At 39.0% G+C, this 140,978-nt stretch overlaps 9 protein-coding genes and 1 long non-coding RNA gene across 23 annotated transcripts in view; 6 read left to right on the top strand and 4 right to left on the bottom strand.

The window, feature by feature from the left end:
- Positions 1–5,529, bottom strand: part of LOC110016859 — a 21,020-nt gene extending 15,491 nt beyond the window's left edge. The window contains exons 1-2 of the long non-coding RNA XR_002292172.1: positions 4,789–5,529; positions 3,646–3,891 (exon numbers count right to left, since the gene is read on the bottom strand). This is a non-coding gene — a long non-coding RNA (uncharacterized LOC110016859). The remainder of the gene's footprint in view (positions 1–3,645; positions 3,892–4,788) is intronic.
- A 16,170-nt stretch (positions 5,530–21,699) lies between these two features.
- LOC101157159 (regulator of G-protein signaling 5) lies at positions 21,700–23,206 on the top strand. The gene is made up of 5 exons (XM_004079001.4): positions 21,700–21,846; positions 21,974–22,063; positions 22,154–22,218; positions 22,299–22,462; positions 22,562–23,206. Exons 1-5 carry the CDS (start codon positions 21,803–21,805, stop codon positions 22,730–22,732), a joined length of 534 nt encoding a protein of 177 aa, XP_004079049.1. The 5' UTR covers positions 21,700–21,802; the 3' UTR covers positions 22,733–23,206.
- A 15,860-nt stretch (positions 23,207–39,066) lies between these two features.
- Positions 39,067–53,152, top strand: LOC101156607 (carboxyl-terminal PDZ ligand of neuronal nitric oxide synthase protein). Its single transcript, XM_004079085.3, has 10 exons — positions 39,067–39,586; positions 39,953–40,024; positions 41,913–42,002; positions 42,097–42,155; positions 42,256–42,364; positions 47,746–47,869; positions 48,228–48,355; positions 51,334–51,486; positions 51,681–51,849; positions 52,173–53,152. The coding sequence occupies exons 1-10, from the start codon at positions 39,482–39,484 to the stop codon at positions 52,664–52,666; spliced, it is 1,503 nt and encodes a 500-aa protein (XP_004079133.1). The 5' UTR covers positions 39,067–39,481; the 3' UTR covers positions 52,667–53,152.
- A 5,463-nt stretch (positions 53,153–58,615) lies between these two features.
- Positions 58,616–68,046, top strand: LOC101156357 (discoidin domain-containing receptor 2). Of its 2 annotated transcripts, none has more exons than XM_023965477.1 (16): positions 58,616–58,759; positions 59,187–59,267; positions 60,111–60,540; positions 62,261–62,408; positions 62,560–62,662; positions 62,759–62,942; positions 63,771–64,011; positions 64,206–64,265; positions 64,584–64,720; positions 65,026–65,236; positions 65,318–65,532; positions 65,820–65,947; positions 66,038–66,250; positions 66,331–66,565; positions 67,062–67,211; positions 67,312–68,046. In XM_023965477.1, exons 3-16 carry the CDS (start codon positions 60,352–60,354, stop codon positions 67,447–67,449), a joined length of 2,352 nt encoding a protein of 783 aa, XP_023821245.1. In that variant the 5' UTR covers positions 58,616–58,759; positions 59,187–59,267; positions 60,111–60,351; the 3' UTR covers positions 67,450–68,046. The 2 variants fall into 2 exon arrangements, with proteins under 2 accessions (XP_023821245.1, XP_023821246.1); XM_023965478.1 differs by lacking the exon at positions 58,616–58,759 and having other exon boundaries at positions 58,828–59,267; positions 60,111–60,213; positions 60,309–60,540.
- Positions 68,047–70,029: 1,983 nt separating this feature from the next.
- On the top strand, positions 70,030–75,504 carry LOC101156119 (3-keto-steroid reductase-like). Its single transcript, XM_004079083.4, has 9 exons — positions 70,030–70,159; positions 70,971–71,174; positions 71,293–71,385; positions 71,487–71,601; positions 72,194–72,388; positions 72,498–72,602; positions 72,685–72,741; positions 72,846–72,944; positions 73,204–75,504. The coding sequence occupies exons 1-9, from the start codon at positions 70,044–70,046 to the stop codon at positions 73,336–73,338; spliced, it is 1,119 nt and encodes a 372-aa protein (XP_004079131.2). The 5' UTR covers positions 70,030–70,043; the 3' UTR covers positions 73,339–75,504.
- An 844-nt stretch (positions 75,505–76,348) lies between these two features.
- Positions 76,349–78,186, bottom strand: LOC101155882 (zinc finger MYM-type protein 1). Its single transcript, XM_011486503.3, has 2 exons — positions 77,103–78,186; positions 76,349–76,849 (listed from the first exon to the last, which is right to left on the bottom strand). Exons 1-2 carry the CDS (start codon positions 77,977–77,979, stop codon positions 76,791–76,793), a joined length of 936 nt encoding a protein of 311 aa, XP_011484805.1. The 5' UTR covers positions 77,980–78,186; the 3' UTR covers positions 76,349–76,790.
- Positions 78,187–80,116: 1,930 nt separating this feature from the next.
- LOC101155636 (plasminogen activator inhibitor 1 RNA-binding protein) lies at positions 80,117–87,495 on the top strand. 4 transcript variants are annotated; one of them, XM_023965743.1, is made up of 9 exons: positions 80,117–80,499; positions 81,134–81,314; positions 81,994–82,131; positions 83,291–83,368; positions 83,485–83,559; positions 83,697–83,874; positions 84,637–84,702; positions 84,803–84,988; positions 85,952–87,495. In XM_023965743.1, the coding sequence occupies exons 1-9, from the start codon at positions 80,244–80,246 to the stop codon at positions 86,012–86,014; spliced, it is 1,221 nt and encodes a 406-aa protein (XP_023821511.1). In that variant the 5' UTR covers positions 80,117–80,243; the 3' UTR covers positions 86,015–87,495. The 4 variants fall into 4 exon arrangements, with proteins under 4 accessions (XP_023821511.1, XP_023821508.1, XP_023821510.1 ...); XM_023965740.1 differs by having other exon boundaries at positions 84,776–84,988; XM_023965742.1 differs by having other exon boundaries at positions 80,120–80,499; positions 83,297–83,368; positions 84,776–84,988.
- Positions 87,496–91,222: 3,727 nt separating this feature from the next.
- On the top strand, positions 91,223–95,287 carry LOC101156919 (UDP-N-acetylglucosamine/UDP-glucose/GDP-mannose transporter). The gene is made up of 13 exons (XM_004079000.4): positions 91,223–91,420; positions 93,070–93,103; positions 93,193–93,279; positions 93,364–93,431; positions 93,511–93,582; positions 94,164–94,232; positions 94,310–94,412; positions 94,485–94,577; positions 94,648–94,715; positions 94,790–94,868; positions 94,940–95,022; positions 95,102–95,154; positions 95,231–95,287. Exons 1-13 carry the CDS (start codon positions 91,239–91,241, stop codon positions 95,239–95,241), a joined length of 1,002 nt encoding a protein of 333 aa, XP_004079048.1. The 5' UTR covers positions 91,223–91,238; the 3' UTR covers positions 95,242–95,287.
- A 612-nt stretch (positions 95,288–95,899) lies between these two features.
- On the bottom strand, positions 95,900–104,580 carry mier1 (MIER1 transcriptional regulator). Of its 4 annotated transcripts, none has more exons than XM_011486499.3 (13): positions 104,519–104,580; positions 103,395–103,419; positions 102,985–103,133; positions 102,003–102,197; positions 100,814–100,946; positions 100,663–100,727; positions 100,471–100,543; positions 100,216–100,367; positions 100,048–100,129; positions 99,196–99,290; positions 98,931–99,058; positions 98,656–98,783; positions 95,900–97,153 (listed from the first exon to the last, which is right to left on the bottom strand). In XM_011486499.3, the coding sequence occupies exons 1-13, from the start codon at positions 104,525–104,527 to the stop codon at positions 96,852–96,854; spliced, it is 1,536 nt and encodes a 511-aa protein (XP_011484801.1). In that variant the 5' UTR covers positions 104,528–104,580; the 3' UTR covers positions 95,900–96,851. The 4 variants fall into 4 exon arrangements, with proteins under 4 accessions (XP_011484801.1, XP_011484800.1, XP_011484802.1 ...); XM_011486498.3 differs by having other exon boundaries at positions 103,386–103,419; positions 104,519–104,557; XM_011486500.3 differs by having other exon boundaries at positions 98,931–98,977; positions 103,386–103,419; positions 104,519–104,556.
- A 3,598-nt stretch (positions 104,581–108,178) lies between these two features.
- Positions 108,179–130,076, bottom strand: LOC105356194 (SH3-containing GRB2-like protein 3-interacting protein 1). Of its 7 annotated transcripts, none has more exons than XM_023965181.1 (25): positions 129,920–130,076; positions 129,651–129,854; positions 124,441–124,501; positions 124,032–124,071; positions 123,715–123,771; positions 123,446–123,503; positions 123,034–123,209; positions 122,922–122,933; positions 122,503–122,514; positions 122,196–122,220; positions 122,023–122,086; positions 121,860–121,936; positions 120,845–120,919; positions 120,695–120,763; positions 119,856–120,620; positions 117,884–118,005; positions 117,581–117,731; positions 117,386–117,442; positions 117,035–117,146; positions 114,935–115,090; positions 114,658–114,790; positions 114,379–114,581; positions 113,180–113,244; positions 112,274–112,438; positions 108,179–112,165 (listed from the first exon to the last, which is right to left on the bottom strand). In XM_023965181.1, the coding sequence occupies exons 2-25, from the start codon at positions 129,658–129,660 to the stop codon at positions 112,143–112,145; spliced, it is 2,688 nt and encodes an 895-aa protein (XP_023820949.1). In that variant the 5' UTR covers positions 129,661–129,854; positions 129,920–130,076; the 3' UTR covers positions 108,179–112,142. The 7 variants fall into 7 exon arrangements, with proteins under 7 accessions (XP_023820949.1, XP_023820950.1, XP_023820948.1 ...); XM_023965182.1 differs by having other exon boundaries at positions 129,651–129,824; XM_023965180.1 differs by having other exon boundaries at positions 129,651–130,076.
- Between the last annotated feature and the right edge of the window lie 10,902 nt (positions 130,077–140,978).

Below are 140,978 nucleotides of genomic sequence, written 5' to 3'. Positions count from 1 at the left end.
CAAAATCACAAACTTTGTTTAAAAAAAAAATAATGCTAGAATATGGCCACTGACAAGTAGGGGTGTAACAATTAATCGACTTCAAGAATTGATTTATATTCCGACAATCCGGCAAGGTGCCATCACAGCGGACATCACACACGTGATGCCATCAACAACAAAAAACGATCAAGCCATCATTCCAGTTCAATGTGTGGAAATTCACTTTGAATTTAGCAAAGACGTGAGGTCAATTTAATGTGCACTTAATAATCTTGCAATTAACAAAATGGATCCTGGAAAACTTCGCCTGCACTGTGTTTTGGCTAACGTCCTGGTTCCATTTTTAGGTCAGTACATCAGATTGTTCAAAATAAACCAATACCGACTATGAATCGGATCATCAACTACAAATTATATTTTATTTTAACTTTTTGCCCATGTTTGAAAAGATTTGATGAAGGTGGCACATCTAAGAAGCCTATTTAATGGCTCCAAATGAACCTAATGAAACCAGTTTGCCATGTGAACAGTTTGTTTACTTCTTCTGGATATTAGTACCGATAAGCAAATAATGTTTTAGAGTTTGATAGAAATGCTAAACCATATTATGTAGGAGTATTAGCATTCTACAGAATCACAGAGAGAATGAAGCAGAATGACTGGGCTGTAGCATTTAGCTCAAAGCTCCATTGTGCCAAAAAATACTCCCCAACAAAGCTGCTCTCTGCTGCTTCTACTCTTGATCCTCAATCCAAAGTGTTTACATCAATACTGGATTGAGTGCTGAACAAGGGTGATAAAGGACTCACAAAAACATATCTGCTTGGTTGGAAAACTTAAAGGGAATCTTGCTGTTCCTTTGAAACTAAAGCTTGGTTTCTCCGGGTGCAGAATCCCAGATAATGGGGTTGCAAAAAATAATGTGATTCCAGACGATTTATAACAATCAAAGCAAGAATCCACCAAGAAAGATGGAGCTATTTCACAGACCAAGAGCTAGACATCACCAGCGCTTTAAGTGTGGCTCTTATTTCCACTTTTCATTGCAAGAAAGAATAGTGATTTAAAGCTTCATCTCCAGACAGGTGCTCTCATAGCCATCATCCATTCCCATTAGGCTTTAGTCACACCCACTGATCCAAGTGAAAAATAAAAAGAAAAGGTCCTAAATGTTTGAAAGCATAAAAATCCCTCTTTATGTAGAAATATCAAACTTATTTATTTTGTTCTTGAACATATAACAAGGAGAAAGTTTAAATTAACGTCTTTCTTTAAAGCTAAACACTGGCATACATGATGAAATATGCCTGCACATCTGTTCCCTCTGGATTACACATGAAAGCTTTATAAATATTTCTCTGTTGTCTGCAATGGAAATATGATAATGTGGCCCTTTGGGGCTGAGATGCATGAAGACAATAGAAAGAATCCACGAATTCTTCCGGGTAGAAAAATTGATGTGGAAAACAAAAAAATCCACACACAATTGCATCTTTCCACTGCAGTCTTCACTTCTGGTATCTGCAGAGACTAAAGCTGCTTTTAGTTTCATGCGCAACCCCTTTTAAAACGGTTTTAGACACATTCAGTGTCCTTTACGCATCTTACAGCATCTTCACAGAAGACAAAAAAGCTAGTTTAGACTTTCAGTTTTCTCACTTTTATTTATTCTCGTATTTGTGGTTCAAATATAGTATTTTTTTTTCTACTTCACGACAATTTGAATAAAGAAATACTATTTTAAGCGTCTTTTTTTTCCATCATCATGAAAAAATTCTACAAGAACATGTTAAAAACACCCAAAAATACAATTTTCAACAAAGTATTGTTGAATATTGTTTGAACCCCGTCTGATGCTTCCCACATTCACATGTATAAAACAGAGGGCAAGGAAAAGGAAGGGATGAGACAAACTGCAGAAATTTGCCTCCATCTGCTGGAGGAACTGTGGCATTACATTTATCGGCCTGGTGAACAGGAGATCAGTTTACTTTCTGGTCTATTGATCATTTAAAACTGCAGAAATAATTTCTTAAACAAACTTTTTAAACAGGGAAACTCATTACTTATGAAAATATAGACTGCTATAAAAATTGACATCTGGATTCCAGCCAAAGGTCACAACTGTTGTGAAGAAAGAAAAAAGTATGATTTTGTGTTTTCATTAACAAAATTTCAGTTACATTTACCTCACAGCTGCTTAATACGACTTGAATTCGTTAAAGAAAAAAATGAAAACAGACTTCCAATTAAATGATCCTCAGTCAAAGCAAAGCAAGCAAAGTCTCAGTTAAAGCAAAATAAGCAAACATGGCCTTAAGTAAACATTAGGTACTTTATTGGACCTTCGGCTATTGTGAGATTTTAAAGATTGTGCGTTCAGAAGGAATAAGGATGCTTTGGGTTTTTTTCATGATCTTTCTTTTTTTCAGCATCACTCATCAACTTGTACAGAAATGTCAATTGTGCTTCCAGAAACCACTGTGAGTGAACACAAACCACAGTGTTGGAAGATACTGTTTCAAAGTACAGAGGGGTTCTGTGGTCACATGTCCAAATCTGACATAAAATGTGTGTGTTTTTTAGGGTCTGTCATGATCAACATGTGGTCTTATGACGTTGGCTGTTCACAATGACGTAGGATTGACACTGACCCCTTCATTAATCAAGTTTTTATTCAAAATTGAACGTGAAGGTTTCAAAAACGCTTTTAGCTTTGACATTTTTGGTTTGAAACAAACATAATCACACTTTCTTTTTTTTAAATTGAGTTAAGTTGCTGATATTCCAATAAGTTATTTATTCCATGTTTGTCTTTTAGTTCCTGGGGAGTTATGAATCTTCTATCAATAATTAGGGGCTCTAGTTGTTTTACGCCCCCTGCTTGCCAAGCTGGGAAGTGTATCATTTTTTTGTTTATAAGGGTGTCTGGGTTGTTCCATAATCAGACTTAACGCACGTAATTGTGAAAGCCATTGGAATAATTCTTTGGAAAATTAATTTAGTGGAGCTTCGTCTGACTTTTTTTAGACGTTTTTTCACATAATCTTCACTTTTTTGTTGCTTTGGATAGATTTATACATTGTTTTTCCCACGCATGTTTGATCTTCTTTCAAAAAACATAAAAAATGTCTGATCTCAATTATTGTGAATTTTGCAATTTTAAAAAGGACAAAAGTGTGGAGCTATTGTGTAATATATGCATGTGTGTGTGCGTGTGCGTGTGTGTGTGTGAGATTGGACTAAAATTAATCACTCAACAACTTAATTGAAACTTGACTTAAAAATGCTTCCTTTATCTGGTAAGTCATGTCTTTAACTTTTCAATTTTTACCTTTTGTAGTTTACCAAATGTGTTTTCAATGAAGAATCTACAGGTAATTTCTTTTTTGTGTTTGTGAGTTTTCTGTTAGATGATCACAATAAGCTTGAAACATCCTGCTCCCATTTATTGTGCAGCACCTTTGACAATCTGACTGCTGTTGAATTGCTCGGTGTGATTGTTTCTGGTGATTAAAGTACGTTCCTCCATTCGTTTCTTGTATTTTTTATTCATTGAGCATGTTTTGGTCGAGTCTTTCATGTTGGTCATTGTAATAAACAAATGTTTCCTCCATGTTTTTATCATATTGTGACATGAATCAAGCTTTAAATCTTACTTACTTTGAATCCAATAACACTGTGTGTTCTGCATCCTCAGGGGGAAAGCCAGGTCAGAGGTCAATGCTAATGGACGTCGCCCGGGTGGGATTTCCACTATGCTTCAACTTCAGATGATAAAAAAATAGTCCTGCATGTGATCCATTTTGTGTCATGGAGTGAGGCATGCCTCCCCTGTCATAGGGAGGACCAAATTCCCACGCTGACGCCAAGGCCTTACAGTCTGAGACCAAGGCAAAACAAGGAAGCCTGGAAAGAGGGAATATGGGAAATATGTAGATTAAGCCTATCACAAAGAATAATTCAAAGAAAAAGACCACTCTAATTCAATGAAACTCAATGGAGCCATCATTTAAAGAACACAGAAGATTTTCACAATCAATTTAATATTTTTAATATTAAATGTCCAATAAAAAAAAAACTTAAATTTGTGTTTTTATTTATAGGAAATGACACACTTTTTACAGAAAAATCTGTTTAAATAATGGTAAATTTATGAGCTGAACAGTTATGGGTTATTTTAATCTGTTTGTTTTTCAATTCCACAACTTTTGGTGCATTTTTAGCCCTTAACTCCAGCGAGGCAAGCAGAATGAAGAACTGTCTGTTGTATCAGGGTATTTCTCAGTGATTCAGCAGCACTGAGACTCATTGAGCATCAGTTGCTGTGTGGGTGATTCTCAGTGGCCTCGAGAGGGTCTCAAAGTATCTGTGTGAATTCTGTGTCATGACATCCTGCACTACCACTGTGATTTTAAAGTAGTCTTTTCTGCCATAAGTTTAGCCACAGTGGGGCTGCCGACTGGTCATACAACGAAAAAAAAAAGTCAATTGTATGTCATTTTAACCAGTTTAATAATGCCATTTGCTTTCAATACTAAATTTCTGATCACACAGCTATTACAGAATATCCTCTTTTGTTTAACATAATGATATAACATACCCATTAAATCTTTATTTAAATGGAGTTCCCTGTGAACAAACTCATGTACCTTATGTAACTTATATACCTTACATTTTGTTATTGGGACTCACACGGTCTAAAAATCAAGATACGATTAGATCAAAAACTAAACAAAGATTTCTTATGAGAACATTTTCATCAAAATTAGAACTTTTGCTGTCGGAATTTTGTCCCCTTCTTACCTCAATCTGGTTTATCAGCAGCTTGGACATTTTTTTTTTGTTTTTTGTTTTTTCTTTTTTAATATGAACGATCTGGACTGCACCCAGAAACTTCCAAACCTGGACTCAAGAACAAAAGGCCTGCTTTTGTCAGATGCTTGCGGTTTTGTGCATTTTGCAATCTTTTCACCCACTCTTTCACAGCAAACAAAGCCGTTGGCCATCTTTTGAGTAACTCTTCCTTTTAAAAACTTTAATCCTGTTACAGATCTGACATCAATTAACTTAATTAGTTGTGAGCCGTTCTCCCAATTGAATCTTTTTTGTTTTGTTTTTTTCAGCCGGTTGTTAACCCTGTGACAATTTTGAGCCCTTGAGGGGACATAATCATAATTAGTGTTCTGTTTGGGAAAGATATGAATTCCAGGGATTTATAATACTTCTTGTTTTCATTTTATTTAAATGTGAAGAAAAAAAAACATCTCAACCTTTCCAGAACGTGGTTGTGACGCAGGTTTATTTATTTTTTGCTTTTGATTGAGAAGCTCCACAAACTAACATAATCACACACCTTCCATAATAAGAATTGTTCTCTGTGCGACACAATCATCTCAATAGATTTAGCCAAAAGCCTCATTAAACCACCACAGTCAACACACAAGTAAAAAAAAAAATCATGTTTTACTTTTTCAAATGAGGTTGCCATTTGTTAGTGGTCAGAAGAATACTGCTTCCCTATTGTGGACACAAATATCAGGGTTCTTTTTGTGATGCATTAAATTAGACAGATAGGGGTGTCAGGATCCAGGCTTCAAGGGCCGGTCGGTGTCATGTTTTCCAACCAACCTGCCATGGAATCTCCTTATTGGCCAAACACACCTGATCCAGGTAATTAGCAGCAGATAAGGCAGGATTTCTGGAAAGCCAGCAGGAGACCAGTCCCCCACGCCTGGAATTTGACACCCCTGATTAGTAGAAGGTACCGGTCACATTTTTTTGGGATCATCAGAGAGTCTGGACTTTTTAACATTTAAACTGTATTTGTGGATTCAAGGCATCTCTTATTCGAACATAAATTAACCTCACATACTACCGAGATTTCCTCTGTGGTGTCTAAAGTTTTGTTTTGACGTGCCAGTCCACCTTTTCTCAATACTTTGTAGGTGAATACTAATTTTGGGATGTTTGTATTTTTTATTAAATTTTCTATATGTTGATCATGAAACTGAAGAATAAATGTAGACAATACAGCAGTGGGGGTTGTTTGAGGCGGTCCCAGCTTTCATAAAACAGAACTAGACTGCATTTCCATCACAAAGCCATAAACAGAGACAGCAGCCACACACTGACTCCCAAGAGGAAACGAGAGTCACCAAATTAACAATAAAGCACGTGTTTGGATTGGAGGAGGAAGTTGGAGAGCACAGAGAAAACTCAAACATAAACAAGGACTTCCTTTAAAAAAAATGCCTTCCAAGGGGGTATTCCAGAAAGCATGTTTAAACTACCCTGACTTTAACCCTGAACTCTGGCTGAAGTCTGGCTGAACTTGCTTACTCTGGGTATGTCGGTTCCATAAGACAGGTTATGAGTTGGCGTAATTACGCTCGACTTAGTAACCCTGGGTTAATGTGTGTGCACGGCAAGTACATAAAGGCATTCTGAATGGATCGCCGATATCCAGAGTCACCATGGAAACGCGTAGAGAAAAGAGAGCGCTATACTTCAGTGAGACAGAGTCAGAGATCAGCAACAACAAAAAAAAAAAAAGAGTTTCTGCTTGGAGAAAAATAACGGACAAAGTAAATGCACGAATTTCAGATCTTTTTACCAATTACACATACATATATATATATATATATATATTCAATTCATTTAAGTTGGATAAGTTGTGTATATATATATATATATATACACAACTTATCCAACTTAAATGAATTGATTCAATTGGGAACAAGTAATTGAGTTAAAAATTTTGAACCTACTTTCTTATGTCTATTCAACTCAATAGTTATTTATACAACTCAAATTTACAAATTTATCTAACTAAACGTCATATTATTCCAATTCAATTGAATGTTTTTCCATGTTAATTTGTTGTATTTCTTGAACTCTCATATGTCTAAGTTTGAAGCTGCAGATTTTCTCATTTTTATAAAATTAACGCAAGTGATACACTGTGGGTTTGCAGTATCCAATGCATGTACTTACATTATTTTACAGACTTTGGCCATGACTTCACTTCACTCATCCTACTTATACACTAGGGCTGCTAAATAAACTTATCATCCCCTACCTCCCTCTCACTCATGGTGCAGAAAGAATTAAACATAACAGGACAAATAACTCGGCAAAACACAGTAAACCAGCTAAACAACTAAACACATTTGGTCAAAAACCCACACTTTAACCCAAATCCGTCCAGACAGGCAAAGGTAATAGTATCCCACAATCCCTTGCTGTGCCGATCTAACAGCAGCACTAAACTTAATTGAATTAATTTGAATGAAAGTAAAATAACTGTCTTATAACTATGTTATTTTTAAGTTGACTGAACTCAAAAAAATGATTTATCTTAACTGAAGTAAATAATTAAGTTAGATCAATGTAAAAAAGTTTATCTTTCCAACATCCAACGTGGTCTTATCACCCTCTCACGGTGGAAAAAGTATTATCTGAGCTTCTTCATCCACTTAATCATGTTCAAATGGACACACCATGCTGCTTCACCTCTCTGAAAACAAACTAACCTTCAACTAAAGGAGATTAGACTCTGACATGAACTTATTTGGATGTTATAAAGATGAATAGAAAAAATCTGAAATGACGGCTGCATGGTCTTTTTAAAAACCCGGGATTTATAAACAAGTGATGTAAAGACATCAAGGAAAGACAATAGTTAATCAATCATTAGGTGGGTATTGTATTTGAGATGTGGACATATTAAGCTCAAATTATGTCTGAATTCAAATAAAGTCTCAAAGAGCTCCAGAACTGGACCCAGTCTTGTATATTTCTAAAAAAAAAAGCTATTCTTCTCTCAAAATATGCTTATTCATTTTAACAGCTTGGCTTTTATTGTATTAAAGTGCTGAAAAACGGTTTTGCTCATTCCTAATTGGAAAGTGGGGAAAAAAATAGTTACCTGTAGTTTTGTCAGTTTTTAATGCACTGTTTTTAACTTTAAATCTCAAAGTTTTTTTTTTTATATTGTCACTGAGTTGCATGAAAGTTAACATTTTGTTTCAGATTGTGGTTGTTATGTCTAGGGAAGAAGAGCATACTGACAAACTTGTGAGTCTCTCAGATTGTGTGATAAATATGGAAAAGACCCCAGTGGCTCATCACTGTAATGTGACATTGCTGTCCTGATTCCTGGTACCTCATTAACCTCATGTTCCTACTCAGCCTAATCTTGCACAAGAGGTTCATACGGCAGAATAGGAGAAGACCCATTACTGTTTAGTATTTCCATCATTTCTCATGAAAAAATATTTATGCTGCCTGCTGTGGATTTCTGGCAGTGTACCTAATTTACTGTCACCTGCATCCTGCTGGTGCATTGTTATTCCGGCGTGGTTGTTTTTGGTGTCAGCGAGTGCAAAGTCATTAGCCTCCTGCCGAGAATTCTTCAAAAAACTCCAACTTTTTTTTTTTAATCTGCTCTATGATTTTTCCCAGAATCCAGAGAGGCAGCGCATGTAGTACCAGACCCGTTCGCAGTGTGACACAACAGTCCTGCGTGCAGCCATGGAAGATGCTGCTGTTACGAGATAATTGAGCTAATCTAGTAAATCTGAGTCAGCCAACATTTTCTGCAAACATACTCGTACACATTGACTAAATCCATGTGAAATACAGTGCGTGCACGTACTAATAGTTGGTTAAACTAAAAACACGTAGTGCTTTCTTTGATTTTTCTGTGCACGCTCTGAGGAGGTGGATGAATCCGTGGATCTTCCTTTTGACTAAAGCCACCGACACTCCAATTAACCTGAAACTGGTTAAAATTGATTTGTCTCCCTTTTTCGCTGTATCTTAGGATGCTTGATGCATGGCAAGAGGACGTTTGATAATTCATTAAAAGGATCACGAGTGCGGGCAGTGGCCAGTGGTCATCCTAATTAAGATGCATTAGGTACGCTACCAGCTGCTCTGGTAAATAGTTTCTTGTGTGCAAAGCGTGGTTTCCCTGTCCACCGGCAGATGGTTCCTCTTGAACCGCGTGTCCAATCCACTCTGATGAAAATCATACTTTTTTGTTTTTAACATGTTCTTGTGGCATTTTTCTGCTGAATGAAGGCAAATATAAAGAAAATTAAGAGTAAAACTGCAAGATTTTCTTATTTAAATCGTGAATCAGGAGCAGATGAAAAAATGCAGATTGAAAATGAGCGTATTTGAAACATAGAAAAATACGCCCAAAGCTCCCTGCCCTGCTCCATTCTGATACATCCACTTGTAGACGACTAGACCCATGTACGTCTTTGTTTTCCTCACCTGAGTTGGAACCTGGCTCCAAACTGTACAGCTGGATAGCTCCAATATTGCTTGCCACCTTTTATTGCTCTGGTAATGTTATCTTGTGTTATGTGAGGGTCTTTAAGCTAGGGGAGACCATGTTAACAGAGAGCTCTCAGCAAGTGAAGGGAAAGGCGGGGTGGGGTTGCTTCATGCCAACAGTTCCACCCACAACTCAGAAGCAAACTAGTGCCACTCTGCAGAAACTATGTCCTAGAAAACAAAACATTTTTTTTTTTTATTTTGGCTAAAAACAGCATAATCCTAATTAAAAGACCACTGAGAACTCAAAGTGGGTCTGAGTGGGTCTTTAAGCAGAAAAAAAACGACAAAAAAAGAAGCTTAGTTATTTGTCTAATAAATATCTAAGTTTTTGCTGAACACCAGACGATGACTTTCCAGAAGCCTAAACCATGGAGTCTAAACAGTAATCCAAGTGCAGCAGCCAGACCAAACGAAGAAGCCTTGAAAGTCTTCCAGATAAAGGCAGGGGTCACTTCATCAGGGAAATGGAGCAGCGATCTGGGAATTTCTTGTTGCTGTCTGCTTCCCGCATTAGAATGACCCTTCCAGGAACCCGGCAGTGAGTGTGGATAAGTCAACACTGTCACAGTGGGACAGGAAACCTTGTTCTGTTTGTCAAGTTCATCAGAAAAGACGGTGGTAACATTGGAATTACCAAAAGTTTAACTCTCTGAGACAGCACTTGTAAGTGTTTATATCGCAGTCTTTAAATTCTACAATCTTATTTAGCTTTTGCATCTGTGCTGAAATGTAGCATCAATTTGAATGTATTTATTGTTTGACTGTTGGAAGACCATTTCAGGTGACGTCCTCTTGAAGATCATCAGGAGAATGCCAAGAGTGTGCAAAGCAGTAATCAAAGCAAAAGGTGGCTACTTTGAAGAACCTACAACATGACATATTTTCAGTTGTTTCACACTTTTTTGTTATGTATATAATTCTACGTGTGTTAATTCACAGTTTTGATGCCTTCAGTGTGAATCTACAATTTTCATAGTCATGAAAAAAAAGAAAACTCTTTGAATGAGAAGGTGTGTTCAAACTTTTGGTCTGTACTGTATATATACAGTATATGGTTTGTTGCAACTTAGCGACACACAACACAACAGGGTAAAAGTTATTAAAAATGCAGTTTTGGGCTAAATTTAATGTTTTTTATTACAAAGCACAAATATATAATAATAATAAAATAATAATGATAACACTCAACTCTACATCGCTGTGTCTCCTGATGACGAAGAGTCGGTCAACACACTCTTAAAATGCATTTTAGACATTAAGTCTTGGATGGCAGAGAACTTCCTACAGTTAAACCAGGACAAAACAGAGGTTTTAGTGATCGGTTCTGAATACAAGAGAGAGATTGTTTTATCTAAACGAAAGAATTACAAAACTTCTCAGTGTGTAAGATACCTGGGTGTTATTTTTGACTCCGAGATGAATTTTATACCGCAAATTAAAAATATCACGAAAACAGGATTTTATCATCTAAAAAATATTGCCAGAGTCCGCCCATTTCTTTCTCTTGCCAGCACAGAGGTGCTAATGCATGCTTTTATTTCCAGCAGATTAGATTATTGTAATGCCCTGCTCTCTGGCCAGAACAAGGATATCAAACCTTCAACTGCTGCAAAATTCAGCAGCAAGCGTATTGACGAGGACCAGGGGGCGGGAACACATTCCACCGATTATAAAATCGCTGCATTGGCTTCCTGTGCGCTTTAGGATTGATTTTAAAGTTCTTTTATTGGTTTATAAATGTTTTTATGGTCTCGGGCCTTCATATTTATCTGATATTTTTGATTTGAAACGGTTTATTTCAAGCAATCAAATAGGAATAATACACAAAAACAATACAATCATCAGTTATACATTCATACAATAACTAATCAAACTTAGTATAATTAGACATATTAATAAATATTGCTTGAGAGGGAGTGGAAGGAAGCTAACTTATTTACCGTAATCCCACCCCTGTTCTACTGTAACCATTTTATTACACTTTAAAGTGACTTTAAAGTATGAGCCCTCGCGGACCCTGAGGTCCTCTGACACAGGCCTTTTATCCCAAAGGTTAGGACTAAAACGTACGGCGAGGCCTCATTCAGTTATTATGGACCTCGCCTGTGGAACAGGAGGATTTTGTGCGGTCCAGAGAGCCTCAGGGCCGCAGAGACTGTTCATGTTTTTAAAGGAAGGCTCTAGACCTACCTTTTTAATTTGGCTTTTAGTTGAATGTTAGGAATTTATTTGATATTTTAATTATTTATGCTCTTTTTACTAGTTTTATATGTGTACGTATACACATGTATTTATTTATTTAATTATTTGTGTTTATTTATTTTTATTTTTTTTGTCACACTTACCATTTTATGTGTCTATCAAGGTTTATGTAATTATTTGTTTCTTGTTCATGTTTTAAAGGTATTCTAATTTTAATTTTATTCCTTTTACATTTTATTTGTAACTCCAGTGTTTTGCTCAGAGGGATCCTCCACATCGGACTGACCCTTCTCAGTGAACGGGGTCCCTGCAATGGGATCTCCCACGTCTGACTCTTTTGATTGAATCTGGGGGGGTCCTGTGGTTGTGTACTCCGTGAACTTGAGTGGGGGGTCACTGATGTGGACATGTTGCCAAAATATCGTTTCCCCACTTCAGGACAAGGCCAGATCTGTACATTCCATCATTTTATCACTCTTTTTATCATGTTGTGTGTGTGTGTGGGGGGGGGGGGGGGGGGGGGGGTTGTCGGCAGTGTTTGTCTTGTCATTTTCTTTTAAAATTTGATTATATTCTATGCGAAGCACTTTGAGTTACATGTGTTGGAGAAGTGCTATATAAATAAAGGTTGATTTGATTTGATTCAATACCTTTACAGCAGTGCTTTTTGTGAAAACAAATAAATTAAAAGTGGAATGCATCTGTTGTGCTCCCTTGCTATATCACGATTCACCTTTCGTAGTCTCGCACGTTATTTTCAGCCCAACCTTGCATCCTTTTTAAACAGCGCACTGTGTTCTGATCTTGTTAATCAACCTCTTCTGTGCGTGTCTCTTGTACAGAGATGTGGCTGCTGCAGCTTGCCAGAGTTATATACCGGTAAATCTTCATTGCGATCAGATCTTTGTTTTCATTCTATAGGACTGGATCCATATTGCTACGAAGATTTGAATTCTAAGAGTTAAAGAAGACAGGAAAGTGTGAAAATGTTCATGTATGTCTGTGAAAGGTGTGTAAAGTGTGTATTGAGGAGTTTTACTGCCTTAAAACATGTACACTCCTACTTTTCGGATGTCACCTATTGCGGGTTATGGAACTTATCCCCCACGATAAACAAGGAAATGCTATACTTGTCTATTGGTTTTCTACATTGATTAAGACCCAACATGCTTAACAGTCTCAAGTCCCATTCATCCATTCCCACACAACTCTACTGCCATCTAACGTGCCAACCTGTCACAGATTCAATGTGGGTTCAGTGTCTTTCCCAACGACACTTGACGTATGGGCAAACAAGGTGGAAACTGAACCTAATTCAGCACTTCGACTGTTGATGGGTTAAAAACAGTATTTCCAAAAGAAACTCAAAGTAGGACATGAGTTAAGCTGAAAGAAAAAAAAACAGGGAGTCCCACAAAAAGGACCTACACATCCTTTTACAGTGCTTTGCCGTAAGACATTTATACATTTTATCAAAATTGAAAATGTGAATGCGCCCTTGGCTTCACTGCTCATGCTTTTATTTCATTCTGCCCACAGCACTTCTCTGCCCATAGTGCAGGAGAGTGGTTGCCAGGTATTATTTCCCCGTTCCTGTGTCAGAACAGCACCTGTTCCATATGATGATGTATCATCTGCTACTTTTGTCTTTGTTGAGTTAGAACACAATTATGGTGAGCTTGGTTCAGGTTTGAAACATGAGCATCCGGTCATTCTCTTGATACTCACTCATTTCTTTATTAGAGTAGTTCTCTGAAAAAGCTTGATGGTAACTCTTTAGAGCTCATTTTACTTTGTGAGGATCTTTTTTAGTTTGTGACAAAATTCTCTATAACAAATTTTGATTTTTGACAGTCAAACTCTTCATCGGCGTAACAAATATCTTAAAGCCTGTCAGTTTTTTTCAATTTGTTTTTTTAATCAGTGGAAACATTTTGGAAAATATTTAAAATCGTTACGTCCAAGAAAGAAAGGATATAATTATTTAGTGTTGTACAGCCCATTTTAAAGTAATTAAACACAACTTTCAATTAATCTGAAGATAATGCAATCTCTCTGTAGTTAAATACTGATCGTGTTCTTTTAATATCTCACTCTTGAATGGGGACACTCGAGGTGCTTCCATGGAAGTTAAATCTTGGTCTCTTCTTAAATAGTCATTTTATCTTTTACGTCATGGTGTGAATCCACATCAACACATAATATTTGGATTTTAGTAACATTATCAGACTTTTCCAGAGTGACTGTCTGCAATTTGCATCATCCAAAAATAAACTGTCAATTATTTTGAATTACACATCTGGAGCACTATATGTTCAAGCATCTTTCTAAAAACTAGCTACAACCCAAGTTCAAAACTGCATTTTACTGTTATTCCTCCATTGTATCATTTTGGATACATACAATCAATCATTGTGAGAGAATGTGAAATTCTGACTCTACTGTCTGAATCTTATTTCCACTTCACTGAGGATTGTTACGGGTTCTTTACCATCGTGCAGAAGCTGTGTGGAGCTTCTGTTAACTTTTGTAACTTATGCAACATCTTAAGCGTCTCTATGGCAAAGTCCAGTTTAGAATGGTCCAGGCAATTCAGGAAAGCATTTCCATTCAAATTTGGACCGTCACAGCGCATGCGGCGTGTAGACTGCGTAATGGTAGCGTTAATACAGCAAAAGTGAATCTATCAACAACAACACAGGTCATCCAGCTGCTTAATTTTTTAATCGCTGGTTTGGCACTTTCTTTTGTCGTAATCACCTTCCACAAATCAACAGGTTTCATCAGTAGCACCGCCCTAAGCGGTCCATTCTACTTTTCTATGGATCTACAACCAACGGGGGGCACAAAAATGGTATGGCTCGGTCTGGCTTAATGGGTCCATTTTATAGTGGAAACACTCAAAATACTGGACTGCTCAGTGGAAGAGTTTCCAGACTCAAATCAGGTGGAAAAAGGATTTTTGTGCTTCGTCTAATTATTAATTATGTTTTCCTGCACAAATAATGTCTAAATTTGATCCCCAAAATGTTTATTTTCAGAATGAGCCATGCTAACTTCCTCGTTTCATTTCCTTGTCATTGAGTATTTGCTGATTCTCTTCTTTTTTTTTTTTGGCTTTGTTTTGAACAGAGGGATTCATCTGAACAGCTGTTAACCAGGAGTTCAGTCAGAGAACCCCGATGATCATAGTCCGTCTGGATGAGGACACTGATCCGCCTGATGGTTGCTTCTTCCAAATATTCAGCCTAATGAGTCATAAGAAATCAGGCCAAATTGAAATGTGGCTCTGTGTCTCAGACATCGCTCCCCCTGCATGCATCAGCAGCATCATCTCATCACTCGGTAGACATGGAAACCCTGATAATAGGGAGATTCTGATCAACAACGACTAAAATGAGGAATATTAATAGATTATCTGTGGAAATACATATGATTATGGAATTATAAAAAGTCAAATTTATGATGGTTTTTAATTAAATCGCTGTCAACATTTGACCAAAGTAGATTAGGACAGGGATAGAGACAGATATGTCATTGTCTGACACATTAAAGACCATTACAAAAGAAATGATATATTTTACTGTAAAGAAAATATGATTTCTAATTCTCATACAAAAAGGTGCAATTAAGGTCTAAAAACTTCAGAATATCAGCAAGTTGATATTTTTGTAGAAAAGTCTCAGTGGCTTTATACGCAGTTTGAGCCTCCATTTAGTTTGTCGATGGAAATTTATAGTGAGAATAAAGCATGATATTTGTTTTAGAATTGTTAAAGTGCTGAAAAACATAACTGCAAACTATGTCTGTTTAAACCTGGGTTTGTATAAAGGTAAAAAAAACACACAAGCTTTTGCAGTTGAATGAATTAGTATCTTTGAATTTTCTAAATCCCAATTTTAATCCTAAACAGTTTGCTTTTTCATGTTTGCCAGACTGAAAGTTCCTCTGAACTCTGATGTAAACGATGATGTGGGTCTGCAAAAAGTAGTCCATTTTAGTGTACCACAAGTATCTATCTTCAAAACAGAATGCTGTTGTTTTAAACACATTTTTACCTAAGACCACCAAGTCTATGCTAAAATTTAGGTAGTATTTTATTTTATATACTATCTATATATTGTAAACCTAAAGTCCCACTCTAATAATTTTTTGATCTATTTTAAAAACTGTTCCAAGTGTTTTTTTGGGCATGATCATGCTGTTTTTAGCCAAAATTTTAAAAAAAAACTTGTCAGGGATTTCTGCAGAGTAGCTGAAGTTCATTAGAAATTTCCCTTAGAGTTGTAGGAGAGACTGTTGGCACGAAGTGGGCCCACCTCATTTCCCATCATCCATCTATTTACACTCTCTTCCTCTAGCTTAAAGCCTCTCCAAGCCCCAACCTAACGTTACTGGTGCAACAAAATTGGTGAGCAATCCTGGAGCTATCCAGCCGTACAGTTTTGAGCAAGACTCCAGCTCAGACAAGGGAAACAGAGATCTAGTCGTCTACAAGTGGATACATCAGAATAGAGCGGAGGAAGCTGCGGCCCTTCCGATTGTATCTTCTACATCACAACGTCAAGTGTTTTCCAACAGCAATTTTTCATCTGCTCCTGATTCACAGGAATCTGAATAAAGAAATACTTAGAAATTTTGAGCTTCATTGTCATGTGTCCTCCTCCATATGTCCTCCATCATCAGACTAATGGCACAAGAACATGTTAACACCAACACCATTTTTGATTGGAGTGGGTCTCTAACTTATACTCAAGTATACGTACTTCAGTTAAAAGGGACACCATCCACGCCAACCTGTTTTGGAGAACACTGCCCCCAGATGAACACCCGGTCCAATTGTCACTTTAATTTTCTGGGCTGCTTGGTCTAGTCTGGAATGTAAGGAAAACCAAACAAGGATGTGGAACCTTTTCTTCATTTTCTACCCAATTGGATTGATTTCACATGACTATTCTCATGTCACAGCACATGTTTCCATTATCTTCCATAACATGTTTTTTTTAATCCCAGCATGATTGTGCAATAGTTTTTTTTTTTCTAAATGTCAGCTGAACAATAATTATTCCCAGATGTTGATACAAACTAATCTGTAACAGAAACAAAATCCTCTTAGGGGCATTTAGGAAGACTGCTGTGGTCAAGAGAGGAAGTGAAGCACCCCTCCAAGACTTCTGTTACTAATGAATTCTTTAAGATACACAAAGAAAAAACGTTTGATTGTTAATAATGATATCAGCAGTTTTTGTGTTTTCAATTTAAAGAAAATAGAAAAATTGCTAAATAGATTAAAAAAAAAACGTTTTTTTTATCTTTAACGTTTCTTGCCTAATTTTGATGCAAAGCAAATTTTCTCAGATCAATCAAAAACACTAAAACATGTTACTCTTTATATAAAGTAAACATTTATGGGTTATAGTTTTTAGTGATAGAGAGATTTCATAACCTTGCCTGTCAGGTTTAGGTTCCCTAACTGACCTAGTTATTGGAAATAGTTTAGCGGCTGCCATTTAATGTCCTTTTAATGAATGTACAACTCATTTTGTACAAGTGCTATTTTTATAACTCCATAACATTGAGGTAATGATAATAATAACAAGAACATACACAAAAAATGTACTTTTGATGGTACTCAGGTAAATAGGTAAAGATCTGGTTTGGTTACTGGATTATGTTATGATGGTGATGTAACTAAAATGATTTTATTCTGTGTGTTATTGAAGGGAAATTGCTTTAATGCCACAGTTTTCTCTCCAAAGAGCAGCAACAAAGCGTTGATTATGAAGGAAACTTGAAAAAAAATACATTCAGTGTAAAATGGCTCATTGCATTTTCAGATTTAACTGGAATTTTTCATTTGAGTTATGATTCACACAGCCAAACAATTCTCAAATAGAAAACTAATAGTCCTCTCACCTTGCTGCTGTTACAGAGATGATGGAGGCTGTAATGTGAAAGTTTTAGAAGAATATAGGATCTCTTTTATAACACTTCTGTTGACCCATGATCCATCTAAACTTGTTTACTACAGCCCTTGTATGTTCAAAAGCAAGGCATCCAATTGGATCTGCACTAGAACATGTCCTGGGAAAAAACTAGTCAGAAAAAAATAGACTCTCCCCTCTGAGAGTGCTGAACTTTACCCCAGATTTGAAGCTGGCATCCGAAGAAGAAGCATAAAGTGGAAGACGATTGGTTAACGGCTATTCAAACATTTGGGTTCTTTTTTTTTTAGAAAAAAAAATTGAAACCAAAACATATTCTTCCTCAATTTTTCACCAAAAGCTGTTTCATTTTAGACACATGTATGAGAGCTATATGTCACAATTCTCAGTTTCAAACCGAAATTTATGTCTTGCCATTCAACCCAGTCATGGGATAAGTGAATCCTTGCATCCCCATGCTACCATACCAGTAAGTTGAAAATGAAATTTAGGAAGGATTTGTTATTTATTGTTCATTACATCAGGCTTAGTTAAAGCAGACTGAAAAGTGTGCCTTCATTGTTACTTTACTTGCTTTTTAACAAAGAAGAAAGGGGGGGAATCAAAGTTTTTTTTTTTTTTTTTTTAAACACACCAATCATATATCGAACCAAAACAGAAGAGAAAAATGGAGGTTTGAACCGAATCGTAGAGAAAGTTAATCATTGCATTCCTATTAAGAGCCTAAAGATTTGGAGCTTGATGAGAAAGTTGATGAGAAACATCTGAATATTTAAAAGATACTGACCCTCCATGTCAGAGATGGTAAATAGTGCTACTGAGGGAATGTCCATAAAGAAGAAAAAAATACCACTGAATCAATGTTATTGGATCTATTTCTTCCATTCATTACACACGTCTCTCAAACTGTTGCAGCAAGCTTAATGCTGGTCTTTGTTGCTTGGAGATTTCCAACTCTAAAGATGGTTTTTAAGTTAGTGTGTCTGGTCCTGTAAGCCCCTAACACCAATAGTTTATTTTTGAGTGAAACTTTCCCATCACACCTTTAGAACCAAAAAAGCAAAGTTTACGTTTTTCCTCCATCTGTTTGCTTACTTTACAATAATTCCACATTCATTTCTGCTAATCCGTGTTCTGTATATTCTCGTAACTGTTGCTGATAATATCCTTTACACGCTGGAAAATAAAGGTTTTCTCGAAAAAGGTAAAGAGTGGGACCCCTCTCCTGCAGAGAGTGCATTACTCATTCCTATTCCCCTGAAAGTCCTATAGTACCACGTCATTTGATGGTTATTATGTCTTTGTAAGTTGGTTGAAGGGGGCCTCATTCTTTTCCAAAGAAAGTGACCTCCTGTTAACATGTGTCGGACAATGCAGTTGTTCTGAGGAACTAAAGGAAGTTGCCTCCGACGCTGTAGGGGCTGAAATTCTCATCCGGCATACTAATTTTCCTCTTCCTTTGAGAAAAAAAACAAAAAGGAAAAATCACTCAAGCATGGCTAATAGAGTTTACCGTTAGACCCCCTTTGTTGTCCAGTCTAAATAAAGATACTTGGATTTGGCGGATGATTGTTTCACAACCGTGAAACCGTAAATAGATTCAGCCATCTCTGCCTGGTCATACCTTGATAGGAAAAAGTGGAAAGACAAAGAAACACACAATGATGCTTTAAAATGACAGCTCCTTAATCAATGGATTTCTGTTTTCGGAGATACATTGCAAAAACAGAATCTTAAGAAAGTATAAAGACCCTCGTTTCAAGAAAAAAATGTCTTAATTTCTGTTTTACGATACAAAATATCTGTATGAAAAAAGTTTTTCAATACCAGACTACGGTAAACTTTTTTTGAGAAAACATGTCTCAGTGACTAGAATCTTTTTCTTGAAACAATAATAAAAACGTTAATTTTTAGAACACTTTACTTCAAACTACCAAAAGGATAATCCGCAAACAATACCATATTATTGCATCTATAATTCAAACATCTCTATAATGAAGAAGCTGATCAGTTTCTATAGACTTCTCCTTCACAGCTGCTGGACACAGAATGAAACTTATACAAACTTTTATCAAAAACATGTGGATATTTACTGCATGAATTCATGTTTTTTTTTCCTTCATAAGAATAAAAAGACGTGATTAATGCAATATTTGTCATTGCATTGAAATGGTTTTGTATTCATTGTACTGATTTTTACACTGTTTCACTTTTTTAAAATGTGTTACACCATTTGTTAATATTGAATTGTCTATGTGTGTGACTGCAGAAGGAAATGAGAATGCTTTTCTTTGTGATCAACACTGCTGCCCCCGGCCTGGATTTAGCTAACCCCACTATGGGGGTGCAGGTAGAATATCAAGTCTGGGTATGCTGAGAGTTTGGGGTGTCATATCTCTCCAAGTCCCCAGAATGCTTCAAGAAGCATGTTATCATCATGTCAGTTCATCTATCCATATATCGATCTTCTACTTTGATGTAGTTGATATTTATTATAAATTTGATGTTTAATGCTCTTCCTAACATTAACATGAGCAATTACCGGGCTTGGGACAGGCAAAAGGTTTATGCCCTGTTGAGATTGCATTTATTTTTTTATTTTTGTATATTTATTTGTCTATCCTTTTTTCCTTTTGTCTTTTGGTTATTAAGTTGTTTTGTTGTTGTTTTTTAAATCTTTTTCATTTATTCATTTTTTATTTCTTTAGTTAATTTTGGATTTTTGCTGGCTATGACATTTAGGGGGGCAGTCACGGCCCAAGCATAGATCTGACCTTGTGCTGCATTTGGTTCCTGTTCAATTCAATTCAATTCAATTTTATTTGGTTAGCTCAAATTCACAGTAACAGTCATATCGATGGGCTTCGTATCGGTAATTGAAAAAGTTAAACATAAAATCAAAAGGATCATGAATACATAGAATTCAATAGGAAAATACTAAATTGAACTAACAAACTGACTAAGCTAAACTGGACATCCCTGCCCTTAGACCCTCTTTCGCGGTAAAAAAAAAACTCCCAAAAAAACGGATTCCCGGAAAAAAAAGAAGAAACCTCAGGGGTGTCCACATGAAGGAGGGATCCTCCCCCAGGACGGACAGGCGATTTACCAGAACTCATAGAGAAGAATTAACTTATCTAACCCTACAACTACATATTTAAAGTCCAGCAGACGAGCTTCATCCAGACGGACTTGGGGGGACAGTCAAGGGCGCGAGTCGAGCCGGAGACAGGATCCACAGCCAGGTGTAGAAGCAGTAGTTGAAGCGAGCCAGAGACGAGGTACACGGTCAAGTACAGGAGCACGGATGAGCCAACTGGAATCTGGAAGCACTGCCACTCCCCAGGAAGGGAGAGGGAAAGAGGGACAGTACATGAATCGCACTGATCCAAACAGAGGCATGGAGAACTAAATGATGAATAATAATCAAGAATAGAGAAGAGAGGAAGGGTAGAAGTAGATGAAAATAGAGGACAGAACCCCAGAGCACCATGGTTTCCCCAGCTTCAACTTCTAGCAGCCTACTAAAAACTAATTGTTATTGTTATTCAGTGAATTTCTCCTTAACGTAAATATTAAAATATAAAACTTTGATGTAACAGGTATGATGTACAATCAAATTTGATTTGTATAAATTTAAAAAATAAGTCATAAAATCGGCTTTACCCAGTTGGGATATGTAGTTTCAAATAGATTTGTCTTAACTTGTATTAAATACTTTCAAAAGAAGGCTTAAAGCAGAATATGTAAATCTGAACATGTGTAGGTTACCTGTTTTTATAAAAAACTTCCAGATGAAACCTCAGGTTGTGGAAAGCAATGTTTAAATGTGTTTTGGCTTAAATACTTGTTGTTTTCACAACAGCAACTTTAGGGGTTTTCTTTTTTTTTATCTGTTTGACTTTTAACTTCTTCAGAGGTCAGAACACGAGCCAACAAAACCTCCAAACTCATTTGAAAGAAGTGATTTTTCCGCCTCTTATGAGAGCAGACAGTTTCCCTTTAGGTGCTAAGCCACACAAACACACACACACACACACACACAATAGCATGCACAAGGTCGTGCTGTGAGGCGGCCCATTAACTGACGAGTCATTCCGCAGTGAGGAAGTGTGGAGGAAAGCGGGCGTCGAGGAGGCTCCCCATCCTCCCACTCGCCTGGCGTTATTGGCTGAATGCTGTGATGTCACAGCACACTGCCTATAAAAAAGCCCTCCCAAGCAGCAGAGCAGTCAGAGCTCATTCCCTTACTAAGAAGGCAGTTCCTCCATAAAAACCTGGCAGTCTTTCGCCTCTGTCCTTGGAGTTACTTGTCAGAAGTCATGTGTCGAGGACTCGAATCGCTGCCCATCACCTGCCTTGAACGGTGAGCCTCATGCAAGATTTCTTGTCATTTTTTGCAAGTTTTTAAAAAAAGAATAATTTTATCATATGAATGCAGTTCTTGTGGAAAACGTATTTTTACTCATTCAATGTTTTGTTTTGTTTTACAGGGCAAAGGAGCTGAGAGCTTTGTTTGGAAGTTTACTACAGAAGTCAGACCACAGCAACTGTGGCCAGTCCAAGAAAAATGACAAACTCAGGTAAGAGACTCATGCAATCTGGCTTTTTAGGAACTCGCCGTGAAATTTTAACATTTGTCTAATAAGTTTGTTCTTTTTTTTTTAATGCAGGCTAAATGAAGTCAATGAGCCTCTCAAATGGAGAGAATCCTTCGAAAAACTCTTGTCCAGTCAAAGTAAGTTTCTCTCAGATGCTTTGTTTTGTCCAGAGGTTTTGAAGGTTCAGATGCTAAATGCTTGTCTCTTCTTTTTTAAGATGGACTCTGTCTATTCAGAGCATTCCTGGTATCTGAGTTCAGCGAGGAAAACATTGCCTTTTATTTAGCGTGTGAGGACTACAGAACGTCCAAACCTTCCAAACTGGCCAGCAAGGCAAAGAAAATTTATGAAGAGTTCATCTGCTCCGACGCACCACGAGAGGTGATTATCAAATTTCACGCTCAGACACTCCGTGGTGTGGGTTTTTTCTCCTTATTTTTTAACTTTTGCTAATAAATACATGCTTCTTTTATTTGGCAGGTAAATCTCGACCATGCAACCAAAGCAATCACCATGGAGAACATGCAGCGACCTTCTCTGTCCTGTTTCAACCTGGCCCAAGCTAAAATCTACACCCTGATGGAGAAAGACTGCTACCCTCGCTTCCTCAAGTCCTCAATGTACCTGGACATGACCAGAAGGACAGGTTAATAGACTTGAAGAAGAAAACAAAATGAAGAAATGATGCATACAGACTCAGAAAGTGGCAAAGCTGTGATGGGACAAACACAACTTTAATGAAGAGCTGTGGAGTTATTTTGGGAAACAAGATGGGGCTCCCGGGTGGAGGCCGGAGTCCACGTGAGGCTGTGAGAGGACACTGACAGACAGAAAGCACCGCGGGCTACGGCAGCCTCTGACCAACACACATGCAGTTTACACACAGACTGATCAATGCCAGGCAGCCTGGCAGGAATCAAGAGAAAACGAATGATGCTGTCACACAACAAAACTACCACTGATGCTTCTGAGTAGCATTAATTGTTATTTAAGGCTTATTTATTTAAAGTATTTTTTTTATTAAATGTTTGCTGTGCAAATATTTTTGGAAAATGCGTTTGTGTTTTGTACATTGAGATGCATTAAAATGCATAAAATGAATAAAAGTGGAAAAAAAACATGAAACGATTCAGTTGTCTTATGAAGAATGAGTTCATCAAAAGGGTGGATGTGAAGGAGTGGAAAAAAAAGGAAAACTTGTTCTGTTTTTCTAATTAACCTGTGCCCTATAAAAAAATTCCACTTCACATGTAGGTGACTCCTTAACTCTGATGTAAGGAGTCACCTTAGCAAAGCAAAACCATGAAGTGAGAGTTCATGAGCATAAATTTGAGCTTATCAGATAATAATAATTCTGGCCGAAGGTGGGGTTTTTTCTGATGTCTTTTATATGTAAGGATTTTTCAGGGAGAAGAGAATCTCCAAAATGTATGATTTTTGTCTTAATAGAGCAGCCTTTGTAGCACACCGGTAACCCTTGTGCTATCCTAGGCACTTTAACATTGGGAGTTGGGTCATCTAGACCCACTAGACAGTGCGCTGAACCTTTTTTCTTCAATGATTTGTGATCTTCACTGGTGTGCATGGATTACCTTTGTCATGGTAGGGAGAACACGTCAATGTAAGGGTGGGGTCATCTAAGATAGCACAAGGGTTTAATAAAGTTAAATCATAATCTTTCAACTGACAAAAAAAAGAGAACCTTAAACAACTGAAGCCAGTAGGTTCAAAAGAAAAAGTAAATCAGGAAACACAAAGGTCATGTTTGACATTAAAAGGGAAGTCACTTCTGGTTTGATAAAACAAAAGAGTCACATCTGCACTGCCAGGAAAGTTAATCTAAGTGGGTAGACTGATGGATAGTGGAGCATTTTTCCAAAGAGCTGAGTCTGGGGACACAGTTTGGACTCAGAAGGATATTAGTGAAATATGTAAATGTTTCTGTCCAGTTGAGAAGCTGAGGAACAACAGAAACTCAAGAAAAAATTAGAACAGTACCTTTTTTATAGACGTATGACATTTTTTACAATGTCATCATTTAGTAAGTAGTTTTAATGAACAAACTTAGTTTACTATAAAGTAAACTTCCTAGTTTTTGAGAATACAAAATAGGAAAAAATTCAAAACTGAAGTGGGCAGAACTTTTGCAAGCCGTTGTGAAAGCAACACCAGATTGGAAACGAAAGGATCCACCTAGTAACTAAACAAACAAACAAACAAACACAGATGTAATCGAAAGAAAAAAATGATTTTTTTCTACATTATAAATTTAATAATAGATGAAGGCATAAAATGATCATATTAGTTCAGGTTATACTGCAGCTTTTCTCCTTTCTGCATCCGTCAGTCTCTTTGTCTTTTCCATGCGTTCCACTCAGCCCACGCAGTACGTGTCTCTGCTGCAACACTGCAGTGTGTGTAATTACCTGACGTGACACGCTACAAAAATCTACAGTGTTTGCTTCACTCTAGGCACTCTTCATTCAATTCTGAGTGTTTTTAATGAGCAAGATTAGGCAAGAAATCCCAGGTGTCTGCAGCGCAGACTGTGAAACATCCGCTTCTTCCAAAAATGAAGGCCTGTCAAGACGTTTTCTTTTTTTATTTGCTTTTAAGATGAACTTGTTGAGTTTGTTTGAAATCTTTAATCTCCAATATACAGCCACTGGGATTCTATCCAATCTTTAGTAGGCTACATTTTTTAGAAGAACACAGTTAAGGACCTGCACACATGGGCCAGTTTTTGCCATGACCATACAGCATTACCGTACTCATTTGGCTGATGTGATTTTTCCACTTCTTCAGAATGAAATGATTTGGGACAAAGGAAGCTTTCAGAGATGGCCCAGGATGTTACATTCTGGTCTGGTACGGATCTGATGGGTTGCAAAATGTGCCTGGCTGTCATAAGAACGAAGATCCTACATTGTGTTTTAGTTAGTCAAAATGACGCAATATAAAACCATTAGATCAACCAACTTGCAAACACATTGTGGTCTGTAAGATAAGCCAAATAGGAAAATAGAAAATACACTATAAGTCTCTGGTGCCAAGTCCTTAGTTTGGAAAGTAGCTGCTGACTGTCTAAAGCTTTGTTCATACCGCCCTCTGCATCGCGTAATTAAAGCAACCACTTCCAATAAAAAGTTGATGAAAATGCACATATAGGCACATTTTGAGATTCCATGTTTAAAACTCTGTGATAGACTGGTGACGAGTCCAGGGTGTCCCGTGCCTTTGCCCGCAAGTGGCAGGGATAGGCTCCGGCAGCCCCGTGACCCTTAAAGGGTAAAAACGGATTGGAAGATGAATGAATGAATGAATGAATGAATGAATGAATGAATGAATGAATGAATGAATGAATGAATGAATGAATGAATGAATGAATGAATGAATGAATGAACGAATGAACGAATGTTTAAAACTCTTGTGTCTCATGTCGCTACACAAATCTTTAAGACCATTTTCAGGCTCTATTACAAAATGTGCAGCCATTAAACGTGTCTTGAAACTTTAGTCACTTGAACTTTTGCTAATCAGGGACTCTGATTTGTGTAGTGACGTATGGATGGTGTCTGCTTTCATTCTCGGAAGTGCCAACTGTTTGAACTTTTATCACGCAGGAGAAATGAATCATTTGCTGTTGACTATAAAGGTAGATGTTGCAGGATGACATTTTCCTGTATTTTTATCTCAAGGTCACATAATTGCAAGAAAGATCTTAAAAAGAAAACCAATCTTGAGTCAGTAAAAGAACCCATTTGGAAGTACAAATTCCTGTAATGTTGGCTAGGTTTTTCAGCTTCTTCCTTTATCCAAAAGTTCTTTTTAAAAAAATATTCATTTTGAGCATCCATCCATTCTTTAAACCCAATTAATGCATTTTGGGGTCAAGGGGGCTTATCACAGCTATTGCTAGGTGAAGGTGGGATATGCTTTGGATGTATCAGCTGTGATTCCACATAAACTAACAGGCACACTTAGGGACCATGTTGAATAACCAGATGAGCTTCAATGCATATTGTTGGACTGTGGGAGGAAGCTGGAGAGCCGGAAGAAAATACACACATGCACAAAAACATGCAATCTCCACACAGAAAGGACCATGATTCGAAGCAGAGCCTTCTCACTAATAACCACTACACCACTGTGCTCTTTTTAGAGCAGCCTCAGGAAATATTTTGTTTTTTTAAGGTCAGAGTGTTCAATTGCTATTTTAGGAAGCTTGGAGGTAAAAGTCTGAGAGAGCAGTGATGTATGAATATTGCAAGAAGTTGTTTTTCTTGTAAATGTTCACCTTTTATTTTGAATTATCATTTTTCATCCATCCCATTTATTTGTCTTACATTTTTCTATGCAGTTGAAACCCATTTCATATCTCATCTCATAACGTTTGTTAGATCAGCGTGAAACTCAGGTTGAGGCAACGTGTAAAAAAGGGCTGTCCTACAAGCATACCATGGTCTGTTTGTGAAATAAACGTTTGGTTTTTGTCTCCACTCATTTTTTAAAAACCCAATGATTTCTTCTGAAACACGTCTCAGCTTGAACGCTGTCACCATGGCTATGGCCTCCCTTCAGTTTTGTTTGCCGCGTTTGGAGCCACTAAACCTGTGACTCACAAGACACCCCCCACTTTGGGAAGGCAGTGCTTTGCTCTCATCTTTCTGATACCAATCTATCATCGCCTCTGTCTCTTCTCTTTCCATCGCACGCTCTAAAACCGCCACAAATGACCACTGTTTAAACACTCAGCCGTTAAAGAGGTGTGGGCATTAACGCCGCTTCACACTGCTGGCAAATGGACTACCCTATCCTTCCACTCTATCCTTTCTTCCTTTCATTTTTCACCCAGAGTGGATGAGCAGAGGGGGGAACTTTGACACTCTAATTGAGACGTGGACAACAAACTGCAGCTCTTTGTTTGAGCTCAGCAAACAGACGGGCTGCCATTTTTACCTTCGGGGCACAGATGGTTGCGACTTTCTGCTAATGCTCACCTTTTTGCTGATGTAACCTTCAAATGCTGCACGGCTTACTTTGTCTTCAGGCTCATGATTCATCTAATTTCGGTTTCTAAATGTCCCACAAATGGGGAGACAGGAATGCACGACCGAGTTTGGTCAGGTGTTGGTCATGCATGTGAGGGAACAGAACAGGTTTACACTTGCTTATATGGTATCAGTGAAATGTTGATTTGCATCTGCAGCAGCAGGAAAATATGTGAAATCTTGATAGTGCCCTCTGCTCCTCAAAGCCTCTATTGTTCCCATGACTGGATTTAAATCTTAACCTGCCTCTGATGAGAAAACAGAAATAAAAATCTGTCCATCCACTTGAGGATTTTGATAACCGCTCTGAATGGAACAATGTGCTAAATATGGAGCATAGGGAGACTTCGTTTCCTACTTTCATTGTTATAAGTTTTTTTGTAATCTATTCATCACAGGTGTATTTTTTAAATCCAATTCTTGCGTTCATGAAAAAGCAGACTGCGCCCCTTTTTCTGCAGACCGATTGTTCATGCATGCACCTAATTTGTTTCAAACTACCGATACATTCAGACTGGGCATGTGTGTTTTTGAATGCGCTTTTAGCATTTGGTGTTCATGCCGTTCTGTCGCTACCCGATATTGGTACATGTACTCCCGGTTGGAAGAGGCTTAGTGTGGAATGTCAAAGCAGTGGTCAAAGTTCCACTGGTTTAACTTTCAACGTGCGTTCAATGGCTGTGCGTTTTGTACGCAAACGGACTTAAAACTTGCGTATAGACACGTAAATGTGAGTTTTCATACACGTGCGTTTACATGCTTTTCATTTGAAGCGGTTGTACAAACTCGTGTTTTCAAGTCCAGTGTGAACATAGCACATGCATTGTTAATGCAAATCTAATCATGGACCCAAACTAATACATTTAAAAAAAATGAGTACTGTTTCCTCATGTAAATGAAATTGTATATGATTGAGAAAAAGACTATTGCTTGTGCAAATCAGGCAGTAACAGTTCGGGTTTTTTTGCTAAATTCAGCCATTAGCTTCAGCCTTAAAAATGCCACCATGATTATCATAAGAATCCTGCATGTAAGTGTTAGACTGTTGTCCAAACTTTAACTAACACATCAAAGACTGATAAAGCCTGTAAACACAAAGACTAGGAGCAGGCTTAACAAATAAATCAAAACAATGCATAGAAATAAAATACAAATCCTGAGACATGTGAAAACATGATAGTTGCATGACAATGAGTAACTGGACCCGAGGACTTAAATAGACTGAGGGGGATTGAAAAATAGAGAGCAGTTGTGTTGATTAAACCTCAGCTCTGCTGTCATCCTGAAACAGGGAAGGAGCTAAAACAGAACTGGAAAAAAGAAATGATCTCATCACAAAATAATTCCTGAAATGAAGCCAACGGAGCAAAACTGCCTTTCTACATCCTCTCAAAGCTTTATGACAAATGTAAGTCTATAAAAAAACAGTTCTTTCCTTATAATCTCAACATTTACAAAACCAGTCATTTTCCTACCAAATATTTTAGAAGATCCATGCAATCTTGAGAAAGAGGTCTCTGACATAAGGAGTAATATCTGCTGTCATAAAAACAATGAAGAAAAAAACACAGCTTTTATGAAAAATGAATCGCTTAAATAAAAAAAACTTTTGGTTTGTTTTGTTTGTCATTTGTCATGGAGATCTTCCTGTCAAAGGGTTTCTGTTTTTATTTTAATTGTGATTCAACAGCTTTGCTATGGCAAAACAGAGTGTCTGTCTTCAGCACAGCCCTCTGAAACCACAGACGACACAGAGTTTCGCTGTTTTCACACCAAGCCCACTTTCTATTCCTTGATTTGAAGCCAACCAGAAAGATCCAAAGGTCCTAATACTGCAGTTCCTCCAAAGACCACTAGAAGCTGGCAGCAACTTCATGAACCTAATCAATAAAGGGTGGAAAAGGTGACTGCTTTGAAAACAATAGCTGCCAAAAAATAAAAGTGCAAAAAAATAGCAAAAGAAAATAGCGGTCAATAAAAATAAACAGCCCAAGCTCTCCTCTCATACTCAATCTTGGGTGCAGGTCATCGGACGCCTTTACAACTTTTCACCCAGATGTTGCTAATTAACAAATTAAGGGGAAATATGCAAAAAATATGCAAAGAACATGCACAGAAAACTATATATGTTGGCTCCCACATCACTGGTGATAATCAGGATGACCCCAATGCAGGCAAAAACACTCACAAATTCCAACAACAACAAAAACAAAAAAACAATCTTCTGCTTCTTGTGTAACTCGCCTCGACCTGGCCTACTGTGCCCTGGCTGTGACACTTTACAACAGAGTTTTTTTTTTTTTTGCTTTCATCCAGTTTCTTTTAAAGATGAGTATAGTTTTCAGCGTTGCATTAATGTACAAGTTGTCAGAACAAAGTACAAGTACAAGATGTTTCCTTCTATTGGCTGTGAGAACTTTTAAAGAACCATTGACCCAGACTCTGCAGTCCACTGATCAACTGCTGCTGGAAGTCCCTGAATCAGAGTGCAAACTGTAACAAGTTGTTCTTGTCAAAGTCCCACTCCAATCCTCTTTTGATCAATGGTAAAAGCGTTCCCAGTCGTCTTTTGATTATGAATATGTTGTTTTTAGCTTAAGAAAAAAAACGGTGTCTTTTCTAAACATAGTTTCTGCAGACTGGCAGTAGATTATTAGAAATTTGCCACTGAGTTGTGAGCGGGACTGTTTGAATATAAGAAAAATATCAAAAGATTTATGATAACTAGGCTGCTTTGTCATACGATAGCTCCTGCTAGGCTACTACTAGCTCCGCCGCAGAGCTCTTTGACGTATGCCGGCATTTGGGCAACTGGCTGGTCTGTTGTCAGACAGCTGATATTGTAGTTTAGTCGAATAGGAATAATATTATTCAGGACTTGTCTTTTATTAACTTTAGCAGTCAGTCACTTTACATTCGAAGGCTATGAGGCTACATGCTAACTAACTAGCCGATCATTTATCCTGTTATTAATTTACGTCATAGATTTACAGCGGATAACTTCACATTTCTATCTGTGTGCGTCTCATTGTTTAGATGTTTAAATTTGTTTGATGTTTAGAGAACAGATTTATTTATTTTAAAAAGCACAAAAGCATCCATCGTATTCACGTTCATTCACATCTGGTACGCCCTCCGTCATCTTGCTGCAAAAGCCGCTTCCTGCTGCTACCTCCGTGTCTCTGTGAGCATTGAATAGGGGTAAAAATAAAAGCAAGAATGGTCGATCTGTTATTGTCTCGATTAAAATCTGAAAAATATATTAAGCCTGTTTTTCTGCCTGTTCTGGTCATTTTTTTAAGACACTCATGATGTCAAAATCCACATCAGAAACGTTTGTGGTCACTGACTGCTGATTTCACCCTCAGGACATGAAGATGGAATCACAAGTTCCCCTTTCTCATTTTTAGAATGCTTTTTCCGTGCCCCGCCAAAAATAACTATAATGTGTTGACATGGATCATAAAGGAAAGAAAGAAACTGGTTGACCAGGTTTTATTTCTGAGCTTGTGTTTTTTCCAGATAAACAGGATCACTAGGTTTAACTGTGCATAGTGTAAACACAGACATGCCCCACACCTGGATGAGCTGGCATGGGAGAGGTTGGACCTGGCTGTTTTCAGACAAGACTTTCCAAAGCTTGGATCAGGTTAAATGGGCAGATTTAGGTGTCAGTGAGGTGGAAACTAAAGAGCAGGAGAGGTGGGGCTCTCTTGAACGGTGGATCTGCATCAGCAAGGCCCGCACTGTGGAAATGAATCACCATCATCGTTTTCTGAGCCAGTTTATGGTGTGAGTGGTGATTAACAGCATCACTTGCAGAGCTTGAACTCAGCAGAGTGGAGCAAAAAGACAAAAAAGCAGCATTATGGTTACTGGTTGCCAAGGTAACAACACGGATCACATCATGTCGGATTCAAATGTAAAAGTCTTAAAAAAACCCTTTTGACTGCATTTGACATGTAATGTAAACAACTTGTTACAATCTCAGAAAATGTGTTTAAACCGCTGGCAATAGGCACAAGAGGATAACTAAAGCTTCGCCATCTGCTTTGCATTATTTCATGACATACTTACACGTATGAAACCAGCAGGAAATCAGTGTACACACAGTAAATGGGATGAGTCATCACATTGTTCCAGTAGAACAGCTTTAAACCGTCTGTAAAATGCTGAATATGAAGACAAAAATCCAAAACTGATTTATCTCATTTGTAATTTTGAGTTTTCTATCATCAAAACTCCAGGATTTCTTCCACAAAACCTTCCAAACTAAAACCAAATTAATAGGTTATTTAAACATTAAAGGGGAACTTCAAAGAATAAAAATAATGTATACAAAAGACAGATCATTTGCCGAAATAGATTTTTGTTAATGCAAAATGTAACATTTTTTCTCCTTTTTGGGGGGTCTTTTTAAAATAACAAGGCATCTGCTGGAGTGTTTGTGTGGGAATTTCAGTCTATCCTAGAAGAAAAAGAAAAACTGACTCATTACTTTTGTCCCAATTCCTGTCGGTTGGAGTCAAAGTCCAGTTTTTGAGAAACTTCTGCGTTACCACTGACTTCTAACAGCTTCTTTCCCACGATTTCCTGAAGAAAACTGCCTTCATTAGTTTGCCTGTAAATCATGTAAATGCATATTTAAAAGGTTTTTTTTTTTTCAAAAATTGATGAGATTTAGGACAATACTGTTAAAATAACAAACAAAAGCAAGATTTATTAAACTTTATTATCCTTTTGGCCTTTTTAAATAGACCACACTGGGATCAAAGTTTACCTTTTAAGAGGATTTATGCAGTATAAATAAACTAAAGAGAACACAGATGCAAAACATCACATTTAAACTGTTTTCTTGTGACGCATTAACTTTTTCTTTAATTTTCCTGACATAAACAAAAGGGTCAATGTAAATTTTTTTGCATTATCAAATCATTAAAAAATTAAAGAAATGAAACTTAATTTGTCTGTTTAAAATTATTTTTAACCATTTATTGAATTTTTTTTTTTACAAAAATTGTAGTAAAAGAAAAGGGAATAAAATTAAAAACTAAACATAAATAATTAAATTAAATCAAATTACATTTTATTTAAAATTTGAAATTAAATCATATGAAAACAAATAAACTCATATGACATTTATGACAAATGTTTGGCCCCATACAGAAAACGCTTTTGTTTGTCACAGGGTTGAATGATTTTAATTTGAAATGAATAGATACTGAAGCCACAATTACTTTCAAACTGATCTGACTCCAGCTACAGGATTTTACCCTAAAACTCTGCTTGGTGGGAAGTTTTCACCAGTCAGAGACAATCAGAATTGTAAGCCTGCACAAAAACCTGGTCTTATGAGGGATAAAACCAGGTTTATTGGAGTGTGTGATGGCAGCAAATCTGAACCTTCAGTCAGTCAAACATACAAGGACTATATTTATTTTAGAGTAGACCCTAAATAAAAGAAAACAATGAGAAGCTTTAGACAATGCCTTGAGGTATGCTGCAAATTGGCGTATTTTGCTCACCTGGACCTGTGGAGCTTTCCTCACATTGTTCTTTTTATGTCCATGAGCATATGCATTGTTGTCACAGTTGCTCCTTTGGTTCATTTATCAGATGTTCCTGTGTCTTTGTGTTTGTCCATCTTCTGTCCTTGCTGACTTCAAACAGTGCCCACGGGCGGTTTGGTTTTTCCATTTTCACGGAGTCCTACTTCTTCATAATTGGACAGCGGCTTGCCCAGGACGGACGGTTACATCAAATGTCTTCTGATCACTTACATGAATCTGTTGTAAAATAAAATAATGTTAATTTGACCTTAATGGAATGACTTGGACTGACTGTTTCAGTGAATACGCTTTTAATCTTATTGTATCTCACAAAAAGAGACTTATCTCCAGCTGAAAACATTCATGTTGTTTATCCATCCATCCATTTTCAAAACTCATTGAATCCCTCTGGGGTCACTGGGCTGCTGGAGCTAACCCAGCTACTGTTGGGCAAAGGCAGGATACATCCTAAACAAGTCTCCAGACTGTTGCAGGGCCACACACTCGTACTCACAGATTCCAATTAACCTATGAAACTTTTTTTTTTTTTTGACTGTGGGAGGAAGTGCCCAGAGAAAACCCTCACATGCACGAAGGGAACCTGCAAATTCAACACGAAAGGTCCCAGCCAGAATTTGAGCCATTTTTTTCTGCGTTTTTTTGATTTAGTGCCCACATGTGGTAAAACAGTGTTGCAGCATCCTGACCTTTCTGTTTTCAAACTCTGCAGCTCTAAGTGGGTATTTCGAGCATTGTTTTGTGCTTTAAACTGAAGTTTATTGAACAGATTTATGTCATTCAATGTTTTTACAAATGGCCTGTTGATGCTTTTTAGCTTATTATCAGTGACTTTTCGTTTGGTCAAAGTCTGGCTCCCCCCTGTGCCGATCCCCCACCCGGATAAAATACAGGGTTGTTCCCGGCGTAAAAATATTTGCTAAACCACCTGTGTGAATCATTGGAAGCTGATTTGCCTTGGCGTCCCCTGAAGGGAGATGCTGAAGGGTGAACAACATCAGTGACTTTTCATTTAATGACAATGTAATCATTTCATCTGGCTTCCCCTTTTCTAAACTAGATACAGCATAGTGCTTTAAAATCAAGTGAGGGAAATCCCACTCGTGATTCTGGGTTTTTGCTATTGTTGCTTTTTCCAAGTGTATTTAGCAAAAAGTTTGGAAATTCCATACACCAGCTTTAACCTTGGTGATCCTTTTCTTCCAACAACATGCTGATTACAGCAGCTTTTTATAAACTGGCCTTGAGTTAGAAAGAAGAGAGCTGAACCTTTGCTGCGCTTGTTCTTGTAGAAGACACAGGAAGTATTGTGACACGCAGTCACGCTGCTGTCATCCACAGCAACACTGACAAATGTGTAGCAATAACAGAGTGGCTTCCCCGTTGATTAGTGAGGTCAGCTCCGACCCCGCTGCTGCTTTGGCAAATCCAGCGCAGTGAGAGATCGTTGCCCCATGAAGAGCAGTGAGTGTTTCAAAGCTGCTGATTTACACGTCACTCTGCCCGTCACTTGAAAAAAGCTCACATGGTGTCAAAGAAAACTGCAGCTGAGAGGAAAAAAACATTTTCAATTCAACTGAATCTAAAGAAAGTAGGGAAAATGACCTTTGTTTTCACATATAATTGCCACAGAAAAGTTATGTAACAGAATATACTTGGTTTAGGAAAATATGTCAAAGATTTTCTGAATAATATAAAAAAACATTCAATATTGTCATTTAAAGTCCATAAGATTCGACAGGTAAAAAGCTTTAACTGACATTTGTGCAATTAAAATATCCTTAGGATTCTTACTTATTAACACATTTTGCAACATTTTACAAAAAGGTTGAACTGCCATCAGTAGAAAAGATAAAGAAAAACAGAACTCCACAAAATATTGTAATTGTTTCTGTCAATCACCGTTTTATTATTTTAATCCTTAACTGTTTTTTCGACTCAAGTATTTTGGGTTTTAATGTATCGTTTGAATGTTTTAGTGTTTTACATTTTCTGTTGTCACAATGTTTTTATCTATTTGTAACCAACGGTGGCTGCCTCTTGGCCAGGACTCCCTTGCATGAGAGGTTTGCATTCTCAAAGGGAATATCCTGGTGAACTAAAGGTAAATTAAATAATATATTGTTTATTTTTTGGTTTCAGAAAATGTTTCTGTTCTTAATAAAACTTGGCTGTTTTGACCAGCATTTGGGACTTTCTAAATCAATGTTGTTGTTGTTTTACCCTTTGCTATTTAAGTCTGAGCAATTTATAAAACTGATCCAATGTATTAAGTGGAGAGAAGTGGTGTAAACCACCGAAACCATGTCAGCAAACTTGTGATGAGTTTAAAGGCGAATTAAGAGTGGAATAATCCTTGCATCATAGAAAATGAAGGAAAGTGTGAGGAAGCAGTGGCAGGAATGTGAACATGTGACAGTCATGTCAGCAGCAGCTGAGAGATGACAAGTACTGCAGACTGTTGTTGAGACTGCAGGAAGTAGATGCCTCGTGAGAGACCCTGAGAACTGAAAAGGAACAGTTTTACAGTGGAGCCAAGCCACAAGCTCCTGATGCAGCTTTCCCTTCTCCTTTAGTAGTGAACCTCAGAGGACACTTCATTTTTTTTGCTTCAGGAGGACAGATACTGTCAATAAAAAAAAAACCAAAAAAAATCTATTGGATACAATAGCAAGTCTTTCTCCTCCAGAAATTAACAACACGTATTATTATGTTTAGAATTTGATGAAGTGATCATTACCACGTCTTTTTGCATTAACATAAGAGGGCATAAAAGGATTTCCACACAAAGCGGGAGTGTGTCATTTTTACTGTAAAACACGTTTTTGTATGGAATATCTTTTAACTTCAAGGTCATTCTTTGAAACGCACCAAGTCATATATGAAACTTAGAAAGATTCAGCTGCAAATCAACAGACCTGATTTTGTCTGATTCCATGGCAACACAACTAAATATCGCTTTCAACAGCATTTTAGCAGAGAATCCTGCTAAAATGCTGAGGTACATACGTGACTCCAACCAAGTAAATCTTAAATAAAATTAGACAATTGGTCACATGTCAGGATGCACAACAGAATTACCTTAAAATGGGAGTTATAGTTCGAGACTGCTAGAAAGTGTATCACATGCAGCATCTTTAGTATGAAAGCATATTATATTGTTTTCTCTTGCTTTATTATCCCCTGCTTCTGATATGCTGTTGCCATCTTTTTTTGGTTTGATATAATTCAGAGTTTAATAGGTTTACAGCTATTGGGCCTGTGGTTCAGTGGAGGGTTGCATTTGTTCAATCCCTGTTTAATGTTTTTATTGATATTATACCTACAAATATTAGTACACACAATGCATTTTAACAGTCTCCGCATAACATATAAAGTACGCTGTAACATTGCAAAGTATATTAAGATATTTTATTTTCCTGTCAGAAAAAGGGAAACTATCTGTTCTCAAGGTAGAAGTTTAACTGAAACAGATGTTCGGCTGTCATAACACTTTTTAAACAAGAATGCTCACAAAAAAATGGTTCTTGATGCCAAAATTCTCAAGTAAAAGGAATAAACTCCTGGAGGAGGAAATGTTCTTCTTTAGGATAACTATTGATAACCATAAAGATTGTTTTAAATAGTTAAAAAAAAAAAACTACCTACTACTTTGAAGAAATCAAGGTGAAAGGAAATCTTCACAGAAAAAAACGAAAAAGTGCAACAGTTGCTTTGGAAATGGCTCAAAAACAGTTAGTCAAACAAAAAGCTAATATCAAGATGGAACTTATGTATCTGACCTCCAAAAATGCTTAAAACTAAAGAATACATCATGGCTTGCAATGGTACACAAATCATATTATCATTTTGCATGCTGAAAATAGAACTCCTCCATGTACCAAAACAATTCTGTGTTTGTGAAACAATATAAACCTGCTTTGGGTGTGAGGTTGAAGGATGCTGCTAGGTGTGAAAAGCCCCAGATTCAATGCCGTCTGTCACTGGAGCATTCTCAAAGGGCAGGGCAGTTACCCATCATGCACTGAACTTTTGTGATGGAAATAAGAAATGAACAAAACAGCAAAACTGACTTTTGCTCTAAAAATTATTCAACCTGTACCTTTGAAAGTAAGAAATAATGTTATCTAGATAAATGATGAGACAATGTTATGTTTATTTATAAAAGCTGACTTGAAGCAGTTGTTGTCCAGTTGGTCACAAGCTCAAGGTTTTGACTAATAAGGTCATACCTGAATTTTATTATACCAGGTATAGTGACAATAAATTGACACCATAATTTCTATTCTATTCCATTCAGCTGCAGTTGACAATCTCAGTCTCTCAAAATCTCTTGAAATGTAAGGAGCAGTGCTGCCATCTGCTGGACAAACATGTCAAAACATGCCATGTTTGTTTAAAATTATTAAGAAAAATAATTTTTATCATTTTATACTTGTTTTATATGGTATTCCTCTAAACATCAGTGTCTCTCTTTTAAACCCCTTTTTTTAAACATAATGATATTTATGTAAATGTTCATTGGATGACTTACACGTTTTTCTGATTACTTGTGAAAAAAACATGCAAAGAGCTGCAGAGTTTTATAATACTATTTATTTAACTAAGACCAATTTCTTATTTTCTTCAGACAGATTTCCAGTTCAGAAATGTTCATGTCGGCTTGTTCACATCACTTTAAGTCCTTGAGATCAAGGAAAACAAAGAAGCTGAAAGAAAATGATGAGACAAGTAAAAATTAAAACATGTCAGAACATCAGCAGTTTTAAACAAGCACTCTTTAAAAAAGAAAACAAAACATAACTTATTTGTTCAATGTATGCACGTTTATTTATTACTTAAAAAAAGTTGTAATACTTTGGAGGAACACAACACGATATGTAGATGTGTTTGCTGTTCTTTGAACATCAGGAAACATACGAGATGTTTGAAAGTTGAATTCTGCAGAACAAACAGAATTTAAGCAGGGTCAGAAATCATTCAACAAAGAAATATTCTCCATGTTTTATACAGAAATGTTGGAATTGGATTGTTTGAAATAAATGTATGTATGCAAAAGGAAAGTTTAAGAGGTCATATATTGACTGTTCCAACTTGCAGATGACAAATGTATCTTCAGGTAGCATGTTATTAAAACCTGAATATAATATTTATTAAAAGACCAAACTCTAGAGATGATCATCAATATATAAGAATCATTAACTGTTCAGGAGTAAATTATCAAGGAAGGACCTATTTAATGTTTTGTCATATAATCAGATGCAGCCACTTTTCCGATTTATAGAAATCTGCTTTCGCATCGCAGACTTTCCAGCCTTTTGTCTGACTCAGACCTGGAGCTTGTTGTATATTTGGGTGCGAGACAGTGAGAACAGTTGGTTTGGAAAAGCAAAAGAAAATCTTTTCTGTCAACAAAAAATAGATCAAGTCAGTAAACTCTCATCTTGTATGATCACAATTTTGCTTGTTCTGCTTTTGACCCATAAAACACAGCCAGTGTGTCCATTTCAAGGAACAGTCTGGACTATGGTTGCTATCAATTAAGCGTTGAATCAATTTATATGATCCAACTAGATCAATTTGTGTGAGGCAAGCTGTTAATCGAATTGGCCGATACCTTTATAAGATCCTTTCAAAATGAAATAGATAAATCTATAATCAATTTTGGGAAATACCATTTGGATTGAGACATGGTAGATGGGATGAACTTTGGGAAACTAAAATGTGAATGGATTTGCCATTAATTACTGTTTAGTTATTTGTTTGTACACATATTTAATTTACACTCGATAATTTGCAAGAAATGTTCAGTACCCAGGTATTCATCTCTGAGTCACACTGGATCAGTGTCAGTGAATCGGATCCCCGTTGGATTAGCAACCAAAAGTTATGAGTCTAATTGTTAAAGTGAATCGCTACACCCCCAGTCTGGAGAAAACATGCAAGTATGGTAGTGGAGGGGTCAGGATAAGGGCTTTTTTGGGTGCCAAACCACCCGAATAGAAGAAAAACAGCTAAAGTGTTGCAATCAAAGTCTGGATTTCAGCTTGATGGATTTTGCGGGGTGATTTAAGTGGTTGAAAGAGTGAGGCTCTAAAGGGTTTGTGTAAAAGAAAATTCTATAGTGGGAAAGGTTGGCCTAGTGTATTCTTTCTCTTTCTAAATACATTTCTAAAAGTTTATATTATTTTGATTTGGTTAAATGACGGTGGCCCGCTCTCCATTTTGCCACTAGATGTCATTAATGCAAACAGCAAAGCCCCAAAGCAGAGCTCTTCCTCCTCTGCCAGCTCCTTGGTCGAGTTAACTGACTCTGCTCACCTTGGGTTTTGATTTGTTTGGGTTTTTTTTTTTTTTTTTTTTTTTTTTTTTTTACAAAAAACGACATCCAAAACAAAAAAATACTGAATAGTTTCAAGTTTGACGCCGTCAGGAACAATAACGTGTGGAGATCCGTGCGTCATCGGGACTCCGGCAGCGTCGTAGGAGAGCTCTGCGCCTCCGTCGTGCGTCAGGCAAGGTTGGAGTAAGCACGTAAATAAGTGCACCCATCAGATCCTTTTTGTTTGTTTCTTAATTGATCCCAACAGTTAATCGATCTGTGACCAGAGCGCCTAAGCCCGCGTGACCTTTGGAGTGACGCGTCTGGCAGATGACAGGCAAAGAGGCGCGGAAGGAGCCAGAGGAGGAGGAGGAGGAGGAAGAGGTGGAGGAAGAAGAGGAGGAGATGCGCAAATCTGCAGGTCTCTAGCGCGGTCGTAAAACAAGTGTCTGCAGAAGCCATGCCGGGAGTAACCAAGTACAATTTAGTGGACGATGCTCAAGATCTGAGGCTCCCCATGCACAGCGAGGACGTGTTCCAGCATGGAGTCTGCTTCGAGGCGAAGGTAAGCCTTCTTTGGAAAACAGAGCAGGTTAATGTTAGGGAGAGGAAGGGCTGCTTGGAGACCTGCTGATCATAACATGTTAACACTATTGTCTTTTTGCTTAAAATAAAACAGTTTTCATGATTTTCACTTCATTTTTCTGTTAAAGTTTCTGTTAATTAACACGTTTGCTCACTGTCTACTGCTTCCTAAATATCATTTTGATCCAAATATTTTAGTTTTATATAGAACATAAACTAATTTTGACATGTGCGTTCATTTACAGATAGATTTTGCTTTGTGAACCATCCAGAAAAGTATGTGCAAAATATATAATGTCAGCCCAAAAACGAGGAGCAGCATCTCTGACATCCTTCTGATTTGCAGTACATTGGCAGCTTGGAGGTGGGTCGCCCTGGCAGTCGAATGGAGATTGTCGCTGCGATGAGGAGAATCAGAGTAAGACAATTAAAGACATGATAAAGAGGAAACTGAATCTTGCTGACAGCATCTGTAGCATCAAAAAATACTCTTTGTGCTGCACCGTCTCTGCTTGAATTGTCGTTTTTTTCTGTATAAGTCACCTGTCAGAGCAATCCGACAGATTCAGTGGGTTGTCAGAAGTGCTGTAAATCACCAAACCTCCTTCCTTGTACGCCAAATGAGGCCACTGCTTTGGTTTGCATGTGGCTGCAGTATTACTGATGCAGAGCGGAGAGGATTTAACTGCTTGACAGCTTTTAGATCTAATCTAACAACCAAGTTATTGTGCCAGTCAGAGGTCAGCTACATCCCCGCTGACACCCTGCAAACACTTAATCCTGATCCCTGGAGCAGAATGCAGAAAAACTGCCTTTTTATCAGAGATTTATTTTTTCTAGAAATATTTACTGCCTGATATATTTATACTTTTTATTGAAAAATTGGAACGTGCACATGAATCCCAATTGTTTCTGGTCAAACACGCATCGTTTACACCAATGATAAAACATGATTACAACATTATAGAAACAGAATTAGTTATTATTAAAAACATGGAATTCTGGGAAAAAGAATGAAATTTAAAGAAAAATCTCAACTATTAAATCAGAGAGTACTATTTTTGTGCACTATAAAAAAATAGAAAATTATGTTTTGATTTTTAAATCGAGGAAAAATGAAAATGATCATAACTATTTAATTGTACGTACAATGTTCATGTTTTTTGGGGGTTTTTTCTTTGTTAAATTTGGGCAAAAAATACCAGGTTTATCCATTTTCAAAATTTTAGAATCTAATGCTTGTTTTAGGTTAAAAATAAATAAAACCTTAGAAAAGAGGAACCTATAATAAGTAAATTATCAATATATTGGGTTGAATATATTAATATATAAATTGAAGGTGACAGGTATGTGTAGTGAGCTGAGACAGTGAGATCTGGAGAAGGATTTGAAAGATGGCACAACTTTAACCCTGATGCAAACATGGATCAAACACTTTAGCTGCAACCTTATATTCATTTAGCATCTTCTTGAAAGCAGAAACATAGTAATTCTTTTTTTCATTTCTGGAAATAAATTCAGGCCTCAAGGGGTTGAAGTTTGAGACTTAACCTGTTGTGTGAGTTTGCCTAAATGAAAATATAGTGAACCCTTTTGGCGTCCATTTCATCTTCCTCTGACAACAGAGATGGATGCTCCTTCTTGGCACAGCTTGACATGCGATGCTGCTCGCCCATACTAAGTCATCTACATCCTTCACCTTAGTGTGCATGATGCACTCTTAATAAAATACTCCCACACGACAACAGAGCGCATTACCTGCTTGAGTGCACATGTCATGAGCACAGGTTTCTAAACTCAAACTCTTTGGACCTTCATGTTTAAACCAAAATGGGAAAACAGATTTTAGTTCAAATAGACTTTAACTTTTGCGAAAATCAAAGAAAAGATGACAGAGAATACCCAACGCCGTCATGAGCGATTGATGGTTTGTTCACTTAACTGATCCTCCTCTGATCAATAAATCATCTTGTGTTGGACTCAAAGCCTAACTTGTTTTAAACACACAAGCTGTGATTTCTGCAGTAAGCCGAGTATTAATCATGCAGAGGGATGAAAGTGTCCCACACATGACAGCCCCTCGCTGGGAAGTCAGCCTTTGAGGGTTTAACAGCTTCCAGAAACACAAACTGAAAGTTTCTCAATGTTTACCCAGGCTCAGATTTCTCTAGAGAAGAAGATAAAAATATTCCCGTCTTCATGATCTGCTTTTTCATGTGGTTTTTGCAAAGAAACCCCTCTCAGTCACTTTCTCAGACACTTTTAATACTCTGTTTTCCCTTTCCTGGAACACCCATCTTCTGCAGTATGAATTCAAATTGAAGAACATCAAGAAAAAGAAGGTAAACATCATCGTCTCCACTGATTTTGTCAAAGTAATCCTGCGCAAAAAGAAGGTGAGTTTCTCAGAAAAAAAGGCTTTGATTTGTTTAACTTTAACACTCTCTTTTCCGTGTTTCTTCATGGTTGCATGTGTTTGTGTTGTTTCAGAGAAAAGGGTGGTCCTGGGATGACAACACCATCTTGGTGGCACAAGATCCCATCTACAGGTCGGTTCTGTCACCCCAAACCTGAAACCCTGACTCAACAGGAATTGGTCGTTTTTTTATTCTGGTCAACCAAAACCCTTTCACGTCATTTGTGCTCCAGGATATTTTACGTTTCACACGACGCTCACGATCTGAAGATTTTCAGTTACATCGCGAGAGATGGACAGAGCAACGTGTTTCGCTGCAATGTGTTCAAGTCCAAAAGGAAGGTAGGTTCACATCCTGATGAAATCTGCATCTCGACAGCAAAACATCGAGTTGTTTCCTGTTTTTTTAAAAACATACCTGGCTTTTATTTAAGGTGCTTAAATCTCACCAGTTTATGGCAGCTCCTGCAGCAGCCGAACAGTATTCTGCATGCACGGCTTCAGGCTGCTTTCTGGAAGCTGCTGCAACATCAGTACTGTCCAAACTGTAGATATGTCGCATATTTTACAAAATGACACTCACCGGCATCTACTTTAATTCTATGCATTATAACCCTGAAACAAAGAAAAGAACGGTTTCATTGAACTCTGATCGTCTTTTGATCTATTTTAAAAGTGTTCCCGGTGGTCTTTTATTTATGATTATGACATTTTTAGCCCAAATCTAAAAACGTGTTGTTTTGTAGGACATAGTTTCTGCAGAGCAGCAGGAGTTCATCAAAATTTGACCTGTGGGCGGAACTGTTGACGCAGAGAAAGCTCGCTCCCATTTGCTATCATTCATCTGTCTAGCTTACAGCCCCTCACAACCCCAACCTAACATTAGCACTGCAACAAAAACGAGGAGCAATATTGGAGCTATCCAGCCGTACGGTTTGAGCCCGATACTAGATAAGACGAGGTAAAAAAAGACGTACATGGATTTCTTTTCTACAGAGCAGGGACCTTGTGGCTTCCCGTAGGAGCTTCTATGTCACTGCTACAAGTTCTTCCAGCTGCATTTTTTTCGTCTGCTCGTGAGTTATAACGATTTGAATAAAGAAATACTCAGAAATGCTATTTTAATCTTAATTTTCCTAATATATGTCCTTCATCATCAGAACTTGCCACAAGAACATGTTAAAAACACCTAAAAACCATTTTTCATTTGTCTTTAAACACTTGGTCGTAATACAGTGTTTGCAATGAAGACAGACATGTGAGGGAAGACAGAGCTCAGCTGCAGCTTTAATTGCAAAATATGCATCTACAGCTTTTGAATTTAACACAGTCATAATAATGAAAAAAGCATAACAGCAAGAGTTTGACATTTAAAATACTTTACCAGTTAGACTTATTTTGTGATTTTCCAGGATCACTGTTTGTCTGATTTCTGAAACTGATGTCTCATAATGTGCATATTCACAAAGTTGGGGGGAAGAAACTGTTTGATGTTGAGGCCAAAGTCTGGTGAAGGAATTATCAGCCTTTTTTATTAACTGTCAAACAGAAAATTGGCATTTAGAGAACACTGCTGAGCAGTCAAACCAAGTTGATCCTTTTTATCAAGCTTTATAAAGCAGAAAACTCACTTTTATTGCTTTCAGATGTCTAATTTCATATTTGACAACACCACAGATTCTAAAAGGAGATTGTTCTGCAGAATCAAACATTAACACAAACGTTTTTGCTAAAACTCTAGAGCTCATTACTGTTGCATCCTCAAAATGTCAAATTTCTGTTTGCCAGTTGTCACAGCTGTTGGCCGTTAAATTATCTCATTACACAGCTGTCCCACACAGATCTGCACTCACAGCACGTAACTAATAAGTCGTTCTTTAAAATGACTTATTTTTCACAGAGAGAAGGAAAAACCTTTTGCAAAAAGTGGTATTTTCTGTTGCATCCATTCTTACATCCATGTCCGGAAAAGGTTTTACTTCTCTGTGAGGTTTTGGAGCAACATCACCTAAACACTGTCACATATCGCTGTGGAAACGGGAATAAAATGCTGCTTGAGTTCTGAAATATTCCGGGGCATTTATTTACTCAATGTGCACCTCGGAAGCAGCGAGGTATGTCTAAAATAGCAATGTTATATTTCTAATTATTTTCATAACATGTTTGCTGTTGCAGCTTAGTTTCATAACTTTTGATCATCTTTTTTTATCCTTTTCACAAATTAGTGGATTCTTTTAATAATGATGATGCATTTCTATACAATAAGCCTGAAAGAACAATTGTTTTGAACCAGGTTCTCATTACCTTTATTATTGATTAATGCCACAATGATATTCTTTTTTTCTCTCAGTGATAAAGCAACACATTTTTTTGTTTTTTAGACATAAAAACATGAAAAGGAATACAAATATTTACAGATTATGCTGAGAACAGTTTTTTCTCCACAACAAAGCCAGAGCGCAAGTGAGGCTGACTCCAATCCGTTCACCATGGATACCAGGCTGACAGTGACTTAGGGAAGATGAATACTAATCATTCTGGTGGGAAGAGAACATAAAAGGGGCTTTTTCGTTCCACACTTTTCACTGCGGCCGAATCAAACACCCAGCAGATTATCAGGGACAAAGCCAGCCACCCTCTCTGCCTCCCTGGGGTGTGTGGAGCCTTATCTGGCTTTTCCAAAGTATACATGTGTTCTGGGTAGGACGAGATGAATCAGCTGATAGAAGCAGATCGGATTTTCTTCCAAGACTTTGATGTTAGCTCTATGTGTTAACACTTGTTTGGCACTGGACAGACCTACAGTTTGAGTTGGCAAACACCAAAATCAAAAACCCATTTTCATTGAAACTTATTGAAATCCGTTCTTCCCGTGTACTCTTTCATCTTAGTCTTCATTTGCTTTTTTGCACTTGATTAAACTATTTTCAGCTCGAGCTACCTTTGCATTTTGACTGAATGCATCGAGGCAAAAGGATCCTCCTGAGCCAGACAGCAATAAATTTGTTTTGACGCAGCTCCTGCCAACACTCTGCATGAAAAAAAAAAAACACATCACCTTTAGTGGAACTGGGAGGACACGTTGAATGATGTTTGATTCAAGGAGCAGTCAGTGGACCGTTTATTAGGGCTGAAGAGGAAAAACAAAGCTTGAAACAGAAATTAGAAATCCAATGGTTTTAAAGGAGGTGGCTTTTTCAAATTTGTGTATTAAACTTATATAATATTCTTCGTTATAGACTTAACATTAACATTAAAGACTCTTCAACTGCACCTTTTCCTCTGCTCCTGATTTAATTGAAACCAGAAATACTCAGAAATGCAAGCTTGAGCTTAATTTTCTTAATGAATGTCCTCCATCAGAAAATTGCCACATCTTGAAAATTGTTTTTTTTTAAATAACAGGTCAGACAATACTGAATTTAACCACATGTTCTTTCTCATTGTTTGTGTTTGACCAGAGGCAGTCGCTGAAGGTCAAATTAACAACGTTTTTGGACTATTAAATCTATAGAAGACAATGTTATTCGCCTTCTAATCATTAACCTCTTCGGACGTGGTATCTACATGCCTGGTCATTCCATTTTGGGTTACATTATTACACTATACTTAATTCTGCTTAACTTGGCCCCTTTGTGTAGTTTTAGCTCAAATATTAGCTTGGGACTTAAGATGTTAGCAATCAATTTTTATTCTTTTTCACTCTTGACAATCTATTGATGTAATTTCTCACCAAGTTGGTTCAAGTTTTTTAAAATAATTTGAGTATATCTTTTTGTTGTCAGTTTTTCCAAGTAAATGCTTGGAGCATGAATGTTAGTCATAATAAATGTTTTTTTAAAGCCATTGGATGTTTTTCATTTTTGTGTAGGATTGGGACCAATTAGTAATGTTGTTAATAACATCATGGATGATTGTTCGTCTTCATTCCATGAGATCATACTTTGGTCCATGCACACAGAGATTTCTTCAGTTTCTTTAAACATTTGCCTCTACTGATTTTTGCTTTTGAGGTTATGGCTTAAAAACATCCTTGTAACAGTTAACCACATCACAGACTTATGCCACTTTTTTGTTAGATGTTGTTGGATTCTTTTAAAAAATGATTTGCTTTTTTTAGCCTCATTTTACCCTTTTCTTATTCCAGTGAGTTTTGATTTCCAAACGCTCTATACTTCTCTACTTGTCTGACTTCCACAGCTATCTCTGGATTACTTCTTTCATTTTTAGCTCCACAAAAACCGAAATAGACTCAAACTGAGCAGAGAAGAGCCGACTGCTACTGTAAATGTGTAATGGAAAGACATCTTCCTGGAGCATGATGACATAAACCTGGACTGACATCAGCTTTTTTTAATATAGTCCCTCAAATACAATCAGAATTCTCTTTTTAAAAAAATGTGTACGTCTAATTGCGAGTAAATTTGTACAAAAAATCCATTAGGATTAAAGTCAAGTGCAAAACTCCTAAAAGACCTAATAAGGCAATTCCTCTGCAGTTTGGGTTGCATAAAGCAATAATACAGCAGCAATAATACAGCAATACACGTCTATAATGGCAGCAATGACACAAAAGAAGAAAAGCCTATCACTGAAGAAAAGAAAAATTGTTGTGATCAATGATAGGAGTTATTCATTTTCTTTTCTTGTGCAGAAGAACTCCACTTCACATTTCTGACCAACCACTGTTTGTTTTTTTTCCTAAAAAAACAGGAAGACCTCAGCAAGAATCTGCACCCTCCGATACACAAAAGACGTTAAATAAAATAAAATATTCTAAAGAATAAAAAACATGTTCCTATGATTTACATGTTCTCTATATATAAATCTAATTTGATTTGCAACTAAATAATCTCTATGGATATTTGGTCAACAGTCTATTTTTTTATTTATTTTTGTTGATAGTCAAGGAGTTGGCATTGTTTGGGAGATCAGTGATCAGTGTCAAACTTGAAGCTGAAATAGAGAAAGTCCAGCTTGTGAGCACATATATCTTTCTTCTTGCAAAGTATCAGTGAGAATTTTTAGTTTAGTAATTCTTTTAGTGCAAACTTATTTTTTTGGGTTGAAGACTTCTTTCTTTTTTCACCAGATCTAATTTGGGTCTATCAAAAAATCTAAACTCCTGGCCATGTTTCAGAAGCTCTTCTTCAGCCTCAAGTGAATTTCTCACCAATGAGGACCTCATAGGACACAACGATGGTGAACCTGCACCTCTTCAGGGAAGCATCAAGTCCAGAGAGTTCATTTAGGAATGAGAGCTATGAATTTATTTATGAGATGTTAAAAGGAATCTGTTTTTGTTTTGTTTTTTCTCTGTAGTGGCAAATGTTAGCATTTGAGAAACTGCATTCCCCCCTTTTTATCAAAATCTCTCATTTTTAATTGAGAATATGATAACAGACAAATCAAGTCCAATTGACTGCTTTTTTACATTCTGCTTGGAATCTTTACAGGTACCTCTAATAATTATGTTATTTCCAATGAAACGTGGATAAAAATAGACGCTATGCCTCTTCTCATCCATATCTGATTATTCAACTCCATGATTGTTATTTTTTGTCTTTCCTTTTGCCTGTGCACAAATGTCCGGTACACTGAAGCTCTTCTGAACAGCTCAATTTTTCCCCCACTGTGCCCCATCATTTTTTCTTTCCTCCATAATATGCTCTACACGCCTCACCGCTCACTTCTCCCTTCATCTGTGCCTCTCTCCCCCCCAGTCTCAGGCCATGAGGATTGTGCGCACGGTGGGTCAGGCGTTTGATGTGTGTCACCAGATGACCTTGCAGCAGAAAAACGATGAGCAGGAGGATGAGGAGGGGAAGGAGCCAGAGGCATCGCCAGGTGACTCACACATTTCTATTGAACTGCATTTGCAAAACTTTCCTGCCTTCATTTTTCTCCTCTTCCGCCTGGCTTTTAACAAAACAGCACTTCAACTCTGCGGGCTTCCCTCCCCTGTAACTGCTGCTCAATCTCACACACAAAGCATGAAAACAGGAACCTTCAGGAATGCAAATAACTAGGCACAACTTTCTAAAAAAATATATGTTTATATCCTTCGACTGTTGTGACTGCTGTGTGTAAAAGCTACAAATTATACTTTTTGCAGCACCTTTGAGCAGCAGCTCCTGTGTGTGAGTCAGCTGTCACCACCGGTACATGAAAAAGCACAAAATCTGAACCTCTTATCTCTCTTCAGCAAAGAAGAGGCTTGCACTGTCAGACGAGACAGACCTTGAAGGCACCACAGAGGAGAGTATCGAGTATGTCTCTTCATCGGACCTGGAGAAGAACAGAAAGGATGAGACCCTTGGTTCTGATGGAAAGGTACTGCATTAAATCTGTCCTTGATTGCGTCATTGTGCTCAAGGTTAAAGCTAATATCCAGTTTTTAAATTCAATATTAGATTTAACCTGCAGATTATTTTTATTTTTTAGTACAACAACTCTTCAAAGGATTAAATGCCATTTAGGCAACTTTGTATTTTTCTGTGTTGAACAACTTACTGCGTCCAATCACTAGAGTCGATATTGAAACTTTGTCCAGCTGAAAACTTCTGAAGCAATATGATGTTAAAGAAGACTCATCTGCAGAGAAGCTTGAATTCTGTCAGACAAACAAAAACACTCAATAAACAAATTTATTTAATTTGTTAAATACTTCAAGCTGCCATAAGATTGTTTTAGCACATTTAAGGTAAACATTTATTGCAATTGTTGCCATCTTTCGCGATATATGTATTGCACAGCCTGATCTCGCGATAGCAATAAATTTACATTTTGTTGTGCAGGCCTAATATTGTGCATGTGAAATGAAAGCGTTTTGGCCGATCACCGCTATCCCCATGTAGAAGGTAGGTGTGTGTGTTAGCCTTGGGACGGTACTGGCAACGCAGATTCTTCCTGGATGGTACGCCAGCTCGTGAGAACCTGCTGGTTTTCATGAATAGGGAGGGGCTGATGGAGCAGGTTTTCAGAGGAATGTACAGAAATGCCTGAATGGATCAAAATAGCACTTTGGGGTTGTTTATAGTGAGGAATCAACATTAGAAAACACTTAAAATCTCAAAAAGTAGATTTTTTTATTATATGGGCCCTTAAAAAAAAGCGGGAATCAAGTATAAATAACTTGATTTTCTGTTAACTTTTGGCATAACATCACATCTTTGTAGAATTTATTTCATATACATATTTAACGATTGACATGCAACAATAAATATAATTGTAAATGAATGATCTAAACTCAAATTGGCTCACTTCTGAAGGTTTAGTTTTATTAAAATTCACATGATGTTCACTAAACAGCACTGGGGTGGTGCAGCTTATCAAACAACCCGTGAGACTTGTCTTTGAAGAAATGTTCTACAAGGTTTCTTCATTATTGATGGGATCATATGATTTATTGATAAAACCACAGCGAGGTTTTAGCCGATCCCCCGACGCAGAGCAAGTAGCTGTCTGCTCTTGGTTTTTTTTCTCTTTCTGAACCAGCAGCAGCTTGATGACATGAATATTTATTGTAGTGATGTGCATAAGGCAGCAAAACATTTTAGATTTTTTTTAGCCAGACATCTCACTGCGAAGGTCAACCTTCCATCACAGTGAAGTATTAATATGGATATTGATCTCCCCTCACAGGCATGATGGACACATTACGTCCTTCATGGTAGGACATCAATTGTTTGCCATATCTATAAGTTATGTTGCAAAAAAGTATTCAAGAAATTTTAGATTTCCTCAATTATTGCATATATTGGACACAACATGAGTTTTGATTTCCATCTGTCTTAAAAATAAAATACACATGTGAAAATGTGTGCTTTGTAACTGGTCGACCCTCCTTTGAGAGGAAAAATTCAACCAAACAATCACCAGTACAGATCATACGTGCACAGCACTCACAAGTAATTTTATCAGCTGTTTCATTGCTACGTTATTCCTGGGAAATCTGCAGTGAATCCCTTTCTTTTTAGTTTATCAAGTGGGTTGAAGTCTAACTGACGGTAACCACTCCAGAAGGTGTCTTTTCATCATGCGAAGCCATTCTGTTGTTGATGCATCCTCCATCCTGGAAAACGTCTTACTAAACTAAAAAAAAATGAGTCCAGACCTTAAGGCAATGGTCCGTTCACCACATTTCACATTTGGGATGAAGTTAGGATGTTTACAACTGAACTATCTGCATTTGTTGTTTACTGTCGACACAAGATCCTGGCTTAATGACACATATGTCATTTCTGCACCCTCAATCAAGGCAACAATTCTTGATTTAGGTTCTTAAAGAGCTTTTTTGTGTGAGGGATGGTTCCTATCAGGCAATGTGTCTCAACACTGGTTAGGGTTTCTATAGGGCAGGGCAGCTAACGCCAATATATCCAGTTTGATCACAGTGATTAGATTACAGGTTGACTGTTCCTTGCTCCAATTACCCGTAGGTCTGAAAGCAGTCGCTAGTCTAAGGGTTCACATTACAATTAAAGTTGAAAGATATTCCATCTAGATGTATGAAATTTGCATTTGACCCATCCCCTGAGGGCGAGAGCAGCACTGTGTACCTATTTAATGGTGTAACCACCCCCAATCCAACCACTTAATGCTGCGTGTCAAGCAGGGAGGATCCCATTTTTAGAGTCTTTGGTATGACTCGACCTGGATTTGAACTCATGACCTCCCAGTCTCAAGCTGGACACGCTAACACAGGGCCACCAAGCTGATAACAATTACACCCTTAACTGTAAATGTCGACATGTTGTTATTAATGATATGTTTGCATGGTTTTAGTTGCTGATTAAAACATATCTTTTGTCTAGTTTATACATAAACATAATTTTTCCTGCAACTGGAGATTCATCAACAGTCTCTGCATCAAACCCTCACTTCCTCCCTGTTATTTATACGATACGACTTCGCAATGACAATAAGCAAAACAATTTTATTTTCATTTTGTGATGCTGCTGCCTACAAGAATTCTATTTCCAACAGCCCAGCTAAGAAAAATTCATAAAGCATTTTCTTTTTCTCCCTTTTTTTTAGTGGGTTCTTCAACAAGCTGTTAAGATTCTCCAGCATTTTAAAGCTGAGAGTATAAAAGATATATCCTGCTACACTATGCACTAGATCATCATGACACATTAATTGAGAAAAATTGATAATTTATTTTTTATTTTTACTGGAAACATTATCGTAACTGTTAAATGTGCAGATGTCGTAACTGGGTGGAGTGAACATCAAGATGTCTGGAGGCTCGACAAGGAAAAAAAACCAGATGTTTGTTCAACTGCTCCTGTTTCCTGTCACCTGTCCAGGTGTGCAATGACCCCCCTCTCCTGCTGAGCTCCCCTACCCTTGGAGCCTCTGCTCCTGGTGCAGAGGCTTCCTGCTCAGCAGAGCACCAGGTCCAGCTTCTTCAGAAACAACTGCAGCAGCAGGAACAGCAAGCGCTGGCAGCTTCAGCACAGGCAAAAACTACATATTTTACTTTGAAGTATTGGTTCATTTATTTCCTTAAGATTCTGGATCAGCAGCTAAAATTATACAGTGTTAAAAGCTGAAAAGAATTGTTGGACCATAGCTTTTAGTTTTTCTAAAACCTTGCTATGAAGATGCATCAAGCTTGCAATCTAAGTTTACCATCTCTATCTGTAATGTCCAGGTGCATGTGCTGCAGGAGCAGCTGTCGGTGGAGATGTGTGCACGGACTGAAGCCCAGGTCAGAGTACAGCGGCTCCTGCAGCAGAACACGGATCTGCTGCAGCACATTTCCCTCTTAGTCAAACAGATTCAGGAGCTTGAGCTCAAATCTTCAGGCCAGTTGACATCTAGTAAGCAACGATTTCCCTTTGATTTTTATCATTACAGGGGTTTTTCTTTCCATTTAAAAAAATATATACTGTCATAATTTCATTCCTCTTTTTACTTCTTTGCATTGCTTTCTGATTGAGGCAATAATTATTGTATGGCAGCTCTCAGAGTCTGCAGCACTGATCACTGTCCTCCCTGACGGCCTTCAGCATGGGCAATTACAGCATCGTGCCTGTCAGCTCTGCCAGCATCCTTCATCTCATCCTCTCACTTCTGTCTGAGTTTCTATGATTCCTTCTGTTCTTTTCTAACTCCTTCTAATCTCATCTTTACTCTTCCTTAGTGGGATCCCAGGACAGTCTTCTGGAGATAACGTTTCGTGCCAAACCCCCCGGCATGCCGTGCACACCCCTAGCCCCTTCTTCATCTTTAGCTCCATTAGGAAGTCAATTCCAGACCGGAGATCTTGCTTGGCTCTCTGCTCCGCCGGGGCCCTGCTCTCCAGGCACTGCGAGCACAGACGCCATTGCTTTGGGGCTGAGCGGCAGCGGAGTTCGACTGGAGTGTTTTCGCTTCTCCACACCCGGGCAGGAAATCCAGGAGACTCCCAGCAATGAGAGCTCCCCATTGGGGGAGCAGATTCTGGGGGCACTGGAGCTTCTTCGATTCAGGGAATCAGGGATTGGATCCGAGTATGAATCCAACACGGATGAGAGCGATGACCGGGACAGCTGGGGGCAGGGGGAAGGATCTGTGGCCGAAGGGTCTGGGCGCCTCTTCAACGTGCTGCATGCAGAGAACCTGCCGGACTGTTTAGGGGATGAAATGGCTGTTTAGTGTAGCGCCTAAAGCTGGAGCATCACTGGAGAAACGGCTGAGATTTTGACTCAGATAGGACTCCCATCATACAAAGCTTAAATGGACTAAAAAACAATCATCTGCAGATGTTAGTGAGACACTAATTCACAGCTGTTGTGTTTTTAAAGAGGCAGCTTTAAGGGTTCCTCTTTCATACGTGTGTTATTTAGCGTCTTGTGCATGTAGAAGTTGTTAGATTAATTGTCTACCACACAAAACTGTTATTGTTAGCATTAAGTCTGATGCAGACATTTGCAAAGACTAACATTTTCCAGTGGCAGTTGGGCTACAATGCTAAAAACAGTTTTCCTTTACTGTGAAATGATGCAAAGGATCACCTTTTGTTTTGAGGGAAACCGATGCTGAAATGTTAAAAAGAACATGCCTTTTTTTATTGCAGCTAAAAGTGTCAAAATCATCTACAAATTGTTGGTACCCCTCAGTTAAAGAAAGAAAGTCCACAATGCTCACTGAAATTACTTGAAACGTTCAAAAGTAACAATAAATAATCAAAATCAGCCATTACTTTTGAGTTGTTGATTAACAGAATTATTTAAAATAAACTAATGAAATAGGGCTGGACAAAAATGATGGTACCCATAACTTAATATTTTGTTGCACAACCTTATGAGGCAATCACTGCAATTAAAGAGTTTTTATATTTGAGCCTTCTGCACCTGTCCACTGGTATTTTGGCCCACTTCTCATGAGCAAACTGCTCTAGGTGTCTCAGGTTTGATGGGTGTCTTCTCCAAATTGCATGTTTCAGCTCCTTCCACAGATGTTCAATGGGATTCAGATCTGGGCTCATAGAAGGCCACTTCAGAATAGTCTAACGCTTTTCTCTTAGCCATTCTTTGGTGTTTTTGGCTGTGTGTTTTGGATCGTTGTCCTGTTGGAAGACCCATGACCTAAGACTGAGACCAAGCTTTCTGACACTAGGCAGCACATTTCTATCCAGAATGCCTTGACAATCTTGAGATGTCATTTTACCTTGTACAACTTCAAGACACTCTGTGCCAGATGCAGCAAAGCAGCCCCAAAACAGAACTGAACCTCCTCCATGTTTCACAGTAGGGACAGTGTTCTTTTGGTTGTATGCTTCAATTTTGAGTCTACCAACATAGAGCCTCCTCCTTGGTCGTCTCCCATGAAGTCCACTCTGGCTCAAACAACGACGAATGGTGCGATCTGACACTAATGTACTTTGATCTAGGAGTTCACATTTAATGTCTTTGGAGGTTATTCTGGGCTCTTTGGATACAGTTCCAACTATCCGTCTCCTCAATTTGTCATCAATTCTCCTCCTCCGGCCACGTTCAGGGAGGTTGGCTACTGTCCTGTGGGTCTTAAACTTCTGAATTATATATGTGCCACTGGCATCACAGGAACTTCAAGCTGCTTAGAGATTGTTTTATAGCCTTTATCTTTACCAAGTTTGTCTATAATTCTGTTTCTAATGTCCTGGGACAATTCTCTCCTTCGCTTTCTGCTGTCCATGTTCAGTGTGGTACACCTTTTTACCAAACAGCAACATGACTATTTGTCTCCCTTTAAATAGTCAGACTGACTGATTATGTGTTTGAAAACAGCTGTGATGTCAATTAAAGGACATACCAGAGTTCATGATGACCTCCTGGACAATTAGTTCTCAGTCTTTTATGGAGGTACCATCATTTTTGTCCAGCCCTGTTTCATTAGTTGTTTTTTTTATATATAATTCTGTTAATCAACAACTCAAAAGTAATGGCTGATTTTGATTAATTAATTTTCAATAGATTTTAATTTATTGTTACTTTTGAACGTTTCAAGTCATTTCAGTGAGCACTGTGGACTTTCTTTCTTTAACTGAGGGGTATCAACAATTTTGTCCACCACTGTATATCCATACGTTATGTTGTTATGCTATTTTTTTAATGTTACATTTTGAAAAGAGCTTAAACTGCATTCAAGACTAGTTGAGCAGGTTTATCACCTGTAAATATTGTTGGGGCCTTTCTATTCTATTCTTCTAAAGACAATTCCTTAATTATTTACTATTTGAATTCTTTTTAACAAATGTCCATTAGAAAAAATATCCAGAAAATTTAAAAGACTTTATTTCCAGATCACCCTTTTTACAAAATTTTTGTCCTTTAAACAAAAGACCTGTTTTTTCATCTAGAATGTAAAAATCCAATGAGCAAAAAGCCTCATGACCCCTTTCTGAGACATGACCTTGACAGATTGGTGAACAGGTCAAAGGTCACACTGAAGTCACTGAAGGCTGCAACTAAACTGTTGTTCCACTTTTTTTTCCCTTGTCAGATTTTTTTTTCCTTTTTTCTTTGCTTTTCTGTTGTTTAGTTTTACTCAGACAGATTTTTTTGGGTTGTTACATACATTTTTTGCAGGGTTTTTTATTTTATTTTTAAGGTATATTTAATTTGAATAAAGGTTAACTTGTTCTAATGTTCTGCAAGTGGGCTTTTTGTATAAATGTGATACAAGTACAGAGCCGCCAATCTCATTTATGTTCTTTTTTCTTCATTCATTTGAACTGAAAAAGCAGTAGTAAATAAAATAAAATGAAATAAATTCAATTGAATAAAACGAAATTGAATCTAATTAAGTTGAAATACAACACGACCAATCATGTCAACCAACCTTAAATTGAATCAAATCAATTAAAATTAAGTTAAATGGAAATAAAATTAATTGATTTGTACTGATTTAAAATGAATCTCCTCATTGACAAACAATATTCAACCCCCTGTCATTGAAAATCATCCAACATTTTTGGATCCTTCACAGTAACTAAAAGGTGGTTCAGGTTTCTCTGTTTGACTTAGATAAAATAGTTTAGTATTTCAAAAGTTATGTGAAATCAATGCAAATAAATGTTTTATTTAATCGTGAAGACTGTAAAGTCCTAAAATCAAAGTGAACCCTTTTAGCAATAGGTATAAGCTGAACAATGCTTTAAACGTGCAGCTGGGGTTGATGGGAACCTGAGTAATTAAACAGTTATTTAACAAAAGACAAAAAAGAGGAGACAAATCTACATTTTGAATTCAGATCACATCTGTGAAATCACAATGCAGCTTTGGGACACAAAGAACCTTTCACTTAATAAACTTTTCTTTTTCTTACACTTTCACAGGATGCTACTTAGTAGCTTTAATGATTCATCATAATTGATTTACTCCTATTTTGTGCTTGAATTAGTCATTAAAACTAAGCAAAATTCTGCCCCCGTTCTGTAAAAACCCTCATCAGAATCATTTAAGTTTCACATAAGGTGAGAAATGAACAGTTTCCTTTTGAATAATTTTTGTATTCCCTTGCATTTTTTCTATTACAGAGGAATATCTAGATTGTTGTGAAATGAAAGAAACTGCTGCGTCACTCCTAAATTACATTCCTGAAAGTCCCTAATTATAAGTTCAGAGCTCCCAGCAGCTCTATGATGCTGACTGTAAGCTAATTCCTGCTCTGAGCTGCAGAAAGAATGGAGGTGTCTTTGAGTGCTTTCCAAAATTGATCAGTCTCTTGTCCTCCTCCCCTTTCCTCCTCCTCTTCTGTTTCCCCAGAGCTCCTCACCTTTGTGCTTCTATCACTCTCTCCAAGGTTATGTCTGTTCAGGAGGGGTGTGCTAAAAATGAAAGCACGCTTACTAGGATGGTTTTTCTTTTTTATTTGCAGAATTAAATGCCCTTTCCGAAATGCCACCTGATCACGTGACGTGTGCAGACTATGCACTGGAGCTTTATGAAAAGGCTCAAATGTGTCCAAAGATAATCTAAGCTGAAACAGGCTTCAAACGTCACAATAAGCAGCTCCTGCAGTGACCTTTTCTAACAGTTTTTTTTTGTTTGAGAAAAGAAGACGTGGGCATGCAGAAGGTCCTCTGTGACGACAAACACTCTCCATGATGATTGGAGCTTCACCAGATGTGCTCATTAAAAAGGGTCAACTCCCATTAAGCGCAGGGTCTCTGTAAGCCGCAGTCTTTGATATTGGTAGATAAGATGGAAAATAGGAATATTTTCAGCTCTAATCCACCTACATTCAGCTGTGACACCCAGCAACTCCACCAGTGCAGTTGCTGACACAAACAGTGGGAGGCCTCCAGCTTTCAATCTCGACTTTTATTTGTTTGATGATAAAAAAAAAATTTGTCATTTGTGATCCGTGTTATTTTCTTCCCTTGTGGTCTACTGACAAAGGGGGTTCGGAAGCAAAAATATACTTTCTTCTGGTAAAACACACAATGAGTCGTTTAAGTTTCTTGGCGTTTTACCTCCTGGAGGCAACTGGATGGCTCAGTTGTACACATGTAGGACCGGCACATGTCTCACCAGAGTTCGTTTCCTATGAGGCGTGATGAGCTTCAGCCAGTGTGTGTCCTTGGGCAATTCCCTTTACTCTACTGCTTAAGCATATAACCACACGCGGTCCAGTTCCGGTTCCCCCTGTGCCAGTCCCCAGCCTGGATAGAATACAGGGTTCTGTCAGGAACTTGTTGCTGTGGGACCTCTGAGGGGGTAAGCCAAAAGGTGAACAACAACTTGGTGTTTCACCTCCTCCATGTGCATGAAACAATGCTGTTTCAGCTTCACTTCCTGTTTTATTTTGTGGTTTCTCTCTCATCTAGCCTCTAAAATGCGATTCCTGTCTGTATTTTTCCTCTTTGTCCAGACCAGATCTAAAATTTAATCAAAATCATTTACAGTATTTTTAAAAATTAAGAACAATTCTGGTCTCAATACTGACGATGTTTACATGCATGCTATGTTTGGAATTATTTTCTGAGTAAGATACCTTAATGTAAAAGCACAAACTTGGTCATTTTATTTGGAATGAAAACATCTTCTGCAAGCTATAATCCACTCTGCATATTAGAACAAGTTCAACCATTTCTAAATATTCTGTAAGATGTGTGCATTGTGTAGGGCTTCACTTTTAAAATACGTTGCTTGTTTTATTATTTAATAGCATCACAGAATCTCTTTTTTTTTAAAGCAAAAGTCTAGACATTACAATTTTTTTCACTCCAACAAATGCAAGCACATTTTTCAGAAACTATCTCTGCTCTTTTAGGCTTTAGACTCATTTAGAATGCAGCTTTCCTTTGAACATGTCTGAAAGAGGTGGAATCGGACAACCCAAGGAGGAGCACACTGAGGGTAAGATAAATGCAAGGTTGCAGGTTCAGTTTACTCAAGCCAATATAATCATACATGTTTTGAAGTGTCCTTGGGCAAGACCAGACACCAAATCCCAGGTGCATGAATTCACGTGGGAATCGGTTTGTACTTTGAAGAAAGCAGAAGCATTCTATATAATAACATCTGCAATTGAACCTTTTGCTATTTGCTAACGTAACCGAAGCTCCTGGGAGAAAACGGCAAAGACTGAATTTAGGAGATTTAACCAGCATCAGGTTTGCTTTTCATCTTGTTTCGCAGGTATAACAGCAAAACTCAAGCAACCCTTAAATTAAAAATATTATTCTAAGTCCACTTTTATTTAAATAAAAACACTATTTGTGTATTTAAAAGTTATAAAATAGACATGATATTTAAGTTTATTGAGTCACATTATTGCAGATGTTTATACGTATATTAGTTTTTGATGTTTGTCTTTTAAAAATGTACTAAATGTATTTAAATCAACTAAATTTGAGTTTAAATAACCTCAAGCTGCAGCTTTGTTTCTAGTTAGCTTCTGACAAAAATGGCTTTTCAGTATCTGTGACTCCTTTTTATGTGATTTCTTCTTGGCTTTATTTTAAATTGAATTGACTTCTAAATCAGCAACAACCTTCTCTTTCTGTCATGACTTAAACTTTTGTGCGTCAGGTAAAGAATCCCACAGCATTTTTTTCAGTCCTTCAGCCAAGGGGGCTGTTACATCAGCCTACGTTTCTTCACTCCCTCTTCTTTTCCTTCTCCGCCCTTCCTTTCCAATCAGAGGAATTCCTTCCACAGAGGAGGTCAGACTGTGGAGCTGCTGCATTTGTCAGCTCCCAGAAGACGTGGAATATTCCCGGAGACAAATAATAACATCAGCACAAAAGAACTTTTAAACGTGAGTCGAATCCTTATTTTTCTCTAAATGTGAATATTTAAAAAAATATATAATAAATTTATGTCATAAATATAATGTACTGTGAACCTCATTTTTAATTGTACACATTAGGGTTTTGTCAGCAGGAGCCATTTTTACTTTATGGCAGAATTAGTAATTTAAAACTCAGCAAGATTTTGACTTTTAAATCTAAATTCTTTGTTAAAACTATAAAAGTTTGAATAAAACATAGATTTTGGTTTTTAATCTGCTTGTATGATGAGCCTTTTTGCACACATTATTCCTGGACAAGAGGAGTTTGTTAATGAATGGAGGGAAATACTTTAGATTTGATTTAATTAAACAGTTGGGTTTTGCAGGTTTTCCTTAGAAACCTCAGTCAGTTCCTTTGCTGCTGCTTGCTTTTTCTCACCTGTCTTCCCTTTAGGAGAGACGAGGATCATGGAGTTTAAAGTGATCCGACTTTTTGTTCTGTTGGCGGCAACTGTGGAAGCTCAAGTCAACCCAGGTAGACACTTTTCTTCACATCTCCTTGTTCTTCACTTAAGATGAGATTGGCTTTTGGTTAAGCTTTCATGGGTTTTTGAACACATGGAGCTACAGAAAAAAACCTCTTTTAAACTTTTCCGGAGAACCTGAAAGTTGCAAAAGTTGATGAAGAGGAGGGAAGGTTTAGGTGGGTGGGCTCAGAAAGCATGAAGGTAATGTATGTGAGTGTGTGTCTAAGTGTGTGTGCGTGGTTTACCTAATGGTCAAAAAGCAAACACAGGACAAGACGAGCTTTCACGGGCAGGGGGGTATTTGTAGGGGGGAAAAGTGTCACGGGCAGAAAGCGTGCACATTCCTTCAACTCACGCGATCTGCAAAAACATTTTCAGAAAAGCCTCGCTTGATCAGCGATATATTTGAAGGAATTTATGAGAGGTTTGTTTATCTCTGAAATGAATTAAAAAAAACACATGTGAAAATAGTTTCAGGGTTAAACATAACTCCATAAATGCTGTGAAGCCAAAGTAAGAATTTGGCCTGACCTTCAACATGTTTCGGTTGTGTTTGAGTCGCAAAAAATTATGAAACTGTAAAAAAAAAATGAACAGCCTGCTGGACACTCCCTTTTCATTTTGCTTAGACTGGCACCCACACAGTGATGCCTCTGTTTGGCTTTGGAGGCCTTGCAGGGCTGCAGGAAGAGAGGGCTGAGGGAGGGGGGAGGCAGATTCTACCACTTTGCCCCTTAAAAATATGAAAGAAAAAAAAGGTGGCATGTGAAAGCATTTACTATATGTCCCACTCACGTGCACAGACACACACATTGAGTACTTATGGATTAGTGTTGCCTCGTGTTTTCCAGAAGTGTGTCGCTATCCTCTTGGAATGACGGGAGGGCAGATTCAAGATGAGGACATCTCTGCCTCCAGCTACTGGTCTGAGTCCACTGCAGCAAAATTTGGAAGGCAACTTTTATTCCATTTTTATTTTTCCGTCTCTGTATGTGATCAAATAAGTCTGCCAGAATTTTCCCTCACTGTTTCTATCTTTTTTTTCTCAGACTTGACATTGGCGGCGGGGATGGGGCCTGGTGTCCTGACATCATGTCTGAGCCGCATGGCCTCAAAGAGTATCTCCAGGTGGACCTGCGATCGTTGCACTTCATCACGCTGGTGGGAACCCAAGGTCGCCATGCCGACGGCATGGGGAATGAATTCGCTCAGAGGTACAGGATCAAGTACAGCCGTGATGGCAGCAACTGGGTGAGCTGGCAGGACAGGAAGGGACAGCAGGTGAGCACAACACAGTTTCAGGTGTACCACACTTCACAACCACGTTTATTTTTTAGAGAATCTGCTGCTGATTTCCAAGAGAAAATTGTAAGAATAGAAACAATTCTACCTTGCATCACAGAGTTATTTAACCATGTCAAATGGTCACAGTGGCATTTTTGAAACCGTCGCTGACAGCAAATTATTGGTTTCACATGTGGGAAACGTTTTGAAATAAAACCAGAGCAAGGAATGAATTTATAGGAATAGATAATAAAAATGACTTTAAAAACGTCCTCTTTAACAATGTAGAATTAAAAATCTGTCATTAACATTAGATCATATAATAATAATGATAATAATTATGAACTACATTTTCTTTGAGGCCTGACTTTGTATGGGTTTACAGCCTTCTAAGGGCAGCCTTAAAAAATAATATTTTTTTAAATCAATCAAAGTAATGTAAATTAAATTAAAGTAAAATCAATTAAATTAAAGTTTGTTCATTTTTACCAAGTAGGGGTGGAATAACCAATCGGCTCACTCAATGAGTTGATTCGTAATCCTATAACCAGGAACAACACATGTGATGACAGCTAAAAATGATCTAACCATCATTCAGTCCAATGTGTGGAAACACTTTTAATTTAGCAGACAGTGTGGCAGAATGCTCTGATAATGTTCCCTTTAGATTATTTTGATGTGGAAAAATACATTGAGCTAAACTTTAGGAGACTAATACGTGATATACGTGACTGGATTTGCCATTAGTTCTTATTTACTTGTTTGTTCACATATTTAATTTACACTTGATTATCTTGCAAAAAATACAAGGACTCTGGAAAACTTCACCTGCACTGTTCAGTACCAGCCAGGTATTTATCTCTGAGTCACACTGGCTGAATTTTTGGCATAAGATGTGCTGGTGAATCAGATTGTTCAAAATGAACCAATATCGACTATAAATCTAAACGGCAGCCACAAATTATAATATGATTTGAATCGTTGTTAAAATGAATCATTACATTCCTACTACTAAGTAAGAACACGCCATTCTCGCCTGGTTTTGATTTATTTTGATCATGACCTTTACTAAATGAATTATAAACAGAAGAATATTTATCTCAATGGGATCTTCTGATGTAAACAATCAAACTCTTTGCAATAAAGACTATTTAAGTTTGAACTATATTAGGATACTGTGACCTATAACTTGCAGCATAAAATGGTCCATGCGCCATTCCTCCCCAACATTATGTGCTTTTTGTTTTGTTATTAGAAGATTTTGTTTTTGCTTTTTGTACAAATGACTAAAACTAGACCCCAGATATAAAAAAGTGAAGGAAGGACAAAATCAAAAGAGACTTTAGTGTTGGAACTATTTGGCAATTTGATGATAATTCAATCACCAAAAGGTTTTTTAAACATCTTTTTCCATTCAAATATTTCTATTAGCAGTTTTTATCACTCCAGTTATTGAAGGTGATACTCTGAGGAGCAGAAAATGCAGCACAGTTTGAAATCAGGTTAGCAGTTATTGGAAAGCTGGTTTGCAGCCAATTTTCAACCGTGTCCAAACATCCCTGAATAACGTGTTACATCGGATTTTTCAGCAACTGCCTTCACAGAAACATATGCTCCCTGGATAAAAAGGAAGTCATGTTTACATCATGCTTCTTCACACCGTTTGTCTCTCAGTCATGGCACATCTCACCTCCTCTCGCTGGCTTTCCTGTGGCAGGTCATTGAGGGTAACAGGAACGCATACGATGTGGTCCTGAAGGATCTGGAGCCTCCCATCATCGCTCGCTATGTTCGCTTCATGCCTGTCACCGACCACTCCATGATTGTGTGCATGAGAGTGGAGCTGTATGGCTGTGAATGGCTTGGTTAGTCATAACTCTCCACTGAAATAGCCTCATTGTAACGTTTTTTCACATTAACACACCTCTCTTTTGTGTGTTTTGCATAGTGATGTCCCTTAAAGCCACACTCACACAAATAATCCTCTTCTCACATGTCTCAACCTGTCTCCTTTAGATGGTCTTGTGTCATACAGCATTCCAGATGGACACCAGATGATCTACAGAGACCTAGAAGTCTCCTTTAATGACTCTGTGTATGATGGAGCGTCAGCTGAAGGGTCTGTGTCCTTTTTCTCCTCTGACGATGTGAATTAGAAAAGCCTGCAGTCATCAGGAAACACTGTGAACGAAATATCTGCCGATCTTTCCAGCAGTCTGACAAAAGGCCTCGGCCAGCTCACAGACGGCACCTGGGGTCTGGATGATTTTCTCCACAGCCAAATCTATGGCGTGTGGCCCGGCTACGACTATGTGGGATGGAGCAACCGCACTTTCCCCAAAGGTTATGTGGAGATGATCTTTGATTTTGACCACGTCCGAAACTTCACTTCCATGAAGGTATAAAATGACTGCTTTTTCACTATTGAACGTACAGAAAGCAAATTTCTGATTTAAAGTCCCACTTAGATCATCCTTTGATCTGTTTTTAAAGCATTCCCAGTAGTCTTTTAATTGTGATTATGCTGTTTTTAGCCCAAATCAAAACCTGTGTTGTTTTCTAGGGCATAGTTTCTGACACGGCACAACGCCGGCCCCCTTCCCATCTAAGAGCAGAGAGCTTGTGACCCACCCAGCGTAGTTTCTGTCACAAATAAGCTATTTTTTAAACAGCTTTTTTTTTGTCTGCTCTTGATTTACAGCGATTTGAATGAAGAAATTCACAGAAACCCAATTTTAAGCTTAATATTTTTCTTATACACGTCGTCTATGATGACAAAAATGCCACAGGGACAAGTTAAAAACAACAAAAACACAATTCTCATTGGAGTTGGTCTTTAACAAGAAATCACGTCTGTTTCTGCAATAACACTGATTTGCAAATTTTTTGCAAATCAGTTTTAATTTAAAAATTATACTTTCAATTTCTCAAGTACTGATTTTCTTTTTATAAATTTAATTTTTTCAAAAATGTTCATGAAAGATTGAGGGTTAGCTTTTCTTTCCTTAGATAAACTGGAACGACACTTCAAATTAGAAAAATACGTTCTTAAAACATAGAAATTTGTTATGGAGTTTTTTATGTACAAGCACTGAAAAAAATCCTTTATGGTGCAAACTCCATTAAAATACTGATGGTAAAATAAAATTGCTAAGTTTTTAGATAAAGCCACTAAACAGTAATCCGATAGACGTGTTTGGGTTTAACTCTGTTTTCTACCTCTCCAGGTCCACACCAGTAACATGTTCAGCCGTGGAGTGAGGGTGTTCCGACAGGTCACATGTTTCTTCTGGTCGGACTCAGAGTGGGAGCCCGGCCCCATCACCTTCAGGCCCACGCCGGACAGGGTGAGCCAAAGGGCCCGTTTTGTCACCGTGACCCTTGGGGATCGCACAGCCAAGACTATTAAGTGCCGTTTCCACTTCAGTGATGTGTGGATGCTGTTTAGTGAAGTGGCCTTCCAGTCAGGTAAAACAATAAAAACACACAAAAACAAGCGTTTGTAGGTCATTGGTGGCCTTAGAATAAGTTTAATTTTAAAAATCCTTATCAGTAAAAGTTAGACAGATGTTTCATTGCTTTTTGTGTACTACTTTGAGTCAACATCAACTAAACTGAACTGATGTTGGTTAACTTTCCTCCTTTGCGTCTTTGACTCACAGGTTCTGCAGTTTATAACACATCGATGGGTCCTGGAAAACATCCAAAAAACCCACTGCCAGGTGTGCACTTTCTGTCAACCTTCTGTGTGTTTTTTTATTTTTATTTCTTTTAAGGTTAATTCATTTAGATTTATGCTAATTTTGTCATTAACTATTATTTTAATCTTATAATATCTTATTGAATCAAATCAATTACATCAGTTAAATCAATTTTGTGAGCTTCTCTGTTCAAAAAGTGTCAGATGAAGGTTCCTGGATTAATCCTGCCCCCTGCTGTCAGCAATAGAAACACTTCAACATTAAAGGATTTAGTTGGTTTTGAAACGTGAAAGACGGACATTTTTCATCGGACTTTTCCACTATTTTGTGGCATTTCAGTGGATGATCCAACTCACAAAGTGGATGACAGCAACACCAGGATCCTGATTGGCTGCTTGGTGGCAGTCATAGCCATCTTATCGGCAATCATAGTGATCATGCTGTGGCGACAGGTTTGGCAAAAGATGCTCGAGAAGGTGATTCACTTAGTTCCTTGATGACTGCCTTTTCCATGGTTTCATTATTGGCAAGTTAGGTAGAAAAAACATACTGATGTAGTCTTAATACACAAAGAATATGTCATTGGTGTTTCAAATTCATTTTTAAAGTATGAAATCATAGAAGACATTCTATGCCATTGATGTTTTAAGTGACATTTATGCATTTCTTTCTTTAGGAATATGTGGACATTAACAAACTGCTCATGAAAATCAGTTATATAAGAGAGTTTATCAGTAAAGTATAAGCTGTTTCTTAGACAAAGTTTCACTGACACATGCAGGCATCCCGGCGCCTGCTGGACGATGACCTCACAGCTCGCCTAGCCATTCAGAACCGGGCCTTCGCCTTCCGTCACTCATCTCTATCCAGTGACAGTGGTTCCACCTCCAACTCCACCTACGAGCGAATCTACCCTCTCTGCGCCGACTACCAGGAGCCTTCTCGTTTGATTCGGAAGCTGCCAGAGTTCGCTCATTCTGCGGAAAATCTCGGTAAGCCTCAAAGCCTGGAAAAAACTCTGACTATAGCACTGCAAAAGCCACGTTTTGAGGTAATTTCTATCTTCTCGCCAGAGTCTAGCTCCTCTTGCATGGCTGCCACAGCAAGTGGTTCAGATGGAGCTCCACACTATGCAGAGGCAGACATCATCAGCCTGCAGGAGTCCTCAGATAGCAGTATCGCAGCTGCCAACATGACTCCCTTCACCGGCACTGATTCATCCTTGAGAGAGTTTCCCAGAGAGAAGCTCTCTTTCAAGGAGAAACTCGGAGAAGGCCAATTTGGAGAAGTAAGTCTCCAACCGTTAGGTTTCATTGACTCGTCGTTAAATTATTGATGTCTTAACGTAATGCCTGCATGAAGATCAAGTGGAGACAGTTTGTGTTTTTTCTTTTAAAATTCATACATAAAATTCTGAAAATTCTCCTTAAAACATGTGAGTACTGCAGTAGCTGTTTCATACTTTAAAGTAGTTTCCGTTTTGTTTTCTAAATATCGATAATGCAGCCTTTTAGATCATTAAAATAGGCTAAATGGAAAAGCTCTAAGTGGAAAAGTGGCCTTTTTACCCCACAGGTGCACTTGTGCGAGGCTGAGGGAATGCAGGACTTTCTGGATGAGGATCTGTCTGTGGGGGAAATCAGTGAATCACTTCTGCTTGTCGCTGTCAAAACTCTGAGAGAAGATGCGAACAAGAATGCCAGGTATAAAAGCAGCTAGCTCACAGCAGCTCTAGCAATTAGGTCATTGTTCAAATGGTAAATATCATCTCCCTGTTTGCCGGTGTGGCCCAGGAATGATTTCCTAAAGGAGATCAGGATCATGTCTCGTCTAAGAGACCCCAACATTGTGCGCCTGCTGGCGGTGTGCGTGGACACAGATCCCCTGTGGATGATCACCGAGTACATGGAAAACGGAGACCTGAATCAGTTCCTGTGCAATCTCAGACTAAAAGAAGCTCCGGATGAAGACAAGCCAGAGCAGGAGGAGGGCGAAGATTCAATAAGGTATGATCCTAATACCCATTAATAATCGACAACAAATGAACAGCCAGATCAAAAATATTTTTTCTCTTTGGTGCTCTTAGTTACACTAAGCTTATCAACATGGCAGTTCAGATCGCCTCCGGTATGAAGTACCTGTCCTCTCTCAACTTTGTCCACCGCGATCTGGCGACTCGCAACTGCTTAGTTGGAAAGAACTACACCATAAGGATCGCTGACTTTGGCATGAGCAGGAACCTGTACAAAGGGGACTACTACCGCATCCAGGGCCGAGCGGTTCTGCCAATCCGCTGGATGTCATGGGAGAGCATCCTCCTAGTGAGTAAAATTTAGAAGAGAAATTCCCATCAGCCCATTAGCTCCTGACTGTTCTGTGCAGATATTGGCTTTACTTAGTTACCTACAGACCTATAGACCTGTAGAAAAATCAGCTCAGTGCCCTTGTAGTGTCTGCCCTGAGACTGGAAGGTTTTGAGTGCAAATCCATGGCCAAGCCATACCAAATCCTCTAAAAATGAAACCCAATCCCTCCCTGCTTGACATTCATTAGTAAGGGGTTGAATTGGGAGGTTAAACCACCACAAGGTTCCTGTATCTGAAGCTCACTGCTCCCACAGGGGAGGGGTCAAATTGAAAGAACAAATTTCACACACCCAGGTGTGTGACAGCTAATGGGGCTTTATAAATCTCCGGGTTTTTTTTTTTTTTTTTGCTTTAAAGAAATCTCAGAATTTAAAGAAAAATTAAATGCAAAGGAAAACATGTCTGCGAGTATTTTTGTTGGGTTTAAGCAGCCTATCGTTTGTCCTTTTAGGGTAAGTTTACCATGGCTAGTGATGTTTGGGCATTTGGAGTGACTCTGTGGGAGATCCTGACTCTGTGCAAAGAGCAGCCGTACTCCCAGCTCTCTGACGAGCAGGTCATTGAAAACACTGGCGAATTCTTTCGGGATAAAGGCAAGCAGGTGAGAAAAAGTTTTAACTTGCAATCTACTGGAATAATTGTGGCTGTTTCTTTTCTATAACAAAACCACACATGGACGTTGTTACTTTTACTGCCCCAAGGTGTACCTGCCAAAGCCCCCCTGCTGTCCTGACAGCGTCTACAATGACCTGATGCTCAGTTGCTGGAGGAGAAATGCCAAGCAAAGGCCGAGCTTTCAGGAGATCCACGCTCAGTTGCAAGAGAACATGTCAGCATAGCAGAACTGATCTGCAAACTGTCTATGCAATAAACTGTTTACCCTGTTTGTTTCAGACATATGGAACAGATCTGGGGATGGAGGCATCGCTTTGAATTCCATTCCGTAAAAGTCTTAGTCACAGCAATGTTGTCAATATTGAAATGCATAAAGAATAGCTTTACAGACTACACTGTGTTATGTTTGTTATTCACACAGTGCATTCATACTTTGATTTATTTATTGTTTCTTTTTTATTTCTTATGTTACTCCTATGTATTTTATTGTACTTTTTATTGAAAACACAATTTTATTAATATATGGCCTAAAATTTTATTTGTATTTGGCTATTTTGAAAACCAAACACGACATGATAAAACCTTTCATCTATATCTCATTGAAATGTCATTGAGTACTGTTATGAGCACAATATTCATGGTTTGTAGACAGGCCGTTATAACAGTTTTGAGGAAAAAACTGTGGTACTTCCAAGAAAGACGGTGACAGACAGATAGGTTTATGATCCTATTTTGTCATGTACTTTTGCGTTTTTTTGTCTGAAATCTGGTTTTATTGTTTTCAGTGCAACCAATGGTAGATTAAAATGTTGAATAAATTCTTTCAGGTGTGTGTAATTTAATTCCCTCAGCCATCCTCTCTGACCCAGCGACTGAATTCACCACTCTACAAATCTACATATGTTGAAAACCCAACTTTTTTTTCTCTATCTTGACATGTTTAAGGTTTGAAAGAAACTATTTGTTTTTCAATTTAAAAAAAACATATAGCCTAACCCAGTAGCGGTTTTAGGCACGGGCCATACGGGCGATCGCCCGGGGCGGAAAAATGACGGAGGGGCGGCGTCAGCGGCTCAGCTCTTGTAAAATACTTTATGCACCACTATTGGTTTACTTATATCACAGAGTTTGTAACAGCCTGAAACCTGGCTGCGCCCCGGCCCCGCAGCTGCGCTCCCTCCTGTCTTTGAGAAGTAGACGCAAATGTGTGTGGGAAGGAGAAGGGAGGGGGCGCGGGGTGAAGAAGGAGAAGGGAGGGGGCGCGGGGTGAAGGGTGCAGCCTGAGAGGTGAGCACGGAGCGCAAAACGCATGCGCAAACCTGGCTGGATCTTCTTCCAGGGGGGCAACGGTCGCGGGCCGCGGCTCAGTGCTTGATGAAAAAATAAAAATAAAAATTGCGCCGCCATGTAGCGAATTGGCGCCCCTGGGTGCAGCTGCACGCGCTCCTGCTGGAAATGTTTGACGAACGGGGGGCTGCGGGTATAAAAAAGGTATAAAAAAATCATGCTTTTTTGGTTATTTTTGTATGAAATGCCCAAATAAAAAATGGGAAAACAAAAACAATTCTTCACTTAGATGACAGTTGGTTTAGTCGACAGACTTGATACCTATGTCAGGACATTTATGCTAAATGCAAAAACATCTGAAATATGGAGAAAAAAGGTCAAAGCTGGTGCCCAATTTAGAAAGAAAAGAGAAGAAGAGGAGAAAAGAGACAAAGAAAAGGGTAATATAGCATAGCTAGATGCACGTTTTTAAATTCGAATGCTACCTGCCCTACAACAACAACAACGTTGCAGATGAAAAATCTCTTGTTTGGTCTATCATGACCAAAACTGAAGTAGGCCCAAATATTGCAAATAACGTCATTTCTAAGATATTTATTCTTAAATGTTTGCTCTGCCTTAACTTGTAACATTAGTTATGATTCGTGTGTCTGTCTGCTCTGCTGTAACACAAAGTTTTTGTTGTGTTTCATTGTTGTATATTAGTTCATAATGTTAAATAAGCTGTGATGGTAGCATGCTGCTGCTGCTGCTGCTGTTAGCTTTTCAAAACTCCAGTTGATCAAGTCATACCTGAGATCACCAATGTCTCAGGAGCAACTCACTAACCTGCTGTTGTTAGTATCAATCATTCAGGGGGGGAGCAGATTTCATATGATGACGTTATTGACAAGCTTGCATCAGGAAGGCCACAAAGGTTAAGTTTTAGTTAGTGTTTTCTGTTCTTAGTGCTGCAGTTACATTTATTCTAGTGTATTATTAGTGTGATTTGTAGTCAGAGGAGGGTCTCGCCCGGGGAGTAATTCAGGGTAGAACCGCCACTGGCCTAACCTCTTGACAGAAATGGGGTTTTCATGTCAGAATAGAAAACAAGTTCCTCCACAGTTGTGTGACAGTCTACTTATTAGCATAACTGCAGTTGCTAAGGTGGGTAAAAACATTTTTTAGAGCCAGACAATATTTTAAAAGTGTGTTTTTGTGGCTTTTGTAATTGTTTATCTTGAAGGAATATTGAAATCTATTCGTTTTTCTTTTTCTTAAATTAAGGGATACACGCAGATAATTAATCAAACAATAACATTTAATTAGTGCTCAGCTGGAGCAATTGAACTGAGAGTTCACTTGTTTATTCAGTCTTACAAACTCTATATTTATTAATTTATTAAAACATTACCGCATAATAACTTTTGCGCTTAATTCGAATATTGGACCTCAAGGCATTCCGTAGATGAAGCTGATTGGTCAGCTCTTTGTTGACATCCAATCACACCACTGGTGCGCGGGGGCTGAGCGCGCGGGGCGGAATCGGACGATGGGCTGTCGATTACCAAGAGCTGCCAAAACTTCCAGCAGATTTTCATTTTCCAGGACCTTCTGCGTTTCTCAGTCAAACATGGAGAAGGTTGTAATTGTAACTGGTGCTAACAGGTAGGTGTTAGCTTTTCATCTTTAATTAGAAGAATATATCCGAAAATAAATAAAAGCAGGAACATGAGTAATAGTTTATAGTGTGTTACTTTTTTCCATGAGGAGAACTTTGTATCTTCATTCAACGCAAGGTTGTGTTTCCTGCTGAATGAGAGATTATCAGGCTGTACTGTAAATCTGATAAGCTGACTGACATTTCTGAGCTGTTGATTTATTCAAGTTATTTATATCCAATCACTTCCCTTCACACGTTTTCTGTTGACGTGTTTCTGCTACAGAACGCCAATCTTTCAAAATAAAATCATTTTTTTTTTTTTTTACTACAACCGTAAATTATTCATAAACGAGATTGTTTTAGTTAAAGATGGTCTTTTAAAAAACACAAGGAAAATGTAAAAGGTGTGATTTACTAATGAATTACTATTTCCGACTCAAACTTAATTTTCCATTTTATATATATTATTCTGAAAAACTAAATAATTTGCCCTTTCCTGGCTGCTATGACAAATTTGTTTCCTTTGTAAGATTATTATTATTATCATTTTGTCAATGACTAAACACCTAAAGTAATAACATTTTAGACCGATGTCTCAAAGCGCAAAATATTAAAACCAAAAAGGTTATTAAGCCTAAAAACAGAAAACAGCAACATAGATCAAATATCAGGTATGTAGATATAATATAATAATGATGTCTTATTTTTTAAGTTTAGAAAAATATGCACGTATGCATATAGCTAATCACTGATCCTTCTTTCCAATGATGACTCTTTTTGGCCCTTTTGGCCTGTCCTCCGTCTGTTTGTCTACAGCGGGATCGGCCTTGCTTTATGCGAGAGGCTGCTTACAGAGGACAGCCAGCTGCAGCTGTGTCTGGCCTGCAGGAATATGCAGCGGGCCGAGGCCGCCCGCGCCAGCCTCCTGGCCTCTCGCTCCAGCGCCCGCATAGATTTACTGCACCTTGATGTGGGCTCTGTGCAGTCAGTCCTCAGTGCTGCCAAAGAAATCAAAACCAAGTGAGAAATCTGTGTTTTCGTCACTGACTCCTACGTACTTCCTTTTTCTAGCGCTCAAATAGGAGCTATAACTAAAGAGTGTTTATTCTTTAATGCAAAGGGTTGTGTTTTCTTACAGGTACAGCAGAGTCGACTTTCTGTATCTAAATGCAGGAATTATGCCCAATCCAACAGTGGACATAGGCGCATTTTTCAAAGGTCTTTTCTCCAGGTTGGAAAAAATACACACACCTATATTTTATCTCTTTACTAAAAGAGAAAAGCTGTCCAACAGCTCTATTAATGTTTGTTTTTTTACTTTCCCCACTGCAGAAATGCCATCAACATGTTTGCAACTGCAGAAGGTCTGCTAACTCAGCAGGACCGTGTCAACTCGGATGGTCTACAGGAGGTTTTTGCCACAAATCTATTTGGCCATTTTCTTTTGGTAAAGACCGCACTTATTCATACATGGAATACTTGAGACGTTATAAAGGAAAGAACTTAACTGATATGCTAAGTAATTACAATTCCTATGAATAAGATTTGAGTTGTCAGATGTTATTCGTTCCTTTATTTTTACTTTTGTTCAACTTTTTTTTATACAGTCAGGCTTGAAACTGAGCCACCACGCAAATGAAAAACACTCTTTTTCCATATTAAATTAGAGCTGAGAATCACTTTTAGATATGAGTTTGTGATTGTATTTAGATTTTTAACTCCATTTAGTATTCATTTGTATTTTAATTCCTTAACCATTTTTGTTGGAAAAAAGAGCTTTTATAAGCTGCGATTTCAACTGATCAAAGTTGGAACTTGCATTATTATTATTAAAACAACCAATTTTTTAACCCAGATATAGTTTATTATTGATTTAGAATGTAAAAAGTTCACGGCAAAAACATTTTTATAGGCTTCTGATATTAATCCCAGCCAGCAAGTCTAGGTAATCAGTCAGTAAAAACCCTCAAGATAACAAGCAGCATCATGATAAATATGAACTCTGTTCTAAACTTCAGAAACATGCGTTGGTGTTGCAGGTCAGAGAGTTGGAGCCTCTTCTGTGTCAGCCGGGTCACACATCCAGAGTGGTGTGGACGTCTTCCAGTAACGCCCGGCGCTCGGCCTTCAGCATTGAGGATTTTCAGCACACAAAGGGGACGGAGCCCTACAGCTCTTCTAAATACGCCTCAGACCTGCTTAGTCTGGCACTCAACAGACACAAGAACAGCCAGGTTTGTCCTTCAGACACTAAACTGTGTTTGTTTGGCTTCTACAACCCAGACACACCGCAACTCTCTTATTGAAATTGTGAAAAAGAAAAGAATTTGTATTTTTTTGCAGGGGCTGTTTTCCTCTGTAACATGTCCAGGACTAGTGATGACTAATTTGACTTTTGGCATCCTTCCTTCCTTCTTTTGGACTCTCATTATGCCCATCATGTGGATGGTGAGGGTTCATTCATTGTTCTATATGTTTATGTGCAATTTTCCAAAACTCCTTAAAACTTTCTTCTGCTTCCGACAAACAGATCCGAATTTTCACCAACACTTTTACACTCACCCCAAACAATGGAGCAGAGGCACTGGTGTGTTTTGAAGCCATGATCTGTACTTTTACCTCTGCTCTTTACTTTTTTGGTGTCTAGTGAACGCACCAAAAATCATAAATGTGCATTCTGCTTCATTGCAGTTCTGGTTGTTTCTTCAAAAGCCCGAAGTTTTGGATTCAAGAGCAAAATATCACAGTTTAACATCTGGACTTGGAACGAAATACACTGAGCCTAGACAAGTAAGTCTGCAGAGATAGTTTTGTTTTTTCTATTTGACTTTTGTTCCCAAAGGAAACAATTTTTGAATAATAATATTAATTCAGAATTAAAAACACATATTTTCCTGATTAATACTTAATGTTTTTGGCTCTTGTCTTTACTATGTTTTCCACATGTATTGCTAAATTTAGATTGTAAATTATTGCCACTGTACGCATGCTAAGATCTTTGTATGGCTGCTAATTGGGCTTCTGTGTGTGTTTTGCATTTCTGTTTTAGATGGACATCGATGATGAAATGTCAGAGGTCTTCTATTCAAAACTTCTTGAACTTGAGAAAACAACCAGAAGGAAACTGAAGGAAAGAAATGCTGATAATGAAGCCTATCAGCAGTACCTCAACAACATAGAGTAGCAGGGAGGTGAACATCCAAACTCCAGGCATTTAAAATGTATGCTGATTAATATTCAGCACTTTGCATTTTTACAATATGACCGCACAATGTTTCCTCTACCTCTGAGTATTTTTCCTTAAGTGTTTTTTTTTCTAGTGATGAGTTAGAGCTACGTGTTTAACCTGTAAAGAGGCAACATTGCTAAACCTGTCAATAATCTTATTAATATGAACATTTGACTTTTAAGATGTTGATTTAAGTTCTATGTAAAGGAAATGGTGTCATCTAGGGAAAAAAGTTGCTAAATGAATCGAGATCCTAAATCAGCCAATTGTAAAGCTACGATCACACCAAGATGAGCAACTCGCATTCAAGCAACCACTTTCAATAAAACGTCTATGTTAACGCGCGGATAAATGTTGAGCTTCAAAACTCTCACATTCACGCGTAGCTACGCACATTTTTAAGATCATTTTTTAGGGCTCTATTTAGAAAATGTGCAGTGTGCAGCCATTGAAAGTGTGTTTAACCAGGTTGAACTTTGACCAATCAGGGACTAGGATTTGGTAGCGATGCATGGATGGCATCCTTTTTCATTCACGGAAGTTGAACCTTAATAATTGCGTTTTGTGCCCGAACGGAATTTTATAACCACTGGTCTTTCATAGATCCGTATAGAGATGCGAAATAGAAAGTCTTGGAGCAAGATTTGCTAAATTTGTTCCGCTTTGACACCAAGCCTCTTCCAACTGTAGGTGGCGGACATACGCTAGTAATCAGTAGAAAAATAAAAGGAAGGAGGCGCCCCTCTCTGCTTCTCCAGTGAGAACACTGTGGGCTGTACTTGCACAATTTAGAATGAGCATCACATACCCAACGTGTCCAAATACTTAGGTTGCCCCAATGGTGGTGTTTTATGGGTTACTTTTTTCAGATATTGGACATTTAATAGTTCATTAAAGGGCATGCATGGATTTATTCATAGCAGATGGGTGGACTTATGGAAGGCCCAAAGTGCTTTATTGTCATAGTCCCATTCACACACTGATGACTTATAACTCACAGTTTTCTTCCACCCCAGTTTCCATTTGTTGCACATTGTTGAAGGGGGCAGAGTAAACTCCAGTCAAGATGGTTTCACCTCTTTTTGCAGTTCAGAACGAAGTGGGTGACACCAGAGATGATCACCCTGTTGCTAATGTGTATATGTTGCTGCTTTAGGCCCCTCCCACATCCCCTCCCTGCACTTTAATAGGCCCCAGTGGTTATGTGCAGACCAGTCAGATCTCCAAGCTACGGGGAAAATGTTCACCCGCCTTTATTTTGAGCTGCCATTAACAGTTTCACTGAAGATACATCAAAAGAAAGGAATTAAACACACGATTATGAAATGGTCAAATCTGGGCGTCATGGTGACAGAAATATTCACTACAAGTTTGTGAGGCTTGCAGGCCAACTTTTAAGCGGTTTCTTTATTTGGTGCCGCTGCAGTCATTTACATGTTAGGAAGAACTATCCTTGGTTAATTAAGGGAGAGAATGCAATCAGCCCTGTGGGAGCAGTGCATCAAAGACATGAAGCACTTGACAGTGATACTGTGCACTTAATAGTGAGAGGTTTCATTTTAATCTGTGTGGGTGGAGAGCTTCTTCTGCAGATGAGCAGCTATGATTGCACCTCACTCAACTGAATTCATGTTTTTGTTTCATTCTTTAATTTACTCATAGTAGGCATGTGTAACTAAAAATTATCTTTGTGTTGAATGGTTTTATTACCATCATGTATTCTGCTATGTACTTGTGTCGAGTTAGTTTAGCGCCTGTGATCTGGGAGCTCGTCCACAGAATCCATAAATTACAAAGCGCTTGTATTTAACAGACTGAAGGTCGAACAGCGTCTGAGTTAGACCCGTCTTCATGTGAAAGTCTTTGGTCACTTTGAAACTACTGCAGAACAACTAAAGTACAAGGAAAAAAATGCATCATCCAAATATTTATTCTAACTGGGCGAGGCCAAAATAAAATTTGATGTGCAAATTTGGTTTTACCAGGAAATGAAAGAATGAAGTGAGCGAAAAGAACTATACCAATGTTTATTTTCTTTTTATAAGGCTTTAAATGATATAGAGGAGAATCAGAAACATTTCCTTTAATGTCTTTGTATGCACAATAAATTTTGTGATGCTCTCCAGTTGTTTACAGGAATTTATAAAAAGGTTAAAAATAAAAAGTAAATGTTAAAAGACATTGTGCAGTGCAAAAAAAACTAAAAATATCGGTGCATTACACACCTGGGCCTTCAGTCGTGCTACATCTAAATTACTCAACCTCTCATGAAGCATTTTATAATGCAGAATGCTTTGCATTGCATACTGAACATTCCTAACCACAATAAATGCTCCAACTAAATGGAATAAACAAACCGTAAACAAATCTCGTTATGGAACTACAGCCAGCAAGAAAACATAGAAAACAACCACATCAATTTGACAAATATCATTTTACTCATTAAAAAAAAAAATCAGATTATTTGAAGACAAAATCCATCCTCCTCTCTTTCCTCAAAAACTGTTCGATCACCCTTTCGTGTAGATTAACACACTTCAGTTCCATCAAGAAGTCCTTTTCTATCGCCATCAAGGCCAGAGCTGAGAGCCGAGTCTGTCCAGTTGTGTTTTTTGCGTGGGTTTGAATCCGCTCTAGAGCCGAAAATGTCCGCTTGACAGACGCAGGGGACGCGGGGATGGTCAGCGCCAAACACACAAATCTGTACAGCTGCTTCATGACCTCACTCAGATTGTTCTGATGAATGAAGTGTAGGATATCAGAGGGAGATTTACCGTAAAAATCATCCATGGTGTACATTACAGTCAGCTCTGTTTTTAACTGAGAAAAGTCAAAAAGGGCTCCGTGGCTCCGTGCCAAACTGGACAAGCCTGCATGTGGGAAACTTCTCCTGTATTCCAGAAACCTCAGTGGGTCGAGGAGGGTGACAAACATCATTTTCTCGTGGTCTTGGAACCTGGTCTGAGTCTGGCAGATGATGTTGTCTAGGATGCTGCCGTGGAGCTGGCGATAGTGCTCGCGTGGATCTACAGCGTGACATTTTCGTGCACTCGGAGCGCCTGCAGCGCGCTCTGTGGCCTCGTAGACTCCCTCATATCTGCTTCTCTCTCGCTCAACAGTGTCGCAGAACTCCTTTACTCTGTCCAGACAAAACTGCACATCCGATTTTTTGTCTTGGAGTATTGAAAATAGCATGTCTGAGTAGTGAAAAATGCCATTAAATGTGTGAAGCAAAAAACAAAACTCAAAACAATCCAGAAGGGCTTTGAATCCATCAGCACAGCGCACGGAGTCCTCATCATACTCGCTATGATTCTCCAAAATGTGACCAAACAGTTCCTTCAGGGCCTCTCTCTTCTCAAAGACTGTATTGACCACTCTGGACGTGGACTGCCATGGCGTTGGCGTCACACCAGGGAGACGCCGCTGGCAAATTTCATCCAGCAGCTGCGTGCGCCATGGCGATCTGGAAAAAAATGCAACAAGGCCATTGAGATGGGCGAAAAAGATCTTGCATTCTTTCAGCTTTGAGGCCCCTTGACTCAGTACCAAACTGAGCTGATGTGCATAGCAGTGTATGAATAAAGCTAGAGGCGCGCTCTCTTTAACCTTTGCCTGCACGCCGTTCAATCCAGAAGATGTGACCGTGGCGCCCTCAAAACACTGGGCCACCACTTTATCCAGACATTCATTTTCCAACAAAAATTTGATGACGAGACCTGCAATGTCATCAGCTCGCTTCCCACTGGTGACGTCCTCAAAGCGGACAAATCGCTCCTTTACTCCTGAACGCGTCACGTAACGCAGGGCCAGCGCCAGCTGTGCAGCGTTACTCGCGTCTGTCGTCTCCTCCACCATCACAGACACAAACGGCGCATTTTTCACTTCCCTTCTGATCTCGTCTCGGATCACTTCATCAATCGCGCTGATCAGGTCGTCTTGTATTTTCCCTGAAGTCCCACTGAACGCTTCGTTCGTGGACAGGTGGTAATGCAAATCCGTGTTGCTCTCAGCAATGACAGATAGGAGCTCGCAGTAGTTTCCTCTGTTGCTGGATCCACCGCTCTCGTCGCGTCCCCGAAATGAAAGCTCTTGCTTGCCCAAAAAAAGAACACAGTCTATCAGTCTTTTTAAGATTTCTCTGTTTTTCTTCACCTTTTCGTTGTGAAGCTCCGTTTCCCTGCGCGCGTGCTCGTTTAGCTGTAGCTCCACTCTGCTTTCCCCGAACGTTTTTGAGAGCACGATGGACTGCAAGTGTCCGGCAGTGTTTTGGTGTTTCTTTGCTGCCTTTGTTAGGCAAGTCAAATTTCCAAACCCTGTGTGGCTCCAAACACCATGTCGATCCAAGGCAAACAACAAGCACTCCCAGCAATACAGTTTGCAGTGTACCTCGGAGCCTGTGAGCCAGGGGTACCGCTCGTAGTTGGTGACCTGGAAATGGCGGACAAATCCTCCTCCTGGTTGCGACAAGCTAGTTAGCGCCGGAGTTACTCGACCTTTCTTGACAATGTCCAGCTTTTCTTGAAGAGTGCGTCTTGAAAAAGGTCTTGAGATTAAATCCGCCACCAAATCCACTTCTTTTCCTTCTTCAGCCATTTTGGGCAAACACGTTTTTTAGCGCACTAATGCAGGTCCAATCAGAAGGTCGGAATACTGTGACGTTGCATAAACCTCAAGATCTGATTGGTTGAAGGAAGTGAAAGTTCGACATCGATTTTTTTAAAATAAACTTTATTGCACATTGTCATTTTACAAAACATCACATTCAGGTATGGAATAAGAACACGGTTATAAAATACACATATGCATAAAAAAACAAGAATAGAAATAAGCCAGAGTCAAAAGTTCTTACAGCTTTAGGGTTAGATGAAGATTTTATTGTTTTGGTATATTGTTTTAACTTAATCATAAAAAGTTTGAACAAGGCCTTTTTTTCAGAAAATAAACTCTATTGAATATGACATTTAGCTAGTATTATTAAAAGATTAATTAAGTAATATTACCTCATTAGTGAATTTTTAACATTATAAAAACATAATAATATGTATGCCATGATGTGTATACCAAATCAATTTTTTTATGAATTTTACATTGTACAAAGGAAGTCTTTCCAAAAAAGTAGCTGCTTGGGTGCATTTCCAGAATAGGTGTACGATTGTTTCAGTTTTAATTCACAAAAGGAGCAGTTTCTATCAATGACTATGTGTAGTGAGGATTTGGCTGGCTAGCATCTGTGAAGAAGTTTAAAGCAAACATCCTGAGGTTCATTTGAAATAAAAGATTTGGAGGATAATGTTCAAACTTTCTTCCACTCAACGACCGTGGCAAATTTTCTCCAGTAGTGGGTTGAAAAGTTTTGATAAAATTCACTTGACAATCCATCTTTACCAGGAGATTTGTTCCTTTTTCAGATTCTGCATCTTGTACTTCCTGTAGGGTGACCAGCATCGCAAAGTTTTTTATGTGTTTCAGTGATAAACGTACAATGTTGAATAGAATCTAGTAGCTCACACGTTTTAATATCTGGATATTTACAGGAGTAAAGTTTGTTGTAAAAGTCCGAGCAAAAAGAGCAGAGAATTATATTATCACTTTCAAGTTTTTTTGTTAAATTGAAGAGAATCTAGAGAGTTTTTGCTGAAATCAGAATTTTCTAATCCAAAAACATAGGAAGAACATTGTTCCCCTTCTTCCATCTACTTTGCTCTAGATCTAACAAGAAGGTTAAGATTAATAAACATGCCGGAATAATAATGATTTAAATTTTTATATGTCATGAGTTTACAGAAATGCATTTAATAGTTTCCCTTCAGCTTGTTTTTATATCATTTTTTAAAGACCCACCCTATAATAAAATTGTGTTTTTGCTTTTTTACATTCTTATAGTATATTTAAAGAAAATTACGCTCAAAATTGCATTCCTGAGTATTCCTGCTCCGCTTCAGATCCTGCTAAGATCAGGGAGCCACATTTTGTTTTGGTGTGAGGTGGAAAATAGAAACGTTAACTGTAGACAAATTTGATTTTTATAACAAGGTATCATTCAGCTACTTACTGCTTTTGCCCAACTTTATTAATTTGCCACTATCGTTCTAATTTTTGGAGCCTGCTTGGAAGGCTCAAAGCTGTTTAGCTGGATAGCTCTAATATTGCGCGGCTTTTTCGTTGCACCTACATTAAAAAGTTGAGGTTGTGAGGGGCTGCAAGTTAGCAGGAGAGCATATAAATAGATGGATGTTGGGAAATAGCGGAAGGCTTACTCCGAGGCAACAGTCCTGCCCACAACTCTGTTCTGCAGAAACTCTTCTCTAAAATAATATTAATTTTTAGAATTTGACTAAAAAAACTGCATACTTGTAATAGGACTTCTGATTTTACAATAGATCAAAAGATGATCAGAGTGGGACTTGAATAAAAAAAAATGTTGTCTTTGTTAATGTTGCAGAATTTTGTAGTACAATTCCAAGTAAATATCTCTTGGAACCCATTATAATCTCTTGTGGGTTTTTGCAGCTGTTTGTTTTTGGTTGGCTGACAGACAACAGTCAAAACTGTAGTATGTTCATTTAGTGCTTCGTAGGGCTAACTGGTAGCAAAAGCAAAGTTAAAGAATTTAAATATATGTATTTTTTACATGTATTATTGCGTGCGTAATTGTAGTTCTGTTCCTCTCAGACAGAGTAACGGGTTGCCAGGTTTGTATTGTTTACTTCCAATGTGTTTGCTGCGCGAAGCCCCGGATGATGCTCGCACCGGAAGAGAAGGGGCAGCTTTTCCAGCCATCTTGTGGCAGCATCCAGCGAACCGGTCGCATCAAGCCTCGTAGAATCGGAGGTGAATCCCGTTGAAGGGGCGCCATCATGCCCGGACACTTGCAAGAAGGCTTCGGCTGCGTCGTAACCAACAGGTTCGACCAGTTATTTGACGACGAGTCCGACCCGTTCGAGGTCCTGAGAGCCGCCGAAAACAAGAAGAAGGAGGGGGCCGCCGCTGGTTCCACCAAGACCGCGGCTCAAGCCGCCAAGCAGCCCAAGAAGGAGTCACAGAACGACAGGAAAAACCCGCTGCTTGACAAAAAGGATGAGTCGCAAGCACCGGTTCCCCTAAAGAAAGAAGGTACAAAAAAGATTGGACACGGGCTGCTCCTGCGAGTTTTTTGTTGTTTGTTTTGTTTCCAACTGTCATGTGCAGCTTCTGTTAGCCACCAGACTCGCTGAATCGGCGCGCGAGGTCAACATGGACCCTATGCTGTTGTTAGAGGACACGGTCATAAAGGAGCACATCCCCGGGCTGCCGCGCGCCAGTGCCCGCTAGTAGAAAAAGGGGCAACCGAGAACACACAACCGTGGAGAGCCCCCGCAGACATGTTTTCCTCCAGCATCCCCGGGAGGATGATGCAGTGTTGGGTTACCGTCTGATGCTGCTGCTGCTCGGGCTGCTCTGCAGCGTGAAGACGGTAGATAACCACCTGTAATCGGGGGAGGGGGGGTTGAATCTGAGCGCCGCTCGTGCGTCGTGACTTGCAGCTAAAAAAGGCATCTCGAAAGTGAAAATGGTCGAAACTGGTTCGTTATAATTAACGACACACTAAGAGGACTTTGATTATGGTTGCATCCGGAGTAAATGTTAGCTCACGAGGCTGCAGGGGGGGGTTTAGTTTGATGCACACGGTGCAAAACAGACCAGAGCTGGCATTTTCAGGACTTGTGAAGTAGCACCCCATGTAAGCAGAGTCCGTTTGGGTTCGCAGGAATCAGACGAGTGGGCAGAAGACCAGACCAACAGGGCCAGCCTGGATCCCAGCACCAGGGGGGTCAGGGAGAGGGGCGACCCGGGGACAAAAGGCCAGACCGGAGACCTCCACGTGAGCGCCGCTTTGAGAAACCTGCTGAGGACAAGCCGGAGGCAGGAGGAGAGTTCCCTGCAGACAAGTGAGTTTATGTGATCTGTGTTAATCGGCTTAATTCTAAGATCAGGGAGCCACGTTTTGTTTTGGTGTAAGGTGGGGAGAAAAAAGCAAGATTAACTGTAGACTAATTAGATTTTTTTAACAAGGTATCATTCAGCTACTTTCTGCTTTCGCCCATTTATTTTTTATTTTGGCACTTTTCATTTGAATTTTGGGAGCCTGCTTCAAGACTCATTTTGATGGAAAAACGTTTTTAAACGTGTTCTTGTGGCATTTTTTCCCATGATAGAGGACATAATAAAATGCCGCTTGAACAAGGGCGTATAGGGGACACAGAAAGCATGCTGGGAGACCACAAGCTTCCTGCTCCGCTCCATTCTGATGCATCCACTTGCAGACAAATAGATCCATGTACGTCTTTGTTTTCCTCGTCTGAGTTGGTATCTGGATCTAAACTGTACGTCTGGCTTGCTCCAATATTGCTCGCCATTTTTGTTACACCGGTATTGTAAGGTAGGGGATGTGAGGTATGAAAGGCATAAAATGGCATAATCATTATTAAAAGACCACTGGGGAACCGTTTGAAAATAAATCGAAACGTGATTGGAGTGTGTCTTTAAGGTACTGACTTCTATTGTACGATAATATAGACTTAACCCTTGTGACTTGCTCATGTGAACACTTTTTTTTTTGTCCATCAGGCCTTCCAGTGACAGGCCACCACGAGGGCGTGGGGGTGGCAGGGGTGGCCGTGGTGGAAGAGGACGGGGCATGGGCCGGGAAGGCTTTGATTCACGCGGAAAACGAGACTTCGACAGGCACAGCGCCAGCGACAAATCGTGAGTGTTCTCTGAAATAAGACAGTTCTGTTTCCTTCTATTATTATTATGATTACAGACGGCCCAGTTATGTCTGAGTGTCCCAGCACTGTGGAATGTAGTGGCAGGCTGACATTAACACTAACATTTTGAGGGAACCAAAGTGGAGCAGGATAAGAACTTTCCACACAGCGAATTCATCAAGTGTTTATGACATGCACATGGTCCTTCACACTGGAGCACTCCGCTCCAAAACATGGAACAACAGGCTGCAAGAGGTGGTTGGAGTAGTAGATGTTTCTGTGCTGGCTCACAGAAACATGTCTGTGTGCAGATTTGAGCTAATTATAAAGATACAATAGAATAGCAGCTTTATAAAGGAAAATATTTCTTCCTGTGATTCAGTTCATTTGAAGGGATTATATCACGCAAAATCCATTTTTTGAGCTCTAAAAAAGTCATTAAAAGACACCCAAAAGCGGTATTTTGGTCCGTTCACGCATTTCTGAGGATTCCTCTGAAAAGCTGCGCTCTGAGCTTAGACTGTAAAAACAATGGAGGAGTCGAGGTGTTTACTTTAAAGGAATGCCAATCTTTTGTTCCTTTCCAATAAGCATGCACTTACCCTACTGTTTGTGTTGGGAGTTAACCCACACCAAAACATAGTTTCAAACGGATCAATGAATGTGACCCATGAATAAACCTAATGTGGCCAAAAAGATGCCCCATTTCTGGATTTTAAAACGATGCTGCAACACTTCAGATAGAGCCTGGAGGAGCCTGCTTTCTTTGTACAGTGAGCAACCAATCAGATTTGGAGGTGAATATGATACTTTCAGGTGTCCATCACGTAAAGGGAAAGCCATACACACCTATGATTGTCATCAACGCAAAGTCATGTGGCTAATTTGATAGTCGCACACACTTGGCGTTTTATCGAAGTTGTTGTTTGAGTGCTGCAACATTATGCTGCATGTTTTTCTCACACGCACAGAAGGTTTTAGCACAAGTTCTCAAGCTGTTTGCTTCTCTGCCGACACATATATCCACACCTTTAAGTGACAAATATACCTTCCCAATCAGAAGATTGATTGTAAAGTGATAATTGCAGAACGTTTTAGTTATGTACACATCTAGTTGTTCGTGTTTGCATTAAAGAATGTGTGTGTTTCTGTTCCAGCAGCAGCAATCCAAAAAGTGAGGAGAAGCGTGGAGGAGGCGGCTCACACAACTGGGGCAACGTGAAAGATGAAGTAAAGTGAGTCTTTACCAAGGGAAAATGTTTCTCTGAAGTGTTTGTGCTGTTTTGTAGTGCAGCTCTGATGGAAATGGTGTGCTGCTGTCAGTTCTGACAAAACGGGCGTTTGTTCCCAGTGAGGCTGAACAGACTGCAGCTCCTGAGACGACTCCAGAGGGGGAAGAGAACACACCTGCTGGCTCCGAGAACAAGTGAGACTCCCACACATATGTGTTTAGTGTCAAACGGGGATAATAAATCTGCTGGGTAATAATGAACAGGGAGGGGAGTGTGAATTTAAATTTTTTTGTTTAATGGTTCTGACATATTTTTTTTTTGTGTGCAACAGAGAAAATGAAGTCGAAGAAGTGAAACCCGAAGGGCCCAAAGAGATGACGCTGGACGAGTGGAAGGCAATGCAGGACAAGGAGCGGACCAAGGTGGAGTTCAACATCCGCAAGCCCAACGAGGGAACTGACAGCCAGTGGAAGAAAGGATACGTGCTGCACAAATCAAAGAGTGAAGACGTGAGTGTGCTAAACCTCCACTACACACCTCCGTTAGGTTATGTGTGTCTCTTTCCTCGAACCAAAACAATCCATTTAAGACACCATGTATAACCTTTGAACTAAAATAGAATCAGAAAAGCAGAGTTTTAGGTTTGTTTTGTTTTTAACTAAGACCTTGCTTTGCAAAGCACAGCGCTCACATGGTTTCAAAGACAACTGAAGCAAGTTATTTGACATTAGATCTTTGTCCTGATGTGAAACATGGGGATCAAGCTGAGCAGCTGCTGCTGCTGCTGCGTTCCCTGAATAAGATCCTTCACTTGAGAGTGGCTGAACACTGAACACGGTCTCAGAAATCAGCACCTTTTTCTCCAACGTTTAAAGTTTCTGAATCTTTTTGATAGAATGTCGAGTTTTTACCAAAATGTGTCATCAGCACAAAGATTGCTCACTTAGGCATTAATGTTGTTTACGCTCCAGCAAATCTTTTTATTTTTACTTTGTGTAGTTTTGTCATTTTTGTTGTGGTTTAGGGGCTTGCATTAGTGGTGTTGGGCCAAATCCACTTCCTTTCCTTTCTCTGATGCTGACAAACACCAGCTGTGCTGCAGCACCTCAAGTTGTGTTGTTTAGAAAGTTTGGGGCTTTCAGTTAACAGAAGTGATGCTGGCTTGTGATGTGACCTTGTGTGTGCTTAGTTATTGGATGCATATGATTTTTGGAGGTCCTTCACAGCAGCTGCTGAGACTAAAAATACCCCGCTGATGTTTGTGTCTGCAGCGGCCTGTCGGAGCTTTGATCGATTCTTCAGAGATGGAGGCGGAGTCTCAGGCTCTTTTCAACAAGGTGCCTGCATTTTTTCCCCCCAGAAAGCGTTTTACTTCTTGTTTATCATATGGAGCTGTTGGTTTATTTCTAGTTTAACCAACCCGAATCCTTCGAGCAGGGCACCCCTGATGAGTCCGGTGAACACCATTTCCGCAAACCAGCCAACGACATCACGTCCCAGCTGGAGATCAACTTTGGAGACCTGGGCCGCCCCGGTCGCGGGCGTGGGGGCGCCCGTGGAGGGAGGGGAGGCCGCGGCGGGGGAGGCAGCAGGACGGCACGCGGGGGAGGACGCTCCGAAAAGGTAACAATAAGGGCTCCCGCAGCGTGCACCAACAAAGATTCAGCCATGTCCACAATAGAAAGCGCTCACTGGGTTAGAAAGGCTCTGTGGAGCTTAGGATCCCTGAAATAACAGAGCCGAGACTAAAAGCTCAGCCATTTAAACCCCCAACTCTGACCTCATGTCAGGAATGCAGGAGGTGGGACTATTTTTTGGGGGAAAACATGGAATAAATGTTTTTTTTGTTTGTTTGTTTTTTGCTTTCTGAGTAAATTTTTTGTCCTCATGCTTTCTCTGGTTAGGAAGCAGCATATTCTACCTTTATGTATTATTATGACTTCAAATTTTAATCAATATTATGTCAAAATACACCTGAAATCAAAGCATAATTTTATCCCAGATTAGTGGTACTGTAAGCTAGCGGTAGAACCTGTAAACAGGGAGCTCTCAGTAACGAAGAGGGGAAGGGGGGCGGAATTGCTCTGTACCAACGGTCCCTCACAGTTCAGGCTTTCTTCAGGACTTTGAAAGAAAATAAGAAGAAAGCTGTTAGATTAATTTTTGGGCTTACTGCTACTATGGAAGACGCTTTATGATGGCTGTGCCGAGCAACATGATATCTAATGTTTACCGTTGTCCTCCATGGTGTGGTAGTACATGAAGCCCCTCCCACGCACAGCTGCAAGTAGAGGACAGTTTACATTTCTTAAAAAATCCAATTTAAGTTAGGTTATTTTATTTAATTTGTATGAATTACATTTTTAAAGTGAGCATATTTTCTTGAAAATGTCAGTTCAAACCTAGAAACTCACCTGTTTATACTTGGGCTCTCTATCTGATGAGGTTTTTTAAGCGTAATGAAATCGATTCCAGAATAACAATAGTCGTAATTACTTCTTTGCTGCTGATTTTGTCTGTGACTTTGTCTTCCCGCCTGCAGCAGCTCCTCTGAACTTTCTTTTGTTTTTTCATTTCTCCCTGCAGGCCAGCGGAGGAGCATCAGTCCCCAACGTGGATGATCCCGAGGCCTTCCCAGCTCTGTCTTAAATGCGCCACCTTTCACCACCAGCCCGCCCATCTGCCCTTCCGGGCCCCTCCTCTACGAGGCTTGCATGCTTGCCACATCTTTAAGTATACGAGAAAACAAAAAAGAGAAAAAAATGTAACGACAACAAAAAAGAGAGACTCATTCCATTTTACCCACAACACCAGAGGACAAAAAATTTTATCCGTTTTAAAGAAAAAGAGGAGCTAAAGGTGGAAAAGGACCTCTTGTTACACTGAAGTTTTATATTTAGGAACATGAAAGCAGGGATTTTTTTTTTTCTGGAGATTACGCAGACTTCATTCATATTTTTTTGTGCTGCTTGAATTGATGCATTTCTGCAGTTAGATTGAAGTGTGTGCATATGTTTCCCTCCAAAAGCTTCGCTTTGTTATTATTATTATTTTTTTATTCTTTCCACCTTGTGGCTCAACGTTTTGAGCTCAAGTGTAGAGAAGACCTTCGACTTTTTCTCCACATCGCCGACCCCGGCGTGAAACGACACTACATGAGAAACAGTAGAACATGCTTTGAAAGTGTAATTATTCGGGTTCTGAATACTCACTGATGATGGGTAACCAGCAAAGTGACTTCATGCTTTGTATATTTTTTTTCCCGCTTTTGTGCAGTGACAGTTGATGCCTCTCTTTTTTTTTCTTTTCTTTTTTTAAGTCTTTTGTTTTAGTATTGCCTTGCTTCCCTGATCCAGATGTGCTACCTGTGATTTCAGGGCATTCCAGAGCCCTGTGTATCTTTAGGCTGGTCCTTTTAGGTCACACAGACTGCTACTTGTACCTGCAGGACCACTGAGCAAATATTGTATGTTTTTGTTGATGTGTGTGTGCGCGCGTATGTGAGTGTGTGTGTGTAACAAAAGCTTCAGACTGGATGTGAAGAATTTGACAGCTAGTTACTTAGACTTTAAGTATTCCTCTGGATTTGAAGTTGCTGTTCTTCTATGGCTGAGTGCAGAAATAGTTCTGTCTTTTGAGCATACATGTAGATGAGCGTGCTGAACGCACCATATCTTTCCCCCTACAGTATCTGTGCTGTTTGTCCGATGTCAAACTAGGAGTTTATCATCAGCATTTTTTCGGAAAATTGTTTCAAATCTTATTTTTGAAAGCCCTTTTTTTTTCTTCTTTTTTTTCGGTGCAGAAACATGGACATACATGTGTCATGGTGGAACAATCACGCCCCACAGAATGTAATGTAAGATAACGATGCCCTCAGCCATCTGTGACAGCATTCCCAGCAAGCGTTTACTTTTAATAAAGGGGGTTATATTTGAATTTTGGGAGGGGTTAAGAGGCAGCATGGGGGGGGGTCAAAACATGAAGTGAACTTAAAGCTTTACTGTGCAACGGCTTGCTGGCACTGAAACAGACGGCTGAGCAGTTTTCCTGTCAGACTGTTTGAGCCACATGATGACAAAACTTTCTGCAAGCATCCCTGCTCTAATAAATTGCTTTAGAGGTGTTAACCAGTGTACCTTTCCCATTTCATCTTAAATAACAAGCTACAGAACTCTGTGTATGGGTATGGGGGTATATTTATTATTATTAATATTTATATTTTTTCTGTGTGTGTTAAGAAAATATATAATTTTCATCCCCAAAAGGATTGTGGTGGAAAATTTGAGTATTTCTCTTAGGGGGACAAAAAAACTGCAGCAAAACTTATTTTTGTCTGAAATATCTTTAATAAATTTACAGCGCTGTCATTTTTCCAGAATATGAATTACAAGTAGCATTACAAAACATTTAGGGTTTAAAAAAGTATAAAATTGAAATACAGTGTTTAATAACTAACCAAAATAACTACTGGAATGAAAAATAAAAAGGACAAACTGAAAACAAACTAAGAGAATTGTTAAGGAATTGTCTTTAAAAGTTTATTAGAAAAAGTATAAATTAGAAGAAATTACCTTTGATTTGCAAATAATGATGGTGTCTTCCTAGAAAACAGACAAGTGTAAATAAAATTATATATACACATATATATGTATATAAATATATATACATTTTATTTGTCACTTGTCAAACTAAGTAATCAACATATTTTCCTTAAATTATTTTTGTTTATATAAACATAAAATATATGTTTGTGTGTATATACCGTATATATATGTATATATATATATATATATATACATATATATATATATATAATGTATATATAAATAAAAATAATTTAAGGAAAATGTGTTGATTACTTAGTTTGACAAGTGACAAATAAAATTTAAGTGCAATATTGGGCTTTAATCTTCAAAGCTCTATTTTAACTCATTTGTTTTACGTCTTTTTGAGAAACTGTATATTTTAAAGAAAATACTTGTGTCAGCATTTCTTTACATTTTCAATACAGCAAGCTGATTTCTGTTAGAGCTGAACTTTAAGACAATACCCTGTCCTCTGTAGGGTTATGTTATGCTATCACAGTGCTGCGTTTACCTGCACGTGGGATGTTCCCATGGTCAAACAGATGTTAATCCCTCAGATTAATGTTCTTGTCACTGCAATAGATGTGCAGCTGACAATTGCAATTTAAAAAAGCTAATTTAGGTCACTAGGTTTGTCTAATACAGTGAATGATCTGAGCTGCTTGCTGTCTTATTTGATGGAGCAGGTGATGTTGACAACTCATTCCAAATAAAACCTAAATGAGCTCCAGATTCTACTTTACAGTTTGAGTTTATCAGCAGTTTGAGTCCATCAAGCTGAGGACGGCATGAACTGCTTTCTGTCTGGATTTGAGGGAGAAATCCAGTAACGTGGAGTAGTCACAACACTCAGGCAGGCCAGTCCCAACAGCCAAGTTAGAATTTCTGCAGATTCAAAATCATGTCTTGAAAGTCTCTCATTAGATCCACATAAAGAACTGTTACTTCTATGTTTGCTTTTGTGATCAGCAATACTGTAAAAACACTGCAACATAGATCCATGGATGTCTGCAAGGATCATCAGTTTGTGGTGCAATGTTATGTGAAGTCCTCATCTTAAAGGCAGAAATGTTTAAAACCAAGGAAATTATGGACATTATCTAATTAGTAATGTACTTAAGTCCATTTTTCAAAGCATTTCTATTAAATTGAGTTCCTTTACAAACTGTTACCTTTCTGTGAAAATTAAAACATACCAAGTAAATCTTTGAAAATTTTCTCTACTTTAAATATGAACCTCACTGTGCAACTTTTACAATTATTAAGGAAATATGTGATCAAGAGTTCATTTATTTATTAACATAATACATTTTATTTGGATGCTTTAAATGGCACACATAGACGCTTGACTACACGTAAATGCAGTTGTGTGCTTTGATCAACACTTATCGTACATTAAATGTTGAAAATATATTTTTGAAAGAAAATCGATTTGTATTTATAAACGTTTAAGGCATAAAAAGTTGATAAAGGGTTTTTTTTCTCCCAAACCTCCAAATTCATAGCTTCAAGATAGAAAACAGAAGCTTATATTATTAGTTATTTTCCATTATGTATTGTAATGAATTAAAAACACATTTTAATAGAGCAGTTCTTACAATTGGGGAATGTGTGGTTCTGTATTTACGTTTTAAATGGTGTGTGGCAGCCCTACCCAGCTGTCCTATAGGGAAGGAGTACAGTTGACTACATGATTATTTTTGAAAAATGATCAATTCCTTCAATTTTTGTGAATTTTATGCAATTATGTTTTTCTTTAAATTCAGATTGTCCTCGTCTGACCAGCAGAAGGAACTCCTGGAGTGTCGTTTTCTACTTTTACTCCCTGGCGCAAAAAAGTCTACAAATCCCATTTGTGTGTGTGTGCTTATGGACATTCTTTATTTTTCTAATGTGTCATCGCTTTTTCCCTCATTGCTCTTGTTTTTTTTTTGGCAAGCCCAGATTTAGCCAGCTCCTCTATGGGGTGCAGGTAGAATGTTAGGGGGGCAAGTCTGGGTGTGTTAAGAGTTTGGGGTGTCCTATCCCTCAAAGTCCCTAAAAGGCTTAGAAAACTATTTAATATGACATAAGGTTTATACTGAATGCTCTTCCTGAAACCACCCTCTCCTTTTACCGGGCTTGGGACAGGCACAAGCAGGACACTGATTTGTGCAGTTATCTTTTTTTATATCTATATTACTTGTCCATTTGTCTCTGCGTCCATCTTTAATTTTTTTTTTGTCCTTTTAATTTTATTTGTACTTTTTGTTGGTGTTTTCTTGTGTTTATTCTGTGGGTTTTATTTCTTGCAGGTCTTTTCAATTCTGTCTTCACAGTTTACTTCTCTGTCATCACTCTCCATTGTCATGCCCTTCCTTCTGTTATTTTTTCCCTTTGTCCAAATATTTGGTATAATCAGTGTGATCTCTGCCCTTATTTCTAATATGTCTTTTCCTCCTCGTGTGTTTTCTCTGACTATAACCTATTTGATTCTTAACTCCCTTTAGAAAACTGTGCTAAACGACTAAATGTTAATTCTGTATTTTGCAAATGGACTGTTATATTTTTGTTAAAGCAATTTAAAATGGTCTTTCGGCTGAACAAGTCCATGTCCAGATTTTGAAATAAAGTTCAGAGTTCTCAACTGTTGACTGAGATAGATAGATAGATAGATAGATAGATAGATAGATAGATAGATAGATAGAATTTATTCCAGACTCGTGGTCCAATCAGTAAAAAGGAGTACACAGACCCACTACATTTAAAAATACAGTGTCAAGAATACACAAGGTGAGGTACAGTGTATAATTAATAACATAAATTAATTAAAAAGGATAAGAATAAATAAGATAAAAAAGGTTACATATACATAACACCATAAAACCTTGATTACAATGTCAAAAAAACAGTCCCTCCAGTGTTTCCATAAATTTGACTGGAAGCGTATGGCACTAAATCTAATGTTACTTATAGCCAAGATGAGAGTATTCTCTAAAGCGTTTAATCTGCAGATAAATTTGAACATAAGCGAGCGCATGCAAGCCCAGAGTGTTCATTCGAGAAACGAAAAGCTCACTAGAACTCGTCCTCCTTGGCTTATTTAAAAGCACTCTAACAGCATCATTGTTACGCCAACTGCAGCTTTCTCATACTGGCACTAGAGTTGTTTGAACTTCTGTCCTTTTACCTAAAGATAAAGAAAGATGACTTGGTTGTGTTAGGGATGTTATTTCTCATTTCCGCTTTTTTGCGTTTCGGTTACGACAGAGTTTGCGCATGCGCAGAAAGGAGATTCACATACGATGGCTGAGCGCCACAGACGTCGAGTTTTGGCCGCCGACAGAAGCCCGTCAGAGGAGACAGCCAATGTTCAGAGGGGAGCAACAGCCGACACGGTTCTCGTGAAGCTGTTAGCCGCTGCTTTTTACGGAGTCAGCTCGTTTCTCATCGTTGTCGTCAACAAAAGTGTTCTTACTAATTACAGGTAAAAGGTACAAAGTTCTAGCCGGAGCACGCGCGCGCGCACTCAACTGGCGTGTGATCCCCTTTATTTATGATAGGGTAGTAGCAGTGCATTGCGCATGTGCTGTGTTTTTTTATTAGGATACAAGAACTGTTTCTATTTAACCGCTCAACAATGTTTACATTGACAAAAATATATATTTTCAGTGGAGAGAAAATATTTCAAATTCTGCAAGTTGTCCTACTTTAAAAAAGAGGTCTGAAATGTTAATCATAGATACACTTCAAATATGAAAAGTTTATCTCAATACTTCGTATGGAACCCTGGCTGTCAATGACAAGAGGTCAAAGGTTGCAGGTCTCCACACTCTTATTGTTGTCCATTTTCAGCATGCAAATCTGCATGCATCAGTTTAATTCTGGGCTGCTTCTACCACTGTCAAGATCATTTGTACCCCACTAGGTGAGATCTCGCATGGAGCTCCAGGTGGAGGGAGGTAGTCAGTGATCCAGGGTTTCTTCCAGTTTTAAGAACTGCTCCAATAGTAAAGTGGAGCTGCTTTCATCAAGCTGCATACTTATTGTAGATTGGTTTGTCCCAGTGTTGTTCAGGTGTCAGTTACCCCCTAGAAAGCTCTTTGCTCTTGACCATGGTGGCGATGTTGCAGCCTGCCAGTTTCAGGGTGTGGACAGGTGCCTTTTATTTAGATAATGAGGTCACACAGGTGCCATCGATACAGATAATGAGTGGAGGATAGAAAAAGTTCCTAATAAGGAATTAACAGGTCTGTGAGGAACAGAAATCTGGCTTGATTCTTATTTTCTGCACCATTATACAAAGAAACTCTTTAAAAATTCGCTAATGTATCATCCTGGAGTTTTTTTTAACAATTTGTCTCTCACAGTTGAAGTGTATCTATGATGAACATTCCAGAGCTCAATCATCTTTATATTGTTACTTCTAACTATAACAAGTATTCCTTTAAAAATTTTCCTTTAATTTCCTTTAAATAGTTGCAGATACTGCTTCTACCTGGTATTTTTGCTCCTTTTATATTAAGCCTTATTATTATTCATTAAATAACTGCTGTTAAGACTAAGGTTTTTCCAGTAATTTATATATTAGTAATAATTTGAACATTTTCTTTACTACAAATATTTAGTGTACCTGTAAGTAGAATGTTTAACCCTATTTTTTGGGTGGAAACTATGCACTTTCAAACCCTGCATTCATCAAGAAAAGTACTGTAGCAACCAAGAAGGATCCACAGCACGAAAAGTCAACTCTATAGAAAAATATGATCCTAGCCATTGACATCTAGACTTTGCCAGTTATGATTTTCAGCGCTTGGATTATAATCTGACCAAAAAAAGAGACTGAGAAGACCAGGACACCCTTTACTCTGAATTTGGGTTCAATCCTGACTCCAGCATCTGAGTATTATCGAGCATCATTGCTACTGTCCATGATGAAGCAGCAAATATTTGTCATTTTCCAACGCCTGAGAGTGGTAAAAAAGTTCCCATCGCTGCCTTGTGGCACTATGATAGAAATAATCTGTTTTAATTTTTATCGTTTGTTATTTTGAGTTGCTTTTGGTGGCTCCGTTGGTGATCTTTACTAGATTTCAGAGTTTTCCTTCTGTTGTAAACTCTGTCTTCCTTCTCCAGATTTCCATCATCAACATGCGTTGGAATTGGCCAGGTGAGCAAAGGTGGACGCCTGCATGACGTCTTGTTCTGTTGGTAACAGAGCCTGAAATAGTGACTTGGTCTCCTGAAATGCACCTGCAGATGCTGGCCACGATAGTGGTCCTGAGGATGGGGAAGATGCTGGGCATCATCTCATTTCCAGACATGGATCTAAGTATACCTCGCAAGGTTTGGAGAAGACAACTTTTGGTAAAACTGCAGAAGTTTCTACAGCAGCTTTCGAATAATTTAGGCCGTCTCTTGTCCCTCTAGATGTTCCCTCTACCTCTGTTGTATGTTGGGAATCAAATATCGGGACTCTTTGGAACACAGCGACTCAAGTGAGTCTTTGAGTTCTTCTAACAATAATATAAACTGCATTATCCTTTTCAAGAATCTCAAAGAGTTTTCCCATCTCAGCTTACCCATGTTTACAGTCCTGAGGAGGTTCAGTATTTTTCTCACCATGGTGTTTGAAAGTGTTCTTCTGAAGTAAGTGTAAAGGCAGATTCCCACAGGTCCATCTGCGGTGCGTCTCTGTTGGGTTGACACAAAAAAAATGGAGCGTTCATTAATCAAGTGTGATGTTTACATCACCTCTGTCATGTCTGGGTCTGACATCCATCCCTCTGCAACGCAAGGCAATTTCCAATTCATCGACACGTCTATTTAGCGGCAGAAAGCCGGACAAATGGGAAAAAGATCTGGATTTCAAAATAAAAGCTTCTACTGTACTTTCGAGAAAAAAAATTTATACAATTTTATTGTATGTTTAAGGTGACGTTCCCACACCGGCGTCCATTTTCAGCATAGACAATGAAAGTTTAATTTTGGACTTCATTTGTGACACAAAACATGCATTTTGCGAGTCGGTGAGGAAGAGGATGGCATTGGGCGCGAATGCTAGGGTTTTGGATGAACTACTCGATGCAGGGGTTGCGGGACAAACCACTCCTCTGAAATCCGGGGGGGGGGGGGGCACCGCAGACGGACCAGCATCGATCCGGCATAACCAGTCACCCAGAATTTCTGCCTGCAAAGGGAATATTTCCTTGAACTTCTGTCCTTTACAGAAAGACTTTCTCTGCAACTGTGAAGATGACTGTGTTCACCATGATCATTGGAGCTTTGATTGCTGCCAGGTGAGACTTGGTACAATCGCTGACTTCCAGTCTGGACTCCCAACTCTCACTCCCTGGCATGTTTTCTGTGTTTGTAGTGCTGACTTAGCGTTTGATCTCGAAGGATACACATTTATTATGCTGAACAATATTCTCACAGCAGCCAGTGGGGCTTACATGAAGCAAAAACTAGATTCCAAGGTAGGTGGGAGCTGCAGGTCATTCTCTGTTGGGGAGGACTTCCAGGCTGATGTGCTGCTGTTCCTCCTGCAGGAGCTAGGAAAGTACGGCCTTCTGTATTACAATGCTTTGATCATGATTTTTCCAACCTTGGCCTACGCCTACTCTTCAGGGGATTTGCAGATGGTAAGACGCTCGACTGAGACGCATGTTCTTCTTGTGTCTTTGAGCTGGAGTTGATGTGTTTTTGGAACAGGGTCTGGACTACAGCGGCTGGTCTGATCTCCTGTTCGTTGTGCAGTTTGTTCTCTCCTGTGTCATGGGGTAAGGCAACACGTCCGGCGCACTAATTCCAGGATACTTGTCTGCTTCTAAGTCTGCACCCACGTGTCCCACAGCTTCATTTTAATGTACTCCATACTGCTGTGCACGCAATGCAACTCAGCCCTCACTACCTCCATCATAGGCTGCATCAAGGTAGCTCATCTCAGGTTAGCAGTGCTGGCTGAGGTGTTGCGATACTTCTGAAAACGTTTCCTCCTCCCTAGAACATCCTGGTCACATACATCGGGATGGTGTTCGGCGGCGACTATATATTCACTTGGACAAACTTCATAGGTTTGAACATCAGGTATGAAGGGCTGACCTGTTCAGATGACATCAAATGTTTGGCTTTTTCATGAAAGCTGTATTACTTTCACTGCTTACAGCATCGCTGGGAGTTTGGTGTACTCCTACATCACCTTCACACAGGAGCAAAAAAGTAAGGAAAGCTCAAATGAATGCTGTTACTGAAAGACTTTGACTCTAAATAGATTGTTTTTGGTCATGTTTAACAGAAAAGGAGTAAAGCAGAGGCTGAAGGCAGGCGCTGCTCACATGATGGGGAGAACACTCAACACAATGTTTTTCAGACGTTTATTCCCAAACATCCACTGCAGCTAAGCAGTTTTCAGCATTTATTTTACTCTGTAAACATTATTTTTTATCTTTTAATTAAAGACAATGTTTCATAAATCACTTTGTTGTTACTTCTTAAAAGTCTCTAGCATGGAAGTCAACGTGCATAACTGGATTACATTTAGTTTGCTTGGCTGCCACAATTTGAACTTCAGAAATCCGATGTTTTCATTCAGACGTGTAGCTTCATCCAGTGCTGTTTATTCCATTAAATCAATTTCAAATACATCTTTTTATTTTATTTCCAAAGTAATTTTTTTTCTGAAAATATTTAAACATGAACTAAAATACAGACATGAGACATGTGCACTACTGGAATATCTGTAACACAAAGAAAAAAAGCCTTTTTTTTAAAAGACTGACTTACTTTAATTTCTGTGTAGAAGCATTTTGTAGCATTTTCACCCAATCCAGATCTGATTAGCTGTTTAATCCCTTCTGGATTTTTAAAACAATCTTCAGTGTTTTTTCCATTGAAGGTTAAGCTAAATGAATTACGTTGTGAATTAGCAACATTTGGGATGAAGAGGTTAAAGGCAGCATTTTTGCTAAAAAGCAGATTTAATCAAAGCTCAGCACATAGGCTGTAAGAGGAATGACTAATTTTTATTACATCCAACTTAAATGAGACAAAAGCAAAGTAAAAACGAAAAAAAAGAGCTCAGGAAATAAGGAAGACTAAGAGACGGATGAATACAACTGCAAAAAAAACAGAAAAGTACCAACTGCTGAAGATGTGTACAAAGTTTACAAAAATCCCAAACATTCTGTAGTAAAAACAAAAGTTAAGCAAAGCACTAAGAAAGTTCCAAAAATACAAAGATCTAAACGGCGACTCATAATACAAGACATCACAGATGTCAGCTGCTTTACACAAAAACCTGCGGGGGGCGCAACTGCCCGGCTTACTCATCATCAACAACAAACAGCTGTGACAGAAAAGGGAAGAGTGAGAAGGCATGTCCGCTGGGGTTGCTCTTTATCGGTAAAAACGAGAAACATGCTGTCAAAGTGCAACTACATCTGCCGGTGAAGTCACCAGCTCAGGGTTTTTGCCAATTTAGCATTGTTTTTTTTGTTTTTTGGCATCTCACACGCAAGCTTCATAGCATGTCCAACTTTAATAATTCATGACAATAAAACAATGGCTTGAACAAAGACCCATTATTAGATTTTATTTGGTTAAAAAATATAAATATCTTGTGTAAAAAAATATCACAGGTGATCTATTTTACAAATAGAAAAGCAAAATTCTTGGCAAAATGTTATCAGTCTCTAAAAGAATGGAACAGATGGATAGAAGATGTCTATTAGTCCATGATTTCTCTGTGGTAGTTCAGGAGTGGGGGGCAATTCAATCCAGCCGTGTACTCCACTCTTCTCTTAGAGATCTTCCAACTGCTTGTTCTCATCAGACGCTCCGCTCCGTCTTCCTGTTTCCCCGGTAAAAGACGCCGGAATGAGTTTGTTCCGGTTCTCCTCAGCCAACAGATGAACATGTCATTTCTCGTGTGCTCTGGATGGTTCCACTTCGCTTTGGCTCAGGGGCTCGGCCTCTGTCCGGCACTTCTTGGCCGGCCTTTCGTGTGCGACCTCTGCCGCGTGTTCTGCTACCGAGTCCACGGAACCGTTTCTGTCGTGATTGGGAGCGCTTGGCTTGCTGCAGCCGTTGGAGTCGTTGTCTGGAACTGGGGGAGGAGCTTCCCTCTCTGGTTGAGAGGGACCATTGGACCGGACGCCCTCAGGTTTGACTGGGTTGACCGGAACCAACTGAGAAGAATCTATTGGGTGGTTTGTAACACCTGTCAAGACAAAAAAAAAAAGACAAAAAAAAGCGTTTTTACAGGGAAGAACAAAAACTACAAACAATTCCTCTGACTTTATTTCCACTGGCTTTACTTCAAATAAAAAGATATGGCGCCATTTTTGCAGCGATTTTTATTTTTATTTTTAAGTCTTTATTGATGAACAGAATATTTAACTGTGTATTCTCGGAACTTCTTGCAAACTATGAAGAAAATAATATTTTTTGGGCCATTTGTCCCCTTCATTTAACAGAAAGAGCCTCCCAAAGCCTCCATAAATAGTTATTAAACCCCAGTTGATGTAAAGAGGAGCTCGTCTTTTCTTTAATCGCCTGAGGAGACATGATGTCATCATGGGGAAAAAGCAAAAAAAATATTTATTTAGATTTCTGCGATGCATAAAACAAAACAATGTTTCTAGGACATCAATAAAAACTAGAGGTGAAATTCCTTATAAAAGAAGTTTTAAAGATGACTACACGAGAAAATGCAAGTAGAAAAATGACTGATTTTATAAGCTCAATGCCTATTGGTCATTCAGAATAGCTAAAGACTTTATCAGATAATGTTATTTTCAGTGTCTTGTATGGGGCATGATATTCATTTACTGTGGGGAAGAAAACTCTATAAAAGAATAAATAGATGGAAAAATCGCAGCAGATTGGTTAAGTGAATTCTATTGTTGTAATGATATTGTTTTCACGCATTATTTGGTCACTTTAGAGTACAGAACTGAACCTTATTGTTAAGAAAAAGTGGAAAAAAGTTGTTTTTGCAGCTTTGGATGGAACTAAGCTGTGATACAGAAATGTAATATTATCTCTCTGATGAAAATTGTGGTTTAGGTGTTTTTCAAATGCTTTTATGGCATTTTTCAGTTGATGATGAGGGACAAATAACCGAAACTAAGCCTATAATTGTATTTCTGAGTATATTTTTAATTCAAATCCTTGTGAATCAGGAGTAGACAAAAATAATGCAGTTTGGAAAAAGCCTGTAGGTGTGATGTAGAAGCTACAATGGGCGGGGCCACGTGCTCCCTGCTCCGCTCCATTCTGATGCGTCCACATGTGGACGACTAGATCCATGTACGTCTGCCTCAAAACTCTACGGCTGGATAGCTCTGATATTGCTCGCCACCGGTAATGTTAGGCTGGGGGTGTGAAGAGAGCATGTAAACAGAGCTTTTAGTTATGGGTGACTGGAAGGGGGGGGCGGGGTTGGTCCGCACCAATTTCTGATGAACTCCTACAGAAACTATGTCCTACAATAACTAGGAGAGTTTTGGCTAAAAACTGCACAATCAGAACTAAAAGACCACTGACATTGCTTTTACAATACATCAACAGATGATCGGAGTGGGACTTTAGAACAAATAAACTGACCTAAATTAGACTGGGGCTTTTATTTTTGTAAAACGATTGTTTTATTTAGGAGATTTTTTTGCTTTTCACTCTGAAAATTCCCATCTTTAGAAGAAAGTTGCAGTGTTGGCTCACCGTTCTGACTGCTGCCATCCTCCTTCTCGGAGTGGCTGGTGCTGCTGCTAGAAGTGGTGGGAGGAGGCGACGCCGCCCTGCTGGACGTCGCGCTCTCTGTCTCATCCAGTAATCGATCCATGTAGTCTCTGTAGAAAAGAAGGAGAAAAAAAACCTCGTTCATCCAGGCTTTTTAAAAACTTTTAAACTTGATTTAAAAAAAATAAAAACATAAATCTAAACCGATGATAAACTTGCATTTCTTCATTTTTTTGAATGCTCTCTCAAAAACTTACGTGACACCGGGGTGAAGGTTATATTTCCGCTTTCCCAGTCTGGTTTGCTGTGCAAAGAAATCATAACGCTCAGACTTCTTCCACATGTAATAAAAGGCCACACATTCTCCTACAGACCTAGTTCTCACCTGAAAGATTTAATTCAGCAGACATAAAAGGATCATTAATATCAGCATCATTTGAACAGGAAAACAGTTCTTATTTGCTTATTCTAAAGCCAAACACTTATGTAGCAAACACTGTATGTGGTTGAATTGAGTCGTACCTTGTTGGCCTGTATTAAATGAAAGTCTTTTCCATAAGCTTTAAGTCCTTGTTCAAAGTTTCTACATTCTTCTTCTGTCCACACAGATATCTCCTCTGTTGAAAAGAACGGTTCACGTCAAAACAAAACACAGCCAGCATTTCCTCCATGAACGATGACTTTGAAAAGTTTACTGCAAGAAACTCCAATTTGAAAAAGCAGGAAGTGATGCAGAGTTTCTCATATTGCCGTTCATGAAATCATCTTAAAAGTCCCGCTCCGATGAAAAGGGTGTCTTTTTAAACATGTTCTTGTGGCATTTTTCTCATAATGGAGGCCATATATAAAGAAAATGAAGATTTAATTTGCATTTCTGAGTATTTCTTTATTCCAATTGTTGTGAATCAGGAGCAGATGAAAAATGTTGTGATGGCGACGAAAATGTGCTGGACGGCCACAAGCTCCCTGCCCCGGTCTGCAACGGGGGAGGGGAAGGGGGGCGGGGTTTGCTGAAAGCAGCATTATCATAATTAAAAGACCACTGGGGATGCTGTTAAAATAGATCATTGGAGTGGGACTTTAATTCCACTGATGTATAAAATACACCATTTAGAGATTTTTGTAGATAAATATCTCAGGGATCAACGTTTCCAGCCATCTTCCAGAAGAAAACAGAAGCAGCTTTCAGAAACCTTTTGAACCATAGCCGTTTATCGTATCACTGTTTATCATAAATATAGATGTTTAAGGCTTCAAATGGAGAAGGCTTCCTGACTGTATGTGTGCAGGTCTGAAGCAAATATTAGCAGCTGCAGCTGAATAAGAAAAACACTAAGTATAAATGTGGAAGAATTCAAGAACAGATGTGTTTACCTCTGGCTGCTTTGACGTTAAACCTCAGCCTTCTCAGAGCTTCCTCTGTGTCAAAGCCGCATTTCACCAGTTCATACAAGGCCTACGGCAGAACAACGACAAACCGTAAGAAAAGTCAAGTAAAAAGCATCGTCCAGCTGTTTTATTTACAGGAAGCATCCAACTCACCTGTTCATTGTCTTTGATATGGGATCCCTCAGGGATTGCATCCACCCCCTTTTCCTCCCCCGTCCGCCGTGATGCTTCTGTTAAAAACTCCACCACTTTGCCCTCAGAGAGACGTTCAGGGTTCCACAACAACTGGTCGTCATTTTCATAAACTATCAGATCAGAAAAAGGAAGGAAAAAAAAATTATAAATTTGAGACATTTACTTTTTTAACTGAAGCTGTTTTGGAGACGAATCAGAGAGAAATTCTCATACCTTTCTCATTGTTTTTATATTTACACAACCCAGCAGGCGTCTCTGCCTGGTACATGGAACCCACCATGATTTCCTGAGAAAAGAGAAGAAATAGTAACATAAATAAACATTGAGAGCGGGCCACATTCGTCATTCTGTGGGCTTTTAGTTCAGCCACCATTTGAACATTTCTTAGTTGACGTTTTTACATGCCTTTTTCCAGTCTTCAGATGGAACGTAGTCCTCATCTTCATCAGACTCCTCCTCAGCATCATTACCTGAAGAACAAGTCAGTGTTCAGTTACAGGGCAAAGGAGGTTTCAGCAACAGGAAGCAGAAGAGAAGGATTTCAGAAAACACGTACTTTCAAAGTACTTGAGTTTCTGGGAGCGAATCAGCTCTGCTGTGCCGAGTGACCTGACTGAGCGCGTGCGAACTTCAGAAGTGGTCTGGGCGTCACTCCCCTGTCCCGACGAGGTCTTAAAGTCCTCAACACCCTGAAAACAAAAGGAGAAATTTACAACAAAGTATTGAAATGAAAGGCAAACCTGGACCAACTCAACCCATTAGTGATTTCCTAAGACAAAGGAAACCAGACACAAGCTGCAGGACTGAGGAGCTGCTGGAACAAAGAAACAGTCTGCAGCCATTAATCTATAGATCTATTACGGAAAAGCAATGCGCTGTTTTCCATGACACGGGCACAGAGGCAGGACGCACAGGCCATGATGGTGAACATGTGGTACATGTGAGGGTGGAGGCTCTTTTACAGAGAGGGCTTAGAGAGGAAGAAGAGTGTAAAAGTAATGGAGGAGAAGAGCAACACTAAAGACCTGTCAGAAGTAAAACATGCTTTCTGTGTTTTGGCCGTCTAAAATACGAAGTAAATCATTCATAACTTGTTTTTCTGCACACTGGCACATTTTTGCATTTTACACAAACCTTAAAGGTATCTTAAAATATTCTGTAAGTTTCCTTAGAAGTTTTAACAAGCAAGTGGCGAGCCTTTTGACACCGAGGTTCCATGGGTATGAGCCCCGGGACAGTTTACGGCTTATAACTGTCAAAAACGGGAGGTAGTTGCTCCACTTTCTCTCAGATGTTCTGGTCTGATCAGATAAGGCCTCTCTGAGTGATTTGTATACTTCCTTCAATAGATCACAGTTTCTTATGACAGTGGTCACTTGTTCATCACGAGTGTTACCCTAGAATATAATCATAGGCAGTATAACCCCTCACTACACACTTTATACACTTTACTAAGACAGACATAATTATTCATTTAACATTTTTCTCTTTTAAACTCTCAAAGTTTAAACTTTCAAAGAAAAATAAGTCCAGTATTTTGGAATGAAAGAGATCTGCTCGCGATCAAAATTGTAAATTTGGCAAACTGAACAGATTATAGAGCCACGGCACAGAAGATATTGATTGGCAAAGGCCTACAGCCAATCAGGACGCAGGACACAACCTGCTGTTAAAAAAAATTAAAAAACATACTAAATTGCATTGAAAAAAATCCGCAAACCAGTGAGACCACAGCTAAAAACTACCTCAGTTCTTTTCAGCTCCCCAGTGCTTCTGCTGCTTTCATCGTTATCAAGATCCTCCTCTTCGTCCTCTTCCTCGTCGTCCTCATCCTCAGGTTCTTCCTCCTCCTCTTCCTCCTCCTCCTCTTCCTCCTCTGCTGGTGATCTACCCCCATAGCCATAAAGGCTCAGCAGCTCATGTATGGGCATCTCACCTTCCTATTAAAAATAAAGCTGAGTTTAGTTCACTTCCTATTATTACTGATTCACAGTAAGACATTGAATGGTGATGAAAGTTGCCCTCTGACACAATGTGAATCTATTAAATCCTCAGTTTATAGAAAAAAACAAGTTTGTTGTTTGTCTATCTTTCTTTAGGAGAGATTGAACTTTTTCAATTTTAAAATTAGCCTAAAGGTTGTGACCAGGAGGAAAAACGTTATTGGTGTGATAAAGACGTCCAGTTTCAAGGTTAAATCAATATTCAAATGCTGTCAGAGGCCCTGTGGCGCGATTTGGGCATCGGGCGCGGCACGTCGGTCCGGCAGCAGCGCCATTTGAGTGTTGCGTCCAGAGTTCAAATCTCTGAACTTTGACAAAGTGGGGTCTTCCATGCATCGTAAATGAGATGCACACAGACACCGCTCCCTGTAGCAATCAGGCCAAAAACATTTGGTGGTAGCTCCTCCCACAAGCCACGCTTCCAAACATAGGCGGCCGACGCAAATCGTGTTTGGAGTTAACGCAGCATTACAATGATGGGAAATGAAAATGTGTTCGTTTATGTAAAAATATATCAGATCCATGAATAATATATCATTCCCATTATTAGTTACAAGTTAAAAGTAACTATTTCAATTAAAAATATCACACTAGATTAAAGACAAATTTTAAAAATCAGGTTAAAAACACACAAACAAACAGGGTTTTCATAACTATAATAAATACCACCAGAAATATAACATTACATTTAGCAAAAGGTCTTACAATTTAAAATAAAACAAACCCGTGCAAGGTCTTCAATCTCATTAACATTGGTGTCGTCTGTCGCCTCCAGCCTTTCTTCCTCCTCCAGTGTGCGTTCATCATCAAAGTCATGCACCAGCATCTCAGCGGTGGGGTCAAAATCATGGTCATCAGAACCTGCTGAACCTCCTTGGAAAGTGCAAGTAAAAAAAGGAAACAAAGGAGCATTTTTGAACCAAAAAGTCATTTATCAATATATAATACCAATTTTAGAAATTTGACATAACAAAATATTGTGTAACCCTAAATATTAACAAAACAGCCCAGAATGTATGTATGCCTTAGAGACCATTAAAATAAGAACAAAGATGGGGAAACCAGCTTTTACTTTTTATTTTTTTAAACAAATTCCTCTACAAATTATGTGTAAGCATTTAGTACCATGTGTACCTGGGCTCGAGTTCCCCAGCGAAGGCTAGAGAGAAAAAAAGGAAGAAAAGTTAGTCAAATAAAAAAGTTCAATACAGATGAAACCATTACAGAACACATCCAGGCATCATAACACAAAGATGTACTGAATGAGACAATACAAGACAGAAATACACACAACATGAATAAAAAAATACATGACAACAAAACAAGAGCCAAACATGTAACAAGTGGGAATAAAAAACAAAAAATTAGGAGGATTATTTGCTTTAGGTAAAATTTTCTTCAACATTTATGTTGACGTTTTAGGATTGTGTTTGTACATTACCGAAATAAATCTCTCTCTCTCTCTCTCTCAAAATCTTAAAAACCAAAAAATCTCAAATGTAAGTATTAAAGGTTAAAAAAAAAACAGGCATAAAATGAATAATTCATGGGATGTGAAACTGAAACCGTTCGCTGCTGAACAGCTTTACATAATCAGGTTCGTGTGGCGGGGTTTTGTTTAATATAAGTGGCATAAGAAAATATAAATGTACAATTAAATTCCTACAACACCTCAGAAACAACAAAAAAGAAAAAAACGATAAATTTCACGTCTTTTTCCGACAAAATATGATAAATAAGTAAATATAAATTTATAATAAATTCCAAAATTTAAAAATGCATCATCTTTAACTATAAGGAATATTCTAGAAATAAGCGCTGACAAACTTTATTCATACTAATTGAAATTACAATTTTTGCAAGCTAAATAATCTTTACTCGTTTTTTTGCTAAAGCATTCCTAATTTAAGCTCGCTATTTATAGATTTCAGGTGAAAAAGAAAAGAAAACGCGTAAATTACAGTTATTTAAAAAAACTTTTAGAATTATGTTTATGAAAAAACGAAATCCTTTGTTGATAATTTATTTTTAAACAAAAACCGCGGAACATAGTCGCTAACGCCGCAGCTAACGTTAGCTAAGCTCAAAGTTTACCAAACATGTCTGGATCCAAAAAATGGCGCCCGTCCAGCGAGACAAAACGCTGACGTTCCGTGTCGTGTTCAAAAGCTACAGCAGGGGAGTGTGAGTAAATCTGGCTGAACCAGCCGCCCACAAGAAGAAAATAATTTTAGTGAAAATGTATAAGACTTTCTTACCTCCGCCATGTTTGTAATCCTGCAGGGTCACGTCAGGGGTCAGCTTCAGCACCCGGATGTGAAGCTCCGCCTACCTGCGGTATCAACAGTCATAAAGCAATGCGGCTCAAATGAAGCGGATTACTTCCTATTCCTATTTTTATTCAATTACAAAAGCACATCATATTATTTGGAGTAGTTTCTGGTGATGATCTATTTGATTTGACATTCAATACTTTATTAATATCTGGGAAATTTTTCATTCATAAGAGCAGATTTTCAAAAACCAAACCCATTACTCAATAAATTTCAAAAAGAGATCAGTTTATATTTTAAATCTCTGAACATAATAAATAACAAAAAACGCAATACAATTATCTTTCATTGAAGATCACATGTTGTATGACAATCCCTAGTATTGTAAACTACAATTTTAATGTTATATTTTTATTTTATATTGTTTTTATTAAAATAATTTTATGTGTAATTTATTCTTTTTTATTTCTTTCATCTGTATCTATGTGTATATGTTTGTTTGAAGTTCAATAAAAATTATATGAAAAAAGTTTTACCGGATTACTTCCTGAAATAAATAAATGAAGAAAAATTAAAACCCCAATAAATCAATCAATACATATAAAATGATGATAATAATAAACAATAATGACAAAATGTGATTTTGAGTTTTATATTTAAATATATAAAATCAAAAGTTTAGACTCAAGCACAGCAATAGAAACATGGCCAACACTAGAGTTTTACATTAGTTAATACCAGAATGTTTAAGTTGTTGTGAAATTGTTTTAATGGCTATTGGTTTCCTTTATTATGCATTTGATACAAAGTCAAGTTGGTAACCTTATGAATCAAACTTGATTCAGTCTTTTGTATTTTGTGTGTGTAAACACACAGGTCATTCCAGAATTGGAGGACGTTTTACATCCCTGCCATCAAATTTTAAATGCACCCCAATCAAAATCCCCAAATCTTGCATTTGCACGTACATTTAATTTTCCTGAAACCAAATCTACAAAAACTAAGGGGGAAAAAATGCTTGAAAGTAGTTTTTTAAAATACCAAAACATATTTTTGCTGTCTCTTGCAACTGTGAAAAACATTTGTCTTAATAAACAAAATATCATTTTCAATAATTTAATTCCAAATGAAACATGTCTCTCACAACATGCACACATTCCTGTTACTATAACTTCTGTTTTTATCATGATAGAAAAAGAATCCAACAGAAAATGACATGATATTCTGGACTTGGCATTGCTTTTCCAAAAGAGTGGCTGAAGCTAAGGAATCTCCTCTCTCTTGTTTGTGATATTTTTACATCATGGTTAGCCTAGATTAAAATTCCTACTCTAACCAAAGCAACCATGTCAAACATTCAATCAGAATAAGACAACTGTTTATTTATTTATCTATTTTACTTATTTACATAAGTACATTTGTCTTCTTGGTCATTAGTAACAGCTATCTGAACAAGTAGTTCCTACTTCTTAGAGAACACCAACGTTAATACAGATTTACAACCCTGTTACCTGCAAGATTGGTACCAGGGTTGCACTGAGTTTGTAAACACCAAATACATAATGCAATAAAAATTGATCTCTTAGCTGAGATAATCACGCCTTTGATGGTTTATTACATGTAGTGTATTACATATTATTGATAACTATGTAGCAGAAAATCATAAAAGTAAGTGTTTATTTGTACATTTTGAAGCCCACATTTCCTCCAATTCTGGAATGATCCACGAAGAAAATCAAATAAACACTTAAAGTTCAATTTTAAGTAACTAGTGTTTTCATGCCATGCTCAAAGAGACAGAGAACTATTGTAATATCTCTTGATCACATATTTCACTATTTTTATGATTCACTGTTTTATATTTCAGTATTTTAATTTTTTGCCAATGTTTGGTTTTAATTATTTTATTCTCCCAGTTTTTAATGTTTTTGCTGTCTCAGGGTTGTAATGTTTTATTGTTCTAATGTTTTGATGCGTCTGTAAGTTGGAAACTGACGGTTTTTAATCTTAATGGGGAGTATGCTGCTTAAATAAAAGTTAAGTAATAATAATTCAATACACTTAGAAATTATATAATTTCTCTTTCTTTTGTTCCTGCTCTGTACCAATCTATTGATCTTTAAATTTCCTCTGCATAGTTTACCCTTTTTTCATGATATAAATTAGATAAGTGTCTCCATAAAAGTGTTTAATTTCTTGGAATAATTGTTCATGATGGCCACAAAACATCCCACTTTGTTGCTATGTGGACAGCAATAACCTCCGTTTGCTGGGAGGTGTATATCTCAAGCGATCCATTAAGCATCTCTTCCTTCAGTCGATGTCAATAAAAACTCTGCAGTTATGACATAAAAGACCACTTCTCTCAGAAACAACACAGATAACCAACAGGTTTCATCGCAACAGGGATTCCCACGCATGTCCGAAATGAACAAAGTGACATCCGTCGTTAAAAGCAGACGATGACTGTCTGAGATAACACCATGCATTTACAGAGGAATCAGTGCATATAAGGGCTGATCAGGACTGATGGTTTTTTGGACTGCAAACATGAGATCCAGAGTCTTACTCATCCTGCTGCTCTGTCTGTTGTGTGCTGCACACACTCAGACACAAGACAACACGAACACACTGCGGCTGTGCGGGCGAGCGTTTCTGAGGGCGTTGGTGTACACCTGCGGAGGGTCCAGATGGAGACGACTGATGGGACCGGAGGAGACCACATCAGCTGGTCAGTGCTCAGACACTCCAACTTTATTGCTTTAGGTTTTGATGCTAAAAACGAAACACTAAAAGAAGCGACTTTGGGCTTGCAGAAGTTTTCTCAGCGTCCATCTATCAGAAGAGAACAGCGGCACCAGTGATGGACCACCAGCGGAGAGACCAAAACCAATTCCTGAGAGTACTGTGTTGTCAGCAAGGCTGCCAGAGAAGCGACCTCTCCAGGCTCTGCTAACAGCAAAAATCACAAGCTGGCCAAAGTAATTGTAAAATGTGACCGGAAAAGATCACTTTTTAAGCTAAAAAAATAAAATGTTGTTCAAAACTCTTGTAACATTTCGTATTCCCTTGCTAAATTGTTAGATTTAAGCAAACGTTTTTTGTTGTTGTCATAATTTTCTCCTTCTTAGCATCAGAAACGTTCAAGATGTCTTGTACTCGGACAAATTTATTCCCACCTGGAAACAGTGAGGACTTAAACATTAATTTTATACCCAAGGATCAGTTCTGTAATAAAGCTTTAATTGTTTAAAAAAAAAGTGAAAATACATTTCTAATTGTCTTAAAATAAAGTTAATGGTTTTCTGTTGTCTGGAAGATGCTTCAACTGGTGGACTCTTGAGACATCTGGAGAATGAAAAGCAGTTCAAATAATGATTGCAAGAATACGATTTGGCTGCTGGGCCAGTAATCACCCTTTTGTTGACCTCTTGTAAGGTTTACATTGTTTATTCCCCATCCTTCTAATTTCCAAAATTGTCAAACTTGGCTCTGTCACAATATTCAGCATATTTGGAATATAATTCAACAATTGAATTTAAATGTTTATTTTTACCTTTTCTTCTTTGTCAAAAGCTTGATGTATCATTTCGTTACACATGTACAGATGAAGATCACACCAATAAATGATAAGGCTGGACACCATTTAGATTATTCAATCCATGAATTTAATTTCAAAGTCTTTGGATGAGAAATTTACACTAGATGATTGCATAATCCCTCTTTTAATGAAGTGAACGATTACAGCACCAATGCTGTAGACCAACATTTACAGAAAACATCAGGTACTAATATATTACTCTGTTCAAAATAAGGCAAAAAAAAAAGTGAACTCTTCTTTAGCTGAAAGAACAATCTGTCTTTTCTAAGAAACTATATTCAGTCTTATAATCAGGCCCAAAGTGTTAAGTCAACACAAAACATTCCATACGATGTGATGTCCACGAAGGATGAACATGAAGCTATGACCTTTTTTCCACAAATTAGATTTGTGTGCCAGTCAAACACAGGATAATATCGAACACCTAACATTGCATGGTTGTAGGTATACCAATGACATGCCAAGTATAATGAGGATGGGTTCCCGAAGGTGCATTAACATCAAAACAGTGAGAAGAGACTTAAAAATGGAGGCATAAGTCTCATCCCATAGCACACGGTACACAACAGCTGCATTGAGACAAACCCAAAATCTCACTGTTGGGGACTGGCGATGGACAAATGCAGCTCTCATGCAGGGCCAGCAACGATTCTTGTCGACCTGCATGTGAGATGAACAGAGCGCTGTGCGCTCTCAATCAAACGCATGATGAGTGCCGACATCAACAAACCATGAGACACTCACAGAAACATCAATTTGCCCAGAGAAATATTTGAACCATAACTTTTTATGTACACTTTTTAAACTTAAGTTTTTAAATATTGCTATTAGAAAAAAATATCACATTTATTTGACATTGAGGGAAGAAAATAAGTCAAGGATTGTATTAGTGCTGTTTTCATAAATAGACTTTTTTTGTGTTACTCTGATGTTTCCGACAGTCCTACAGGGAAATGCAAAAGTTAGCACCCCAACTCTTGGAACTTTTGTCTTTTTGTCAGACAAAAAGGAAACCGTCTTGCTGTTGTGGCTCTCAGTGTCACAGCTTCACATTGTGTTCAACCTGGCTATGCCATGTCTTCTTAAGCAGAAATCTAATACTTACAACATGGGCAACACCAAGCACACCCTCACTGTTTTAAATCATGCCACTTTCCCACCGGGTTCGGAAACATGCATTCAAGCTACCACTTTCAACGTGAAGTCTATGTAAAATAAATGCACATTTTAGGCTTACTCGTTCAAAAGTCTCCCGTTCATACGCAACAACGCACATTTTTAAGTCTGGTTTTGGCCTCAAAGTACAAAACACGCAGCCAGTAAACGCGCAAAAGTTAAACCAGTTAAACTTAAACTTTGACCAACTTTGGCTTTGGTGTGGGTAGCATTTTTCACACACGGAAGTACCAACCGTTTGATAATTGATCATGAAGGAGAAATTAATAACTGCATCTGGGCAGGATAATATGACAAGTCTTTCATATGACGGAATAGAGCTGCAAAAAAAAAAAGCCTGGAGCAAAATTCACAAGATTTGCACCACTTCGATATTTCGCACCTATCCTCTTCCAACTGTGGGTGGCAGACATGCGCTAGTATTGAGTAGCGACAGTCCAGTGTGAACACTATATGCTAAAAGCACGTTCAAGAGCTCCTGTGTTGGCGTATTCTTGAACCAGATGTAAGATGGGAAGTTGCATTTGATGCCAGTTTGAGTCATTGGGTTCAAATTGAGAGTTACTTTGACTAAAAGTGAGGGCTGCGATCTGTTCAGACAAGGCCATTCAAAGTGTACCAGAGCACACTTGACTTCAAATTCAAAACAAGATTCTTGGTTTGTTTATACAACACGTCTGTGCTCCGCCATATTTAAGATAACAGTAACAAAATGCAGACTTTGAGAAGGTTACATATCTAGTGTGATCTCTAAAGGTACAGTAGCAAGATTTTTCAAATCTCCCAATGCCAATTTTTGCCCAAAATGGCTCGACGTAAAACCACAACCATAGCAACCATAGCAAAAAGGAAAAAGACGGACCACATTTAAAAACTTAAACATTATGCTTTTAGCCCTATAAAACCTCTTTCAGCAGTCCCTGCAATTTTCTTTTTTTTTTAAATTATTATTATTGATGGTAAACCAAAAATGAAATGCTGCCACCTACTGTATGAGGTTCATAAAAACAGTGGCAAACAAGGTCAGGCACAAGCTGTCGTGAGCAAAGGGAGCACTGGCCTAGGAGAAGTCAGTTGTGTTGTGGCACGGTTCAGCACACATCACCTGGCATGAGTAGGCCCTGAAATGCTGCAGATAAAAGGTAAATAACACTCGTGAACATAAGCAATGCTGCAAAGATCAATGTACCAAACTACTTCCCCAATGGTTAGTATGAAGATAACGATGCTAAAGTTAAATTTCCATGTAGGTGAATTATGAGCAGACTTATTGCACACTTTGTTTTTGTTTTTTAGGTTTACTGTCTTGAAATGATATCAGACTAGAGAAACCTGTATTGCTGTATTTGTATTTGCGTGGCACTAAAAACCTCAGAGTTGATAGTTTAGGATGTATTTTATTGGGTTAAAAAAGAGGTAACTGACTTAGTTACTTATATTACTGTACTCAAGCTCTCTGTTAAAACCTTGTCCTCCCCCCACCCCAATAAAAGACTTTTCCAGGATTTAAAGCAGCATGTAAGGCAGCTCCAACAAGCATCAACCAGGATTCCTCAGGAAACCAGTGGATCCTTTTCCTTAACATATGGCACCCTCACATCTTTCTGCATGTGTCATAAATATTGAAAGCTTTCTAAAAAGTATGGTTTTTAGGTTGAGTTTTCTAAAAAGATCAGTCTACAGTAGCTGCTAGATCATTAATCTTCTATTTGGCGTAACATAAATCATAATAAGTGGCATTAAAACCCAGGAAATGATATTAAAGGTGGTAAAAGCACCCAATAAAACTGCAAAGCCACTATTGGCTCTCTGTCATAATTGATTGTGATGGCACTAATTCTGAAAACCAAAAAATAATTTTGCCCATAAACTAAATTTTGTCAAAATATCACTCAGTTGTTCAGTCACAAAGACATGTACCATCATTTATTACCTTTTAGAAACTGTTTCAAGCTGTTTTGAAACAACTTTCAATTTTATAAAATGTGAATGTGATTCTAGGTATTGTTAAAACATTGTGAGTTAGTTATATTTAAAAAATAAGTTTTACCAAGTTTGGAATTACATTACTGTCAGTGTAAGATGATGTTGTCTTTTTTAACTAAAGTTAGTTTGATATTTTTATTTTTTTTATATATAAAATATTGAATATAAGCACATTGAGATCTTATGGAGGATAATTTTTTAACAAAGTTCAGGAAATATATTACTGAAAAGATTCCACATCAAAAGCAATCCAAAATTCAAAATAATGTTTGTTTTTTTCCAGTTTAAAACAGACCGGTTCCCTTTGCACAGAATTGATGAAATTGGAGATTTTCTGAGCTTTTCTAAATGAAAGAAAATATTCGGTTTGAACGGCAATACAGTCAGTCACACACAGTGGAAGTAAAATGAATCTGAGGTGGAACTTAAGATTTGACAACAGACCTCAAATCTGTTTTCCGACATGGCCAAAGCAGCACCTGCCTCACTTTTCAAAGTTTCTCAGCTTTACCAGACTGGCTTTACTGTCAAATGATCTTTTGAAGTGCATATGCAAAGACAACCAGTTGGTAAACTTTAAATGAATCTGGATCATTGCATGAAATGTACAATTTTAACATTTGACAAGAACAAAGATCTGGGTTTCCTCAGATTTTACTCCACATAAGGGTTTCATTTGCACACAATGAATGATTTGTGTTTGCTTGCATAAACTCAGCAGCGGATCAGTCTACTGAACACGGTGTCAACTCCGTGAGTTATGAAGTGCACTAAAAATGAGACATAGCCATCATCTTTACAGTCGAAAGTCATTGATTCTCCTGGCTCTGTTCACAAAGAAGTCCCCTAGTTGTCCGCCAAATATTTCCCTGTAAGACAAAAAGAAACGTTTGATGTTGAGCTTTAGAGTGCGTTTTAAGCCAACAACTGTTGAAAGTGTGGCGAGTCAGCCAGCAGTTCTGATTCTGAAACTCAACCTGCAGCAAATCTCTTCTTCACCAACGACAGCCTGTAGCCGGTCCCAACCAGCTGAATGTCACACCCTGACAGAGTGCTGCCCTCGCTACTGAACTGGACCGCCAGCTGGGAGGGTTTACAGGGACCTTCAACCATCTGGAACCGGCCCAGGAGAGCTCCTACTCCTGCAAACATTAGGTTCTCATTTAAAAAATAACATTTGTAATAATCGCAAATATAGCTGTAACATTGCTTAAAGTGCTTTCACTTTAGAAAAGTCAGATTGTTGCTTTGGGCATGGACGGTATTGCTTTAACCTTTTAACTGCCTGCTCGACCAAAAAGCAGAGCACATTTAGAGCACGTAATACTAAAAACATTGATTGTGTGTATTACTCCCCAAACACAATAAGCAGTAGGAAAAAGAAAATATTGGTTTTGGCTTGGTTAGGTAAGTGGTAAATAGCGTTTACTTTTATAGCACTTTACTACCTTCTTGGAAGGACCAAAGCGCTTTACAGTCACAGTCCCATTCACCCACCAATGGTGAAGTGAAGTGAATGGGAAGTGAGCCTGCGATTTTCCGATCAGAGGTCAACCGCTCTACCTCTGCACCACGGCTCCCCCCTTTAAAGGGTTAAAGGGTCAAAAAATGCTTTGATGAGGAAAATATAACAGCTAGTCGTTCTAGTTCCCTGAACATTATGCTGTATATAGAAAAGCAGTGAAACTAAAATTGATATTGCCCTTCTTTCATTTTTCTTGTTTGTTGTGGGGCACATACATAATTTTACTCCCTTTAGTTGGGTTTTACATTTTCCATGTCCACTGCCATAAACTGCACCAGAGTTCACTTTCAAGGGATCCAAGCAACATATTTTACATAAGTGATGCAGACCAAATAGTCCAGTGTGAACGCATCCTTACCTCCGTTTTCTGACCTATGAGAAAGACTCGAGATATTCCACTGTATGGTCCGATGCTCTGGGTTCCTGTAAGAAAATAGAACTTCACATCAGAGAAGACTTTTGACTGCCAAAGAAATGAACATGTAAAATGAAGATTTAGCAAAATACAGATTTGAAAAAAATGTTTTTCTTTTGACTATGAAAGTGAAATTGATTTAGAGATCATAAAAGGGGGTGGGGGGGGGGGTTGTTATGTCATTTTTTTGATTATATCTTCAGATTTTAATTTAAAATAGTTGCATTAAAGAGCCAAAAGCTTGACTTAATTTCTGGTTTTATTGTTTTTACTATTTTTATAGAGAGTTTGAGAAATAGCTGTTTCCACTCATGCACTTCCTAATTTAAACCTTAATAATTGGATCTGTGGAGGACCTGGGCAAATTCCCTAAAAGACCCACTTGGATGGAAATCCTGTTTTTAACATGTTCTAAGATGTAAAGAAAATTAAGCTCAAAATTGTATTTCTGAGTATTTCTTTATTCAAATCATTGTGAATCAGGAGCAGAAGAAAAAAATGCAGTTTGAAAAAGATCAATTTTGTGACGTAGAAAATACGCTGGTTGGACCACAATGGGGAGGGTAAGGGGCTGGTTTGCTCTGGAGGCGAATTTCTAATTAACTATGACCTAGAAAACATTAATTTTGGCTAAAAATTGCATAATTATAAGATCATCAGAGTGAGTTTTTAAACACCAGAGTGGGGAAGCAACAGAGGGGCCAACCTGGCTTAATCCTCCCACCACGAGCTCCAGGTCTTCAATCCATTTCTACTTCTACTACTTCATATAAAGCAAAAGCTGACCTCAATGTTCTGTATAGCATTGGGAGAACTGAAACTACATGAAGGTTCGAATACAACCAAAGTAAAAGCAGATAAAAGTATGTTCCATTATCTTAGCCCTTGTGCTATCTTAGATGACCCCAATCTTACATTGACGTGTTCTCCCTACCATGACAAAGGTGGATAAAGGTGGAAAGATTTCATGTAATCCATGGACACCAGTGAAGATCACAAATCATTGAAGAAAAAAGGTTCAGAGCACTGTCTAGTGGGTCTAGATGACCCAACTCCCAACGTTAAAGTGCCTAGGATAGCACAAGGGTTAAAAGAGCTTCCTCAACTGTTTGGTCAAAAACAATAGAAGACTTGATTCATACCAGATGGCAGGAGGGACCATGGCCTGCAGTTTGGCTACCCCCGCGTCTACTGGGACCAAGAACTGGATGTTGTGTAACGGCACTGGTGCAGCCATGGCCTCGGTGTTGTATTTGTAATCTATTCTAAGGTCTGTGCTGGTGGAATCACTCCGCCAGCTCAGCGCAAGGTTCAGAGGAGTAGACTGAATCCCCTCTGCAGACACCTGAGAGGAAAACACCAGCATGAAGCTCCCGAGGATGGAATCCATGGGTTACCATGGGCCAAAGGTCCTTCCATACCTGATATTTAATCATATCTACATTGTAGTAGGTGGCCTGGGGCTTCTGTTCAGCCACTTTCTTCAGATGACTCAGCAGGTTTGGCATATTTACCCAGAACTCCTTGGTGCCCACAACATTTGTCGTGGAATCACTGCGGATGAGAGGAATGTATTTAGAACAAGTCGGCATCACTGACTCCCCACACCGTGTTACCTACAAATATACACCTTGTTTGTCATTCAAAGACAGCGCACTGGGCTCAGCCGGTCATGTTAGACAGGAACTCTTGCCTTACCAGCACAGCAGCTGTGGGTTGGGAAGGACCTGCTCCAGTCGATTGTAGTTGCTGATGCTAAAAGTGAGGATGGGTTGAGTTGGGTGACTGGCAAAATGTCTAGTTATGCCTGCAGGAAAGGAAAGCACAATTTCTCCAGTGATCTTCACCAAACACCTGCAAAAGAAGAGGAGGACTCAAACAGAGCCTACACCTTCACACAATCTCTAATTCTGACTTAAAATGCAAAGATCTACACCGAACATGGGTAAATCTTAATCATCCTTTAGTCCTGTGCCTTGTATTTGCAAGATTTTGTATACAATTTCAGTTAAGTACTAAGATAATTGTTTTACTTGCCTTATCAAAAATGATATTTTAAGTTACAATATCCCCTTTTTGCTGTTGCATTTAGTCTTTTAGTTGAGTTAAGAAAAAGTCTTCATTTTAAAAACATACGTATAATTTATAAAAAAGGTTTGAAAAGGCATGGTGGTTAGCACTCTCGCCTCACAGCAAGAAGACTCTGGATTGAATCCCGGCTGGGACCTTTCTTTGTGGAGTTTGAATGTTCTCCTCCTGGGTTTCCTCCAAGCACTCCAGCTTCCTCCCACTGACCAAAAATATGCTGTATAGGTTGGTTGATTGATTGATTATTCTAAATTGTCCCAAGGTGTGACAGTGAGTCTGTGTATGGGTGAGATATTGTGTGACTCTGACAAATTGGCGAGCTGTCCAGGGTGTACCCCGCCTTCACCCAACAGTAGGCAGGATGGGCATCCGAAATGGATGGATGAATCACTTTTATTATTATTGAGTAACTGGGCGGGCTCCAGCGACCCTATGACCCTAATCTGGACAAAGGGGGTTTGAAACATGGATGGACAGATGATTATTTATATTCCTTTGAACTTAAACATGATTTAAACTAACAGTTTTTTGACATATTTTCAGGGTAAAATGTCTTTGATAAATGGCTTTAAAATTGACTTTTCTTTCCAAGGTCACTGTTGTTAAAGTTTTCTTCCGACAGTCATGTTGGGACTTCTATCAAAGACTACATTTGTAATAATAAATCTATGACTTATGAAATGGTTAACAACAAAGGTATCCCTTAATGTTTAAAGGTATTTCTTAAACGGTGTGAAAACATTTTAATGTATTTTCTGAGCTAAAAATGACAAAACCAGAGAACTGAATGATTAAATTTTTGTCTGGCAGGGAACTTTGTTATTTAGGATGCATTTGTTTTTATAGTTTTTTACCACCAAGTTTTGCTGCAAAAAGAAAAGGAAAATGGAGGTACAGTAAGAAAGGAGACTGATGGTAGCGTTTAGTTTCACTAAAAGTTTGGTTCTTTCACAAGTCCGTTTCTATTCTAATCATTTTTTTAAATACGTATTTGTTAAATTCAGAAACAATCTATGGCTCCTTTTAGTTTAAGGTTGTTCTCATTTCCACCAATAACTTCTAGAGAGAAAGATTGATGAATGAAATACTGTAAATGTCTGCATCTTTCTTGATCATCTTCAATGATGCTTTATGAAAACTGTTAGCATCTTCAGAATCCTGTTATTGCAGCCAGTTTTTACAATTACACACTGGTATGTAAAGTCAAATAGGATGTCCTATTCACTAATAAATAATGACATAAACAGTTTATTTTATTGTTTGCACCTCTGGATTAAAAAGAAGAACAAGTGGACGAATCATTCACTGACTGCCATTAGTAAAAAATTAATTTTCTAACCAATTTCTAACTAATAACTTTAGAAAACAAACTATTGTTCCCCCAAGGTTTTTATTCAGTACCAACACTGAGAACCAAGTTTCTTTTGGTTTTTTGAGTTTTTGTCTCAGATCTGTGGTATTTTTTAGGTTTATTAAGGTTTTAGACCTCCTCCATAGTATCATTTATGTTTCTCCTTACTCTTGTGTTTCCTCCCACCATCCCGCCATAACAAAGATAAGTAAAAGCACAGATTTAAAGGATGGAATTAAGATTCACCCTGAACACAAAGTCAGCCATGTGTGTCTTCTTTAGGTTTTCATTACGGTAACAAAAGAACTCATAGGATTTAAAGTGTTTTTATGAGTTTGACATGCTGGATGTGGGCATACTTGCTGGGGTCGGCGCCTTTGAAGTAGGCATTAATGGTTTCTGTGAATGCAGCTGCAACAGGTAAAGTGTCCTGGGGTCCCATGGTGAGTGGACTGGGTCCCCTTGAGCACCCTAAAAAACAAAATAAAAGCCCAACAACATCACTTGGAGCTTTACACTGTTTTTTTATACTTTGCTGAAAAGTTTAATCATGCCTTACACTGAAAGGGTGTAAAAATAACCAAAATAAAGAAGTATTAGTGTCTTTTATGAGACTGGGTTCAAAAAGAGTACAGAATGGGATGTACTTAAGCAAACTCAATAGGGGAGAAACAGAAGGATTGAAGTCTTTGCACTTATGCTCAACTTACCTTCAAAGGCAAAATAAAACCTGCCATGGTCAAACCAAAGCAGAGGCTGTGAGGCCTCTGAGTTTGCAGAGACAGAGGAGGGAGAAAATCACGGAGAGGGACAAGGCCATGATAACGAGGCACAGACAACACATGGACTGAAAGTGAGATGTGATGCTGAATGAAGGTAAGCACCTAAACATGCAGTCCGCATACCTGTGGAGGGCATGTTGAGGTCTTTCCCTAAGGTGGGAGTGGACGCCGCGCTGTGCGAGGTAACGGAGGAGATGGAAGAAGAGCTCTCTGCTCTGGCCAGGGGTGCAAAAGGCGGAGGGCTGCCTGAAACTGGCGGACTGAACGACCGACTCTAAGGACGGAACAAGACACGTTCGGATTAAAACTGAAAAGACACTTTGAGAAAGGAAAAAACACATCAGACTGAGGAAAATAAGTAGAAAAATGGAGAGTGATGGCAAAACCAAAAGAGATCAAATAGAAAGGGGGACTTGGCATGAGTACCAGGTCTGTGATTGGCTTTCCTTGTGGCAGCTTTGGTCTTGAAGACGGGCGAGGAGGAGGAGGTGGAGGGATCGGGCTGCCTCGAGACTGAGGAGTGGTTGGACGAACTGGAGATGAAGGACCTGCATAAAGAACCAGGATCTCTGGTTAAAACTGCACTGAGTAAGAAGTTTTACATTGTTAGCTTCAACTAACTTTTCAGCTGTCAGATGAAGGGAAGAAGTAGCCGAGCTCTCAGAAGTTTCTGTGATTCATGGGGAAAATGTTACAGTTTTATTTTGATGTTCTTCTGTCATAACTAACATTGTTTGCAGCTGTTCTTCACAAGCTGTTGTATTAATCCTTTTTGGACACACCTTTTCAAATCACATATGAATTCAGAACATTCTGATTAACATACAAATGAAGTTTATGGTGGAATCGGCAGTCCAACAAGCCCATATCATCACCCTTCCACCTCTGTGTTAGACACCTAGCGTTCACTTGCTGTGTTGTGCTTCGTGACTAAAGACCTCCAGTCGTGTCTCATCTGGGCAGACAATACCATTCTAAATGTCATGGTTTGCTCTGATAAAATCTGTAGTTAAGCTTCCGCGTTGTCTCAATAAAAATTTAAGGTTATGGACATTTGGTATGAAAATGGAAATAACCATAGAATCAGAGAAGCTGCTTGCCAGCAGGTGATGTTAGTATGTGTCTGAAATTACCATTGTCCACAATCAAATGGCCCAGATTTCAGATCCCTAATGAACCTGCAGTGCCTAACGGGCACAAACCATTGTATTTGAATGAGGATTAGTACTGTACAAGTCCTGTCAATGCAATGGAGAGTAGAGAATGAGCCCAAGGACTGCAGCCCTCAAAGATAGTCTGACATCTTCTATGCACCAGGTGGGAATTCTTTTCAGAAACAAGAGCAGGCATAGTTTCTGCAGAGCTGCAGTAGTTCAGTAGAAATTCACCTCTGAATCGTAGGCGCAAGCACGGAACAACCCTGCCCCCATTTCCCATCATCTACCTGTTTACACTCTTGCTAGCCTACAGCCCCTCCCACCCCCAACCTAACATTAACGGGGGCAAAAAAAAATGGAGAGCAATACTGGAGCTATCCAGCCGTACAGTTTTGAGCCGGATGCCAACTGAGACAAGGAAAACAAAAAAGTACATGGATTTATTCATTATTATTCATTATATACTCATTATTATTGTTTAAAAACACCCAAAACATGATTTTCATCAGCGTGGGTCTAAGGGAGGTTACCCAGCTCATTGATGACCAGACTGCATCTGCACTGATGATGTACAATAAGGCTTTCAAAAGAGATGTCAGAGAGGGGTTAGAAGTGACGGTGAGAGCACCTTAAAGTCATCTGTTCTATAGCACAACATCCTGAGCTTGAAGAGAAAGAGGACCGCAGAAGAGACGGACAAAAAAGGAGAGAACTGTAGGCTAAAGAATCATCCAAAGTGAAAATGTGACCTTGACAAAAGAGGAAAATAGGAGGATTCATGTCAGCCTTAATGACCATCATTGCATCAGTCCTTACAGTAAGTCAGCCAGAAGCGAAAAGATTTGAGATGCTACAGCCAGTGCCCCCTAAAGTATTTGCCTTTAGCATTCCAAAGTATTTACATGAGCAGAGAAGAAACACTCTCCTGGATTATGTGACAACTTCCCCTCTGCCTCAGAACAACAACAGCAAATGTTTCAGCTGTTGTGCCATTCTGCACTTGCCTTTTAAACATGTGAAATATATGCACAAAACTGTGCCCATAATCCCATTACAGGTTTGATAAACTAAATTGGGTGTGCTTAGAATATCTATTTCTATTTACTCCTTTTAGAATCATCCACAAATTCATCAAAGGCAATGACCCGAAATGGGTAGAAGGTATTTTTTTGCCTGCCTCACAGAGATGAGTAAATCAAGAATAGATTGTAAATGAACCCAGAAAAGGTCAGAGGACTCACTGCTGCCTGAGTGTGGGCCCGGAGAAGACATAATGGACCTGTAGGTGGTTGGAGGAAGAGGAGGGGGTGTGCCTCTGAAGCTGGGTGTCAGCTCCCTGGGAGAGCCTGTCATGTCAGGTATATTGTCTCTCTGATACACCCCCTCTGGAGTCCGTTTTCCCCCCACAACCCCGTGGACAAGTGGGGACGTGACTCCTGCTCGAGGAGACCTCGGCTCCGTTGGCAGTGGGGTGATGGAGCTGGTGGGGGGAGCTGAGGAAGCGTACCCTGCAAACTGAAGCACCTCCTCGTCCACTGCCTCCTCATCAGGGGATACGGGGAGGGAGCTACTGGGTGAGAAGTCGGGGGGCAGGGGAGGGGCTGGCTCATCTGGAGGGGGGGGTCCAAGCACGATGGAGGGCGGAGAGTCCAGGGGCATAAAAGGAGGAGGAGGCGACCTGGGGGAAAATGGTGGGGGAAAAGGAGGGGGTTCGTTTGGTGGTGGTCCCGGAGAGAAACAAGGAGTTGAAGGGGTGGATGAGGGTGTGTCTGGGGGAGGTGAGTCAGGTGGTGGTGGGGGGGCAGGTTCATCCGGCGGTGGAGGTCTGTCGTCCGTAAAAGTGACCCATCTGGGAGATGCAGTGTCCTCACGGGTGTGGGGACTGTCCACGGGGCCAAACACGTCGTCCAGGTCGGGGGCCGGAGAGCTTCGGTAAGAGGCTGGGGAGAGGGCGTTCAGGTAGATGGGGGCAGAGCTGCGAGCTGCCCTGCCATTGGGTAGATCAACTGCGATAACAAAGAAGGGGGCGGGGTCACAGCGATCCGTGACTTTGAACCCATCACGAGTGACAGAGATTTACCTGCAAAGTCTGAAGGGCAGCCATATTGGCTTCTCGATGGAATGTTTTTAGGAGGAAGAGGAGGAGGGGCTGCAGCGACAGAAAGAATTCAGAGGTATTGTAAAAACACACAAGTCCTGCATCGATGTGATCCATTCATATCAGCTTCACCTCCTGTTGGAAAACCTCTGCTCAGCTGGGATTCAGAACGAGGTCGAGATTCTCCTCTGACACACCCTGGTACCACTGCAATGGGAAAGCAAACAGCTGTTACTCGAACAGAATTTTGCAAAACACAATATTATTTTTAAAAAGTTTAAAAAGTCCATGTGCAAATGTTTTTTTCTGTTATCTCATGGGATCTTTTGAAATCTTGGTCATTTGCTTTTGCTCAGATGTTTGACTTTTTAAAATTTGAAAATATTTAGTTTTGATCAATTGTCAGTTTTTAGAACACTACAGTGCCAAGTACAGATGCGCCTTCCTCTTAATTACCTTTGAGTTTTTTTGCTGAGTAAAACAGAGCAAGCCAAAATCATCAGCCTTCCACCACCATGCTTGACTTTTCTGAAATGTATTACGAAAATTAAATTTACAATGGAATTTCTGAATGTGGTGTTTGAAGAAGAGCTTATTTGTGACCTAGAAAATACGCTGGACGCCACAAGCTCCATGTTATGAGCTCACGGCAACAAGAAGGGGAAGAGGGGCGGGGTTGCCAATGGCCCTGGCACTGGACTGAAGCTGTAACATTGAACATGCTAGCAAAGTATCTGCAGGGTCTATTAGAGTATTTGAATTTCTTTCTAATAATTTCATAACCTGTGACGAAGGTGGATTTCACTTGAAGATTGACAACTATCTTGAGTAATTTACACTTTTGAAATTTTTTAACTAAGTTTGATGAAATAAAAAACAGTCTGAAAAAGACTATATAGCATGTTCAGCGACAGCAATTACAATGAATGGATGTTTTGTTGTCTAGAACAGAAAACGTGGAAATCCTATTGAAGCTGCAGCCTACTGGGGGGCTTATTATTGTCCCTGTAATTGAATTCACCTCAGGGCTTCTTATTGGATTTGTGAACGAATCTGTGAACTAATGCTATCAGTATACTTTTATAACGTATAAAGACCAGGCAAAAACGTTGGCTTTCTTTTGCATTTGACTGAAGAGAAGACAAACCATCATATCTGCTTTGTCTGCTGTCTGAAGGAAACCCAAACCCAAACAAAGGAAGAACGGTTTGCTGTGACGAGTCACTGGAAACAGAAAATGGAACATCAGAAACTGCTTTGTCACAGACCCAACAGTCGGGAAAAGTGCTCAATTCAGAAGGACGCCAGACCTCTGCATTTCAGGAGCCGCCATCGGTGTCGGGGTCGAACGTCGGGGTCTTGCAATTTCCTCGCCTGTCACAAACAAAAGCAAACACATGCACCTTCAGAAATAATTACCAAATGCAGTCAAAATTTAGATTATGAGGAATGTTTTTGGTTATCCATAAAGGGATGTACTCACATGACAAATTCCTTTTTATCTGCCTCTGAAAAGAGAGAAAAATACTAATCAGTAAAGATAATAGACATGGTGTCCATTGTTAATTATTTTTCTGAACTAAATAAAGCAACAAATATTTGAGAATTGTGAAAAAAACTTTTTTTTTCATTTTAGGACTAACTCCTGATATTGAATCAGTTTTAGAAAGACGCTGGACGGCCACAGGTTTGCTTAAATATCCCATAGCCCATTTTAAAACCGGTCAGCCAACTTAGATTAGAAAGCATTGTTTCAGGCTGTCATCCTGCAGATGGAGGGAGAAACTCACCGGACTGCGTCTCTGAGACCAGCAAAAAGGAAGAGAGAACAGACCTGGGTCAGAGAGTGAGTGACAAATCAGTCAAATGGACACCAACTAAAAGGCTACACAGCACACCTCTTTACTTAAAACCGCAAAGCCTTAAAAATGCAGCACAGGCCACAACATCCAGGATCCAGTGGACCAGAACCAGCTGAAGTCTGGTGTGGACATGCATTTGTGCTATGTTTACTTTGCGTTGTGCTTTGCCAAACAGGTTTAAGTAAAGCTGGACTTGAATAGAAAATAACAAATGCATAAAAACAAATACATTAAAACGGCATGCAGAAAGAAGGACCTTTACTATTAAGGCCTTTCCACCAAGTGGGCACATGCCATGCAATCTGTCTTGGCAGTGATACAGCTGTGAAAACACATTACTGGCTTACCGGACTTCTCTTCTACAGAAAAGAAAGACAAGTCAGGAGAAAAGAGACGAGTGGTAAGAAGATGGTGACATTGGATGAACCTGTGTACTCTTAGAGTGTCGTGTTGGCTCACCAGAGAAGGGGAGAGCGCCAGGCCCCCCACTGAGGCTTTCAGCTCATCCATGGATGGAGGGATGCGTCTGGGGCTGTCCGACACCAGCGGTTTGATCCGGATTTTGAACTTCTTCTTTCTATCTTCGTCCTCTTCCGAGTCACTGGAGGACAAAAAATGCTTTTCTTTGGAAGCTGGTAGACAAGGTTAAAGAGAAATAACTGGGATGGGAAGTTTTCAGCAGCATTTTAAAGTAGAGCATTGCATAAGGAGGAGAGCAAAGCATCTGGAAAACTTTTACCGGGGTGACCAAGCGAGGCCAAGCAACGACCTAAAATTTCAACAAGCAAAATTGCAAGTATTTTGTCCGAGGGGTGTAATTATTGATCTGTTTTTTGACTTTTTTTTTTATTCATACTTTGTGAAAAGATATCATCACCTCCATCCCCAGGCCGGAGGCTGAAACCTTCCTCATCCACGTCAGGAGAGGCCTGTGGAGAGAGGAGAGCATGGTCATTCCCACTGCGCCCCCAGCTTACAGAAATGTAGATTTCTATCATCGAGACGCTCTACTTCCTGGCTTAAGCTCTTGTCGACTCACACCACACGTTGCTGCCATTCCCCCCATGCAATTTATTTAGTAAAGCCTCTCGTGAAAAGAGAGAAATTTAGGGTGGAACTGAAGAAAGAAAAGAGACTCACATATCTGTCCCAGTCGATCTCCCCATAGAAACCATTAGGAGCCCCATTTGCCTTTTTCTAGTATTAAAAATAAAAAAATTAAAAAAAAATGTGAAAAAGAGGAGGATCATTTCTATCAATGTTATATTACATATATTGTGTTTTTTTGTACACATCTATTACAATGATTCTATAGCATCTTTAATGGATTTGCTGCAGAATGTGGCAGCAACTTGTGTTTTACTTTTACTATTTACTGTAACATCTTTGTGACTGTCCTCTCTTATCTATCTTTGTTCATATTTGGAAAACAAAGCTGAAGGAAAACCTTTACGTACATTTCCTTTCTTGCCACCTCCTTCTTTGTCAGGTGAGCTCCTGTCAGGGATGTAAGCGTAAAAAAAAACATAAGAACAGAAATTACAGAAAATATGTTCAGTGTTGATTTGACCTCCTTAAATCTACAGTTTTGTTCCCCTTGAACACTAAATATACATTCTTTTTACAAAAACATGCCTTGTTAAGCTCTGGAACGGGCTGGCGACCTGTCCAGGCTGTACCCCGCCTTTGGCAAACAGTAGCTGCAATAGCCTCAGGCAACCCGTGACCCCAAAAGGGATTCAGAAAATAGGTAGTTGTAAGTCTTCCTAAGTGTAGTTACAGCCCAAAAATCTTCTGTTCCGATCCCGCATTTACTTTACATTTTATGATTGAGTGATTGTCGAGTGGGTGTCGGGTCAAACTCACGAGTCTGTGTCCTTCTCTTTTTTTCGTAAACCCAGGGCTTTCCTGGTTCGGTTTTTCAGTCCTAAAGCAGAAAAACAAAAGAACAGTTTAGGCCTTTTGTGTCCCTCCTGCAGTCAGACGTCACCTGAATGCACCTTAAAGCAACAAACAGGACAGAGAAACACTCTTGCCTGTTAAAATAGAGCAATATGGCAAAAAAACTAAGACTACGATGCTGCTTTTTATACCAGCTTGTTGATTTACATCACCGAAAGCTTACTAAAAAGACAAAAAGTACTCTCACACTAACACTTATCAGTGTTTGTTACTGTGAGGCCCCCTAACAATCAAAAGTGTTCCCAGTGGTCTTTTAAATATGATTATGCCATATTTAAGCCATATTTAAAAAAACTGTTATTTTCTAGGACTGCAGGGCAGAAATAATTCATTATAAAGTTGCCTCGAAATTGTGGCCAGGACAGATATCCCATCATCCCTGTGTTTGCACTCTCTCCCACTAGCATACATTACATTACATTACTGGTGCAACAAAAATGGTGAGCATTATCGGAGCTGTCCAGCAGTACGGATTCCAGCTTAGATGAGGAAAACAAAGATGTGCATGGATCTATTTGTCTGCAAGTGGATCATTGAGAATGGAGCAGAACAGGGAGTTTGTGGCCCGACCATGATAGCTACAAGCTTTTTCCACCTGCACTTGTTTGTCTTCACCAGATTCCCAACAATCTGAATAAAGAATATTTCAGAAAAGCACATTTACTGTCTTACTGTCAGATATTTTCTTTATATATGTGCTATAGTTTAATAATTATTTTACTCAGTTACTTTGGGCTTAAATAGAGTACCCAAGGAAATCCTCACGCAAACAGAATTGTTAACAATCCAAAAGGAAAACAGCGAACGTGAAGGCTGTGCTTGGACATCCCTTCTCATCATATCCTGTCCCGTCTCTAAAGGACATGTCTGGGTCCGTGATGTAATGGTACCTAGCTCCACGCTCTCATACAGACCCTTTTCTCTAGTTTTAAGGTGGCCTGACAGCAAATTGACGCACAAATCTCTTTGTAATTAAGTTGGACTCTTTGTTTTTGTAAGCCAGCGACACAGTCAGCCTGAAGAGGCCGTCGCTAAACAAAGGAATTGTCATAATTAACAGCTTTGGCTGGAATTTGTGGGAAGTTAAGAACTTCAACAAGTCAAATATAAAGTTGTCCCATTTTTTCCAAACTTTTTAAAATTATTTTGACAGAAAAAGTCACTTGCTGTCAGGCAAACTTATAGTTTCTAATGCTGTATTAATGGAAAAATGATTATCACATATTTTTAATTAGTTTAAGTCTAAACTAATCGCCAAAAATCACAAGACTCAACAATTTCACAACAGAATACAGGAGAGGTTTAAACTGAAAAGTGTTCACACTTTTATACAATAAGTAAAAAGGTTGTTTTGCGGTTGATCCCCTCTACCGATCTATGTATAGTTGGGACGGGGCGACCAAAAGCGCAAGATCAGTTTTGTAGAGCGCATCTGAGAAAACATCTAAAAACTAACCAGGTTCATTTGTGTCATATTTGTTTGATGATTTAGTTAAAAATAAATTTCTTAGAGAGCCAGACTCTCTTATGGACAGATGATTTCCAAAGAACAAGAGGGTAAAATCTATGGGTGTAGGAAAAAACCTATTCAGCAATATATCGCAATATTTCTTTTGCCGATATTTATATCGACCTAAAATGCTATCGGGACGATATTTATTTAATTATTTATGAGCGTCCTTCAGCGCCTGACTCTTGTTTTCCACTTAAACCCCCCACCGCAAGTTGGCGGAAGAGCACACTGAGCCCTTTGAGCAGCTCTACACCACACAAAACAACTACAAGATCTCTGCTAAAACCAGCTTGTTTTGTTGTTATGAGACATAGAATACTTACCGGTAGTTTTTACTTTTACCGAACCGAAACTCTGTGCCATGTTGCTGCCAGTATCATATAAAAACACGGATTGTTGTGCTTTGTAGTCTGCTCAGATAAGAACGAGTGAAGCATTGGAGCACAGAGGCTAATGCACGGAGCACCAGCCAACATGCTGTCGGTAAAGCGGGCCAAAGTTCTGCAGAACCTCACAGCAATAGATTGTAGTTCAGCGATCTGATGAATCAGAGTAATGTGCACAACGCTCTGTTAAACGGCCCACGTCGTGGCGATGAGCGGTGAAATCCATGTTTTGGCGTGTGAGAAAGTGGAGCTGCAGCTGCAGTTCAGACTGTCATGAAAATAAAGCATCTTAGCCACAATGTTGAAAATAAACAACACTTTATTTCCTCAATCATACTATTAGAACCTTAGTGGTTAAGGATCATATTTTCTCTATTCTCTTCCTTTTACTGAAAAATGTGTTGTTGTGGAAACCAGACAATGTTGACTGTTCCCTTTAAGAATAAATACATTTTAAGTTATCAAAATAAAAGCACCATGAATTTGCTTGGGTAAAAGCAACTTGTATGTGAGATACAGCTGAGTGCTTAACATTGTGATCATTAAATACAATAACTTTTACCATTTTATTACAATGAAAGACGTATTAATATTCAGGTAAATTTTTTCTTAGTCATGCTCATAAAAAAAGAAAAGAAAATGTGTTTTGGTAAAATATTGTGATATATATCGTATCCTGGGACGCATATCGGGACACCCCTAGCAAAAACATTGAGGAATCTTTGAAGACCTACTTCAATGAAAACTGTTTTTTGGTCTTTTTATTCATTTGATTCATGATGGGAGACATTTAGTCAAACTAAGCTCAAAATTGCATTTCTGAGTATTTCTTTTTTCAAATCGTTGTGAATAAAAATGCAGCTGGAAAAATGCTGTTCGAAAATTTGTGACGTGGGTAGACCCCAAGCTCCCTGCTCCACTCCATTCTGATGCACTTGGATCTACTTGACTGCAAGTGCATCAAATAGATCCATACACGTATTTGTTTTCCTCTGGCATCTGGCTAAAACCTGGATTGTTGGATAGCTCCAAAATTGCTCACCTCTTTTGTTGCACCGGTAACTTTAGGTTGTGGTTGTGAGGGGCTGTAAGCTAGCGGGAGAACACGTAAACGAAGAGCTCTCAGCAACAGAGATGGGAATGGGGGGTGGGGTTGCTCCACACCAATGCTCCCACCCATAACTCAGAGGTGAAATTTAACGAACTACTGCTGCTTTGCAGAAGCCATATGTCCGAGGAGCGCTTTTACAATAGATCAATTTTTTTTTTAATCAGCCTTTAAAGGTTTTGGAAATCTTACAGTGCAGAACGTCATCAAAAGATTTAGGGGAAAAAACTGAGAAATCCTTAGTATAAGGAACAAGGCTGATATTCATTGGACATGAAATTACTCTGAGTTAATGTAATTCTTCATCTGTAGATGTTAATTAAAGCTAAATTAGTAAAAATGAATCCATATTTTAACAGAAGCACCAGTGAGTCCTGAAGTCCACATTAAAATAAAACTAGTGTCATAATAGGCAAGTGGAGATTTAGCATTCTTGTCGGTAATCAGGGACACTATGTCCTCCAAGCTGATGAGTGTACTCAGTTCAAACGCATGCATCTATGATGCTATATTTTGGGGTGCATAAGTCCAGATAAATGTGCACCTGTGCACGGCAATGCAAAACCACAGAGTGAAACTGACAATACAACAGTGTGTCTTCCTCTTGGAGGAGTCCAAATGGTGAATGGACCCGTCTGCAGTCCTCATCTTTCATATAAAGAGCACATAATGTCATTAAAAAAAAATATGTCAAACATTTGGTTGACCTTTGCTGCAGATGACATCAAAGCCCAACTATAAAACACCAAAGACTCATGAACACAACACCTCTAAATAGAAGACAAGACGCAAGACTGCAGTAAACAGAACCTCCGTCCAACCAATCTGAAAACTGGAGCAGATATAATTTAGAATTTTTCATTTCTTATTTTAAACCTTTGCTGCATTATTTATGCAATGATGTTAAAATACAACGTTAAGGTTAAAATTCTTTAGGTTTTCCTTTAACACAAATCCATTTTTCCTCTAAAATTTGGTTTGCACGCATACGTTATTGAGCACTTCCTAAAACCAGCATTTAAAACTAAAAAAGTAGTAAAGAATCGCTGATGATCTAAGTCCTCTTATTAATCATATATGTTTAAAACTGAATCTGATTAAATGGTCGTTTTGTCCATTATGACAGGAGGAGGTGTATGGATGCAGGAAAACATGAAGGTAGCTGGTGTTAGAGGAGGGCACGCAGAAGACAGGGTTAGATGGAGGAAGCTGATTTGCTGTGGCAACCCCTGAAGGGAAAAGCCGAAAGGAGAATAAAAATAAGAAGATAACCAAAAAACATACAGTTTTGTTTGTTGTTCTTGCAGTCATCAAGTTTGCCATTCAGGCAAGAAAGAAAGTGTTGCCAGCAAACAACAGAAAACATTTCCTTCCAAACCTTCATGGCTTTTATCAAAGAGTTGTTGAAAATGCACCAACCAGCATGAGATGATCTCACACAAACTTTTGGAGTCAGACTGCTTAGAACAAAGCAAATTAGTTAGTCATCATACCTGACAAAGTTTTGTAAAGGGTGTGAGGAGTTTGTGGCATCGGTGTGGCGTTCACCATCCAGGTGAAGATAGCAGGCTGACAGCAGAACCCAAAGCTAATAATGCCAACCTTGCACTGCCACATGGGACTGAATGCATGGGAAAGGCCCTGCTTGCCATTCATGATTCTTGTTCTTGCAGCCACAACTGCCTTATTTTTCTTTCTTTCTTTTTATTTTCTCCTGCGTGGTGCACTTTTCCTTCATCCAGCTCTTATTTCTGGTGTCCTTCAAATGTAGTTGTCGCTGTCAGAGCTGCAGCAGAGTTGTGCCACAGATTTCTGCCAAGGACACAACTGTAATCCGAACATGAAGCCACACAAGAATTGCCTGCTCTGGGGCTCGTTTCCTTACTCAGTTTCACCACTCCTTAAAATAAATAAATAAAGATCTGTCACGCAGTGGGACACGCACAGCCCAGGGATCGTTAGACTGATCATGCCCCTCAGTTGCTCCACACAGCGTGACAGATCACATCAATGGCTTCACAAGCTTTAAACGGCCCAGCAGGACTCACGAGGACGGGAGGAGGACGCAGGGGGATGAGGCGTGGAAAACATGGCACAGGCTTTTTACCTTGCATCATGGTTGCAGATTTTCATCCTATGTTGCCCTCTGCTGCGCAGGCGGTGGACAGGGAGAGATCTGACCGGTCAGGGGCAGCCTGGGCAGGGCATGCTGTCGCCAAATCACCACCACCCGCACAATTTCCTCCGAATCCTCTCCAAGGACCTGACTCCCAGCTCGCCCCTCACAGAGAAGAAGAGGGCAATGGGAGAGCTGCAAGGGTGCACAAGTAATGAAGGACGCAGCCTGTCCCCTTAACCCTAAAAAATAAAAATAACCAGCTGGAAGGGGATGCAATCCGTGCAGACTAGGCCCCAGATGCCTGAGCAACACCGACAAACGCCATCTCCGAGAGGGGGGATGCTGAGGAAAGGCAGAGGAGGGAGAGAGGAGAGGAGCGGGGAGAGACTGGGCCAGGAGGGGAGGGAGTGGGAGGCTCTGTGATGTCACATTTGCGCTCCGCCAATCCCCACAGCCGTGGTCACGTGGCTGCCGTCCCCTGATGGCTGCCGTCCCCTGATGCCACCTCCCTGCCCCCAGCAGACAGCCACAAAACATTTTTAAGCTGTGGGGCCACTTCTTTTGATTTCTCTGCAAGGAGAAGCTGTCGTCGGGTTACTAAATCGTGATTAAAGCCATCCTGAACTATTTGCGTGACTATTTTAACAACAGAAAATAAACTGATGCAGAAAATGAGGCCTAAACTCATACCTGCAAATAAAGCTTGCATTGTTCATGTGGACGTTATAAAAGTTGTTAAAACTATGTTTTAATATTTGTCTAGATGAAGTAAAAGGAGAGTTTTGTTGAATCTCCCATGGGTCCACCAACGTGCTTATAAAAAGACACAGCCCCAATAATGCAGAAAATACAGCTCTAATTAAAATTGAAACGACTGATTACCCTCCCCCATATTAAAACTTTTTTTTTCAATAAACAAAGAAATATAATTAATCTCAGTGTAAAATCAGATTTTTCTTCATCTCAGCATGTTATGAGAATTTTCTCCTGTCTGAAACATTCACACAGTGACCATTTGGAGAACTGCAACATTTGGTATTTCTGAGTTTGGGTCCAATTTGTAATCCAGATTTGTCCGCATGACACTGTCAGGATAAGATCGGAATAAGCGTCAAAGTTTTGGTCTCCTCTGGAGAGGCCGCTATGATCACACCAAATCCTCAACATTTTGGAGCCTCTCATCTAACAACCAGAGTATACAGGAGCAGATATGAGTCCTTCTGTCCTACAGCTAAGATATGACTGAAACTGGGCCAAGCACTGGATCCTTCTGAACATCTAAATGGCAGGAAATGTCTCAGAATTCAACCATGGCGTTGATATAAAAGGTTGTGTCCAAATTCCTTCACAACGTACCACTTAGTGCACAGTGTTGTACATTTGGCGTTTGGAGGGCTGTCCAAAAAATTCCCAAATCCAGTGCCTTAGAAATTTCCCAGAAGTCTCTGTGAAAACCAGTGTGCATTGATTGGCGAATATAGACCACAATGCATTGCAATTGAGCTCTTTTTCATGTGATGTGATTAATTTTGTAATCCAATTTTTTATCATCAGAACATGGTGGATTAATGAATAGTCTTCATTTAATGTCAATTTGCTTTAGGTTTTTCATTCGGGATATCTGTCAGATCATATTTGTCATTTAAAAAAAAAACAATAAAGTTGTGAGTACGGTGTTCAAATTGATTTGACTAGATATTCATGCGCTGTATGGATTTTTAGTAGGGACTAGGGAGGGAATTCGGACATAGCCACAGTCATGAAGTAAATAAATAACTGCTATTGCTGCTGAAGGTAGAGTGGAAAACATTTTTAAGCAAAGAAAAAATGATGCTCAAACCCTTGTTCTCTATTTCAACCTTACAGCAAAAGAATATTTACTCTAATCTGAAGATGGGCATAAAACTGAGTAGTGCTGAGGTGCAGATGAGGAAAAACTAACTTTTTGGCTGGCTTAGCCATCAACAACTAGAAACTTACATTGTGGGGGTGAAGTGACATCTAATGACTGTGAAAACCAAACACTTGAGTTACAGCCTGTCATGCTACTGTCTCCACAGTCTTTAATGCCTTAAAGATCAACCTCATCCAGTTCAAAACTCATTTGCAGCCTTTCTTCTTAGTTAAGGGCCAGTCTGAGCTAAGAATGTGTGCTTTGTGTAGTTTTTAGGAATGAATGTATCATGGGCCTTAAAAATGAAAAAAAAAAAAACGAACCCGAATAAAGTCAGAGGCTTAACACATCCATTTAATCCAGTTTCCAACACCGAGGTCTATTTGTAGTTGCTAGCTTAGACATTCAGAAGTTAATGAGCTTACCCAGGAAGAGTTCACCGGGTGTCCCCATGTGTCACAGTCCATCAGGAGTCGGAGGTCAGAGCAGCTGGGATTAGAGGGCACGAGCAGCAGGGCGTTGCAATAAACAGAGTCTGAACGCATCACAGACAACTGTTTGACAGAAAGGATTTGACGAAAGCTCAACGTCAAAAACTAAAAAAAGGATCCCCCATCAAGACCCCGACACTTCTTGGTTTGGATCTCTCTACAAAGATAGAAATGTGGCCTCTGACAGAGCAAATCACATAAACTCAGACTCTTTCTGTTGCAAAAATAGTAAAAATCAAACATGTTTTCATTCTGAAAGGCCACATTTACCACAGCAAAACACTGTGGCCTTCAAACAGGCTTTGCTAAGTGAAAACTGTGAGAGGATTTGAAGCTGCAGCAAGTCCCTCCACTGTGGGTGGCTCGATACTGCCACCTATTGGACTGCACTAGTTACAACGTCCATATGAACAATGCAAGCTTTATTTGCAGGTAAGAGTTTAAGCAAAGCATTTCTTACCCTTGTGCTACCCTATGGGGTCCAGATGACCTGATCCTTACATTGACGGGTAATTCCTACCGTGACAAGGGTGGATAAAGGTGAAGAGGATTTCATGTATTCCATGGACACCAGTGAAAATCACAGATTATTGAAGAAAAAAGGTTTTGTGGGGTCTAGACAACCCCACTCCGAATGTAAAAGTCCCTACGATAACACAAGGGCTTATTAGGTTTACTTTATGAAACGTTTGACAAGATATTTCCAAAATGATAAAATAAAAATAATGTAAATCTAAATAAAAAATTGTAAAACTGTTTAGAGCTACTACTTCAAACGTCTCAGTTTAAGCTTGATGGTTTGGGATTATGAAATTTTTGATAAGATTATTGAGGTTTTCGTCATGCTGTCTTCAGAGTTTAAGACAATTCTCATATATTTAAGGTGAGATTAAAGATAACTTGTGTGGAGATTGATTCAACAGCGTGGGACTGATGTTTTGTCGTCTTTATCCTGAATTTTCCTTTCTTAATTTAGTTTTCATTCTTTAATACTTGAGCTTTATCCACCAAATTCTGTTTCACTGTTTCAAGCAGTCATTTTAAAATCGTTTTGTATCTGTACTTGATGCTACGCTATCCCACAATAGATGAAGGAAATTTGATGAGGTTCCCGGTAAGAATTTTTTACTTATTTCTAAGGTGCCGGTTTTTATTGTGTAACTTCAGTCTCATTGGCTTGTTTGCACACTTGTCGTACCTTTGGACATGGTCTTCTTCCTCCATGAGCTGTTTTTGTCTGAGATCTGTGCTCCCCATCCCCCTGGCGTCCACATTACCCTGACTGGTCCCGTTGCTGCTGTCAGTACATAGGGTGATGGTGGAACCTTGCCGCCTGCTCTCCTGTATCCTGCATCTGAATGGTCATGACTGACCTGAAGCAGTGTCCAAGCTGTTTTTCTGTCATCTTTAACACATATTTTAAGTATCTAATAAGTGTCACATTTAAAATAAATCAAATCAATCTTAATTTATAAGCTGAAATAAGGTGGTGCTTCTCCTCTCAAAGAGAAAGTCCTACATTCATTCATCTTCTAAACCCGTTTTGTCCCTTTCAGGGACGGAGCCTATCCCGGCCACTCATGGGTGAAGGCAGGGGACATCCTGAACAGGTCACAAGTCTGCCACAGGGCCACAATCACACAACCATGCACACTCACATTCACACCTAGGGGCTATTTAGAGTAACCAATTAATCAATGAAGCATGTTTTTGGACAGTGGGAGGAAGTCGGAGTCCCCGGAGAAGACTAAAGCATGCACGGGGAGATGATGCAAACTCCACACAGAAACTCCAAACTCTGTGTAAAGAAAGTCCTACAGTATATCCAAATTCCCTCACTACTAGTGTGGGATCATTAATGCAATACAGACGCATACTCACTGCTTTTTTTATTTTTATTTTAAACTGCAAATATGATGCCACTCATTTTCCAAAGCGAAAACCTAATAAATAGCATTTTATCAAAATTATTTGTGAATGCACAGCGTTCTGAAAATAAAACTGATTCATAAAAATACATTTAGTGCCATTTTTTCTAAATCTCAAATTCTTTCGTTTTTTTGGGGACAGCAGAGGAGCCAGTTTAGCTCGTGCTGGTTTGCGGCGCCTTCCGTCCGTGAAACCCGGGTTCGACTCCGGGCTGCTCCCTGTTCCCTTCTCTACCTCTGCCGGTTCCAAGCCCGGTTTGGGAAGGTTGCGTCAGGAAGGGCATCCGGCGTAAAACATTGCCAAATTTACCATGCGACTCGTTCGCTGTGGCGACCCCTGATGGGAGAAGCCGAAAGTGGAAGAAGAGGAAGCTTAATGTTTAAAGACCCATTCCAAAGAAAAGTATTTGGGGAGTTCTAACATTTTCTTGTTGCAAATTTCTAAAGAATTACTGCTGCTCTGCATAAACCATTTCCTGAAGAAGCAACAGGTTTTTTTGTTTGGGCAAAAAATCAATATCATCATAATCAAAAGACAACTGGGATTGTTTTTAAAATAGATCGAAAGATGATTGCAGCCGGACTTCTTGAAGTCGCTCATGGGGATACAAACGTATGAGGAAAGCCAGTTTATTTACTGATATACAGTAAAACTTTTCAAAAATGAAAAAAAAAAAAAAACTTAAAATTGGTAAAAATTGACAGGAAACTAATGCAGTGACCTTAAAATGAGTGCAATGTTCTCCTGTTAGGATGTTTTTCTAAAAGAAAAAAAAATGAATACGATAAAGCATTACACCAGTTGAAATGAACATGGATATAAACATCTATTGATTTAAAATCACAAAATGAACAAACAGATTTTAACTGGACGTAAGAATAGAGCCAAAATATATCTGGAATTTAAATTTTCCATTATCAAACTTAAAACTGAGGCAAATTCAACAAATTTCTTGGTGCCAGAATTGTCTCCTCAGGAATTGTCTCCCATCATGCCTTCACGCCACCCAGACATTGGAACAGGTGTGTTGCTATTTAATGGCAAGCAAATCTCTGTGTGTGTCAACAGTATAGAAGTAGAAGAATTGCATTTTTTTTAATCCTGCCGGATTACAAGCATTACAGAGCAGTGAGCTCTAAAAGCAGCAAAAAAGAAGTGTGAGCAGTTAGAAAGAGGTCAGAAATGACATTTACAAATAAAAGTTGCAAGACTGCTATGCTGTAACAACAAAAAAATGTTTTAAGGATGCAAATGATATTTAACTCAAGTTAATTTGAATATGTGAACCAAATCTTATTTTATTCTTAATAAAATAACAGTTTGGTGTTCATTTTATTTTATCTTTCTGTCACTTTCTTAGATCTTTTGGTGACAAGTTTTTCCCTGACCAGCGCATCTGAAAACAAAATCAATGTGAGTGCCAAAGCTCCAAACAAGCACAGGCAAGTTTCATAAATATAGAAATACAGTGTAACCATGTAATCAAACCCGACCATGCTAAAAACTCCTGGCCTCCTGGGCTTGTTGTTATGGGAGGGGATGACAAAGATATGCAAGCACTGTTTGGATGCTTTGCAGTTTTGACAATGGCCTCATTTAGGCCACAGAGTGGACAATAAGCATTGACGAAGGTCCCAATCTGCTGAGTTCTACTGACAACGGAAATCAGAGTCAAAAATCGGCAAGAATGCAGAGTTCTTGTCTAAATATTCGGCACTAGGTGGCACAAGAGCACCATGGAAACTCCTGACCCACATTAGTAGCTTGTAATGGAGTGAGACCAGGCTTTACTGAGGGAAAGGGGCCCTGGAATTTGTTCTGCAGTTTCCTACCATGAAAATGTGCTGCATTGTGGAGCAGATGTGTGCTTCAACTGATCCCAGGGCTGTGCGATGTACAACGCAGTAGGCTCAACATGCTGTGGTGCAGCAGATCAGGAGGTGGCACTCTAACTTGCTCAACCAATTGTCTCTGGGCAGAAAAGATTCGCCATGAAGGAACACCAGGGGGAAGAAAATGAGCAAAGAAATGATGTAATCATTTAAAGGGGCATTTACGAAATCCTATATATGGGGACGGGAAAAAAAGAATTGACTGAAACACAAACAGAACCACAGCATTTATATAAGCTAAAGTGGACATTTATAATTGAATATCAAGTAAGCAAGTGCAGACACATGTACTGTGACCCCGAAATTAAAAATCATATCTAACTCACCTTACTGAATAATACATGGCAAGTTTTAACCCAAACAGAGTGTTTTTAATTTTCTTAACTGCCAGAAAGATGTGGGCATTATTTTTTAACAATGCTAGGACATCAACAAAGAAAAGATTCTTTGTATTGCAGCTGTGAGGATGCATGGTGCATATTTTACAGCCGGGCAGGCAGGCTGTGCCATCTGGAAAGGTGCAGGCTTAGTCACAGTGAAGGACGGATACATGCAGGTGCAAATAGTGCTTGTAGAATTTGTTCCAAATTTGCACCTTAGAGGGAATGTGTTTGATGTTTTGTATAAGGAGTAGAAGTGCATCCAATTTGAACAGGCAACAAAATTAAGCTCTTTTTATGGTCTAACATGGTGGAGGCACTAGAATGGTTTGGGACTAAAATAATCCAATGTATAGGAGTTCATTAAATGATCATTGAATCATAAAATAAGATGGAGTTCATCAGAAGGTTAGCTCTGGGTGGGACTATTGGCACAGAGTAAGCCTGCCCCTACTTCCAGTCATCCAGTTGTTCATGTGCTCTCCTGCTAGCTTACAGCCCTTTAGAACCCCAACCTAACATTACCAGTGCAACAAAAAAGGCGAGCAGTTTTGATGCCATCCAGCCGTACAGTTTTGAGCCAGATGCCAGCTGAGACGAGGAAAACAAAGATGTACGTGGATCTATTTGTCTGCATGTAAATGCATCAGAAATGAGTGGAGCAGCAAGCTTGTGGCTTGTTCTTGTAGCTTCCACGTCACATCTACAAGCTTTTCCCAATAGCAATAGAATGATTTGAATATGAATGAATACTCAGAAAAGACATTTTAAGCTTAATCTTCTTTCTGTATGTACTACATCATGAGAAAAATCCATCAGGAACATATTACAAACACCAAAACCACAATTTTCATCAGAGTGAGTCTTTTGCAAAAAGAATTCACAGGACAGTTAGCATCATACATCCAGCTTCAAATCTGTAACAAAACAAAAAAAAAATCATGAAAAAAATAATTAAAGAGTAAAAAATGTAACCTAAAAAGTTTTAGTTGGAGGAACATAATACTGTGATGTTGGGTGTCAAACAGCTTTTCTGCAGCAAGTTGTTTATTCCTGGTATCATAGATTTTTCCCTGCTTGCCGTTTGCTGATAAAAGGATCACCCGATTTTTGTTTTGTCTAAAATACTTGACAGACTGTATTTGGCAATCTATTCTATTATCTGTAACGTAATCACAAAACTTAAATCTTGCAAAGACACATCAAACATTTGTTTCACTAAAAGGAGTTTTCAAAGGACAGAGTTTGAGTTAAAGAGGCAGCCGGGGTTTGGTTCAACTCAGGTAATAAAAAGAGGAAATCCTTTTTGAAATAATTTAAAAAGTATTTAGAAGAACGTAAAGACTGCTCGATTGGGTTAGAGGGAGTAGTGCCAATGCGCCACTTTGCAGAACTGCAGGGCCTCCAGCGGCAATACGAGACATTTGACTTCTGGAATTTTGTATATTTTTGAAAAACTGGCTAGGGTTAGGTGGCCCCCTCCTCTGCCCGTTACAAAAAAGCAAACATTTTCAACAACTTCTTGGGCTCTGGCTGATGTATGCACGAGAAAAATCTAACTTTCTTACATAAGATGCTAATTTTGGTGTAAAGCAAGCAAAAAATCCCAGAGGGGAGAAAAGCTAACGATATATTAGACATTTGTTTTCATATTGAAATACGGTAAGGAGAGGATGGAGAAGCATTTTCTAAACTCGATCCTGACCTGCCGTGTTTGCATATGGCCTTAGCTCCAACGCCTTAGGCCAAACAGAAACACCATCCATTATAAGGAGTGGTTAACCAGCTGTCTACCAAATTACAGTGACTCTGGGTTCCCGTTTTACTGATGTAGCGGTTGTGTGGTTCCCCATCTCATGTTACTCGCTGTTCTTGTGAGACAGGCTGTCCCTCCTTTTGTAAAAACTGAACAAGACGTTGCCGGGAATGTGAGTGGCAGCACACTCAAACACTTTTGTGAAGCTTTTGGACATTATTTCTTCGATCCAAAAGAGAATTTTTAAATGTTTTTTTGTAATGGTGCCGCACAGGAACATACTGCTCTGAACCTGAGTGTTTGCAGCTGAGGTCTGACCACATCCTCTGACAAATAAAGATTGAACACTTTACCACCTTGACCAAAAAGGCAGTTTCTCTAGAATATTTTTTCTGGCTGTCTGGCTGCCAGACAGCCCATCGGTCTCACCGCAGCCTGATTGTGAGTGGCCACCATGGCGAGGTATCCAGATAACACTGTGGTTCGGATGTCGACCCAGCTTTTAACCTGTGTTTTCCCCCCGTCCATGAACCCCAGACTGGTTCCATTAAGCCTCCATACAGACAACTGCCCACCAGTTTGACTAACGCTGATCTATGAGCTGTTGGGCTGAAGATAAGTTAACCTCTGCCCCCAGGTTGTGAAGCAACCACCACATGCAGTTTCAGAGGGTGCCCTCATGTAGGTTACAGTTTTACTCTCACTGCAAAAGCATGGCAATTTACGGGAAGGAAAGAAAACTGTAAATGGCTGCTCAACCGTTTCCCCTCTTTTCTTTCCTGCCAGAGCGAGTCAAGGGATTTTCCTTCCCACCATTTTGGCTGGAAACCCTGTTTCCGGATTGTGTTGTTCATTCGGTTTAGCTCGCAGAGCACCCAGGAATGAGAGGACAAACTCAGAGCGGCGATGTGGCTGGAGCGGTGGGGAGGAAAAGACGGGGAGAGGAGGAGCGGTGCGTGTGTGTATGCAGGACAGAAAGAGGCCAAGACAGGGCTGAATTGTGCAGAGACAAGCCCACAAGCAACAGCCTCTACAAAAATAGCACAAAGAAGAATCTCTGTGGGTAACATATCTTTTGCGCCCGATGAGTGTAATCAAACTGAGAAGAGCTAGACATGCAACATAAACCATCTATGTGATCTTGGGGATTCTTTTTTTTCTATGTGCATGCCTCCCAGCTTGCCTGCTCACCGATGTCTTTGTTTAGCCGACCGTCTGCACTTCACCCTCAACGTCTCATTACACGCCTCTGCAGCTGAAACCCAGCACAGGCTCTTTGTGACCCAATTACCTTTTGACATTTGCTGTGTTGATAAAAGCCGACCCTCTGTGACAGGCCTAATTGTCAAAGTGGTCATATGAGCTTAAGAGGGCCTTAAACCTTAAGCAGCCACCCTCACTAAACGACCAAACAGTCCGAGGCCCCTTTCCGTGAGCCCATCTTTGTCTTCACTTAAGGGGATTTCACAGAAAGAGATTGAAAACAGTGGAACAAAGCACAGTTAAGCTGAAACTAACTCGTCATGTTAGTTCTGTCAGTAGCTACGGCTGGTTTGCTGTTCTGAGATGTGGGGCAAATGTCATTTAGTTAAAATACTCATAACTGATTTTAGACAGAATATTTAACGAATGTAGTTGTGTATGGATGGACAGGAAACTCATGTGACAACACACTGGTTTGATTTGGACTAATACAAACGCAACGGTTTTTCAGAAACAGGCACATTTTTATAGAGTTCAGAGGACGTCAGGTATGGGTAGAACACACCCCAGGGGGCAGAAAGCAACAGTTGCACCATACATGGAAGTTTATGAAAACCCACAGCTTGGTATCTCAGCTTGCCAGCGAGAGCCCTAATTGTTTAGGAGACGGAAAATGACCTGCTTTTTACAGAATCCCTATCCAAGTCTTGTCTATGCCATTCACCTTTCAAACCTGCAAAATCCTTTTTTAGGGTCATTGGGTTGCTGGAGCCTATCCCAGCAACTGTTGGGCAAAAACGGGTACATGCGGGACAGGTTGCGTGTTCCAGGGCCCCTATTCACATTGAAGTCAATTTAGTTTACCACTGTCGTCGATGTCATCGCTACATTTTCCCTCAAAATTCAGTTATAAAGGATTTTAGTGGCTATAAATGTGATCACATCATAGGTGAATAATTAACTTTTCTGGCTTCCACAGGGCCAGCTTGAAGCCAGGTTTTTTTAGTTCTTTGGCAATAATCATCTTTGCCAGCTATGATCAAACCATAACCTTTCCAAATACAAACAAGCCTGACAGTTGGTGGAGAACTCCAAAAGATAGCTGAGGTTTTGACTGTCAAATGTCAATCATAAAATCCCCCCCCTTTTTGTTGTGCAATTTCAAGGTCAACAAAAACTAAAGATAAAAAAGGATAGATCTCTTTAGATGTTGTCCCGCTACAGATGTTGTGAGTATAAAAAATAGGTTTTTGAAAAACCAATAGCTGTTTTTGCATAACAGAGTGAATATGCACTGTTTGTCTACTGAACAAGTCCAAAGCTCTTACTTTGAAAACTGATCTAGTTTCAACTTCTTCTGATTTCAAATGCTTCGAAAAGCCAGAACTAAACTGGTGTGGTAAGGCTAGTTTTGTGATATTTCAGCATTTTAGCAACAACAGCAGTAAGTTAAAGGAAACTGATTTCTCCCTTAAACACTGGAGATTTAATAAGCGACTTTGCTACACTTAACATAGTGATGTGTTGCATAGCTGACAAGAAAAGCAGCTTTTCTCTGCGTCGGAATCAGCAGATTCATGTCGATTGTGTGAACGGTCGAGGAGTTGCAGTATGTCAAAGAGTGGCATCTCTGGTGTCCAGAGGTGACAGTTTTTCTTTTTTTTGTCGTCAGGTTGTTTGTGTTGTTGTTTTTGTGTTCTCGGTCAGATTGTTATCTTTTTTGGAACAATGTATCTCTTCTAGGTTTTTCAGTCCATTTGAACGTATAATT

Source organism: Oryzias latipes, chromosome 17, assembly GCF_002234675.1.
Source record: "Oryzias latipes chromosome 17, ASM223467v1".
Taxonomy (NCBI): Eukaryota; Metazoa; Chordata; class Actinopteri; order Beloniformes; family Adrianichthyidae; genus Oryzias; species Oryzias latipes.
This window is presented reverse-complemented; position numbering and strand designations above follow the sequence as displayed.

Bases quoted from the DNA above. Each gene is read 5' to 3' on its own strand.
- LOC101157159 (XM_004079001.4), top strand. From the start codon at position 21,803: ATGTGTCGAGGACTCGAATCGCTGCCCATCACCTGCCTTGAACG. The intron at 22,219-22,298 runs GTAAGTTTCTCT...TTCTTTTTTAAG, and splicing joins AAAACTCTTGTCCAGTCAAA to ATGGACTCTGTCTATTCAGA. The intron at 22,463-22,561 runs GTGATTATCAAA...TTTATTTGGCAG, and splicing joins GCTCCGACGCACCACGAGAG to GTAAATCTCGACCATGCAAC.
- LOC101156607 (XM_004079085.3), top strand. From the start codon at position 39,482: ATGCCGGGAGTAACCAAGTACAATTTAGTGGACGATGCTCAAGATCTG. The intron at 42,365-47,745 runs GTAGGTTCACAT...TCTCCCCCCCAG, and splicing joins TGTTCAAGTCCAAAAGGAAG to TCTCAGGCCATGAGGATTGT. The intron at 48,356-51,333 runs GTACTGCATTAA...TCACCTGTCCAG, and splicing joins CCCTTGGTTCTGATGGAAAG to GTGTGCAATGACCCCCCTCT.
- LOC101156357 (XM_023965478.1), top strand. From the start codon at position 59,201: ATGGAGTTTAAAGTGATCCGACTTTTTGTTCTGTTGGCGGCAACTGTG. The intron at 60,541-62,260 runs GTGAGCACAACA...TTCCTGTGGCAG, and splicing joins AGGACAGGAAGGGACAGCAG to GTCATTGAGGGTAACAGGAA. The intron at 64,266-64,583 runs GTGTGCACTTTC...GTGGCATTTCAG, and splicing joins TCCAAAAAACCCACTGCCAG to TGGATGATCCAACTCACAAA.
- LOC101156119 (XM_004079083.4), top strand. From the start codon at position 70,044: ATGGGCTGTCGATTACCAAGAGCTGCCAAAACTTCCAGCAGATTTTCA. The intron at 71,175-71,292 runs GTGAGAAATCTG...GTTTTCTTACAG, and splicing joins GCCAAAGAAATCAAAACCAA to GTACAGCAGAGTCGACTTTC. The intron at 72,389-72,497 runs GTTTGTCCTTCA...ATTTTTTTGCAG, and splicing joins ACAGACACAAGAACAGCCAG to GGGCTGTTTTCCTCTGTAAC.
- LOC101155882 (XM_011486503.3), bottom strand. From the start codon at position 77,979: ATGGCTGAAGAAGGAAAAGAAGTGGATTTGGTGGCGGATTTAATCTCA. The intron at 76,850-77,102 runs GTCTCGTCATCA...ATTTTTTTCCAG, and splicing joins GCGAGCTGATGACATTGCAG to ATCGCCATGGCGCACGCAGC.
- LOC101155636 (XM_023965740.1), top strand. From the start codon at position 80,244: ATGCCCGGACACTTGCAAGAAGGCTTCGGCTGCGTCGTAACCAACAGG. The intron at 83,369-83,484 runs GTGAGTCTTTAC...GTTTGTTCCCAG, and splicing joins AACGTGAAAGATGAAGTAAA to TGAGGCTGAACAGACTGCAG. The intron at 83,875-84,636 runs GTGAGTGTGCTA...TTGTGTCTGCAG, and splicing joins ACAAATCAAAGAGTGAAGAC to CGGCCTGTCGGAGCTTTGAT.
- LOC101156919 (XM_004079000.4), top strand. From the start codon at position 91,239: ATGGCTGAGCGCCACAGACGTCGAGTTTTGGCCGCCGACAGAAGCCCG. The intron at 94,578-94,647 runs GTAAGACGCTCG...TTTTTGGAACAG, and splicing joins CTTCAGGGGATTTGCAGATG to GGTCTGGACTACAGCGGCTG. The intron at 94,869-94,939 runs GTAGCTCATCTC...CCTCCTCCCTAG, and splicing joins CCATCATAGGCTGCATCAAG to AACATCCTGGTCACATACAT.
- mier1 (XM_011486498.3), bottom strand. The intron at 98,784-98,930 runs GTAAGTTTTTGA...TCTTTTCTACAG, and splicing joins AACCTTCACCCCGGTGTCAC to AGACTACATGGATCGATTAC. The intron at 97,154-98,655 runs GTGAGCCAACAC...TTGTCTTGACAG, and splicing joins GGATGGCAGCAGTCAGAACG to GTGTTACAAACCACCCAATA.
- LOC105356194 (XM_023965180.1), bottom strand. The intron at 123,772-124,031 runs GTACGTAAAGGT...TTTTAATACTAG, and splicing joins GAGGTGGCAAGAAAGGAAAT to AAAAAGGCAAATGGGGCTCC. The intron at 123,210-123,445 runs ATATCTTTTCAC...AACCTTGTCTAC, and splicing joins GCCTGGGGATGGAGGTGATG to CAGCTTCCAAAGAAAAGCAT.